General features: G+C 38.1%; 3 protein-coding genes across 5 annotated transcripts; all 3 read left to right on the top strand.

Moving 5' to 3' along the window:
• The first annotated feature begins 861 nt into the window (after positions 1-861).
• Positions 862-7,762, top strand: LOC128261050 (actin-related protein 2). 3 transcript variants are annotated; one of them, XM_052994481.1, is made up of 8 exons: positions 862-1,041; positions 1,322-1,499; positions 2,631-2,741; positions 3,592-3,606; positions 4,606-4,821; positions 5,054-5,263; positions 5,338-5,766; positions 6,530-7,762. In XM_052994481.1, exons 2-8 carry the CDS (start codon positions 1,452-1,454, stop codon positions 6,698-6,700), a joined length of 1,200 nt encoding a protein of 399 aa, XP_052850441.1. In that variant the 5' UTR covers positions 862-1,041; positions 1,322-1,451; the 3' UTR covers positions 6,701-7,762. The 3 variants fall into 3 exon arrangements, with proteins under 3 accessions (XP_052850441.1, XP_052850440.1, XP_052850442.1); XM_052994480.1 differs by having other exon boundaries at positions 1,317-1,499; XM_052994482.1 differs by lacking the exons at positions 862-1,041; positions 3,592-3,606 and having other exon boundaries at positions 1,099-1,499.
• A 918-nt stretch (positions 7,763-8,680) lies between these two features.
• LOC128261049 (P3 protein) lies at positions 8,681-10,828 on the top strand. The gene is made up of 2 exons (XM_052994479.1): positions 8,681-9,741; positions 10,353-10,828. The coding sequence occupies exons 1-2, from the start codon at positions 8,722-8,724 to the stop codon at positions 10,707-10,709; spliced, it is 1,377 nt and encodes a 458-aa protein (XP_052850439.1). The 5' UTR covers positions 8,681-8,721; the 3' UTR covers positions 10,710-10,828.
• Positions 10,829-26,333: 15,505 nt separating this feature from the next.
• On the top strand, positions 26,334-95,610 carry LOC128261044 (sodium channel protein para). Its single transcript, XM_052994472.1, is given in 34 exon segments — positions 26,334-26,408; positions 32,232-33,056; positions 35,646-35,734; positions 36,931-37,121; positions 40,066-40,098; positions 45,358-45,513; positions 45,640-45,845; positions 49,986-50,114; positions 53,641-53,732; positions 53,839-54,115; positions 54,824-55,133; positions 56,341-56,649; positions 60,056-60,118; positions 61,625-61,769; positions 61,772-61,804; positions 61,906-62,117; positions 62,185-62,282; positions 62,530-62,600; positions 65,402-65,679; positions 65,772-65,945; positions 66,210-66,372; positions 68,495-68,682; positions 68,839-68,923; positions 68,926-69,042; positions 71,510-71,691; positions 72,331-72,738; positions 73,792-73,965; positions 77,630-77,752; positions 79,399-79,521; positions 80,511-80,705; positions 81,289-81,534; positions 83,827-84,097; positions 88,443-88,747; positions 90,447-95,610. Coding segments are annotated over 31 exon segments (6,342 nt in total). The 5' UTR covers positions 26,334-26,408; positions 32,232-33,056; positions 35,646-35,734; positions 36,931-36,971; the 3' UTR covers positions 91,473-95,610.
• Positions 95,611-101,134: the final 5,524 nt, after the last annotated feature.

The raw sequence follows: 101,134 nt of genomic DNA, 5'->3' as shown, positions 1-101,134 counted from the left end.
TTCGCCTCTTAAAGCAATTATAAAGATAACAAATGAGTAACGTTTATTATATTATTAAATTATACATACATATACATACTATATAAACGGAATAAAATAAATCAGCAGAAAAATTTCCATTTTATGGCGGTCGGTTCCTTATTTCATTTTTCTTTTCAATAAACTGGCGTTTTTGACCCACTTCAAATTATTCGAAAAAAAGTCACTACACTATGAAGTAGAAAAGAGTTATTTAAAATAGCAAAGACATAATACTCATACTATTTAAATTAAGTCACTGGAAACACAAAGGTTGCAAAGCAAATCTTTTATCATTTTAAAGGTTTATCTGATTTGAACACAATTAAAAATGGGCATCAAATCTAATTATCTTCTAGAAGAAAAAAAAGTTCATTTTGAAAACTGAAAAATAATGTTTATCAGTACCTCAACCTCCTTTCAATTACCATTAATTTGAGCCTTTAACCTTTTTAATTCAAAATTTCCTTAAATATTTATTTTTTACGAAGCAGATTGTTACCCAAACTTATATACATACATACATACATATCTTGAACGCTCTATTTGATATAAAAATATCCGTATTCTACTTATTCTTAGTAGAACAAAGAAACAAACTAGGCAAAAAAATGTATTGTTTTAAATGTGTAATCATAATGTTAAGAATGTAGCAATAACATTTAATTTTTTAAGGATCAAAATTAAGCAGGGAAAAATCAATGAATGGGAATCCCCGCTAACTTTCGTATCGTCTAGTACCTATAAAACGGACATTTTTATGTGGTATTTTATTTTTTTGGTATAAAATTCCGGTATTTTTAAACGTTTAATTTAAGCCGTTTTTCAACATCGACCAGGTGGCAACGCCGTCACAAGAAATATTTTTATAGATGGAGTAAAGAGCGAATTTTGTACCGCCCAAAATACATAAACTTTAAGTGTTTGTTGGTCGCCAACGACAAGCCATTTGGCCATAATAAATTAGTAGTGCAAATTGGGAGTTAAATACATTACCAAAAACAAACGGAGCGGCGAAAAAACGTAAGGGAGAGTGGCAAAGAGAAGAAAACAAATGCTCCCGCCCGCGTGGCTGTGGGTGTGTGAGTGCGCGGCGGGTGTCCATGTGTCCGTGAGTGTGCGTGTGTGTACGAGTGGAAGTGGAAAGTGTGTGATTAAGTGCAGTCGCTCTCCGGCGGACCAAAAGAAATCATTCAACAGTAGTGTTTAATGAACGGCTGAGCCAGCCAGCAGGAAACGCGATCGCTCAACTCCTCCACTGTATCTGTAGTTGTTGTTTTTTTTTTGTTTTTATCAAGGAGAGGCGCCGCAACCAATAAAACCAACACACCCACAAAGGCAACCAAGTCGCGTCATCAGTGGAAGAGGAAAGACAGCAGCAGCGGCAGCGGGAGAAGCAGTGGTTTTCCAGCTCCAGAAAGAGTCCTTAAAACATGGACAGCAAGGGTCGCAATGTCATCGTCTGTGATAACGGCACAGGGGTAAGATATTAGGAGTAATCAAACCACCGCACCACCCACATCCACACACACCAACGCCTACAGCTACACCGACTGTGTGTGACACACATTTCCAGAGTTGAGCCGTGTTGTTGTTGCTTGTGCTTGCTGCGCTTCTTTATTTTCTTCTTGTAGGTTAAGCAGCGCTTGGACTGCCATACTGCTTGCCGGCCCAGCGGGCGTTGACGTCGCGCTTAGTCAAGCAGTTGCGGCAGTTGCAATTACGCGTGTGCTTCTTCTTCTTCGCGCTTTTTAGTCACTGGAACCCAAGAGCGATCGCCGATTACTCAGCGGTTACTCAGTCACTCCTACACATGCACATACGAACACCTATTGCCCAAAGAGCGGCACAACACCAACACGGCTATTTCCAACATTCAGTTCTTATCGGGAAGCCCGAGAATTTTTGTTTTGTGATTACGCCTCGATTTCGATAAGAGTTCGATAAACCAAGGCGGTTAAGAGCAAGGAAAAGCTACACTGATATAGAAAAAAGGTTAAAAGCAGGAACATTTAAAACATTAGTTAAGGAATTATGATTTGTAATTAAAAAAATGTTGATATTTTCGAAATTGAAATTTTTGTATAAAAATATCGGTGTTTTCTGTGCATAGGAAAAATAAACTGATATACTTTGGATTTAAATTCCTATTCTAAATAAAACGAAATGGTATCAACAGTTTTATGCAACGATAATCAAAAACATTGAGATTAGACATATTTTACGAGATCGTTGAAATGAAAACCACTAAATATAATTTCGTTTTAATTTTTTAATTGAAGACTGTTTAAAACAGTTTGTGTGAACCGTAGTATCGATGCTCTTTTTAAAATAACAAACATGCACATTTAGTCAGATCGGTTAAAGCGTTATACATTTATACTATTAAAGTCTTCAAAAACCTCCCATTTGGTTCCCTCGTAATTTAATTGGGTCTTAAACATTATCATCTACAGGACCTTAAGTAATGAGTTATGCCAGACATTACTATGTATGCTTATATTAACATGAAAAGCTGAGGTAGTACTCTTTCTTAGGAATTGAGTACTTAATACTGTACTATTTTGTATATTTGAAACTAACCAAATCTATCACCTTTCTTTTTATTGCAGTTCGTCAAGTGCGGATATGCCGGCAGCAATTTTCCCACTTTCATTTTCCCCTCAATGGTGGGACGACCCATGATCCGGGCGGTGAACAAAATCGGCGATATCGAAGTGAAGGTATGATCCATCGTACTCACCAATGTAACTTTTGTTTAATTAATCACATACATGAAAAGATAGTACAACCACACACAACACAAATTGAATTGTGCACAGGCCATCAATTGTATTTACCACATATTATATCATATTTTCGATGTAACGTATCCATGACTAGTTAAACGGCAAGAACAACATTTAGCGCATAGAAGTTCACTATCCACCAACCACCCACCATATATATATCATATTACCCACCTCCCTTCTAAGTTTGAGTGAAATTGCTCTATTTTTCTATTCTGTCTGTTAGTGTGGCATATCAACTTACTTCTATGATTTATTTTCGATCTACCCCTTTCACATTCACATTTCATTTCATTTCATTTCATTTTCCATCTTGATTTCACCACAGGGACTTTTCCCAACATTGCATTTTTGCTTGAGTTGCATTGGTCTCGGTGTGTGGGTCTCTCATATTATGTGCATAATGTATCAGTATGTATTATGGTGCAAGAATCTATCGAGGATATCTTACTCAAACCCAGGTTACGGCTTAGCATAAAGATCGGTGGATATGGAGGCCGGACCACGAGCCATTGGGCTTTTTTTTTTAGTGCATCACTTGATATCCGATATCCTCAATAAATACACATTTATCTACCCCTATATAATTCCATCCTAGCAGTTACTTTAGTTTAGACAGAAATAAATAAACAACAAACCCAAAAAAATAAACACATATTGAATAGCAACAATAAACGATACCAAAAATATATTTTAAAATTTTAATCTTTCTGTTCTTTTTAATATTCTTATACATTTTTCTGTTCTTTTTTTACATATTTTGTTAAAAACAAATATTTTGCAGGATTTACATGTCGATGTAAGTCAAGTTTGTATAGTTAAAAAAAAATACCAAAACCAAAACCAAACTACCACTAAGAAAATCTAATCACCAAGCAACACAAAAATCAAACTCCATTCGGCAAAGGTTAAATAATACAAATTTGTATACGATTTACACAATACGAAAACACAAAACAACACACGCTTGACAAATATTTCGAAATTTTCTTGAATATTCATAGTTGAAGCTACGCACTTAGGATTAACTAATTAATTGTTAACTGTTCACATTTTTCACTAGTTGTTTGCCTTGAATATTATCCCAACTATTTTCCGGCCCTGCCCAACTATCTTGTTGCTTCCTTTTGGCCATCATCTATAATTGTACTCCATACGTATAAAATAAAAATATCTGAAAAGTCTTAAATCGGCTAAATCTTAGGCGTGCTAAAAAACAAAATCAAATTGAGTTCAACCAATTTACCGACAAACTTCCGTAAATATAATTTTTGTTATTTAACTTTAATTCCTTTGTTTTTAACGAAAACGATTTTTTTTAACCCAGCATACCCTTTGTTTTTTGTACATATGTTATGGCAACCTAATTCAGTTGTTTGTTGTTTTTATTGTTAATTACTTTGAACAACTTTGACTGCATGTTGATGCCCTGTTTTTGCTTAAGCCCTATTTGCTTCCCATTTTGTTTTGCACGTCTGTCTTTGTCCAAGTTAGGGTGTAATTCCAGTCGAAGGCGCTTTGGAGGATGTCCTCTTCTGCTGGAGTTTACTCGCTTATTGTTGCCTCTTGTTAATCGTTGATCGTTTAGCCTAGTTTAGTTTTATCCTTGTACTGTGATCGCTGTTTTTGCGCCAACACCCTGTGAATGTCCCCCATACTTACGCTTACCACCCCAGCCACTTAACCCAAAGCCAAAGCCAAAGCCAAACCCCATCCAAATCCAATCCGTATCCCACTGGTAATGCAGTGAGCAAGCCACGGACACTAACGCTGCGTCCTCTGACGAACGAATTTACAGGATCTGATGGTCGGCGATGAGGCGTCACAGCTGCGTTCCCTGCTGGAGGTCTCCTATCCCATGGAGAACGGTGTGGTGCGTAACTGGGACGACATGTGCCACGTGTGGGACTACACGTTTGGGCCGAAGAAGATGGACATTGACCCCACGAACACAAAAATCCTGCTGACTGAGCCGCCCATGAATCCCACAAAGAATCGCGAGAAAATGATCGAGGTGAGTCGTGGACAGCTTCATAAAATCTTTAGCTCCTTCAAAAAAAAAAAAATCTATCAAAAATAATAGAAATCCTTAAAAAAATCGCCTGTGTAAATTTCCAAAACTTAAATTATATAAATAAAATGAAATTAAATAACCAGCATTTTATTTAAATTATTTCATTTTGTAAGAGCTTACTGTCTCATCCAACCGAACTTGACTAACGATATTTTGGATTTCTTTAATGCAGGTGATGTTCGAGAAGTACGGCTTCGATTCCACATACATTGCCATACAGGCTGTGCTGACGCTTTATGCCCAGGGTCTGATCTCGGGCGTTGTGATCGATTCGGGCGATGGCGTAACGCATATATGTCCCGTCTACGAGGAGTTCGCCTTGCCCCATCTGACCCGGCGATTGGACATTGCCGGACGCGATATCACCCGCTATTTGATTAAGGTCGGTCTGCAGGATCTGATTTTGATTTTATGAATTGTGACTTAAATGGATTTTGATTTCTCTTCAATCAATAGTTACTGTTACTGCGTGGCTACGCTTTCAATCATTCCGCTGACTTCGAAACGGTGCGCATCATGAAGGAGAAGCTCTGCTACATCGGCTACGACATCGAAATGGAGCAGCGATTGGCCCTGGAGACGACGGTGCTGGTTGAGTCCTACACGCTACCCGACGGCCGGGTGATCAAGGTCGGCGGAGAGCGTTTCGAGGCGCCAGAGGCCCTGTTCCAGCCGCATTTAATCAACGTCGAGGGGCCGGGCATTGCGGAATTGGCCTTCAACACGATCCAGGCGGCAGACATTGACATCCGGCCCGAACTCTACAAGCACATAGTCCTGTCCGGCGGTTCTACCATGTATCCGGGTCTACCCAGTCGACTGGAGCGAGAGATCAAGCAGCTGTACTTGGAGCGGGTACTGAAGAACGATACGGAAAAGCTGGCGGTAAGCCGATCAAATATCCTGTTCCTATTATAATTAATTTATATAATTGAGTATTAGCCGTTTTGTGTATGAGTATAGTCATTGATAAGTTGGGAGAATATTGGTTGCTTTAGGTCTAGCCTAAAGCTGTTAATTTAGATACAAATTAGTTTAAAATAAAAAAAATTATAGTGGCGAAATTGTTATTAGAAATAGTCATTCGACGTTTGAACTTGCAATCAAAATGTAATAGTAAATTATAAATTTATGTTTTAAGTAGAGCTGGAAGAAACATCGATATAATATCTATATATCGATGTTTTTTTAATGATCGATGTTTTTTTTTATATATACATAACATACTAGAAAAAAGCTACTTAAGTAAGAATTAGGACTGCGATACATTTTTAAAAAATAGAATAGTAAGCAATTTAAATCATTTTATTTGTGGAGGATTATATAAAGTAGTATTTGTGTTGGCTTGCCTTAGGATTTAGAAATTCTTTAAGGAGTAAAACGAAAAGGATAATATACTATTTTAGTTCATGTGTTGTGTATGTATTCTGTTATGTATTTAAATAAATAACAACCATCTTAACAATCTTTCTCAATGTTGCTTCAAAAACAATTTTTAACAACAAAAAATTGGCTGTATCGATACACTGATAGTTGTAGAACTTGTTTAATTAGAAATAAGAAATAAGTGGATAAATTGAACTTTAATCAGGGCCTATTCTAATATTTATTTGATTCCTTATTCATAACTTGTTTTGATATTTTATAGAAATTCAAAATACGAATTGAGGATCCGCCCAGACGCAAGGACATGGTCTTCATCGGCGGCGCTGTACTCGCGGAGGTGACAAAGGATCGCGACGGTTTCTGGATGTCCAAGCAGGAGTACCAGGAACAGGGCCTCAAAGTATTGCAAAAGCTGCAGAAGATCAGTCACTAGAGGTGCAGCCTAGTGCGACGGAGTGTGAGGACTACTGCCTGCGAGTGGGATGGGCGTTGATGAGACCCCAACAAATAGGATGAACAATTGTATAAATTTGTTTTGGCTAGTTCGTATAAGTTGAAAATTTGCAGTTTTGCGTGATGTATCTGTCTGTCTATATATGAGTGTTTTTGTGTGCCTGCGTGAGTGGGCGTGTCTGTTGGGCAGAATTGGTTTAGATTCCCATAAGTCGCAGACATGCCGACATTGCTCGATCCCCGTACAATGAATTGTAATATTTCTTTCGGCGCAAAGACGAGCGCCTAAATTGTGTAACCCTAAATTAGTACGTTTAATTGAATATGATTATGCCTGAAGCCCAGACCCCTCCCCTTCTCTTGTTTTTTGCTAAATATATATATATATAAATTCAATGTATCGATATTTTTGTAAACGCAAAATGTTTCATTTCAAGCGAGTATTTCACATTAAGTATTAACTAGGCCAAGTCTGCTAGTAGCAGCGATTATAAATCGTGTGTGTATGAGACAGAGATAGAGAGAGAGACAGAGATGGAGATGGAGAGAGAGTGAAAGAAAGTTGCACAGCACAGAAGGAGAGAGCTAGTGTCGAAGTCATCCTGCTTTCGTTAACTAAATACACTGATTTACCAGCCCTTTCCCAATAAAGATAAACCAAGAACAGTCACACGTTCATGCATTTATATTGCCCAATAATCGATAATACACTATCTATCAACCGAAAGTGTTTAATTTGATTTAATTTCCCCTTCCTGCCTTTTCTAGTTAGTTGCAATTTGATGATTGTTGGGGCTAAGCGGACGCTACACATGCGAAACTATCGGCACATACATATACAATATATATGATCAATATATATTTATATGCTTAATAAATGTGTAATGCCAATTATATAAGTAAATGCAATAAACATAAATATGTATGATGTATACTGTATACTGAAGTAGACTAAAGCTAAAATCGTATAATGACTTGGTTTTTTTTTTACCAACTAAAAACAAAACAAGAATCACAATAAAAAACCAAACAACAAATTCAATCTACGCTGTTTTATGACTGGGCGGCTACCAATTTCTCACAACAAGTAAAACAATTTATGACCCTTGGTTAAATTGAGTATACTAACAATGGCAATGCTTTGTGGCCGTAATCAGTAATGCTCAATACAAATTGTTTAGAGACCGTCCAAATGAATTGCAATAAAATGCAATACAACGAGAAAAGAACAAACAAAGGAAGACCAAAATAGCAAAAAGTGGGAACGGAGCTCTTGAGATAGCAGGTGGCGGATCTAACAATGAAAGGGTCACCATTACAATATATTTGTAAAATGTTTATTTAAAAAAGTTTCTTTTAAGTGTCAAAAAACTTCTAATATCTAATTAAGCTCTGGTTATGTTTTTCTTTTAAATTTAAATATTAATTTATTTTAGCAGGATGTATTTTATCTACGTATCTTTAAGGATTAAATTGAACTCGGTTTATATATATATATATATATTCTTAATTTAAGCACTAAGTTCTTTTTGCAGAATGTATATTATCTACGTATTTTACAATGTCTTTGTTTTTATTAATTATAATTTTTTTTATATTATAAAAAAAAAGTTTGTTTTGGCCTTAAATTGATGTTTTTGTTTTTATTTTATTTATTCTAATTATTTTTATGTTGTAAAAGTAGATTTTTTGTTCTAAGACTTGTTTGGCTATTGCGATGGTCTCTAAAAATTCCAGGGCTTATGTAACCCAATGCAAGCCCTATAAAATGAATCAGAAATTTTTATTTAAGACCTTTACATTGACAAATGCTGCTTCTGATTTACGGCCCAATATTGTTCCCCTCCGGTTTGCCCCTGTGGACGTCCGATAAGATCAATCCGGTCCGGTGCGGTCCGTCTGTTCGTTGGCCAGATAAGTTCTTTGTTTTGGGCCCACTGCCCACTGTCCACTGCCCACTTTGGCCGGAGTGGTCGCAATCAGTTGGAGAAACGACGCAGCATGGACAATACATCAATGCAGCTTCTGGTAGTGGGCCTACTCCTGATCCTTGTACGCCAAGGCGTTAGATCGGAGTTTGGCGACCTGGCCGGCGATTGGCTGGTGGATTATGGCCAGTCGGAGCTGCGACTGCTGGAGGGCGAAAGCCAGCAGGTGCAGTTGCACATATACAATGTGCTGCCCAAGGGTTCGCCACTGGATTACCAATTTGTGGTCTACTCAGGGGAGGAGCAGAGGGCATCGTCTCTGGTCAGGATACCCTGGGCGGATTTTGACCAGTTGGGTAGCTGGCGGGGATCGGTCGATGTCACCGGAGTGCGATTCGGATACAGTTCGCTGGAAGTGGAGCTGCAATCGGCCGGGCTAAAGGAGATGGAGGCATATCCGAATCCCCTGAGCATAGCGGTCCTAAGGTCACGGGTGGTGGACGAACGTGTCACCACCTACGTGTCGGCCGCCTTGGCTCTGCTGATGTTCCTCAATCTGGGAACGGTCTTGGACCTGCATCGACTGGCGGCCATCGTTTGCCGACCCGTTGGCCCCGTGGTGGGCGTGGTCAGTCGGTTCGTGGCAATGCCCGCCCTGGGCTACGGACTGGGTCGTGTCCTTTGGCCGGGCGCCTGGCCACTGCAACTGGCCCTCCTCTACACCGCCTTGGCGCCCAGCGGCGGCCTGGCCAACGTGTGCGCCGTCTTCCTCAAGGGCAACCTAAATCTGTCGGTGGCCACCACCACCATCAATTGCCTGCTGGCCCTGGCCTTCCTGCCCATTTGGATTCTGGTCCTCGGACGGCTGCTCTACGAAGACGACGAGCTGGCGGTGCCATTTGGCCAGCTCTCTGGCGGAGCGGCTGCCCTGGTTGCCTGCCTGGCCATTGGCGTCCTGCTGCGACTCTGCGTCCCGCGCACCACGCGGTTCATCTTCCGCTTCCTCAAGCCGCTCTCCGTGATACTCAGCTTGTGCCTGGTGGGGCTGACCGTGGGACTCAACTGGTTCGTCTTCTACGAGTTTACCTGGCAGGTGAGTGACGGCCAAAAATATAGGCACACCTATCCATTATCAAGGTTTATTAGTTTGGACCAAATAACAGTTGCCTTTTGACTTATGGAAATAGCAACTAAAAATTGTTGTTTAAAATATAAAAATCCACATTTATTTTGGATACATTAAAGTATCTGTAAAAAGATTGAAAGCTTTTACATTTTTTATTTACAAAAAAATGGATCAGATATAAGAAACCTTTTTTTATTCCAATACATATTGCATAGAACCAAAGATTTATGATTATTTTTTTTTTAATTTAATAATTCCTTTTTCATTCAAAGCTAAAACCATATCACAGGAATTTTAAACTTTTATTTTCTTTAGGTTTGTAAAAAAAGTTATTATTATTATTATATTTTGAGTACTTTAAATTGTACCAGCACATTAAACAATATAATTCTTACTATATTTCCTATGCTTTATAGTAATTAAATCTTTATTTATATTTTCATTTGGGTCATAAAATAAAGCATTGACAATTTGATTTTGGATTTATAGTGGCAACAACTATAAACTAAGCGCGATGACAAATTAAATATTTTGCCATATACTACCACACGCTGAATGTGTTTTTTTTATTTCCTTAGGTTCTGGTGGCTGCCTTGTGCCTGCCCCTCGCTGGCTACCTGGCCACTTACCTGCTGTCCAAGCTGCTCTGCCGTTCGGCCACCGACGCCCTGACCCTGTCCATCGAGGCCAGCGTTCTGAACATGACCATGCCCATTGTGCTGCTGCAGTCCAGTCGGCTGGACCAGCCGCAGCTGGATCTCGTCCTGGTGGTGCCCATTGCGTCCTCGCTGGTGTCCCTGGTCCTGGTGATCCTTTTCTATTGCGCTCGGCGATGCCTTGGCTGGAATAAGCGGCAGGATGAGGATGGCTTTGACCACAAGCAGCTGATAGCGGAGCACGAGGAGCAAGAGGGTGACCTATACCAGCGGCCCTAAATCGTTTTTTTTTGTTTTGGTTATAGGATTATGGCCAAACGCTGAAAGGCTTTCAAACGCTCGACACTATTACCAAACCATTTGAACTTATTGAAAGAAATGGTTATAAACATGTAAAATTTAAGTCTGATTTTTATTTTTAACTGCAGGGCGTATTGTGTGCTGCTTAACATAGATTTACTTACATTAAATATCAAATTTGGTACTTAAAACAAGTCTAATCCGATTTAAACTTTGTATATACTAGTAGATAGATTATGGTTTCAAATAGTTTAAGACTATGTATTATTTATGGTATTTATAATAAAAACTATTAAAAAATGCGAAAATTGGTAAAAAAAAAATTGGATAGTTTGGGGCATTTGTACCCCATTGTGATGAATTTCGAAATAATGTTCATAACATACATTTTATTAAAAAAAAACTTTTTAAAAATCGGCACTTGCACCAACTAAAAATTAATTTTTTTAACTCGTTGGTTAGTACATTGTTGAATTCGTCATAAAATTTCCAATCGAATGGCATTCACAGCTAAAATTGTTTAAGTTTTGCACAAAATGATGATGTAATTATGGTGTAATACAAAAAACACATAAAATAAATTTAACTAAATAGATTTTTAAAAATCGGTTTGTGTACGAATTAAAATTTTGTTTTCTAAATTGATCGGAAATGTGGAGGCTGCCAGCTGTACAAAACAATCCCTCGTATTGTTAATGCGTCTAACTTTGGCCAAGTTACATCAAAAAGATTCTTTAGAAATTTATTGATTTTTTTCCGCCTACTTGGCGTGAACATAGAGAGAATCTTTGCTGCAACTATTTGATTTGTAAGTTTCTTTTGAAAGCGCGCCTTTGTTAATTTCCGTTTCGTTACGATTGGCATCACCGGCGATTCACTTGGCAGCATTGGTTATTGGTAAGCGCGGGAAATTCAAAAGCTCTGTGTATCAACTGTATTTTTGATGCACATCCGCCTTCGTGTGTGTGTGCGTGTGTGTGCTTGCATGTAAATTTTTTCAGTTTTTTTCAGCCAGCGAACAGCTTTAAAATAACGTCGACGTTGGTCACTGCGTATGTAGAAGCAATTTGGAGCATTGGCCTGCCGGCGGACAAACATGCTCGGCACTTGGGAACTCTGGAAGGTGGCGCATGATGTCATCAGTTCGGTGCGATGCGATGCAGGGCTGCCCATTACGACACACGAACATGGCACAGGGTATATATAGTACCCATATATACATATATGCTTATATACGTAGGAAAGAAGATATAAAAATAAGTGCTACCTTTGCCTGCACACGAGTGTGTGTGTGTACTGTTGTTGTTGCTGGTGTGCGTGGTCAACTAACGATTCACGCGCGGAACGCATTACCGAGCCCCATCACATACCTCCACTTCCACCTCCACTTCCACCTTCTGATTACCAACCCATCCAACAGATCCCGCCCAAATGGCCCCGTCGACCTCGTTAGAAAGCCCTGACAATGTTGTTTTCGGTTATAAATACATTTCACAAAGGTAGTATATGACATAACTTTAATGATAATTTAACAGAAAGTTAACTATCCATATCTGGGATTGAAATTATTTCTTATATCATTAGCAAACCATGAACCTTGAGGGTTTATTAGAAGTATTATGGGTTGTCATTGGCAGTGCAAATTTGTCAGAAAATGTAATTCGGTTAAGTAATTGAGAGCTCTTAGCTTTGAGGCAACTATTGCCTTTGAAATAAAATATGATAAGAGTCCAGTTAATCATTTTTTGGATTTACACATGATTTATTTGTTTTTAATTGCAACCAGATTTAGTTTATTTATTGTTTTGTGTTGTTCAGCATACAGGTTAAGTGAGTTAGTTAACCCTTAAATTCATAGAGTTGAATTCCTGTTGGTTGCAATGCCTTCCAGCTGGTTTGGCCATTGATTGAATTCGTTTGGTTGTTTGCTGGTTTTGATTACCGCCCCGAAAACTACCGACTTGGCTCAGGACTATACCCACAATCATACCCACAACCATACCCACAACCATACCCACAACTATACCCATACCCATGCCTTTGGCCCCACTCGATTGGCTCTCTCTGGAGGCCCATTGAAACAGTGGCGGCGTACGTTTTGCAGCGACTGTGGGCCGCTCGCTCATTGGGCCACACTTAGCAGCGATTCAGTGACTTTCGAGATTTTATTAGCCTCGTATGGGATTTCTGTATTTGTTGGACTGGACTGGTATGCGAAAGGATATGCCAGGCGGCTAAGAGCTGTGGCTGGATCATGCCCATCCCTATACATATTTCTATCCCAATCCCAATCCCAATCCCTATTCCTATCTCTATCCATATCCCTAATCCCATAAATAGCCATCCCGTGCTGCATAATATGCGATTGCATTGACCGTTCTGGCCTGCTGCTGCGCATTGCAGTTAACCCCGAAAGGAACAATGCAGCAGGCACACTGAAAATATTAAGACAGCTGTACTCAAATCGTTAGCATTAATTTTTCTTTTATTTTTGTTATATTTCAAAATCAAAATCAACTAAATATAAGACGCAAACTTTTGTTTTATTCAGTAGGATTGCAATAAACTAAGTTCATGTTAAAGCAACAAATATAATTGGAAGCCCAAATCTCCCCTTAAGCAATAAACAAAAAATATATTGATATGGCAGCGTAAGTAGATTAAAGTTTCTATTTAAAAGATCAGACCTTCCAATTAACTTGAATTACAAACAAAAAAAAGATATGGTAGAACCATTTCTTTGATCTGAAAAAAATTGATAATCTTAAAATACATTATTTATTTATTTTTCAAAGATCAGAGCTTCCAATTAATTTGAATTTCAAAACAAAGATATGGTAGATCCATCTCTTATATATTATTATTGCATAAAAGGGTTGTCAGAATCAAACCAACTAACAGTTCAATTTGCAACTTATAAATCTATTTATTTGATTTTCAATTGCCCTTGCAATTACTGGGTCTAAAAATTTTGATCACTTAAAACGAGTTCACTTTTCTTTAGATCATTAATACATTTTTGTAATTTTTATTCTCAGTGAAGCCATAGTGCTCCATTTTTGGTCCGTGCCAAGTCAACTTTGAAAAGGAGTTGCAGCAGTTGTTCGATGAGGCAATTTCTTTCTCAGCTGGGCTTTTGCCCCATTGCCAGTGCAGCTGCACTTCAGCAAAGCGTGGTGGCGCGGGGGGAGGTTGTGAAAGGTTGGTGAAAGTAGGGAAATGGGAGAAATGGAGAAAAGTGGCGTGCCGTTTGGCAGGGGCCACAAGTCAAAGCAAAGCATTTGGTTTCGTTTCGTGACATTTGGATGATTTCTGCCTATTTCCTGGCCAAAACACACAGCACACCACCCCAACCCACCCCCCTTAACCCTTATAGCCCCACCACCGTCGATTCTTAACCCTCTGGCCGACTTTAATCGCGTGTTTGGCTCACATTTTAACGCTCGTCGTTTTCAGTCGACTGTTGCCACAGCAACACAACACGAACTGCAAATGCAATGCAAAAGAGCAGTGGGCAAATTGATAGGGGGTTGATGGTAAGTGGTTGGGTGAAAGGTGGGAGGGGGGGTGCCAGGTGACAGGTGGGCGGTTGGCTGTGGAGGTTGGCATCTAACCTATTTACAACCGAGGAAGGTGCGTTGGCAAATCGCTTCTCGCTGCTCTTCATTTCCTGTCTCCATTTCGAGGGACGAAAAATATCTGCCAGGAAATTCACTTGCACGCCCTCCCAACTTAGCAGCAAAAAAAAAAAAAGAAAATCAAAAAATTGCCAAAATAAAAAGAAAAAAAAAAAAAGGGGCGAGCGAGGAAAAGCGAAAAATTGAAGTCAATTATCCGCAGCACGTGTACTTAAATATTATGCGTAATTATGGCGCTCGAGATGGCGATGGCATAATTAGCCCTGTTATTTGTGTATTCGCTTAATATGGGGCTCGTGTTGCTGTTGCTGTCGCAAATGCTGTTGCCGACAGTCCACAGACTGTCAACGCATGTCGAACAGCCGCTGCAACACTCTACAACCAATTGAATACCCTTTAATTTGTCATATGACCTTTTCAATTTGAATTAATTACAACTTAGTCTAATAATAATCACTTGAAGCCAAGTGAAAAAGTTTATCTTATGCAAAACAAAGTTGACAGTAACTTGTCACTGAAATTGCTAGCTATCTAATACCAAAAAATTAAGATTATAAAATTGATAAGCCGCAACAATTATTTATAAATAAAGTAAATTAAACTAATTGCTTACATTTATTTAAATAATATTGTATGTTTCAAATTAAGAAATTAATGTAATCGATGTGATTAGTGCAGTAAATTATAAGTGATGTGATGATCAATCCAATAAATTAATATTAATGTTCAACTAAAATATTGCTGTAGTATTTCTTAAGGTAACTATACCATATCCTTTGCATTTTTATATAAAATTACAAAAGAATTACTTGATCTGCGTTCGAGAAAATAAAACACTAAATATTTAAATTTAATTAAATTTACAAACAATGCACAAGAGTAACAAAATTCTACCTAACACGAACAGAAGAATTCTAAGCATAAGCATATAAATATCTTACTGGTTTCTAAATGCGCTCATTGGGAAAACTCAGTTCTTTTATATTTTCATATAATATTACTAACAGTTTAAATCAGGATAATACAGTAAGAGTAATTCAAATTTATAATTAGATTTATGATTTTAAAAAACAGGGTATGGCCAGGACAATAACAGCATGTCAGGAAAAAGCAGGACGCTTAATATGCGCGTCTCATGAGCCAAATTTATGCAAATTCGCCTGTTCCCATCCCTCGTCCTTCGGATGGGATGCCCCTTCGTCCTTCCCCCTTCTGCCACCTATCGCCTCACGTGGCAAGTGCAAAGGAAAGGAAACGCACAGTTGAATAATGTATGGCTATGCTAATGTGCAGGTACGCAGCTACACACAGAGGTACACACAGGTACACAGGTGTACATTACACATTCGCTGCATTTGCTTTGGCATTATTATGGGGGTCGCCTTACCTTCGTTGGAAATGGAAAGTGCAAGTGGAAAGTGTTTGCCATAACCGAGAGCGATTAAATTAAATATTCAATTTGCTTCGCACAGCCGGACACATTTGACATCAGCATCGGCATCAACATCGACATCGACATCGACATTGGCCAGCAATCACAGCAAGTTGTCCTTCTTGGTGAAGTAAAAGGGAAGCAGACCATACGTATATATATGCCCCATATGAATTAACATATTTAAGGTCGCTCACGTCCAGTACTTATTTAATATACGTAATAGTATAATTATTGGGTCATCAACTCTTTTAAATGCAGTAAGTGGGTACGTTGGCTGCCGCACCGAAAGCTGAATTGATGTACAAAACAACAGCCATTTTACATGCCAATCAGCCAGCACAACAACAAGATTATTGGATAATTTGCTAGCTGTTAAAAAAAAATCCTGTTTTTTCTTAAACAAGATCTATATAATAAAAAATATATATATTAAATACTAAATGAATGAAAATTGCGTGTTGTGAATTAATGTGAAGCGTATTTGTAAAACGATTATTTTAAAAATTTTGATATTTTACGCTACTATGTTTGTTATTTATAATTATTTTCCATCAATTTTTACCTTTTACATCATTATTTCACAGTTATTTAAACATTACACAATATATACATTCTGTTACCATTGATAAAAATATTAGGAAAAACATTTTTGGAGAAGCATTAGCATAAGAAAAATGCATAGGAAAATTAAATGCAAAAATTAAAAAAAAAAAACGGACACATTAATAATAAATAAGTAAAGCCCGCTTTTATTTCCCTCAGAGTCGCAGGAAAATTTTTGCTTTGAAGTTACTCCTGCTGTTCTGTCCTTTTCCCGGACAGAACTGTCCTTATTTAAGTCACATAACTGCATCAGCTAATTGCTAAAGCGAAAAAGCATTTACTTCGATTCAATTAATTCGGTTATTAAAGTCATCAATGTGCGTATAAATTAACAATACAATTTAATATTACATTTCTGTTTTCATTTCGGAGGTCTAACCTGTTTTTCAAATTGGCTGATGGCAGCACTGTTGTGTGCCGTGTGTGTATCAATGTTGGAACAGAGGTACAGGAAACTTAGTTGCACTTGACAAGATGATGTACGACAGATACCGCTGCACTGCCCCGCCCACTTTCACCTCCCGCGATTTTCCTTTTTTTTTCCTGCCATTCCATTCGACATAACACGGAATGGTATATGGTGGTTCCTGTGGGAACCCCCCTTTGTGGGTGGAGCAGGGGCAAGGGAAGTGGATCTTGTGGCGTTGATGGCTGAGTAGGGGTTGGGTAGGGAAATGTAAACGTTGCCGCTGTCAAAATGTCGTCATTGTTCATTCATGAAATGTGCGCCTTTTTATATTTTACCCAACAGCAGAAGCTACGACGATAGCAGCAGCAACACTTAGAGAAACCACTAGGAGTTTTTATTATTAAAAACAAAATTTGTTTAAAGATTTGTATATAAAAACTTAAATAAAGATTAATATAAAAACTTATATATAAAAAAAACTTAAGACTTATATATATATACATGCAAAAAATGATGATGTACCCCCTTACAAAAAAGTCAGAAATTTGGGCATAAATAAATTTTTTCAAAAAACATTTTTCAAAATTCGGTTTTTTTGTCAAAACTAAATTAATTGTTTTCAATCGATCAGGAATGGATAATATAGGTTGCTAGCTGTTCAAAATAGCAACTCTTTTAACTTTGGGTCTTATTTTGGCAAAGTTACAACAAAAAACTCTTCAGAAATAATTTTGTTTGAAAAATCGCCAAAAATCCCAAAAAACACATTAAAAAATTGGTTTTTGCGTCAAAAGCCTGGGAAACAATGGTCACATGTTGGAATGTCATACACCGTTGAATTCGTAATAAAATTTCCAATCGAGTGGCATTCACAGTTAAAATGTTTTCAGATTTTCAAATTTCTGCAAAAAATGATGATGTACGCCCTTACAAAAAAGTCAGAAATTTGGACATAAATAAATTTTTCAAAAAACGTTTTTCAAAATTCGATTTCTTTGTCAAAACTAAATGTATTGTTTTCAATCGATCAGAGACGGATGGTCTTATTTTGGCAAAGTTACAACAAAAAACTCTTCAGAAATAATTTTGTTTGAAAAATCGCCAAAAATCCCAAAAAACACATTAAAAAATTGGTTTTTGCGTCAAAAGCCTGGGAAACAATGGTCAAATGTTGGAATGTCATACACCGTTGAATTCGTAATAAAATTTCCAAAAATTTTTTCAGATTTTCAAATTTCTGCAAAAAATGATGATGTACCCCCTTACAAAAAAGTCAGAAATTTGGACATAAATAAATTTTTCAAAAAACGTTTTTCAAAATTCGATTTTTTTGTCAAAACTAAATTAATTGTTTTCAATCGATCAGGGATGGATAATATAGGTTGCTAGCTGTTTAAAATAGCAACTCTTTTGAATTTGGGTCTTATTTTGGCAAAGTTACAACAAAAAACTCTTCAGAAATAATTTTGTTTGAAAAATATCCAAAAATCCCAAAAAACACATTAAAAACTTGGTTTTTGTGTCAAAATTCTGGGAAATCATTTTTTGCAGAAATTTGAAAATCTGAAAACATTTTAACTGTGAATGCCACTCGATTGGAAATTTTATTACGAATTCAACGGTGTATGACATTCCAACATGTGACCATTATTTCCCAGGCTTTAGACGCAAAAACCAAGTTTTTAATGTGTTTTTTGGGATTTCTGGCGATTTTCAAACAAAATTATTTCTGAAGAGTTTTTTGTTGTAACTTTGCCAAAATAAGACCCAAATTCAAAAGAGTTGCTATTTTGGACATCTGGCAACCTATACCATCCGTCTCTGATCGATTGAAAACAATAAATTTAGTTTTGACAAAGAAATCGAAATTTGAAAAACGTTTTTTGAAAAATTTATTTATGTCCAAATTTCTGACTTTTTTGTAAGGGGGTACATCATCATTTTTTGCAGAAATTTGAAAATCTGAAAACATTTTAACTGTTAATGCCACTCGATTGGAAATTTTATTACGAATTCAACGGTGTATGATATTCCAACATGTGACCATTATTTCCCAGGCTTTTGACGCAAAAACCAAGTTTTTAATGTGTTTTTTGGGATTTCTGGCGATTTTTCAAACAAAATTATTTCTGAAGAGTTTTTTGTTGTAACTTTGCCAAAATAAGACCCAAATTCAAAAGAGTTGCTATTTTGGACATCTGGCAACCTATACCATCCGTCTCTGATCGATTGAAAACAATAAATTTAGTTTTGACAAAAAAATCGAAATTTGAAAAACGTTTTTTGAAAAATTTATTTATGTCCAAATTTCTGACTTTTTTGTAAGGGGGTACATCATCATTTTTTGCAGAAATTTGAAAATCTGAAAACATTTTAACTGTGAATGCCACTCGATTGGAAATTTTATTACGAATTCAACGGTGTATGACATTCCAACATGTGACCATTATTTGACAAAAAAATCGAAATTTGAAAAACGTTTTTTGAAAAATTTATTTATGTCAAAATTTCTGACTTTTTTGTAAGGGGGTACATCATCATTTTTTGCAGAAATTTGAAAATCTGAAAACATTTTAACTGTTAATGCCACTCGATTGGAAATTTTATTACGAATTCAACGGTGTATGACATTCCAACATGTGACCATTATTTCCCAGGCTTTTGACGCAAAAACCAAGTTTTTAATGTGTTTTTTGGGATTTTTGGCGATTTTTTCAAACAAAATTATTTCTGAAGAGTCTTTTTGTTGTAACTTTGGCAAAATAAGATCCAAATTCAAAAGAGTTGCTATTTTGGACATCTGGCAACCTATACCATCCGTCCCTGATCGATTGAAAACAATTTATTTAGTTTTGACAAAAAAAATCGAATTTTGAAAAATGTTTTTTGAAAAATTTATTTATGTCCAAATTTCTGACTTTTTTGTAAGGGGGTACATCATCATTTTTTGCAGAAATTTGAAAATCTGAAAACATTTTAACTGTTAATGCCACTCGATTGGAAATTTTATTACGAATTCAACGGTGTATGACATTCCAACATGTGACCATTATTTCCCAGGCTTTTGACGCAAAAACCAAGTTTTTAATGTGTTTTTTGGGATTTTTGGCGATTTTTTCAAACAAAATTATTTCTGAAGAGTCTTTTTGTTGTAACTTTGGCAAAATAAGATCCAAATTCAAAAGAGTTGCTATTTTGGACATCTGGCAACCTATACCATCCGTCCCTGATCGATTGAAAACAATTTATTTAGTTTTGACAAAAAAATCGAATTTTGAAAAATGTTTTTTGAAAAATTTATTTATGTCCAAATTTCTGACTTTTTTGTAAGGGGGTACATCATCATTTTTTGCAGAAATTTGAAAATCTGAAAACATTTTAACTGTGAATGCCACTCGATTGGAAATTTTATCACGAATTCAACGGTGTATGACATTCCAGCATGTGACCATTATTTCCCAGGCCTTTGACGCAAAAACCAAGTTTTTAATGTGTTTTTTGGGATTTCTGGCGATTTTTCAAACAAAATTATTTCTGAAGAGTTTTTTGTTGTAACTTTGCCAAAATATGACCCAAATTCAAAAGAGTTGCTATTTTGGACATCTGGCAACCTATACCATCCGTCTCTGATCGATTGAAAACAATAAATTTAGTTTTGACAAAAAAATCGAAATTTGAAAAACGTTTTTTGAAAAATTTATTTATGTCCAAATTTCTGACTTTTTTGTAAGGGGGTACATCATCATTTTTTGCAGAAATTTGAAAATCTGAAAACATTTCAACTGTGAATGCCACTCGATTGGAAATTTTATCACGAATTCAACGGTGTATGACATTCCAACATGTGACCATTATTTGACAAAAAAATCGAAATTTGAAAAACGTTTTTTGAAAAATTTATTTATGTCAAAATTTCTGACTTTTTTGTAAGGGGGTACATCATCATTTTTTGCAGAAATTTGAAAATCTGAAAACATTTTAACTGTGAATGCCACTCGATTGGAAATTTTATTACGAATTCAACGGTGTATGACATTCCAACATGTGACCATTATTTCCCAGGCCTTTGACGCAAAAACCAAGTTTTTAATGTGTTTTTTGGGATTTCTGGCGATTTTTCAAACAAAATTATTTCTGAAGAGTTTTTTGTTGTAACTTTGCCAAAATATGACCCAAATTCAAAAGAGTTGCTATTTTGGACATCTGGCAACCTATACCATCCGTCTCTGATCGATTGAAAACAATAAATTTAGTTTTGACAAAGAAATCGAAATTTGAAAAACGTTTTTTGAAAAATTTATTTATGTCCAAATTTCTGACTTTTTTGTAATTTCATCATTTTTTGCAGAAATTTGAAAATCTGAAAACATTTTAACTGTAAATGCCACTCGATTGGAAATTTTATTACGAATTCAACGGTGTATGACATTCCAACATGTGACCATTATTTCCCAGGCTTTTGACGCAAAAACCAAGTTTTTAATGTGTTTTTTGGGATTTTTGGCGATTTTTCAAACAAAATTATTTCTGAAGAGTTTTTTGTTGTAACTTTGCCAAAATAAGACCCAAATTCAAAAGAGTTGCTATTTTGGACATCAGGCAACCTATACCATCCGTCTCTGATCGATTGAAAACAATAAATTTAGTTTTGACAAAGAAATCGAAATTTGAAAAACGTTTTTTGAAAAATTTATTTATGTCCAAATTTCTGACTTTTTTGTAAGGGGTACATCATAATTTTTTGCAGAAATTTGTAAATCTGAAAACATTTTAACTGTGAATGCCACTCGATTGGAAATTTTATTACGAATTCAACGGTGTATGACATTCCCACATGTGACCATTATTTCCCAGGCTTTTGACGCAAAAACCAAGTTTTTAATGTGTTTTCTGGGATTTTTGGCGATTTTTCAAACAAAATTATTTCTGAAGAGTTTTTTGTTGTAACTTTGCCAAAATAAGACCCAAATTCAAAAGAGTTGCTATTTTGGACATCAGGCAACCTATACCATCCGTCTCTGATCGATTGAAAACAATAAATTTAGTTTTGACAAAAAAATCGAAATTTGAAAAACGTTTTTTGAAAAACTTATTTATGTCCAAATTTCTGACTTTTTTGTAAGGGGGTACATCATCATTTTTTGCAGAAATTTGAAAATCTGAAAACATTTTAACTGTGAATGCCACTCGATTGGAAATTTTATTACGAATTCAACGGTGTATGACATTCCAACATGTGACCATTATTTCCCAGGCTTTTGACGCAAAAACCAAGTTTTTAATGTGTTTTTTGGGATTTTTGGCGATTTTTCAAACAAAATTATTTCTGAAGAGTTTTTTGTTGTAACTTTGCCAAAATAAGACCCAAATTCAAAAGAGTTGCTATTTTGGACATCTGGCAACCTATACCATCCGTCTCTGATCGATTGAAAACAATAAATTTAGTTTTGACAAAGAAATCGAAATTTGAAAAACGTTTTTTGAAAAATTTATTTATGTCCAAATTTCTGACTTTTTTGTAAGGGGGTACATCATCATTTTTTGCAGAAATTTGAAAATCTGAAAACATTTTAACTGTGAATTACGAATTCAATCAACGGTGTATGACATTCCAACATGTGACCATTATTTCCCAGACTTTTGACGCAAAAACCAAGTTTTTAATGTGTTTTTTGGGATTTTTGGCGATTTTTCAAACAAAATTATTTCTGAAGAGTTTTTTGTTGTAACTTTGCCAAAATAAGACCCAAATTCAAAAGAGTTGCTATTTTGGACATCTGGCAACCTATACCATCCGTCTCTGATCGATTGAAAACAATAAATTAAGTTTTGACAAAGAAATCGAAATTTAAAAAACGTTTTTTGAAAAATTTATTTATGTCCAAATTTCTGACTTTTTTGTAAGAAATTTGAAAATCTGAAAAAATTTTAACTGTGAATGCCACTCGATTGGAAAATTTATTACGAATTCAACGGTGTATGACATTCCAACATGTGACCATTGTTTCCCAGGCTTTTGACGCAAAAACCAAGTTTTTAATGTGTCTTTTGGGATTTTTGGAGATTTTTCAAACAAAATTATTTCTGAAGAGTTTTTTGTTGTAACTTTGCCAAAATAAGACCCAAAGTTAAAAGAGTTGCTATTTTGAACAGCTAGCAACCTATATTATCCATCCCTGATCGATTGAAAACAATCAGTTTAGTTTTGACAAAAAAACCGAATTTCGAAAAACGTTTTTTGAAAAATTTATTTATGCCCAAATTTCTGACTTTTTTGTAAGGGGGTACATCATCATTTTTTGCAGAAATTTGAAAATTTGAAAGAATTTTAACTGTGAATGCCAATCGATTGGAAATTTTATTAAGAATTCAACGGTGGATGACATTCCAGCATTTGACGATTATTTCCCAGGGTTTTGACACAAAAACCAAGTATTTAATGTGTTTTTTGAGATGTTTGGCGATTTTTCAAACAAAATTATTTCTGAAGAGTTTTTTGTTGTAACTTTGCCAAAATAAGACCCAAAGTCAAAAGAGTTGCTATTTTGAACAGCTAGCAACCTATATTATCCATCCCTGATCGATTGAAAACAATTCATTCAGTTTTGACAAAAAAACCGAATTTTGAAAAACGTTTTTTGAAAAATTTATTTATGCCCAAATTTCTGACTTTTTTGTAAGGGGGTACATCATCATTTTTTGCAGAAATTTGAAAATCTGAAAAAATTTCAACTGTGAATGCCACTCGATTGGAAATTTTATTACGAATTCAACGCTGTATGACATTCCAACATTTGACCATTATTTCCCAGGGTTCTGACACAAAAACCAAGTTTTTAATGTGATTTTTTTGGCATTTTTGGCGATTTTTCAAACAAAATTATTTCTGAACAGTTTTTTGTTATAACTTTGCCAAAATAAGACCTAAAGTCAAAAGAGTTGCTATTTTGAACATCTGGCAACCTATACCATCCGTCCCTGATCGATTGAAAACAATCAGTTTAGTTTTGACAAAATAATCGAATTTTGAAAAACGTTTTTTGAAAAATTTATTTATGTCCAAATTTCTGACTTCATTTGCTTCGAAAATTTGAAAAATTGAACAAATTTTAACTGTGAATGCCATTCGATTGGCAATTTAATTACGAATTCACCGGTGTATGACATTCTATCGTTTGACCATTACTTCTTAGCGGTTTGATAGAAAAATTGATTTATTTTGGGTTATTGAGACTTGTTAATAAATAAAATTCTAAAGATACCTTTTTTTCTGTAACTTGGCCAAAATAACCCGGTTTGAGGGTATCATTTTTTTTGAGTGCTGGAACAACCGCAATGGCCGCAAAACGAAGTGGGGGAAAAACGCGAAAGAAAGGCGGAATCCAAACAGAAGCGTGAGAAACCGCGAGAGAGACGAAGAGAAAGCGGCAAAAGAGAGTGCGTGAGTGTGTGTGTGTGTGTGTGTGTGTGTGTGTGCCAGGACATGCGACTGTGTGGCACACACTCACACACATACTGCGCCAAACTCGCTGACATCATCCGCAAGAAGAAAGTGGAAAGGCGAAAGGAGAAAGGGGGCTAATATCTAGTGGGCGGGGCTGCTCGCTGTTGTTGGCGTAAATATTGTCATTTGTTGCGACATTGAAGTTATTGTTTGTCCGTTTGACGCTGTTCAAATTCCCTTAGCTACCCTCACACACACACTCACACACATACATAGACATATTCCTTTGGAGTCCTTAAAGGACATACATTTGAATGTTTGCCTGCAATTAGGTAGATCAACTAGCAGGGGGCGAACACCGATCGCCGGCACCTGGGGGCCATTACCACTTCCGGCTAATTGAGGGGCGCAATGCCACGCCAGTGTTTCACACAAAGAAAACAATTAAGTTTTTGCGGCGTTTAGCCCATCTTGCCGCAATTGCCAGTCGGCAAATAGCGATGGTCCCACATTTCCTCAGAATTTATGGTACCTCTGTCAATATGTATACAACATATTTGTCGATCTACCACAAAGTCAATCAGATTATCACTTAACATTTGTAAACTGGAATTTATTTCTATCGGTGGTGTCATTGAATTATTTTCTGACCAAATTCTGTTGAAATTCATATGGACATTTCAACCCGGAAAAAATCCGGAAAAAAACTATCAAAGATTTAAGAACATAAATACATGAAAACAAGAACTAATACCAAAATTATTTATTTAAATAAGTATTGAAGCCCAGACATTTAATTTTGAATATATCAATAATATTCTTGTGCCTATACCAAAAAGATATTTAATTAAATCCAATATTACACAGAACACCTCTTATAAACTACAAACATCATATTTCAAAAATGAAAAAGTTCGATGCTCAATTATTTTAGCTATAAGGTATTTTTGGATTCAAAATAATAAGTTTTTGGTTTGGTTTAACTTTACCGTTTCAAAATGTATATTTAAGCTTAAGCCTGTAATTATGTCACTGCTTAAGTTATTAGCACAATACCAATTTGTGTTTTAATGGCTGGGTTATTAATTCGCTGAATTTTTTTTTTTTAATTTTTAAGGGTGTTTTTTTTTGTGCAGTTTTGATTTAAAACAATTGTCCCACTTAAATGCTTATAGGTGTGTATTTACATAATTATATATCATTGATCTTGATTTTAGCTAGCAAAAATACAAATTTAAGAAATAAGAAACTAAAAGTTAAATTGTACCCTTTTATCTCGATTTTGAATATTTATTTTTTTAATTAAATTATGTTAAACTCTATACCTTTTCAAAGTCTAATGGTTTTCTTGTGACAAGGACTTGTTTATGAAAAAAAATATTGTTTATTGTGTTTCAGAAATGATATGTTCTTTGAGTATCATCTCTCAAGGTAAGTCCGAAAATAATATGTTATGTGCTTCAATTTTAGGCCCATGTAATACATTTTTGTAACATTTCGTTTCCGTGCAAGGGACTTCAGGCTGCGTTTAGCTGGAGCTCTCAGTGCAGCCGCACTTTCGAATGCCTCTGCAAAGCCACATGGTTTCCTCGTGAATTTGGTCTTGCCTCCGCCACCTCGGCCTCTCGGCTTCTTGGCTTCTTTTGTCTTTGGCAGGCGGCCTGACGTATGCCACTTGCCACCCGGCTGTGCCTCCGTTATCCTGGCGTAGCTGCCACAGTTGGCGTGTTCCTTTTGCAGCCTTTCGGGCCTGGGTTCTTTGGTTTTTTGGTTCTTTGGATCTCTGCTTGTTGGGCTGTTGGATTTCTTGGGTTCCTTGGGTTCTGGGGCCTGTCCCAATGACCGAGTGGCGGTATGTCGCGTGGCGGCGGGGCGCTCTCAGCCGCAGAGTCGCCCGAGTCCCAGTCCCAGTCCCTGTCAGTGGAAAGTGGCACAGGCCGAGCCCGAGCCCGAGCCCGAGTGACGAGTGCCAGGCGAGCGACAGAGCGGCCGAGCTGCCGAGCTGCCGAGCTGCCGAGCAGCCGAAGGCGTGACGAATGCCGCACGAGGCCAGGGCCGAGCGAACTGAACGAAAGTCGCACTCTGCGGACGCACACGCGCTGCGGCAGCTGACAGTTTCAGTAAAACCACGGAGACGAACGGATTACGGGTAACGAATTAGCACAACCAGCAGCAGTAGGAGCAGCAGCAGCAGCAGCAGCAGCCTGAGAATAAAATACAAGAAAAAAATTAAAATAAAAAACAGCACACACCAGAAAAAAAAGTAGAACAAGAAAGAACAAAAATAAAATACAAAAAAAAATAAAAAAAACATAAAAAAAGGAAACTGAAAGAGAAATCCCGACCACAATGCGGGCTCATGGCATAGCAGCAGAGCTATGAAATTCCAGCAGGCGAGAAAAACTCAAGCGCTAAGCTGAGTCCTGTTAAAAAAAAAAGAAAAAAAAAGTTTACTCACTTGCCAGGCCATCCATATATGTATATGGATATGTAATATATATAGGTGCCTTGAGCAGTGCGCAAGCAAGGCGAACGAGCGGAGCCAAGTCCAAAGAAAGTTTTACATAAGTTCTCCCTCCTCAATCAGGCACCTTTTTTTGTATAGTTTTTTTTTCGTGAGTGTGACCCAAAAACAAAAAATAATCAAAGAGAAGGAAAGGCAGCGAGAAGAAGCTGCTCGCAGCAGGAAAACACAAAAATCAAATACACTAATATGGCTGACCCCCCCCCGAAACCCTTTACCACCCCATATATAAAGTATATAAAGTACATAAAGTGTCTTATGTATCAAAACCAAACGAGTGTGCTTAAGTGTGTGAAGAAGGATAAAAATGGGCAGCACTAGAATCTGCTTGCATACAGTTCCATTTTTTTTTGTCTTGAATTTCGTTTAAAATTTAAAATTAAAAATTTTTTTTTTCTTGTGTAAAAGCGCGTGTTTGCTGGCGTATACTTGATGTGGCCGCACCAGCAACGATTGCGTATACGCCTAGTGTGCCTCTGTGTGAGCCTCTGTGTGTGCGTGTGCGAGTGTGTGTTTTTGTGTGAGTGTGCGTCACACAAAACGTGTTACGCAGAGTAACCTACAACCCCCCCACCGCCCTTCCTTCTGCTGGTTGAAAACTTTTGGTTTGTTGTTGAGACCAAAGTACTCGGAAAAGTAGGCAACGAAAATGGTTACAACAAATTGCAGGACACACACGCACACAGGCACACATTTCTTTTGGGATATGAGGGAAAAGCAAAAGGAAAAAAGCAGAAAAGGAAGAAGAATCAGAAGCAGAAGCAGAAGTTGACTATGTGTGTGCCGCGGACTTTCGATTTTTCGTGACTCGGTTTCTTGTGTGTGCTCTCGAGTGTCCTTTGTTGTTGCTCCTTTCTGTTGTTGCTGTTGGCGATGATGTCGCCCCCCCCCCTCCCTCTCCTTCCTCCACCACAGCCCCCCGAACTCCACTCGGCGAATTTCGCCTGCTGTTTAGGTTATGTGTATCTGGCATGTCCTTTTTGCCTGCCTTTCCTTTTTGGAGCGCGCATATGCGACGTCTGCGCTAGCACGAAATGAAACGAAACGAAATGAAATGAAATGAAACTCAACACACAACACAATTCAACTTAACTCGCCTCGAAAATCAACAGAGAGAGGTCTTCAAATGGTTAGGGGAGGGGGAGGGGGGGGTTCATGCTGGCAATTCAGTCAGCCAGTCAGTCAGCCAGTTAGTCGGTCAGTCAGTCAGTCAGTCAGTCAGTTAGTCAGTCAGTCAGTCAGTCTGTCAGTCAGTTGGGCGCCTTGCTAACTGGGTAAACCGTGCCACCCCCCAAGGATCCTTCCCTCGGCTTTCACTCGAGCTGAGTCGCATCGAGTCGCGCGTGTGCCATATCGCGTTTCGTGCTGTGCGCAAAAAAAGCCGAGGCCTGAAGACTTGGCCACTGAACAGTGAGTAGTGGTGGGCTAAGGGGGGTTTAGGGGGGTTTAGGGGGGGTTTAGGCGAGGGTTAGGGGGGTTTAGGGGGGCTTAGGGGTCTAGCTACTGGCTACTGGGTACTGGGTACTGGGTACCGGACTCCGAGGACTGAGGACGAGGCCACCACGAGGAACCCTCCAAAGAGCAAAAGAGAACACATGCTCTATATATTTATAGAGAGAGAGAGAGAGAAAGTGAGAGGGAGCGAGAAAGAGAGAGACAGAGAGAGAGACAGCGAGAGAGAGAGAGAGAGAGAGAGAAGGTGGCTGGCGTAAAAGGGACAAGGGTTTCTCAAATTGCCTTGGCTTGGCTCACAAAAAAAACCAAAAAAAATTACAAAAATCACGAAATTGTGCAACGCTTTTGAAGTTTGAAGTTGTTGTCTGGTGAAAAATATAACCATACATACGTATAGACAAGTCGCCAGATAGATTCGAGCATGGTTCCAAAGTTAATTACCAGAAAATCGGATAATTCTGGCTGTTCATATATGATTTACAACAGCCATTAGTGGTAGTTATTGTCACGAATGTGCTGTCCTGAACATTTTCAATGAATGTATGGCAATGGAACTGGAAAACAATTATGACGGATCTGAAGTTACTTAGGGCAAATTCTTGGTAAAACATTGTTTTAGAAATATACTTTTAAGAATAAAGGTTAGTTTGAAGTTACCTATTTGTCATGAACTATATTTGACATTCTAAGATTAGTCTTAATATTTCTTATTGCTTACTTTTACTTTGGAAGGGTATCCGTTTTAATTAATATTAAAAAGTTTCTCTAGTTTGTTTGAGTTGTATACAAAATTCATAGGTTTACTGCAATACTTTCAATTAAAATATTTTACATAAATATTAGTTAAACAGGATATACCTCACAGTAAAACTTTAAATTGAAAATATTAGTTTCAAAAGGTTAGAAAAGTTGGTAAAAAAAATAAGTTGCAGATAACCTTACTACTTAGACCAGGATTGGCTAGGTAAATTTGTTTAGTTGTAAAATGCCAGTTTTTTTTTTAAAAGAGCCTACCATTTTTGATAAGATTTTTTTTTTATTTGCGGCTATTTTTCCTAGTTTCAAGCTTTCGGCTTTAGTTGCCCGAGAAGTTGGGAGGACCTAGTTGAAAACGAAAGGACACGCAATTGTGGCCCAGAATCGAAAGCGAACAGTTTTATTTTCTTTGGCCAAAATCCATAAACTTTCGACGCACTAACTGTCATTCGTGCGACTGTGTGACTTTTGTGTCGCCGAGCGGCTATATTTGTGTTTCTTCCGCGACTTTTGGGCGCTAAAAGGAGCCAGGCACCCCCTCGAGGAAAGTGTGGGGAGTGGAGTGTTGGGCCGGTCGAAATGGGGCTACTGAGGGTACGATGACTGCGATGACTGCGATGACTGCGATAACTACGATAACTTTGTGGCTTGTCCAAGGGCCCAGCGGGTTAGACCGGTGCCCAGGGCGATTTGGTTTAGCATTTTGTTTGCCCACCACCTTACCAGCTACATCCTGGGGAGAGGGCTCCGCAGGACCCCATATAGGAACCACCCTCCCCCATCCACACTCAAACTCAAACTCACACACAGAAAGCACAGTCACACAGTTCAATCTGCCCCCAGGCTGTGCGTGTTCAATTGGTTTTCCTTTCATTGTTGTTTGTTCGCCGCTCTTGTTGGTTTTTCGGTGTAAAAAATTTACATAACCCAAATTGCCGCATAAATAAATTATTAAATACGTGACGTGCAAATGGTCAAAGACCAAACACCAGAGACCAGCGAACAGAAGTCGCCTGGTCTGGCCTGTTCTGGCCTGTTCTGGCTTGGCCTGTTCTATTGTCCGACTCCCCAGGGCTTGCAATCAGGGCGCAATCCAATAAGGAGATTGTGTTCTCGGAACTGCGAGCCCGCCGTCATATGCCATATGCCATATGTGACCTGTGCCAATCGCATGGCGTTGAAGATCCCCACTGCAAATTCAATTAGGTCGAGGGTCAAGGCTATTTAATTCACTCAAAACGATCAAACCAATTAAAAATCGGTTCTGGCCGAGTATATCATTAATATATTCTATTTTAAAAAGTTCAGCAAATACCTATTTTCGGACTGATTCGATTAAGAGGTCTTAAACAAGTCTTACAAGCTTAATTCTAAAATAGAGGTGTTAGGATGTTTCAAAAACCCTTTTAGTTTTACATAATGATTTACATTCAAAATAGTCCTTTCATTAGTGAGCCCAAAGCAAAGAAAGCCCAAAAGTAGCTATAAATTTGTTATGTACAATTTAGTTTCAAATAAAGGGACAAATATAACCAGTAAATTATTTAACTTTCAATTTAGCTTGCCTATCAAATGTCAGTTTCCCAGATCCTATAATTTAAATAATAGCTCCACGATTTGGAGACTACCACGTAAACGTTGCCCTCTTAGCCTACAACTTGGAAACGCTTAAAAAACACTTTAGGGCTTCGTATATTTCATTCATGGTGAGGCTTTAACACTCTTTTAAATTATATATTAAATTTAGCAAACTGAAGGCTTGCGATAGGATGGCTTGGTAGTATTTTTTTTAAAAAGTCTCTTTCATAGTAACACCATATTTGCTGGCTACTCGATAATTAGTAAATAACTTGTTCTCAGTCCCAAAAATACTTGGTGACCCCAATCACATGCTACTGTGATGTGCTGGGATTTTTGTGCTAAATATACTTCTGCATCAGTTGGAAACGCAGTGTGGGCAATTAGTGGACCAGTTCGTATAACTACCCAATTAGCAGCTGCGTTGGTGACAATTTGGTGACCCCACCACCACTACGTGGTTGGACAAAGTTCGGATCGATTGGTCGCCGTCCAAATGCGCGGCGCCCAAAAGCGGGTCAGCATGATTTGTGATTATAACTGGTGTTCCATATTCGGGGCTCATGAGTTATGAACGCAGTCGGACTTGACCAGTCCAACTGGTGCCAAATGTCCGAAAATAATGGCCCACTGTTGCAATGGGGGGGAAAATGGAGCCGTGGAAAATCGAGAAAGGCAGCTTGATGACCTAAAATAGAATAAGTCACAAATGGCGGCGAAGGCGAATAGCGAATGGCGAATGACGAAAGGCGAATGGCGAAAGGCGGAAGGCGAAAGGATAAGCGGCGAAAAGGGGTGGTAATGTGGCACAACAAAACCTGTGTTGACAACGACTTAGTCTACAGGATGGTATTTGCTATTTCGTATTTCGTATATGCTATGTGGCGAAAGGACCTTACACACACACACAGACACACACACACACATTCGAGTACTGCTTGTGCTCCTTTTGCGGCGGATTCGAATAAAGGAAGTCGCGGCGAAGCAGACAGCTGCATTCTTCGCCCAAAAACGGAGTTACCCAGAGTGTGCTGACTCAAATCGCTCGGTGTTCGTTGCTCATTGCTCAGTGCTCAGTGCTCGACTTTTTATTTTCGTGTCCTTTGTATCCTTTGTGTCCTTTGTGTCCTGCTCTGCGTTTTCGTGCGCGCGAACGTTGCATAAACATAAACAAATCGCGACTGGCAGCGAACTGAAGCGGTGCTCTGCGCTACATCTTTTTTTTTACTGTGTAATATCCAGTGAGATATTATCCTGCCATATTCAGTGTGCCCCTATTTTTTTTTAGTGTGTGAGTGCAAGCAATCAAGTGTGCAAAGGAAAAACATAAGAAAGAAGTGCAATCGATAAACCTCTTTCAAGAAAAAAGTGGTATAAATAAAAAGAAATGTTTGAATAACACAATATGTACAGACCAGCGAAAGAACTAATGAAATCATTTAAATAAAAGAAATATTAATATATTTAAAGAAACAAAAACAAGATTAGATTAAAAAGTCTTAATTATACTCCTACGAAAATCGCAATCTCGTCCTTCCGTTACTGCCTTCTCTCGTTGTTTTTTATTTTTTTTGTGGGTTGGCTTGCCAGCCATTAGTTATATCCCTAATCCTTCCCAATTTCCATCCGTTTTTCAACAACTTGTTCGCTTTCCTGCAGGCGACGCTGGCGAAATTGAAACTAAAACAGCAACAGAAACCACAAATAATAACAATAATATTAGCCGTAATACGGAAACAGAAATATAATAATAGCAACAGTTAAAGCGAAAGGGAAACACATCCAAAACCACAACCAAAACCGAAATAATACTTATAATAATAATAATAATAATAGTAATACAAATAATAATAAACCGATACAGCTCTGGGAACAAAACGCAACGTTTGATGAAATTTTTTGGCAACACGTCGCGTCGTCTTGGTTGCTGTTAACCACATCCTGCTAACGCCAAAAATTCAAATAATATTCAGCCGAAAAAAACCAATAATAATACAAATTAAACCAACAAAACGAAAAGCAAGCAAAAATACAAACGAAACCAAAAAAAAAAAAACAAAAAAAACAAAAACACAAAAACCAAACAACAAATTCATCTTCTACTTGTTCTACCGCTTCAACTTTATTCGTCTTCGTCTCCGTAATAAATATATCTATATATATTTATAAATATATACATATATATGCATATGTGTGTGAGTGCGTCGCGTGTGTGTTGGTGCCTGTAAATGTGTGAGCCACAACAACAACAACAACAGCAACAGCAGCAGCAGCCAGAGCCAGAGAAACAACCACAACAGCACCAACAACAATAATAGTTAACAGCAGCAACACTTCTTAGCAGCAGCAACAACAACAACAACAACCAGCAAGCACCTCCACAACAAAAGCAACAAGAACAACAACCACAATAGCAACCACAACAACAGCATCAGCGGATAGAGCGTGCAGCCAAAGCACAACATCGATTGACATCGATTAACGGTAAGTTGGTGCCATAATAATCGAAATAATCGGTGCATTTAGCATTTCAATATCAATGTTTTTTTTTTGTTGTTTTCTTAAGTTTCTATAGAAATAGTTAGCGTTTCCATAATTCTCCACTAGATCTCGATGAATTATTGGGTCCCTGAATCTATCTTAATAGACGTTAGGATTTTTTGGGCTTACTATCTTCTAAATATATATTTTAAATGATTGTCTTTAAGGCCATTTGATCGTTTCTCAGAAGCAAATGTTTGAGTCGATGCTCTCTTCCGATGAATTCATACAATAATTTATTTGCGATACTTAGAACCATTCCTTACCACTATTTCAATCACAACTTTTTGTGAGCAAGAAATTGAACTGGATTGTAAATCCTAATTAAACTTTCTTTTTAGTTTTAATAAAATTTTCCAAATTTGTACACATATTTAAAAACATTTTTGTTGTTAAGGCATTAGCATAGGCATTATCATCAAAAATAAATCTAGGATGGACTGTCAATAAAATCTTATATTTTCCAAAGGTACATTTTATAAAGCATTCAACCTAAAGTACATAAATAAATGAGAAAATTGATTTAACTTGTTAGTTTCTAACAATGTTTAGAATGTTTTTGAATGTACAAGCTTATTTGGAACACACAATTCTCATGAAATTTAGTTATCAGAGAGGAATCCTTCTTGAATATTTTGTTTTCGGTGATTATTAAGTATAGCATACCTAAAAGGGCAAACTTGGAGATACGCGGAAAATGAATAGAATTGAATTAAAGCTTGCAGTATATTAATATTTAAACAATATATGTATATACAAATGAACTGAGCAACGGGCGACTGATGAACTTGGCTTGATTATGTCATGCCTTCTTGCCGTCTTGGTGAAAATCCCAGTTAACCAGGCCCGAGACCTCAAGACTATCAATGGGGTATCTTTGCCCCCCATCCACCCTTCACCCTTCACCCTCCGCCCCGACGCCTCTTTTTGGCCCCAGTGCCTTGCCACTTGCTTTTGGGCTACAACCTTTTGCTGGCTTTTGGAGGGCAAACTTTCAGCTGCCATCAAAAGGCAAAGGGGGTGTGGCAGGGCGGGGGGCGGTGGCTAACGGAATTCCTTCACTCACTCACGCACACACACACACACAAACACACACATGGACAAGAAGTTCGTTAAGAGAAGGAAACCCAAAAATGTATTGTTGTAGTCCGCGTTAGGCGGCAACGAAAAAGAGAGAGCGCATCCTCTCTCGGCGCAGGTGAGAGAGTCCCTCTCGTCCTGTCAATCCGTGCGCTCTCACTCTCTTTCTATCTCTCGCTAGCCCCAATTCGCTCTCACGCTCCGGAAGCATGCAAAATTCATTGACTAACAACATGCAAACTTCGTTCAGTTTCGCTGTTTGTTTTATTCCATTTTTGTCCTTTTTACTTGGCCCCTCGATTTTTGGTCAACATTTAAAACGGGCTGGCGAATTTGTCATATTCCATAATCGATACTTTGATTTGCCTACAAATAAATTTTTGCGCCTGTTTGGTCTTGTTTGTGTGCTCCGATTTTTTTTTCGCTCATGTGTTTGCCATGTCATTTGCATATTGACACAAATTCGCTGTTCCTTTTTGCGGTTTTTTCGGGTTTTTTTTTATTTCAGTTTTCGTATGACTCATCGCTCAGCGAATGGCTAAAAATTAATTCGGCAAACAACTTTTTGCGAGTGTCATGAATGAAACAGACACACATAAATGTATGCTCATATTGGCACATCAGCTTGTTTGTTTGTGGGTGCTCTTCTATGCTTTATGCACAGTGCTGGTGTATGAGTGTGTGTGTTAGTGTGTTAGTGTGGCGAAATATCGAACTGACCTACTTTTATGCTCGATACACACACACACTCTCACACACACACACATACACGCAGATTGGCAAGTGGAAAAAGAGTGCTTTGACCTTAGCGGAGGCTGCTTATATAAGTCCAATATCCAAAAGCAGAGTACAAATTTGTGATTACAACCAACATCGATTGGGATTATTTATAACAAATATATTATTGATATCAATATTATTAATATAAAAAATAAATAGTGAAGAAGACATAAAATTCAAGAGCAGTTTTTTAATTTGTGTTTTAAAATCCCCTCTTGCTGAAATTTTGTAAATTTTACTTTCAATTGATTGTGAAAACTCTAAATACAATCGTAATGTTCAAACTTTTGAATAATTAAAACCCCTCATTTGCTTTTACTTATTGGATTTTGGTTTGTTTTTTTTATTTTTGATTGATAGGGAATACCCAAAATCCAAGCGGAATTTTCATAAGGTCAACGTCCCTTGAGTTTTTAAACACCCTCTTGCTAAAAATCCTGCATACGCCACTGTATAGCGCTTTTATTGATTGGCCATTGCTTTTGTTTTGTGCATTTTACTTGTAATTGCAATTCATTTAATGCGAAATTCCTTCTGCGGTAATCCAATTAGTCAGCTGTTGAGGTTTCGATTGCGACTCGATTCCCCGGGATCAATGTGCCACACTCTAGTCTTAACTTTATCGAACTTTAGCTCTTACTAATGGCCAAACCCTTTTTGATTTACTTGCAGCATCGTGCTAAGCGGCGGGCGCTAATCGAACATGGCGCCTCGGATATAGTTGTAGCTTTAATGTAGCAGGCGACATCCATGTGCCTCATGTAAGTACCCGATTTACACCCATATTAACATAGTCGTAAGTCACAAATAATTATGTCCAGTCTACGCTTATTCATCATTATAAATGTCACCTTCAAAAGAAAAATGTAATTAAGCTACAAATTGTGTAATATGTTAATTTGGTTTTTTCTCGTAATTTAATTATTTTATACTTCAGCAAATCGCTTGTTTGTTCAATTGAATTATATATCGATGGAATAATTTGCAACAAGTTTGAGTATAATAATTTGCGACATGTTGGCTTAAGCCAACTCAATTATACAATGTACAACAGAGTAACATTTTTGTTCAACTTTATTTACACACTCAACAGTATGGTTCATTTTAATGCCGAAGGTCATAATGTAATCATAATGTAAAAATGAGTTGGTCTAAAATAATTTGAATTAAAGATATGCAAAACCAACAAACTTATTGATAACTTTTAAACTACTTTATAGATCAAAACGCATAGAGCAAAAATCAGGTGTCACGATTCTTACAAAAACGTAATTTATCATAATTAAAAGCAAAAAGGTGGCCAGTTTTATATTATTTAAATTGTTTAGCTAATTTATATAAATAGGGTTTTGACCAAAAACCATAGATTGGGCATTGTGTGTTCATCAAAATGAACACATTCCGTACTTTTAATATCAACTAATATATTATGTCAGTGTTTTTGATAATATCGACCTACCCTCTTTTGGGTATAATGGACTTATTATTATTTTTATACCCGTTACTCGCATTGTATTCGTTTAAAATTATCTAACAGAAAGCCTATAAAGTATGTATATTCTTGATCAGGATCAGGACGAGTTGATCTAGCCATGTCCGTCTGTCTGTCCGAATGAACTTCAAAATCTCGGAACCTATAAAAGCTAGAGATTTGGGACTTGACTTTTATAGCACAAGGTAGAAATAAGTTTTTGGGCTGTATATTTCTGTTTAGGTCATATCTATTGGTAGATACAGCCTCTAGTGTTAGCTTCTAATGTTGGCAATGCAGGTCGACAGATGGCGCCACCTTAACCCCGATTGTTTTGTGGGGGAATATTAAGTTGCAAATTTACCTGAACTACGAGCATCTAATAGTTGGAAAACTCGACTATAGCGTTCGTTCTTGTTGTATTTTGTATTGTGTCCAAACATAACTGAGTGACCCTAACCAACTTGTTTTGCCTTTTGTTTGCAGGCCTTGGAAATCTAAGGCTCTCATCGTTGGCCGCATAGACAATGACAGAAGATTCCGACTCGATATCTGAGGAAGAACGCAGTTTGTTCCGTCCCTTTACCCGCGAATCATTGGTGCAAATCGAACAACGCATTGCCGCTGAACATGAAAAGCAGAAGGAGCTGGAAAGAAAGAGAGCCGAGGGAGAGGTGGTAATTATTTCTAGCTGAATGTGCATAGCTTACTCGATTTTGTGTGCCTACTCTTCTACTCTTTCTGTATCTGTATCCGTATCTGTATCCGTATCTGTATCCGTATCCGTATCCGTATATGTATATCTCTCTCTCTCTTCGTCTAAGTGAATTGACTTCCAATTGAGATCAAATGCCCAACGGTCGATGCTGATCGCTGATCGGTGATCAGTATTTAGTGATCAGCTATCAGTGATCAGCGATAAGCGATCGTCGCTACTGTGCGCTTTTGTTCGTGCTTCAACTTAAGCCTGAACGTCTTTTTTACATAATATATATATATATACTCGAATATGTTATACTAACTAACCCAAATACATAGCCGCATATCAACATAACATAACATAACATAACTTACAAGCAGTCATCCTCCGATTACGTATCTGTATATCGAATGCGTCTGTGTCTACAGTTCTACTTATATACATCTATATCTATCCCATCCCTTTTGTCGTAACAACCTACAATCATGTGCCTCTGTAAATGCAGCAACTATCCATCGAATCCATCTGTCCATATCTGAGAGTCACGCCATTAATCCACCGTGCCTGACCCCTGCCATCCAACCTGAAAACCCAATATAACTAAGCAGATCCAGAGGTCGGATCTCTAACTGGTCCTCAACGCTTTACTTCTAACTCTTAACTGTCAACTGTTTTCCGTAATTTCAACAAACACCCTTGCTATCATTTCAAATTTCAAAATCAACACTTCGTAAATGTTTTAGTCGTAGCTAAGACCCCATTCTAACTGAACTCAAACAGCATATAACAACCGACTTTCGTTTCGATCTTCAGTTTGGTTTGTTCCGTATGATTTTCAACAAAATTCCAAAACGTAAAAGTGTCGAAAAGAACAATTAAATGATTTCTGATTTGTGATTTGTGATTTTCTTCTTTGGTTGTTTGTACTCGTATTTTGTATTCAGCATAAGAACCCTAAAATCCCCCAACCACCAGCCAACCCAATATGCTCTTGTACGTGTCGATATCGTAACGTATTACTATCGAATCTGTAAAATTGAATTCCTGCCATAATCGTTGTATGTTCGTTCGTTTGTTGGTTTGTTTAATTGTTTTATCTATTCGAAAGTAAGAACTGTGTATTCTGTAACCCATTGGCTTCGTAATGTGTTCTAATGTGTATCCTAATCGATTACCTAATCAATTTTTGTATTATTGCGTAACATTTAATTTTCAATGCCAGCAACCCCAAAAAATTTAACATTATCATTGTCGTATCGTTATCGCATTCGTATTGTACCAGTCGAAGGCTACAAAGATATAAGTTATATTTCTTGATTTTCGTACGATTTCTTTCATTTTGATTTAACCAGCCGCTTGGGTATATGAGTGCCAAGCCCAGTCCACGTCCATGTCCATGTCTATGCCCATACCCATGTCCATGTCCATGTCCATGTCCATGTCCATGACCCCCATGACCTCCTCGTCTCAGCACACTCAGCAGACCTCACCGTATCGTCCTGTAAATAACCGACTCGCTTGTGAATACGTGTATAAAAATTCGACAATCATTAGTGCCAGTACTCAATTTCAAAATCAGACCATCACCAATTGAATCATCAAAGAGCTTATATTTGCATCCATCTTGTGCACTACTGGATTGAGCTCAGGAATCAATAATGAAAGGGTTTTTTGAAAATTTCAATAAACAAATGCTGCGGAATGGAGACATGGAAATATATTCTTTTGTTAAAGTACATTTAACTGGAATCTTCATAAAAATCGATCCACAACTTATCTTCAGTGGTCTTAGCTGACAGCTACAAAACTCACCGAAATAATATATATAGGCGATACTTCACTATGAGGAAGTGCCATTATAACATATCTAAAAAAATATAAAAGGCTACATGCTAAGAAAGAAAAGGCATTAGATTTCAGCCAATCAAAAAGAGAAAATTACATACCAAGTCATAAAGCTGTCTATTATGTAACTCAAGCCTGAGGATCAAAATTAAGTTCTACAACTGAAAGCCATGAAACGCAGAAAACAGGAAGTGTTGTAGCTCAATGCTCAATCATGACAAATCCTGTTATCAAAACGTATTTAAATCTAAAAGCTCAATCAACTCAAACCGATCGTAGCTGTAAGATGCCTGCTATGAAATCTTGTAAAAAAAAACCATTAAAGCGCATTGTCATTAGTCACCTACACAAAGACAAGCAACGACTTAATCCATGCGCACCCTAGTCAACTTCAAACTATGCTCTCTCTCTCTGTCTCTTTTTCCGTCTCACTTTCTGTATCTGTCTCTGTCTCGGTATCTCTATCTCTATTCGTCCCTCCGTAGACCTCTCACTCTGTAAAGACCATTCCAAACACCCAGTCACTAATACAGACAACCACACACTCTATATAGATATAGAAATCAGAGGGTCGCAAGCCACTCACATTATTCATGATCTATTGCGAAGATGCGCAAATGCAATTAGGGGTATATATCCATAACCGATATGTGCCATATGTATACCCCCCTGACATAATGCTGAAAACTGCTCGCCTACATAACCACTTTCTACCGTTTGTTTTTTCTTTCGTGTACTCTTCTTCCGTTTCATTTACAACTTTCTCTCTACTTTTTGAACGCTCTCTCTCAACGAATAACTTTTGCGCGCTGCTGTCTGGACAAAAATGAATATAACCATGACTATAAATAAATAAAAAAAAAACCATCAATAATGAATGACAAATGCAAATTCGGCGCTTGCATAATGCAATAAAACCAAAATACGAAATACTAAATCAAAATCAAAATCAAAACCAATATCAATATCAATACCAAATCGAACATGAACTTTCCTCTACGCTACTTTTTACTTGAACTTGATAATGCTCGTAATGAATGCCCTAAACCAAATACCAAATCCAAATCTTCTTTCAGCCGCAATATGGTCGCAAGAAAAAACAAAAAGAAGTAAGATTTTGCTCAGAAAAAGAAACCACAACAAATAAGAATACCCACAAATACCCACCAGTACCCACCAATTCCCACCACCCCATGCCCGACCTTTTGAGAAAACACACACACACACCTTGGGAATCTCAAATCTCAATTCTCAATCTCAATCGAAGGAAAAGTTTTATGATTTCACCTTTTTGTGCCTTTTTGAGTTGAGACTTTATTGCCACAAATCGTTTTCCTTTAGCCGAACCATTTTCCGTTGCCATTTTGCGTTGTTGGTTCCTCGTTTTCTTTGTGCAACTGCTGCAACAAACCAATCAAGCCAGCCAATATCCATACCACTTAGCTCAGTTTGATCCAGCCCCCACACTGGTGTGCCCCCAGATATATGCTCAAGACATATGCCAATATCGTACCCAGTATCTACCACATATATCTTTGTATCCGCTCCTTAAATGTAGTCCTCGAACGTAAGCTTGTATCTATGTACCTATATCGTAAATTCGTTCTATATCTTTGCAATACTATAACTTCCCACCGCCCTGGGCCGCTTAATGCAAAACGAATAATAATAACAAAAAACAAAACCAAAAAGCTCACCTGTAAATAGCAAAAGAATTACTTTTGCAGCTGGAAATTCGCTTTTAACTTTTTCGCTTTTCTCATCCTTTGCTTTGGGTCCTTGCAGTGGTTTTTGTAATATAACTTTAGTTTATTGTCTGTGGTCTAAACAAAAATCGAAAAATATTTGTTCTAAAGTTCTTATTTGATTTGGGTTAAGAGGTTAAATGAAAACAAAACCTTGACTAGATTCATATTCATCATTAAAAATATGATTTACTTGCGTATATGTTCAAAAGCATTAAAGCTATGACGATTTGCAGCTCAATTATTTCATAGTTCTTAAATAAATTTTTTTATTATCTTTAAATTTTATCAAAACAATAAAAATATAATTTTTTTTTTATAATGTAACTATTCTGTTCAGAATTACGCTTTTAAATTTATTAAAATCGGGAAAGCAATAGCATATAGCTGACATAGGAACAATCGAATAATTGAGCTGCAAATCATCATAGCTTCAATGCTTTTAAACATATGCGCAAGTAAATCATAATTTTAATGTTTTTAAGAATGTTTAATCATTGCAATAGCTGCAAGGGTATATGAACTTCGGCTTGCCGAAGTTTGCTTCCTTTCTGGTTTTAAAGTAAATCCATAATATGTACTAAAGATTTCGTGCAAGGCTTCTTCTGAGCTGCCGGCAATTATTATTTTGAGCTAGGACCTTGCAAGGACCTCAATTACTTCGGCTGGCCGATGCGAAGACCAAACGTTTTCTTATATTTTATCTATTGCTGTTAAATATAATGCCTTAGGATATAAGTGTATAAATATCCCTTTGTCGCTTGCCCCCTGCCATTTGGCATTGCCATAGTTATTGGCACTGCCCCGGGGGCTTCAATTACTTATCAAGGTGGAGCCCCCAGATGACTGAGTGCTGGCTAAGGAGCTTAGCGAACATGCCCAAATGGCCTGGCCCCAAGGCAGGAATCAAAGCCGCTGACACAAACACAGAGACACATAAACACACGGCTCTTCGTCCTGGCTTGGGTAGAAGTATTAATGGCAAATCAAGGGCTCCAAGTGTTCCAAGTGCTCCAAGTGCTCCAAGTGCTCCAGTGCTCCAAGTGTCCCCCAAACCGAACAGAATACCCTAACAATGTGTATCCGTTATCTTATCTACTATATATGTTTATCTGTATATGTTTTTGCCAGCTAATACTTGAGTAATTTGTGTGTGTGTATGTGTAATATTTGTTGTTCTCAATGTAAGCAGATGTAAGACATATATACCCATATATATATATACATATATACAATATAAATATATCAACTAGACCCCCCACCCCCACACTCAACCACCCGATCCAGATCCAGATCCAGCTCCGAAACTCTCGACTTAGGCTAGGCTTTAGGCTAGACCAGAGATTGTCGGGCCAGGAACCTCGTTTCTTTTGACCATACTATGCAGATGTCTGATGATTTAACGGCGGCGAGCAATCCGCAAAGATTTCCCACGCGCAAATTTTTGCATTGCCCCGCACCACCACCAAAGATATATAAGAAATTCTTCCGACATAAATAAAAAACCTATAAAGAACGAGGCAAATGGGAGCGAGAAAGCGCAGGAGAAGTCAAGCAAATCAAGCAAGCAAACAAAACAAAAAAAAAAACAAACAAAACAAACAAACAAAGCAAACAAACAAACAGAAGATGAGTCACCAAGCAAAATGCCCAGCGTACTGTAAGTTGTGGGAGGTGAATCGAGTAAGTGCCAGCCAAAGTATTGAAGTATTCAAAGTATCTCATCCAAGGACATCCCGATTCCTTCGGTTGTGTATCGGAGCTAGGGCCAGTAGTCCCAGTAGTATTGCTGGGATCCGCAACCGATCACAGGACCCGTTTTGCTGAGCATGTTAAGCAGCATCCAATCCAATTGTATCCCACAATATCCCAGCAATATCTCGGGACTTGGCCTAATATCGTTAGTTCTTTCCTAGCTTTAGATGAACATCATTAAGAGGTTTATCAGTTTCGGTTCCGTTTCGGTTTGAACTATCATTTGTAGTTGGCTGCAGACAAAACGTAGAACCTCTCCAACCAAAACCCGACCTCCAAACCCGAACCCGAACCTGAACCCGAACCCAAACTCGAACCCCAGATCCAAAAATACGCCTGAAACCCGTTTCCGTTCCAAACCACCTGCCATTTCTGTAAAAGTGTGCCTGGGTGTATGTGTACATAAGTGGGTGAAAGTGCGTGTGCTTAGGTGTGTGCATGCCATCGTAGTTGACGTTGCATGGCGCATGAAAACTTTCTCTCTCTTAGCAACTTTCTCCAGTTCCTTTTTTAACTCGTTTGCAGCGATTTCCTCCTTTCCTCTCACCCATCTAATTGGAAGCGTTACGTATCTAAACCTATATAATTTAATGTATCCCGCTTTTTCCTTGAATATCTATTCCTTTTTATTTCCCAAACTAATCTTAAGTCACGGAAGAAACATACTTCGGTTGTCTTTAAAACGTATCAAACCTTTTATTCCCTTTTCAATCCCCTCCTAAGTATATTAGTTTTAAAAACCTATCCCAACCTAGCCATAATAGATTTAATTAAATTACTGAATACAACTAATACTTTTTCAACTATAAAAACTTTCTTTGTCCCTAAAAGAAAATTGTAACTATCCCTTTCTCTCCTAACCCCAGGTTAACAAAGGTCATTACAGTATAGACTACATATCCTTGCTATCCTTTTTTATCCGATTGACGTTGTAGTCTTCTTATAGTCCTTTTGCTTATATTTATTTCCGTTTGCAATGCAGAGCCTATATTAGCTAACCGTACGGTTAGCTAACCCCCGACTAAACCTAACCTCATTTCGTCATTGCGTTCCCCGAATGCGTCATAAATTTGTAATCAGTACGCGGACTGCGAAAGCGCGAGGACAGCTTATGTCCGGTCGGAACCGGCTGCTATATCCAACTATCTGCCTCTCTTTCGCGCGCCCCTTGCGACGTGGTGCGGTTGCCTTTTATTAGTTTAAATATAGACTCGAGTAGGCTGTTTAAAGAGGCTCGCCACCCATCGAACTACCAACTACGGATACGGAGTCGTTGTTCGTGTTCGGTGTTTTGGTGTCCCAGCGTTGCAGTGTTTCAGTGTCCCAGTGTCCTGGTGTCCCAGTGTCCTGGTGTCCTGGTGGGTGCCGCAATTGCGTCAAAGCTTCGGCTCCCCAAACAGACACACACACACACACACACACACACACGCATACAGCCACAATCTAATTGTCACGCCAAGCCAACTATTATGGAATTTTTTCATTCTCCTTTAGTTTTCCTTTAGTGGCTCACTCTCGCTCTCTCTTTCTTGCCCTCTCTCCACGTATATATATATATATATATGTATGTATATATGTATGTGCTCGTTCGTGTACATATAGTGGGTCGTACTTGTACGATATATACCATATATGGCATATATGGCCAGAGCGAGAGGGCGAATCGAACGTTTCATAAAGTGACGTTAGAGTTTCTGTGTGCTTTTGGCTCTGGGCTCTTAATTTTCCTTTTGGCACTGCACGTGTCCGCGTCCGTAGAAAGTAAAAACAGTGGGTTTCAGTACCGAAGACCCCTTGTCTGACTGAAATCGATAGGGAGGCAGATGGGATAGGATAGTATTGGATTGGGATTCCGATGGGAACCCAAGGCAGTCGCCACTAAGCCAAAATATTGTCATACAATATGCATGTCGGGGCAATTAAAAGTTGCCAGCACAACATGCAAATATAATGTTTTGTCTAGCCAATCAAAAAATGTTTAAAAAAAAAACACAAAACGTCGAATCGGTGACATTGAGTTTACCTTCCTTCCTTCCTTCCTGCTCCTGCTTGTGATCCGATTCCCTTAAATGTCCCATCCCTTCTATAATAGATAATGTATAGCCTAGTATTTTGCACACTCTAGCTAGTTTACCAACACTGGACACGGTTTTTCAGTTTCTATCTATTGACATGTGTAGCATGCACATTTACACAAACACACACACACACACACACTTGAAAAGGGACCTTGTCCAACACTGATTACCTTTGTTTCCTTTTCCGTTTCCATAAACATTTCCGTTTCCGTTTTGTTTCCACCTTCTGCTCATTGTTTCGTTTCCGTTTCTTTGAACCCGACAAAAGAACAATGATGAATCGAAAAATAGATGAAAACCATTGATACGATGAAGCGCCCAAAAAGGTGTAACCCAGATATTTGGTTGAACCGACTTGGTGTTACTTTTGCATACCATCAGAATCTGCTGAACCAACCCATATACCAGACCCCAAACTGTCTCCTGCTCTTTTGCTTTCTCTATCACCCTGTATATATACAATATATATATATATATACTTATACTACATACCCACATATATATTAAAACATATATATAAATATATATATATATAGACAAAACTCTGATATGATATGCAAAACTGAAACCATCACGAAATTCTTTAATCCGAATCGAAAGCGCTTGAAATTGGTGTTGATTTGTGTGTGCCGCTCACCTTCTGACTTATGATTTCCGATTCTTTCATATCCGTTTTGAGTTGGATTCCGGGCTGAGTCATGCCGCGTGATTGATAGTCTTGGTACGAAGGTCCTTGCTAATCTATTGTTGCCCTACCCGTTCTATTCTCCCCGCACAACGCACACCTCAGATCCGATATGATGACGAGGACGAGGATGAAGGTCCACAACCGGATCCTACACTTGAACAAGGTGTGCCAATACCTGTTCGATTGCAGGGCAGCTTCCCGCCGGAATTGGCCTCCACTCCTCTCGAGGATATCGATCCCTTCTACAGCAATATACTGGTAAGTCATCGTCTCTGACACATATAGTACGATCATAGCTATGGGGAGGGGTTATATAATAAAAGACACCCAATAGCCCAACCGATAATCCCCGATAATTGACCAGCGATCGACGCTCTCTTGCAGACATTCGTAGTTGTAAGCAAAGGAAAAGATATTTTTCGCTTTTCTGCATCAAAAGCAATGTGGCTGCTCGATCCATTCAATCCGATACGTCGTGTGGCCATTTACATTCTAGTGCATCCATTATTTTCCCTATTCATCATCACCACAATTCTCGTCAACTGCATCCTGATGATAATGCCGACAACGCCCACGGTTGAGTCCACTGAGTAAGTATGCCCGGCCAGAGCCACCTAATGTAAAATCTTTGCATAAGTTATCTGACCACATGTAATCCCCGACTGAATACACTTGATTTGGTTCCTTTCCCTTAGCTAAATTTGATTTTCAAACTTAATTCAATTGATTTCCGTTTTCGTTGTTATTTTTTTATTTTTTTATTTTGGAATTTTATCAACTAACGTTATTATACTCTGTACTAGTCATATAAGTATATAAACATCTATATACCTATGTGCAAATATAATCGACATACTTAACTATATATTATAAACGATATTATGCAATACTATATATGTAACTTTTTCGATATTTATGCAGATGTGTATTTAGGTCGAACTTAAATTTCTTTCCTCTATGATTTCAACAAAAGCCAAACGAAAAGAAATCGAAAAACAGCAACAAACCAAAGTGCAATCGATATGTAAACACACCTATACTATACCTATATACAATATAAACCCATTTAACTGCCTAATCAATCTCTATAACCTACGCAGGCGAAGGTGAAGATGTCGAGTAAAGTAAAGTTCCTAGGTAGCTAAGCTCAAGCCATTTTTCCAGTAAGAGAACCCCAATATCATGATGCATTACTATACTATACAGCTGTGGTCCATTTGGGAACCGAACCGAATCAAATCGAATCGAATCGAATCGAATCGAACCCAGACGAGTCGAGTGCATCCGCTCTTGTATGATATGACACCACTATCGCATCAAACTGCATACATACGTATCTAACTACTATCTAATATCTACTATATATGTACTATATACTCATTTCCGTACTCGTTTCTGTCGTGAGTAACTTTACAATATTCGATCGTTCGACTATTCGATAACTCGATAACTGGATCATAGAGCCATTCAAATTAATCATTCCAACTGTAAATTTGCCACGCTAGTCCATATGTGATTGGGCATCACCCAATTTGATCGTAATCCGCAATCGCTATCCCCCCGATAACCGACCATTCTATCCTCAAGAATTCGGGGATTCGTAGAGGTCCAGCTGGGACTGAACCAGTCCAACTGGTTGGTTTTGGTTTGTTCACGTTTCGAATTAAATTCAATCGATATATCATTTGTAAATGCAGTAACTTTGCTCCGTATATTCGATTGTAGTTTCTAGCTACCTAGTCTATATATATATATATATATCCTACACATGCTTAGAGCATACAAATTATACAACTTTTAATTATATCCATAGATAGATAATATAGTAAATTGTTTAAGTATCTATTAAGTAAACCTTTGTAAACCAAAACGTATTGTAAACTGAATCCCCTATAATAATCCCAAACTAGAAGCAGAATTTAGTACATTTTGATCATCGTAAATATGTAAATCATATGTAAATCATATGTAAATCATATGTAATCATAGTGCCATACATAATTAGTTAAGATCCCCTATAATCGAACTTAGTTTTAGTGAATAAACGATTTTGTATGTAGGGTTGGTATCGTATTGTTTCCAGATCGCTTTGGGTGGGGGAAAGTAAAGTAGAGTTTTGTGTGAGACTTAGCTAGCGTAGAAAGCCCATATCTTTAGAACATTTTATGGATCCTTGGATCCCGTATTTACATATATACATAGAAATCCCATATGTCGCCAGGACATCTGTCTCTCGCTCTTTTCACTCAATAGTCTACTCCCAATCGATTCGATACGTACTTCTAGTTAGACTCGATTCGATTAGTGCTCATCTAGAACTCGTTATCGTTAATCATTCAACAATCCTAGAACATTGCGTATACGTAGCCGTAAATTGTACATAGGTAAATGGTAAACTCTAGCGACTAATGAACTTAAGAAAAGCCAAGCGAGCAAAAATGCTTTGAAGAGATCGCCTCAGAGCGACAAAACAATAAAAAGCAAAATGTAAAGTGAAAAGAGTAACGTCATTTTTCTAGCTGATATCAAAGTTATTGTCGCAGATTTGGTATCAGAATCGAGCACCCTAAGGAAAAAATAGAGACGAACGAGACAGAGCTAGCAGCAGAGCAGAATGAGGAGCAGAATGAGGAGCAGGATAAGCATGAGCTTTAGGATATGGGAATAGATAAGGAGGAGCAGATGGCAGCCAGATGGAAGTGCAAGCGGAAGTGCCACTTGAACTTGGCCAAGGGTTGGTGGCGTTCGAGGGTGCAGGAAAAGGAAATAGGGGATGGGATGGGATGGCATGGGCTAGAATGGGCTGGAATGGGCTAGAATGGTATGGTATGGCAAGGGGGCCTAAGCAGCAGGTGCCGCATAACTTGAGACACGCACACGCACACACACACCGGTGAAAAGTGAAAGTTTGAATATATGAAATGGCCGGAGAATGGAAAGCCAGAGGACACTCCTCAATGTGGGTCGAGGTGGGCGTGCAGAGAAAACAATTCCATCAGGAATTACCAATATTAGGCCAATATTAGTAAACTTACTGCTGAGCGTATGAACTATTAGCCTACTTTTATGACATTATTTAAAGGCTTTACAAATTTAATAAATAAATATTGACTATACAATTAAATCAGAAAAAATAAGTTATTGTGGGGCCATGACTTTTCAAAGTATTTTTTTTCCATTATCCCCCAAGGATTTTAAAGTTGGTGAATGAAAGCCTAATCATTATCACATTGTTGTGACAATTAGTGGATAGCATAAAATACAGAAGGATACAATTTTGTATAGTCATTCCTGAGGCCCCATTGTTTCTCGCAGTGCAGGGGTCACACTTGTGCCGGCCCCTGAGAAAGACATAATACCTGCAATTAAAACACACCTCAAGTGTCCTTCACAGGCATTGGGGCCTAGGTCAGACGCATGCCCATCACCCCCTTTTGCCACACCTACCTCGTACCCCCCTCCCGCCTGCAGGACGACCCCCGCAGCGGCTTTAAACTAGTGGCGGCGTCCAAAGGACAATGACAACGACAACGACAATGATAACGAGCGAAGAGAAGGGTGTCACTGGAGCGCTGTCTGCCTGAAATATGTCAAATGGATAACCAGCCAGCGGGGGCGGTGGTTAGTGGGCGTGACAGCGGGGGGGGCGTGGACCAAATGGGCGGATAGACGGATAGGCGGATGGGCGGACATTTGACCGAAGGTCGGCATATTGATCTGACGCTTACACGAACAGCTTCCCACATAACACAAAAGCAGCGTCAAGCAGTTGGCCGTTAAGTATTAACCATTATTGACATTGACAATTGTCTATCTGCATCTGCAATTCAGTAATTAGGACGGTCGAGTACTGGCCAAGTGTCTTTTTGATGTGCGCCTTCCGTTTGGTTCCATGTCCCCGGTAAATTCTGGCTACCTGTGTACCAAAGACAAATCTCTAGCGTTCAAAAATGTTGCTATACTAATGGAATATTGTCTACCCTTTTTTATTAGCATTTAAACTTGAAGAGTTTTTGATCGATTTTGTACATAAAATAAACAGCTAAAATAAAATATAATAAAAAAAAAAGATTTTGTAGGCATCGAATTTCAGAAACTTTCGAAAATGTTTTGGATTCAGGCTAATATTCAGATTTTGTTCTCATGCTAATTTTTCCCGGTTGATGTTTTTGCGTGTGTGTTACGATTATTGAAAGAAGGGGACTGTAGTGGCCGGAAAAAAGAGAATAAACAGCCATTTGTGAAGCCCAGATACCGCTAAACAGGGGTGCATGGGTTAGTCTAATCGCTTAAGTTAGTTTTAACAAAGTACGTTTATATTTATTTTTCAAAATAACAACGGCGACAAAGTCTGCCGATGGAGGCAGTATCTGGTATCTGAAATCAACGCTGGACCGGAAGTGCCAGCGACTGGAGATCGCCACAATGGGAGCCAGGAGTGTAGCCTACTTTTAAGCGCCATTTCTCTTCCAATTCACTTTGCAATTACTCTATTTCAATGTTTGATTTTCGATTTCTATGTAACAAGAACCCATCTATTTTCTTGGACCACATTTTGCAATTGGTTTTAGTTTTTGTGTGCGTTTGTTTGTTTGTATTTTTTTTTTTTAATTGATGACCCATCATCAGGCAGTCTAACCAAAAAAATAAACATTTCAAGCAACATTTGAAGTGCATAAGAGCCAAGAAGACAACAACAAATTGCATTTCGAAATTCAATTCGTTTTTAGGGTGATATTCACCGGAATCTACACATTTGAATCAGCTGTTAAAGTGATGGCACGAGGTTTCATTTTATGCCCGTTTACGTATCTTAGAGATGCATGGAATTGGCTGGACTTCGTAGTAATAGCTTTAGCGTGAGTTATATAATCCTATATAATATAATATATAACTTATTACAATTGAATAATAAATTATCATCCATTCGTATATCACGCTTACAATCCCCATTAAATACAGCTTAAACACCGAAAAAAATTTGTCACATAAAGGCGGCAATTTTAACGCTGGTTTCCAAAGTATATAAATGCTGACATTCTCTTTCAATATTTTAATTTAAAAATTAGGTTTTTTAATTATGTTTTACAGTGTCTGGCAAGTTCAATTAATCAAGTTTACTGAGATAATAAGGAACAAATGATAATGATAATAATGAATATCCCGTCAATGTAAATGTTAATATCTGATAAATCTGGCCTCATGAACCTTAAACTTTATAAACTATATAGGATATTATATTATTTTCGGTGTTTAGCAGTAAGTTCACCCTTGCACCAATGTATCATCTATAAGGATCAGTTCCCGTTTCTTGTGTTGCCTTTAACTTACAATTTGCTTTCGTATTGATATCGTAACTGGATCATCCATCGTAAAAAGCTGTAGTCACTCGAATCTGAATAGCAGACCTCCCACTTAACCCGAAAATTCCCTTCCCACTACTTTTTCCACCTCATATTTTCCATTTAAGTTTGGTCTTATGAAACTCTTTCTGTGTTTTTTTTTTTTCTTTTTCAAGTTTACAGTCAGTTAACTTCTGATTAAAAATTAGCGGTATTTGCATACAATATTTATTATTATTATCAATTTATGCAAAACATTCACACACCCACGTGCACACTTCATTAACATAATCGTGACTCTGTGTGTGTGTGTGTGTGTGTGTGTGCGACTGTTTGTGTGTGTGGGAGTCGCGCAATTAGCAGCATTAAGTTGAGTCAATCAATGAATTCGAAAAAGAAACGAAATGAAAAAACGTTAACTGACGGCATGAAGGCGACTGAATGCGGCGTTAACCGATTTACAGACATATGAATATATGCATATTTTGCTGGTCCATTAAATGCAATCAAAGAGACAGCAGCTGTGTGTTCTATCAGCATCAGCAATTAAATGAGCACGAAGTGTGGGAAGGGCGCAAAAAAACCAAGAAAAATCGCTGCTCATAAAAAAAATGCATATGTTTGCATGGTGCAGTAAGCAGGAAAATCACCTGAAATTTTTCAAATCATAAATGGAATGCATACTGACAGCAAATGTTACAACATTGCACAAGTAAACATTTTTTTTTATAAATATAACTTAAATGAGAGTGTGAAATTAAAAATAATATAAATGTCAATCTAATTCCAGAAGTTTGTATTAAATATTTTCAAAAGCATAAAAAAAGAAATAAAAATTGAAAAGATTAAAAATGAAATGGTTGGGCTTTTTGGTAGCTTTGAAATGCAATCTTTTATATATTTTTACAACAGCTTATTGGCCCTTTTATGCGATGAAAGTAAAGTATGTTTGTTGTTTACTCACCAATTATTTGCTGAATTTTCAAGGAAGACATAAACATACCTATATATATATAAATTTAAGTATGTATGTGGGTGAGTTCACAAGAATTAATCAAAGGGGTGAGGCCAACGGAAATATTAAAAAGTAGAAGCTAAAGCTAAATTAAAACGAACAGAGGCACAAGACCAAAGAGCAAATGGAATTACATTCATTAGAGTCAGCAGTTGGAAAATAATAAAAAACGGCAAAAGCAGCCACAAGAAAACAGCTATGGCCATGGCCATAGAATTCTATAGAATTATACGTTACACGCGAGGGAAACAAAAAAAGTCGCGTTAGCTGAGCATTTTTATTGATTTATTTTTGCCGTTTCTAATGACGCGCCCAACCACACATACACATTAACACACACACACACACACACAAACACACACACACACAGGCACATGGCAGGATTTTCTACGATTATTTCCCACACACATAAAAAAGCCATAAACAAATTTTTGGTCGCTCAAGTTAATTTTTGTTCCATTTCCCATCTTTCAGTTATATTTTCGTTTTTCTCTTTTTTAAATTGCCGCTTTCCCTTGTTCTTTTTGTCGTTTCGTGACAATTCCATTTCATTGCTTTCTGCTTCATTTTAAGCATTTATTGGAGCTGTCTATTTGCCATTCTTTTTTTGTTTTTTTTTTTTGTTTTTTTTCCTTTATCCTGGGTGGCCAACAAGGGGGAAAAAGGGAGATTGGGAGGTTGGAAGGTTGGGAGGTGACTGTGTCGTGTGGCACATTTGGCTGGTGGCGCCGCCAGGACGCGCAGCCTTGGCTCGTCAATGCCAGGCACGACATTTTAAAGCTCCTGCTTAAAGCGTTCGTGTTTTTCTTTGCCCCCCCCCCCCTCCACCCACCACCCACCGGGCAGAGAGTGAGAGTTTGGCGAATGCAGGCCAGCATTTTTTATTTTTTTTAACACGAAAGTCAGAAATCTGTCAGAAATAGGTTCTATAACACTGTTAAATCGAACTAACTTTCCAATTAGCAGCATTAAGCCCACATTGCGTATACGTATTTAGCATATTGCCCATAAAATATAACGTATACGCAATTTAAGAGAAATTTTTAAAATATTACGTATACGCTAAATAAGAAATATTACGTTGAGCATATTAGTTTAATTTTTATGCAAATAACGAAATGTATCAGTATGTATGAAGACACATTAATGTTTATTATTCGAGACTCCTGAGAAACTCGAACTTTGATGGTCGTTTGCCATTCGCATCCTTAAATCCACTCTCAAGATTTTGAAGTCTTTCCCATTACCTTTTCTCGTTCGCACTCATTTGTGTCCAAAAAAAAAAAAAAAAAAGGGCTATTATACGACAGCATTGCACGCAATGGCAGACAAATCGATAAATATTCATGAAAAATAAATGGAACCGCTGTTGCTAGTGGCACTTTTGGTCGGGCCCAGGCCGGTGGTGCACCCACCACCCGAGAAATTCCCAAAGGATGACGTACGACCGGTCACAGCGAACCACATTCCTGGTCGTGGGGCTAAGCAGGCTCTATTAATATGCTTTTTTATGGCCAGCCACGGAGGGAAAATTGATCGGTGGGCAAACAGAACAGAATGGGGAGGGGGGCGGAAGTGGAAAATGGAATATGGGAAGTGGAAAATGGGAAGTGGCCCAGGTGAAGTTAATTTACAAAATGTGTAATAAACTTTGCCCGTCCGCAGCTTTATTTATTTTAGTACCTATGTTTGGGCATATGTCAAAGTTCGCATTCATTTGGGCTTTTTATGGCATACACTCGCTGCTCATATACACAAACACAGCACTCGTTTGATTTACCTTAATTGCTTTGTAAGGAACAGCGAAAGAATATGAACCCACAACATTTGTAATTATATCGAATGCGATCGAATCAAATCGAATCGAAGCAAAATTCTATAAATAACCAAACTAATCGCATGCCTTTAGCATTATAATTACTAATACTCGATGACATTCTGTGTGTATATCCGTATCTGGCGACTCAACATCGAATTACCAACCACGCGCCGACAATCGACCATCCAAAATGTATTACCGATCCGCAGTTATGTGACCATGGGTATAGATTTAGGTAATCTAGCAGCCTTGCGAACGTTTAGGGTGCTGCGAGCGCTTAAAACCGTAGCCATTGTGCCAGGTATGAAATACGAAGGAAACGCATATATTGTCCGATAATATAATCATCCCTCCAATTAACGAACCCCTACCACCCCCCGCCCCAAAACAATCGTCCATGTAAACAGGCTTGAAGACCATCGTCGGCGCTGTCATCGAATCGGTGAAGAATCTGCGCGATGTGATAATCCTCACCATGTTCTCCCTGTCGGTGTTCGCGCTGATGGGCCTGCAGATCTACATGGGCGTGCTCACGCAGAAGTGCATCAAGAAGTTCCCGCTGGACGGCTCCTGGGGCAATCTGACCGACGAGAACTGGGACTATCACAATCGCAACAGCTCCAACTGGTACTCGGAGGACGAGGGCATCTCGTTTCCGCTGTGCGGCAATATATCCGGCGCGGGGTAAGTTGTTTGCTCCATCTCGATCTTTATCCGAGATTAGGTTTGAAAGTTTGGGTTGACAAATAGAGCTGATCCTCGCAAATGAATTACATTAACACGGAATCTTTTTCATTCAAAATCAGTCCCCAAATAACGAGGCGGATCCAAAATAAAATAGCTCGTACTTTTTTAAAACAATTTTCAGTAATTTAAGTAGCTTAATTTTTGTTCCCTATTTAATTATGCATTTAAGAAATTTCTAAGATCTGCATTAAACAGTTGGGTACAACAATTAATCTATTTTAAAATGTATTTCATTAAATTAAACAAGGGCATTAAAGCATACAATCAAATAAAGAATATGTAACTTTATATTTCTTATATTGTTAAATCGTTTGTTTGAATATATCTTCATAAATATTTTTTCCTCAAAATGGATTTGAGAGCATTTCTGAATCAGTCTAATTAATAAATAAATCTGCAACCCAGTCAAAAATTCTATTTCTGCACAAGATCTTAACAAAAAAGTGTCTGATATTGTTAAGAGGAAGTTGTATTTGTTAAAACAAGTCAGGGAAAGATATTTTAAGCCCCATAACCTATTGATTGCAGCAAATGAAGAAGAGTTCTGTCTCAACTAAACCAAACTCTGTTGTTTTTCATTTCTACGCAATGCTATCCAATGCAAACCAACCAAAACCGAACCGAACCGATCCAATTTGATCGCAGGCAATGCGACGATGACTACGTGTGCCTGCAGGGGTTTGGGCCGAATCCGAACTACGGCTACACCAGCTTCGATTCGTTTGGCTGGGCCTTCCTGTCCGCCTTCCGGCTGATGACACAGGACTTCTGGGAGGACCTGTACCAGCTGGTGTTGCGCGCCGCCGGACCATGGCACATGCTGTTCTTTATAGTCATCATCTTCCTAGGTTCATTCTATCTTGTGAATTTGATTTTGGCCATTGTTGCCATGTCGTATGACGAATTGCAAAAGAAGGCCGAAGAAGAAGAGGCTGCCGAAGAGGAGGCGATACGTGTAAGTAGACACCCAGACAACTGCAACTGCAACAACAGCAGCTGCAGCTGCAACTGCAACATGCAACATGCAACTGCAGCAGCAAGTGCCACGCAGTGAGACAAGAACAGACATGAACAGTACTGTACCGAAAATCACTTACTATATATACCATATATTTTATGTATATATAAACACTCCAAACTTCGACACAATACGACAAGATACGATACTTTACCCAACCTCCACAGCTGTGGTAGATAATTTCAATTTCGATTGATGCGGTAACTCGATCGAATATTGAGAATATCTACCCGTACCAAAACCAATGACTACCACAGCAACAACAGACTTGCTTTTTTCTTTTGTATGTACCATATGAATATAAATATGAATATAAAACGACTACTCGTATGTATATCGTATGCCCTAATATCGTATGCTTTAGCTAATTGTCTATCAATCTAACTTAATCAACTATCGCAACATCTTATCGATACAACTACTCTCTCTCCTGTACTTTCCAATCATTGTAAAAAGTGTCGAGCGCTCGGTTCCGTCTGATACTGCCATTCAGTAACTGCTATTAGACCTAGTCTTGATCACGAACCATTTAGCTTTTAAAGTTCCTGGAACTTGCCCGTATCTATATTTCTCTCTCTCTCTGTCTCTCCATATATATCGTATATACTTAAATATTTTAACTTATGTGTAAACTCTTTGGAGATATACTCGTACTTACCTAATATAAACTTATGATTTTAGTGCACCATTAGTTTCGATCCTGTCACTAGTCACAAACAATTAACGAAAATAACAAAAGAAAAAATCAAATTACTCACAACCTATACTTACTATATCTATATTTATATCTATATATATATATATACATATATATATGTATATTTATATATATATTAATATGTATGAAATAAGATCCAGCCCAGAACCCTATGACCTATCCTATACCCAAAAACCCTCCCAGCACAGCACCTTACTGTATGATTTCATTTGATCTGTATACCTACTATCAACCATTACCGATCAAAGTGTAGTGTAGTTTTGCTTTTCGTAATGTACCAATTCGAATCCGAATCCAAGCCAACCCTCAATACCCAACCCTCAACCAATCAATCCCCAACCCCTTATCCCCTGAACCTCCGGATGTGTGAGTTTGCGGAGTAATGGGACTGTACATAATCGCTAATTATAATAACAATTGTTGTAGGAAGCGGAGGAGGCTGCCGCCGCCAAAGCGGCCAAGCTGGAGGAACGAGCAAATGCGCAGGCTCAGGCAGCAGCGGATGCGGCTGCCGCCGAAGAGGCTGCACTGCATCCGGAGATGGCCAAGAGCCCGACGTATTCGTGCATCAGCTATGAGCTGTTCGTTGGCGGCGAGAAGGGCAACGATGACAACAACAAGGAGAAGATGTCCATTCGCAGCGTCGAGGTGGAGTCGGAGTCGGTGAGCGTTATACAAAGACAACCAGCACCTACCACAGCACACCAAGCTACCAAAGTTCGTAAAGTGAGCACGGTAAGTATTCCGAGCGCAGGCGCAGCATTATTCTTTACCTTTCCTTTCCATTCCAGTCTTTTCTGTTCCGTTCCGTTTGGTTTCGTTCCTTTCCGTTCTATTTGACGAGTTTTCGTTTTTGTATCCGTTTCCGTTTCTCCATATGATCCTCCTTGTTTCAAAATGGTTTTCGGTTTTATTTTGATTTTCGTTCGGCTTTTGCGTTTTGGGCTCTACTGTACCTAATGTCTAGACCTAGATGTGTTAACTGTACTTGAACTGTGTTTGGTCGATTCTTATGTATGTGTTGCTTTGAGTTGCTTTTGGCCTCGGTTAGGTTGATTTTCCTTTGCCTTTTCCTTATAATTCTAATCGACTCCCCTGCAAGAGTCTCGTGCTCCGATCGCTGCCTGTCGATCACCAATCGCCGATCGCCGATCTCTGGGGCTCCAGTTTCAGTTTGCGTTGCAGCTTCGATTCGATTTCTTTCACGAGCTATCGATTACTTGCGCCGCCGCTACAGCTACAGTTAGAGCAACAGTAAAAGTTACAGTTATAGTTATCGTTACCGTTACCGTTACCGATGCCGTTACATTGCCATTGCATTCTTATCGAACCTAAGTTCCAGTTATCGCCTATCATTTTGTATCGTTTCTCGTCGATTTTCCTTTGATTAGTTTGATCATTTTGTTGGATCTCTCCCTCTTTTGATTGGATCGTACATTTCGTGCCTTATATGCTATATAAACTTACCCGTATGATCATGCAACTAGATATTGAATCCTTTCATACCTGTATATGGATATAGTGTTAGTGCGTGTCGATATGTATGTACTATGATCTTTACCTATTTCTATCTCTTTCTCTACAATCTTCATTTGGTTTTACTTTCGCTTTTTTTGATTTCCGTTCGTTTTGTGCATGCGAGTGCCTGAGTCTGCGTGAGTGTCGGTGGGAATTTGAACCCCAGACAGTTTTGTAGTTCTGTTGTAGGAGCTTTTGACAATTATTTACCCATTTGCGTAGCTTCAGATATAGACTTCTGAGTTTTAATTCGTTTTGAGTTTTGTCATTGCTTTCCAGTGATTTCGTAGTATCTTTATTGTTTCTATTTCGATTTTGGTTGGGTCATTGCTCGGAATGCTTTAGGTAACATCGAAAACTCCTTATCCAAATATATATCTTATGGTTTCTTCGACAATTGGCTTTCGAACTGCATTCTGCTCCGCCCGTCATTTTAACGCTAGCTAAGTGAACCGATAAGAACCATAGGCTTCAGATTAGTTAGCTTAGCTTGACCATTGAAACAGCGCTTGAAGCCTTTGAACCCGCACAAAAATCACTGTGCTTTTCGGTTTTCGAATTTGTTTGATAGCGATTATTATTTTGTACTCAGTCTTAAATGATATTCTTGATTTCTGGTGAGGACTTGGTCATCATTCAATGTTTTCTTTGAGTTAAAGTTTAGATCCTGTTTTTGTTCAAATTTTTGGTAACGTTTCGTTGAGATATTTTTAGATATATTGTGCGATAGAGTTTAAGATATGATAATTTCTGTGGCTGCATTAACCATTGCATGCATTGATCGAACGTTACATTTACCGTTATAGCATTTATAAATGTATAACAGTTATAAAAGTTAACACACGCCACAAACGGATTTCGAAAGCTAGAATCCATCGATTGGAGAACGTTGCCACTCGTGCTATCATATCAGCACCAGACCAGATTGAATAAAATCAAATTGAATCGAACCAAACCAAACCGATCACAACACCTATCGGACGAGCGATAACCAATTGCGATAACAACAGATCTGCAGAGCTCTCTCTTTCTTTTCCTCTCTCGCTATGCTAAATATAGTTACCAATCACGACACGCGAGTTTTTTTTTGTGGCATATAGCAAGCGTTTGCATTTCCGCACAACTACACTTACACAAGTACGCGCGCAATTGGAAGATCCTCGCGATAGCAGCCGATAACCAATAACCGACGATTGGCGGTTACATTTATCGAGCAGAAATCCATTAAACGTAGACGGCTTTTCCGTTTCAGTCCTTAAGCCACTAACACAGCAATGAACTGCTATGAATAACTAAGAAAAAACACATTCTCACACGATATATACCTAACCGATAGATAATACTGATTGATAACTCGCTATTGCTATCTCGCTCTCGCTCGCTCGCTAGCTCGTTCTAACCAACCATCAATTTTGCTCAGGGCAGCCTCAGATAGTTTTCGATGAGAGCAGAAACTATTTGGGATTGACCGTTGATTGTATATCAATAAGCCCCAAGTTGCCTCAGGTAGGTTGCTCTCTCTCTCTCTCTCTCTCTCTCGCTCTCTCTTTCTCTCTCTCTCTCCCTCCCACACACACTCTCTTTCTCTCTCCAACTTTCTCTCTGTCCCGCTCTGTCAAACCAATCAAGCGAACTCACACAGACAAGAAACAACATGCGTACACCCCCAAAAGAAAAAAGTCTGATAAGGGCATGGCCCAGAGCCAAGAACTACATATGTAAAACAGCCCCGACATACCGTGTAGATATATATATCCTTAATTTCGATCCGCTAGCCGCCCCTGTCATGCCCGCTGAGTATGCAATGAAAAGAGATCGAAGCGCAGTAGAGTTGTGATTTGAAACTAGAAATGCATCCGTACGAAGTTTGGAAGAGATTTGCCTAGAGTTGATTGTAGAACTTATCGATTAAAACTTGATTCTGTTTTCGATTATTTTCGTTACCGTTATTGAGTCGGCTTTTCCGTCAATGGGACCGATTTCCTAAACGACTCAAACGTTTGTTCGAACCTTTTTCTTTTTCAGTATTGTTCCATTGAAGTTTTCTCTTATGTTGGTTGATAATTCTTGACCTAAGAACCGTATAAGTATAATCCTGCTTAGAACATTTCTTTTTTTTTTCGTTCTCTAAGCCCCGACCCTTAAATATCTAGCTAAACTATTCAAATTTACATATATACAAACGCTACGCTGAAGTAGAACCGAAATCACACCACAAATTTAAAACTCAAATCAACCGTTCACAAAACTACAAAATGTAAAATAGCTGCTATCTAATCATGTTAAAAGGAACAAACACACACATAATAACACAATATATATACACACTCATTCACACACACCCACACACTTGTGTATTCTCACACAGTTTTATGAACAACCAAACGCTCCAAGTAATAACTTTTCTTTTAAATCGTAGACACCAAAACAAATAATTTACAAAAACAAAAACAAAAAAAATTAAATTGTACAAAAAAAATATACATTTATCCATAGATAATAAAAACGCAATCGAGGAATATATATATTTTATTTGATTCATTTTTTTCTTTTTCTTCTTCTATTTATACTTTGTTTGTACAACAAATGAAAATGAAAACGAACCGAAAAAAACAAAACTTAGACATCCTTATCCTTACCTGGTTCACCGTTTAACATACGCAGGGGATCACGTAGTTCTCACAAGGTAAGCGCCCAACACACACACTCGAACAAACCACACCACACCCAGTGACACCTCAAACAGAAACACCCACTAACACGGTTTTGCGTTATACACGTCCCCCCCCCTTCCCACATAATCGGCCTGTCGATCATGTCCATGTGGATATCGGATATCCGATCCAGAACCATGGAATTGACCATAGATCATCACGACACTAGTCGATCATCTAAGACCCACCGTCTTATTTTTAGCCAAATAACCGTATCTCGTAGGCAGTTGCTACCGTACAGATTTGATAGCATTTACATAGTTTTCGAAGCGATTTTAATCGAACACTGAACGAAGCCTTTGGATCATCCCCATATAAGCGACTATTTAGCGTAGCATCCGTAACATCTGTAATTCTTTTGTAATACCCGAACATTGTTAGAACTGAAAGTCACACGTGGCACTAACCATATCAATAAGTATTCGCATTAGCATTGTCATAACCATTTCTCATACTCACCTAATCGTCTATTACTGTCTACATGTTTTATGGTTTTCTTCTCTTCGATAATTGTTTCCTTGTTTTGTGTATCGCTGTATCTTCATATCCCTATATACATATATATACTGTTATATATACTATCATGCATACCCATCTATAACGTATAGTCGTCTAACTAACTGTACTGCTCTTAACTGTACTCGGTTGTAAGTGTGTCTGTCTCTGTGTGCCTGTCCTCTGTTCCTTTGTACACCTGTACACCTGACTTTGATTAGCTTGATCCCAGCAGTGGGCTTCGATGGGAACAGTTCTCGTCCGGATGTCACTCATCTCACGGTCACTGTCACTGTCACTGTTTTCATCACGCTCACATTCACTATCACTGTCACTTCTCAATGTGCATTATTCATATAATTTTTCCTTTAGATTTTTTATGATTTGGTCTACTTTGTTTTGGTTATTTCTTGTGGTTGTTTTTGTTGCTTTACACTCTGTAAGTATCTGTGTAACCATAAATACCAAAAAAAAAAAAAAAAAAAAAAAAAAAATCTTTTCAAGGCTGTCTGTGGTCCGCTTTATATATTCATAACCAACAAAAAAACTGTGATCTCGGAACAACCAAAATCAGTTCAGAATACTTTAGGTATTACCTGAACTGATGAAGTTGCCAGCTCATATTATTTGTTCTTGCGCTCTTAATTTATTACTGTTGCCTATTATTGCTCATTTCAAACAACCCATTGATAACGAGACTTTCCGGTTTAAAAAAAACGCCCAAGTATGCCGGTAAATAGCCCGCGTCATAACTCTCACTACTCTCGGCAAATACCACCTACCTACCACCTCCTACTACTGCTGTCTGCTGTATAAATACTTTGTAATTACTAATTACGACTATATAAAAATATATATATATAATATACATTGATATGTGGCTTAACTGAATGCGTGTGCGTGCGGGTGTGCGAGTGTGCCTGTGGATGCAAGTGGGTTAAAGCCGTTGAACTAACCGATCCTCACCCTGTAACCATGTCCAGTACACGATACGGAACGGACGTGGTCGCTTTGGTATACCCGGTAGCGATCGCAAGCCGTTGGTATTGTCAACATATCAGGATGCCCAGCAGCACTTGCCCTATGCTGATGACTCGAATGCCGTCACCCCAATGTCCGAGGAGAATGGGCCATCATAGTGCCCGTATACTACGGCAACCTAGGTGAGTTTCCCCTTTCCCTTGCCCTTATTTCCATCTCAACCATCTTAATAACCCCGCAAAAAAAAAAACTGGCTGACAATCGATTCCGATTCCGATAACAGGCTCTCGGCATTCATCGTACACCTCGCATCAGTCCCGAATATCGTATACCTCACATGGCGATCTACTCGGCGGCATGGCCGTCATGGGCGTCAGCACAATGACCAAGGAGAGCAAATTGCGCAACCGCAACACACGCAATCAATCAGTGGGCGCCACCAATGGCGGCACCACCTGCCTGGACACCAATCACAAGCTCGAGCATCGCGACTATGTAAGCCGATCTAAGCCAACGATTTTTAATTGACAAACTAAGCGATTGATTATATCGATGATTGCAGGAAATCGGTCTGGAGTGCACGGACGAAGCTGGGAAGATTAAACATCACGACAATCCTTTTATCGAGCCCGTCCAGACACAAACGGTGGTCGACATGAAGGTATGTCATGGCTAATAGGAACCGTTGATTGTTTTTTGGGAGATATATAATTGTTTATCGGTTTGATTGATCTAAACCTTAGAGGGATTTCAGATTGACACATATTATAATATATGTAGGTACTTTAGCATGAATATGCTCTAAGATAACTATAAGTAAAATGCCCAACAGATTATGAAAATCAAAGAATACAATTTCTCCGATAGTTTCGATAACACAAAACCCCCTCCTTTTTCTGCTCCTTTCAGATGTAATGGTCCTGAATGACATCATCGAACAGGCCGCTGGTCGGCACAGTCGGGCAAGCGATCGCGGTGGTAAGTGAATCGATATATGCTTGCCGATAACTGTAACTGTTAACTATTGATTAATCCCCATTTCGTTCATTCTGTACATTTTTGCATCCCAATCGATCGTCGTCTCTTTTGTGTTAGCCCTTACATGTGCATTGTTCGATTTAATTTTTTGTTTCCGTTCCATGTTTCGTTATCATGTAAATACAAACCATTTACAGCGTTTTGGGGGGGAGGAGCGCGGGAAATAAAGATTGCCAGTCGATTTTCCCCGATAATCTCCTCCTCTTTTAAATAATTTAAATTTTTGGCTTTACAAAATCAGCATAGCTTAAGATCATCTCCAGCCCGATTTCTTGCCCAAATATCGAATGGAGTGGAGTGGCAGTTTCATTGGCCTGGCCAACAGGGCTGTTGCAACAAAGATTTAATTCAATTTCCTCTCATGTTTTATGCATTTCATTTTGCATTTTGATTGCGGTCTTGTTTTGATTTTATCGGTTCGCATGAGTTTTGTGACCCCGCCTGTCCGAGTCCTTCGACTGATTGATTGATTGATTGATTGATTGATTGATTGATTGATTGATGGCTGGAACGAATGAGCAAGAGCTCGCATGTGACCTGCATCCTGTGCATCCCGTGCATCCGTCCATTGATATTTGATAATCTGATAGCTAATATATGTAGCTCTCCTGGCGAAGAGCGAACCATGCGTTGCCTTTGTTTATATATTTCACCCATTGCATTTTCCTTTGTGTTCTGTTCTGCATACTATCTCTACTCTCATGTGCATAAATATATATATATCAATATTTTTGATTACTCTTTTTGATTCCTATGCTCTCTACTCTGAGCTAAACAAAAAACGAAAACCAAAAAAAAAGCCGAAGCCAAGCAAAACATATCTTATATATATACCTATGCATATATATCCATATATATATATATATATACTCCAATGAATGACTTCTTTGACTCGTCCATTTTATTTAATGCCGTTGAAGCTAACAGAAGAAAGCGAACAAGCAAAAAATCCAAAACCTATACGACAAATGTTTAAAAACAAACAAGAACAAAAGTCCGTTCAAAAGTGCAGCCCGCAAGGCACACACACACACAGCCCAACAGCCACACACCCATATATAATTAGAGTTGTATCCTTACACAAAACACACACTCTTAATGCGGGAAAGCAGGGCGCTCTCTCGCAGCTTCTCTCTCTACTCTCCCTTAATTCAAAGCTTTCGCATTTCGCACGCTGCTGACGCCACCTTGCTCCACACAAACACACACACACTGCAGCAGCAGCAAAGGCGACTGAGCAGCCGGAGAGGTGATGAAAAACTCCCACTCACTCTTTCCTTCCAGGCTGTGACGTCACAAGAGCTGCTTCTTCAGAGAGGCTCAACTTAACACCCGTTTCGATAAGCATTTCGAAATTACACAAACAAAAAAACAACAAGAAAATAAAAAGAAAAGAAAAATAAGCTAATCGCGAAATTCGGGTTTCTTCCTATGTTGGTTGTAACAATGCTATTTGTAATACCTATTTTTCGTTACCTATTTTTGTAGTGCATGCCCTAACTATAATTACCTGTATATTTCCAATATTAGATAACTTCCTGCCCAAATAAGATGATTTCGTTTTTATATTAGTACTTACATTTTTCATATTTCGTAGTTGTTTGAATTTTGGCCCAATAAGATACATAATTAAAAAAGCAACAGTATATTTGTTATTCCTAGAGCATGCTTTTGTTGAACAGTTCGTAGAGCATTATTTAGTTAATTCACATTCACTGTTATCTAACAATTTCCATGATTATAAACAATATATAATACATATAGAACTAACTAAACTCTTGAGTGAAGCGCCGAGAAACGATTGTATTGGAATATGATTCGCGTAGTGTTATTTGTGACTTTCCAGAGTGTCCGTGTATTGCTTCCAATGAACGGGAACCTAGCTCAACCCAAAGTTAAAGAGTAGTTAGAAATCAGCATTAGACGCATATAGACTTCGATCAGCTTTCAGTCGAGAAATGCCTACATCAGTAGCTGAATTATAATAAATTGGCGGTGGACTCTTCGGACACCGAAGTGCAGATATTCTTAACGTAAAGCTGGCAAAATGTTACAGTGCAATTTATTTTGTATTATTTCCAAGAAACAATTTCGGATTGTTATTGTTGGCTGACTTTATTATTGACATACATATATGTAAGTTTAACATTCGATGTCTCGTATATTTCAAATGCAATAAATTGAATTATGTTCTTATTAGTATTATTATTTTAAAGAATTGGCAATTTTAACTATTTCAAATACATTTTAAAACGGTGTATAAAGACTGTGGATAATATCAATAATTTTCTACTACAATTTTCTATTAATGGTTTGCCAGCTCTACATAAGAATATTCATTAATCACGGCCAAGTAGTTCAGTTGAGTTAAGACTTATAGTACCTTTAAATTTGACTAAAAATTTGCAAATCCTACCTACAAACTTTTGTTTTTCGTATTGTGCAACGTGCAAAGCAAAATTTGACAATCAGTAACTCAAAGCCAAAGCCTCTCTCACACAAGACACAAACTTTGAATCGTTTGCTTAACGAATAATATCCAATGCAATGAGCTTCAACAAAATAAAACAGCAAAAGCAAAACAAGAAATGAAAAGAAAAGAAATGAAATGAAAATAAAAACGAATGAATATGACAAATGAATATGACAAATGAAAATGAAAACTATCTAAAGTAAAATGCAATCTGGCTGAGTCAAAGTTGGTCAAATCACCACTAATAACAAATTTTTGTATGGTTCAGTCTCCGTTTACTATTTCCCAACAGAAGACGATGACGAGGACGGGCCAACGTTCAAAGACAAGGCACTCGAGGTGATCCTCAAGGGCATCGATGTGTTTTGTGTGTGGGATTGTTGCTGGGTGTGGTTGAAAATTCAGGAGTGGGTCTCGCTAATAGTCTTCGATCCCTTCGTCGAGCTCTTCATCACGCTGTGCATTGTGGTGAACACGATGTTCATGGCGATGGATCACCACGACATGAACAAGGAGATGGAGCGCGTGCTCAAGAGTGGCAATTATGTGAGTGCATCACTATATCAGATCATCTTCCATACCAATATGTACTCATATATGTATGTATTTACTTGTTATACTTGTTATACTTGTTCTAGTTCTTTACGGCCACCTTTGCCATCGAGGCCACCATGAAGCTGTGCGCCATGAGCCCCAAATACTATTTCCAGGAGGGCTGGAACATCTTCGACTTCATCATCGTGGCCCTCTCGCTTTTGGAGCTGGGTCTTGAGGGTGTCCAGGGCTTGTCTGTCTTGCGTTCGTTTCGATTGGTAAGCCTCCGTTACACTCCACTCCAATCCATTCCATTCCGTTCCGTTACGGACCTTTCTGTATTAGCTGTATTAGCCTAGCCCTAAGGTAGTGTTAAGATCTTGCGAATCTAACCTTTAACCCCAGCAGGCAACTAACTAGCGTGTACCCACGTGATCCTCGCGCAATCGCAATCGCAATCGGAATCGCAACCGCATTGTTAACTCGTACTCGTGTTCGTATAAACAAACCCATTTCCTTTCCTTTGCCCTGCCAATTTGCAGCTGCGTGTTTTCAAACTGGCCAAGTCCTGGCCGACGCTGAATTTGCTCATATCGATTATGGGCCGCACTGTCGGCGCCCTGGGCAATCTGACCTTCGTCCTGTGCATTATTATCTTCATATTCGCGGTCATGGGCATGCAGCTGTTTGGCAAGAACTACACAGGTACTTTAGGAGATGGCGATCGCCAACCCAGATCTGTCTGATCCCGATCCTTCCCAGCTCCCGACTTCCCCGAAAATAATCGAAAAGCCCTCGAATTCAAAGCAATTTTCTAGCGTGCAATGAAACTATTTTCTTAGTGCAACCTTTCTCAAACTTTTTGCCTTCAACTTTTTTCAACTTACATACGTTTTTGACTCTATATGCTCCTACTATATAATAATTCTTAGCTATAGCCTTGAAAGTACACCAACGTAAGATCAAGAATTCGCCTAATCCGAGAACTCGTTTCAAAAGCCACGCTTTGGGCACGGTTTTTCTTTAGTTTAACACACTTTGGTTTCATTTCAACCTATGTATATGTTTTTTAAGATTCTGCTTTTGCTGCCAAAAACAAATTATAGCGGAAAATCTTGCCCGGACTATGTCTGCTATCGTTTTTTTTTTCTAGAGATATCCTTTAAGCGAATGTTACGTTCTAAGATTACTTTTATAGTTCCGGAAATAGCATAGGCATAGCCTAAGCAAGAATGATATAACCTGTATATATAGAAACTACATAAGTGTTTATGTATGAGAGGTTGTATCGTGCACAGTAATGATTATCGCAGCTGAAGATTACTGTGCACGAACCTTCGGCAACCTAAAATGATATTTTACTTTAAACTTTAAATCGATTGATTTTTTAAATAATTCTGTATAACCTAAATATGACTTTTTTCCACATTATTTTCCTAATGCTTTGCCCGGCTTTCAAATAAAATAAAACCAAACCAAATCAAATCGAACCGAATCGAAATCGAAATCGAATCCTAACCAAATAAACAACATGATCGAATCGAATCAACTTCCCATACACCAATTGCCAATTGAACTGTGAATGATCCCTCAAAAACAAAAACAAAATCAAAATCAAAACAAATCAAATCGAATTCGAAAACTGCAGCTGCGTGTATTCAAATTGGCCAAGTCTTGGCCAACACTTAATTTACTCATTTCGATTATGGGACGCACCATGGGCGCTTTGGGTAATCTGACATTTGTACTTTGCATTATCATCTTCATCTTTGCCGTGATGGGAATGCAACTGTTCGGAAAGAATTATCATGGTAAGTGCAAGCTCAAACGCATCTCAATCTCATTCAAGACTTTATTCGATGTGTGTCAATGTGTGTTTATGTGTGTTTCTGTTTCGGTCATTTCTGTTCACTGTTCGTAAACGTATTCGTAATTGTGTCGATGTGTCATGGGGATCACTGTATCCACTTTATAGCTACCCACACCTGTCTGTATGTACTGCGTTCTTTGTGTTCACCGATCTCAATTTTACACATATTAAGAATTCAATTGGAGAGAAACAAATCAAAACCCTTAAACCTTGATTTCTAGTATAAATGAGCTTCCGTCTAATTGGATTCTGGAAAACCATCATGCCATTGCTAATTTTAATTTATTTATAAGCCAATAAGCGTTATCGTTAGTTTAGCGGTCTGCTTAACCCATCAGTCCGATCCGAATAAAAGCCCTAGCCCATCCAGTACAGCATAGTCGATCCGCAGCGACTATAAGAATGTTTTCATTAGTTACTTGGAGCTTGAGTACCATTATTGTTTGGCGTTCAAGTTCAATGTTCGATCGAGAGAGTTCGTAAGTACTGGCCTGCCAGCGATTTGGCGGTCACTATCTTTTCTCCTAGCTAATTAACTACAAGCTCGTCTATTTGAATTTTTCTTCCTAATTATTATGTATATGAGAACGCAAACGCAACCTAGCTACACACTTTCGTAGCTCTAGCCTAAGAAATCATGATGTTGATGGTGGTGTGGCGTGCGATACTTTGTGCCACCCTTTTTTCGGTTTCAATATGATTTCTTTTTCTGTGTACGATTTTTCTGGCATTTACCCAATACCTCACCGTTTTTTTTGTGAGTGCCCGCTGCGCTGAACACTTTTTGCACACGCTTTTGTATGTGGCTTGACACCGAACCAAATAAAAAAACCAATAGAACACCAATTGAAACTATATCCAAATACCCCCAAAAAAAAAAAAAAAAAAAAAACAATTTAAATAATGCAAAGTAAGCCAAAGTGAGCGACAATAACTTGTGTCCTATGCCATCGTCAGATCACAAGGACCGCTTCCCGGATGGTGACCTGCCGCGCTGGAACTTCACGGACTTTATGCACAGCTTTATGATCGTGTTCCGGGTGCTCTGCGGAGAATGGATTGAGTCCATGTGGGACTGCATGTACGTGGGCGATGTCTCGTGCATTCCCTTCTTCTTGGCCACCGTTGTCATCGGCAATCTTGTGGTGAGTAGTCGATTGCACTGCTCTCAAATCGATAAATGTGGTTGTAAACGATTCAGCGGCGTACTTGGTAAGAAAGCTTAAAGGCAAGACGACCGATGCATCGTCTACAATCACATTATAAAACGTAAAAAGCTAATCGATGACATTTCGTTGCAGGTACTTAACCTTTTCTTAGCCTTGCTTTTGTCCAATTTTGGCTCATCTAGCTTATCAGCGCCGACTGCCGATAATGATACGAATAAATAGCCGAGGCCTTCAATCGAATCGGCCGGTTTAAAAGTTGGGTTAAGCGTAATATTGCTGATTGTTTCAAGTTAATACGTAACAAATTGACAAATCAAATAAGTGATCAACCATCAGGTGAGAGGACCAACCAGATCAGTTGGATTTGGAGCGAAGGTTTTTATCCACTTGTTTTCCAATTACTAAACTACTTTTAATTATATGATACTCGTAATACTCGTATATTGCCAACGATATAATTGCGTATACCGTTAACGTTAACTTCAACTAACCATTGGCCAGTAATTGAATTGCGTAATCGATCTAAAACCAATATCAGTATCTAAATCAATTACAAAAATCGAACCCAATTCGCATTATGTAAACAATTAAAAACAAACAATCCCAAACTAAAAATACGTTCTTAGCAGACAATTTGCAAATTCTCTTTAGTTAGTTTCAAGTATACCTCCCTACCTAGATCTAGACTTTAAACCTCGAACTCAGCCTCAGCCATACCAACCACTCACCAGAACATGTATTTATAAAGCCAAAAGTCTCATCTTGGTATTCATGTCGATCGAGAGGTCGCTCCCATATCTTTTGTTTGTTCGTATCGGTTCCCGTTCAATTTGAACCTAAGTGTTGTTGTTCTTCAGCCGGTCACTGATCCTCTGACCTCTGACCTCAGACCTCCTCTGACCAAAGCGGCCAGCCAGCGAGTGAGTCACGCTGAGAGAACTGTGCCGTACCGTGCCATTTCCGATCACATCATACCCAACAAACAACTAAAACAAATCGTAACCGTAACCGTAACCGTATCCGTCATAATTTATAGCATTACTTAGATAGTCTGTATTTAGCTGAACCGAAAGTAACAGTATCAGTAAAAACCAAAAACCAAGTATTGTACTCGTATACGTATTTTCCTTAGATACATATTATTAAAGTTTCTGAACATTTTATAAACTAGTTTGATCCTCGTCGTCAATACTGTTAGCAACTGAATCCTTATAACCTTGGTTGAGTTCTTTGAATCTAGCTTAAAGTTAGTATTAATTGTTTTACCTCACCTTTTCATTTCGGATTTAGGTTATTGGTTTTGGTTTTGGTTTTGGTTTCACAACAACCACTCCCCCACATCCTTGTACATTAGCATTTTAAATAGTCCTCGCTAGACTCGCAGCGGAGATCGATTGGCCGAGCAGAAGAAAAAAAGTTTGAATCTAAAAGAAATACCCAAATAGTAAATTAAATTATGTGTCCAGCTGTCATAACCGAAACGAAATAAAAATATGCGAAAACAGTATTAGACTCATTGTAATATGGAATTATATAAATTGAAAGTAAAACAGTGGATTTGATCCTTCATAGTGTTATGAACTTTTCTTAATCTCGTTATTCAATTTTTATTTGTTCGATTTACTGTCTGTGTATTAGTAATATGTATGGATTTTAGTTTCAACCTTAGCAACTCGAATCATCCGTCACCTTGAGTTTCATCCTCTAGCCGGGATCGGTGGAAACGGCTCGTTTCACCTGTCGCCGGCTATTGGAAACACTTTGGTTATTTACGGCTCACCAGCTTATTCAATTAATCGATCAGTTACGTTCATTAGTTGGCATCAGTGATGCGAGTGCAGTGGAAACGCTGCTCTAGCCCACTGGCGCCGAATAGTGGAAACACTTTAGTTCAGTTCTCTACAGCGATGCGGCAAGCAGTGCACAAACACCTGCTTGCCCATTGATGCTGACTAGTGGTAACGCATAAGTTACGTTTTGCTCACTAGTTTATTGAGTTCATTGATCATTTTGCGATTTGTGTTGTTCGCTGTTGTGTTGTGAGCGTTACTCCTCCTCCGTTCCTTCCCAGACACTAACTACATTTGACACAAACTTAAAGCCACACGACACGAATATGAAAGATCCATTCAACACGATCCACTGACACCACCACGAACCACTAATTGAACCGCGGAGACGCGACGCTGATTAAATGTGTTTTGTGTTTCATTTGTGTGTCCTTATCGATTTAAAGATTTGATCCCAATAATGAGAATTAACCGTAATATCTATCTACATTCTTTTCATTTATTATGGCTTGTCATGATTTTCAAAAAAAAAAAAAACAAAAAAAAAACGATTTAAAATTCAAAAACCCAAACTTAAATCGCATTGCATTGGCCGACGTATCGAACAACGCTCAAACCAAATCGAATCTCGACTCATCCCAAATCAAATCAAATCAAACCGAATCGACTCAAATCAATTCAAATTAAATCGAAATCAAAATCAAATCAACCAAAACGATCGACAAACAACCAACAACAACAACTTTAATGCGAACGGCAACTGCTTGTATGAATTATGAATTCGTTTCGCTTTATGATTTCACAACAATCGATAACCGATCAATAATCGTCATTAACCATCCGTACAACTCAATATATATATATACATATATATATATATATATATATATGCCATACCTCTGTTACGTTACATATGTATATATCGAACCGATTATGTAAACACTATCTATAAACCTATTACGATCGAATGTGGGATACGAAAGGCAAAGGCGTATGTCGTTGTATATCTGCAGAGCATGGTGACAACGAACTGGAGCTGGGTCACGACGAGATCCTCGCCGATGGCCTCATCAAGAAGGGAATCAAGGAGCAGACGCAACTGGAGGTGGCCATCGGGGATGGCATGGAGTTCACGATACACGGCGACATGAAGAACAACAAGCCGAAGAAATCCAAATATCTAAATAACGCAACGGTAAATACAATCCATTCCAGCGCTGTTTGAAAGCAATCGATTTTAAACTTGAGCTTGAGCTTGGGTCCTGTGGTCCCGGTGTACTCGAGCTCAAGTTCGTGATACATTTTCGTATGTATTGATTTGTGATACCCCGAACCCGATCCCACACCCCATACTATGTATAACTACAACTACTACCGCTACTACTCCTCCTAAAAACATACTTTGTTATTATATAGAATATTTTCGTAACGACAAAAAAATTGATTTACATTATTTGTTCGTTTCTCTTTTTCGTTCATTAAATTTTCTCATTTTTTTTCTTATTACATATAACTGTTATGTGTGTGTATTCCACCACCCAATCAATGAAAAAAAAAAAAAAAATTATCAAAACAAAATGATAAAAACTCAACCAACCAATCCAACCAACTGAACCACCCAACTGAATGAAACTGAAACACATGAACTGAAATCTCGCCAAAAACAATACCAAAAAAAAAAAAAAAAAAACAAAAAAAAATATATATATACCGATATATTTAAATATATATATGTATAACTATAACTATAACTATACAGATGATTGGCAACTCAATTAACCACCAAGACAATAGACTGGAACACGAGCTAAACCATAGAGGTTTGTCCTTACAGGACGACGACACTGCCAGCATTAACTCATATGGTAGCCATAAGAATCGACCATTCAAGGACGAGAGCCACAAGGGCAGCGCCGAGACGATGGAGGGCGAGGAGAAGCGCGACGCCAGCAAGGAGGATTTAGGTCTCGACGAGGAACTGGACGAGGAGGGCGAATGCGAGGAGGGCCCGCTCGACGGTGATATCATTATTCATGCACACGACGAGGATATACTCGATGAATATCCAGCTGATTGCTGCCCCGATTCGTACTATAAGAAATTTCCGATCTTAGCCGGTGACGATGACTCGCCGTTCTGGCAAGGATGGGGCAATTTACGACTGAAAACTTTTCAATTAATTGAAAATAAATATTTTGAAACAGCTGTTATCACTATGATTTTAATGAGTAGCTTAGCTTTGGTAAGTCAACTACAAAATTAAATTAAATTTAAACTAAATTAAATTAAATTAACTAATTCAAAAGACTCCAAAACCAGACTCGAGACTATTGTTTGCCATTTAGATTGTTGCAAATTTGTGTCATTTGCTTTTTTACATGCTAAAAACGCAAATCGTAGCTTGCAACAGATCACTAAATTTACCAATTTAACTCAAGAATCAAAAACGATTCAAAATAAGCAAATAACAATTGAAAATGTAGTTATTCAAGCCATGCTTAAACTTTACCAAAGTTGATTGCTTCATTCAACCCCCACCCAACCCATTTATCAGTTCGATCCCAGACTCTGCCCAGTCCAGCATAGTTTAGCGTAGACATTTTCCGATTGGATCAGTGTTTTAAGTTCAAGTACCCCTGGTCGATGGCAACGCTTGCTTTGCGTCTAGATTCAAAGTTTATCAGGACTTGCCATCGGCCTTAACCCCCTCAAATTAATATTTTCCCCCACACAAACCAAACGAGAGATGATAATATCTTAGTAGCTTAAATTGGTTTGCCTCTTACGCCTAGGCACATTCCTGTCAAACGGCTTGTGTCTCCGCGTAAGCTCGCAAATCTCAGTCAAGTAGCTGCTTGACTTTGCAGTAGATCGATTAGTGTTAGCCCTAGATATATACTTAGATATTCGTTATAGAACTAGATGTAGACGCTTTGTGCGTATCATTTCAAGAGTTTTGTCTTCAATTTCTTTGAAAATTTTTCTTTAATTGCGTTTGACTCTCATTTGTCCGCCCCCAAGAAGAAGATCAGCAAAAAATGAAAGAAGGAAAAGCCAAGCCGACTGTTGTACAACAATGCAGCAAAGCTTTAACTACCATTTTAATACTCATTAATGTTATATAGCTTCTTATACTGCTTCTAGATAATTGTTATACTCGTACTCGTCTAATGTTACCTCATACTCTCCTAACCACTCTATAACGCAAATGTAAATGTCCATGTGTTTCTTCTATGAATACGCAACAACAACGCAAACGCAAACGCAACCGCAATTCTGCTTCGAATCGGAACAGGCATTAGAAGATGTACATCTGCCACAAAGACCCATACTGCAGGATATTTTATACTATATGGACAGAATATTTACGGTTATATTCTTCTTGGAAATGTTAATCAAGTGGTTGGCGCTCGGCTTCAAAGTGTACTTCACCAACGCGTGGTGTTGGCTCGATTTCGTGATTGTCATGGTAAGTCCACCGGTTACCCAAGTATATTGCTCCCCATTCTGCTTTCGGACCTCTCTATTTTATTTGCCGAACATATATATCTAAACCAGAAACTGAATCAAAACCACAACCAGCCCCAATCACGACTGACCCTGGACCGAAATGAATTGAATTGAATTGAATTGAATTACTCGAAGACGTATTAAGACTTTTCAGTTATGCCAATCCCCTTCCCTCTGTCAGATAGATAATGCTGCTTAAGGCGGTATGACAGTATCTCTTGAACAAACCTGCTTAGCCCGAGCTTGTATCTAAACTGTATATTGAGAACCATTGTATAATAAACCAAAAAAAACGAGTAAATATTAAACAGTAAAGAGTTAAAGTAAACAATTTGAGCCATAGACTAGCCTAGTTATTCACCATAGCTTAGAACGATAAGTGCCCCGTAATAGACCATCCCTAGACATAGTTTATCCAACTTTGAGTTTCGTTTTGAGTTACCCGCCACTCTAAATCGCCCATCTAGCTGTCGCTAATTAATTTGGCCGCGGTCTGGTCCGGGGCCGATGATGTGCCCGCCTTTCGCTCGATGCGAACTCTGCGCGCCCTGCGACCTCTGCGGGCCGTTTCGCGCTGGGAGGGCATGAAAGTAAGTAGCGTCCACCACAGCCACAGCCTCTCTCTATCTCTGTGTCTTTCTCGCTGTCACTCTCTCTCTCTCTCTCTTTCTTCTCGATCTCAGTCAACTTCCTATATATGTTTCTCTCTGTGTAACTCTTCCTCATTCGCATTCTCTGTTGTCTTAATGTGTGTGTGTGTGTGTGTGTGTGTGTGTGTGGGCGGGAGTTAGTGAGTGTGTGTGTGTGTGTGTGCAAAGTTACCAACTAATACCATTCAATAATTATATCCGTTAAATGTTGTTGCCTCACTAACAAACTAACTTCCCTTTTGCGGTCTTTAAATTACGAGCTCTTCATTCTTCAATGCTATTAAAAACTGTTATACTGCTCTTTAGCTTGTAGTAAACGATGCAGCGGCTACTTAGAAAGTGAGAAAGTGAAAAATGTTTTCTTAAAATCCTGCCGCTTCATCGATTACAGCCATCTTTATGAATTTGGGTGCCTTGCAGAACCAGCAGTAACCGCGAAATTCGTTGGCAAAGTGCTTAAGTTTCCCCCGAAAAATAAAAAACCGATTTACACACACAAAAAACACATATTCATACGAGCTATGTTACTAATCACCGTCTTAAATTTTCTGTTTTAAATATATATCGATATTTGAGTCATACATGTGCGTGTGTATCGATGGGTGTACGTGGTTTTCTTTCGCTCAATATGTGTGTGTTATACGCTACTATCCGTCCAAGCCGAATCGCTCACACTGCGCTCAGGGCAGCGCCATGCTAAGTGTTGTACCGGCCAATTCTGTACATTTTCTGCTGCCTGTTAATGTTGATGTACTTACTCCCACATATATATGTCCCTATCTACCCAAAATATATATTTATCAGTGTCCCTATCTACCCATATTGTTGCCTAAATGTAACGTAAAGTTAACGTAAAATATAAATTATATAAACCAATCAGCTGTACTGCAATATATTTCAGAAGCTTTGTAGGCATCGTATTCCATTGCTGCCGACGCGTGCTTCAGCTTTGTTGCGTACATAATGTTACACTAGCGTAATCATACGATTATAGTTTATACAAGTAATCTAGGACCATTGTTCTAAACATACATACATAGGTCAGTCTTAGCCTTTTAATTGTACTATATATTATACTCGTACGTATTTTGTATAAATTAGAGCTAAGAACAATACATGCCACTCAATTGGTCAGCTAACGTAACTGTTATACGAATTAAAGCGTATAACTACTTGTGTATAAGTAGTTTGGTTCAATAACTAGCCATAGTTTAGTGAGATACCTCCCCGAAACCCCAGCCCAGTACACTCCCAGTTGCCAAAGTCCGACCCCTAGATCGTTTTGGTTGTCTTAGACAGATAGTCCTAGATACCCTATCTCCAATGCCACGTCCACATAAACACAACGAATATGAACCGGTACTCGACCCGCCTCCCTTGCCACGACCTCCAATTTAGCGGCACCAAACTATATCCATATGTTTAGGGTTATGTACATACTAAATGTATATCCCCATAATCGATGCAAGTGAACTACGATAAAGGGCCACAACTGCACTGAATTGTACAAACAAGAAGTAAAACAGTATATTATCCGAAAACTTCACGACGTCAAGTCGTTAGTGTATAGATATCGATATCGTTTACTCGTATATGTATATATACTGTATATTCAACCACAATCAGTACAATCAGAACAACCAGATGTCGAGAATTCGACAAATCGCTCATACGCAGTGGTGGCAGTGTTTTACTTACAACAAACGACGCTCCAGTCGCGTCTCGTCTCACACCAACTGATGTCGCTTGGTCTGGGCTAACTTAACTGAGCTCTTCTCTGGGGCTAGACCCCACTATTCCAGTGAAAACTGGGATCCACAATACCCAATCGAGTCCGGCAGCAAAGTTTGAGCAAAAATGTGTCAATATAGAGACAGATCAAGACAGAAAAACCAAAAGCCGAAAGCCATTTTCAATGAGAACCTAGTGATGAGGTCGCACGACTGCACAATGGACCATCGAGGTTCCTGCATACGCCCCGATCAACACCCGATTCCATTCCCTTCGCCATAGAGTGTGTGTAAATATTAGGAGAATCTGTCGAATCACGGAACATCCATCTTCAATGACGTCTCGTTTTGTCCACGGCGTATGCATGCCGAATTCGTCCATTGTGAAGTTTGGTGCGGCTGGTGGTGCGAACAATCGTTGTAGGAGACAATCGATTTAGACAGCGTTAGATTAGATCCCAAAGTCATATCTCACTCTCTGTGGATGTTTCGTCCTTTACCCGAAGCCACCTTATTATCGACAGGACCTCCCGGATTTCAAAACTTTGTGTTCGTCTCAAACAATACACACACACACAACTATCGTCTCTCTTTTCGTCTGTCACCCGGAGCAGTAATCGTATCCCTAGCCTTGGATTGAACCGAAACTACTTCCAATACACATCGAACCAATCCAAAAACCAAACCCTCAGTAATCTACATATACGTACTTTATATGCATATGTGTTAAATTGTTTTGTGTGTATGTGTCTACGTCTATAAATGTTACCATCTATGTATTTGCCAGAAGATCTATATATCTATCTATATATACCCGTACAAACTATATCAATGTATCAACTATCGTACACTAGGCTATTGTTTAAGAACCCGTTTTCGTATAAGTCAGAAGAGCGCATTGGTAATATGCAAGTAAGTGCTCCGTACCCATAGGGCCCCCTGCCACGTTCCCCGCCCCTTTGCCATGCCCCTTTTGTCGAGCAGCAGCTGCAACAATAACGGAGCGAATTGAACTCTGTAAAGCTTCATTCAGTTAGACAGACAGACAGAACCAAAAACTTAAAACCAAAAACCAAAAACCAAAAACCTGAAACCTGATACCAAACCGAACAAAGAACCAAAAAAAAAACAAGAATAATAAACACCGAAAAGAAAGAAAAACACTTTTGCTTTATTTTCAAAGAATCTCTGTATGCAACTAAATATGTTAAACTTGGCACTATTCGAACTATATCGAAACTAGGTATCGCTTATCAACTTCGTTGCTTCACTTGTTGGAGCTGGTGGTATTCAAGCCTTCAAGACTATGCGAACGTTAAGAGCACTGAGACCACTACGTGCCATGTCCCGTATGCAGGGCATGAGGGTACGTACTTTCCATACATACTCGTTACAACCCTTTACCAAAACAATACCAAATTCAAATCAAATCAAAACCAATTACCACAAAAAAATAAACAAAAAAACAAACAAACAAACAAACAACTTCATCAATCAGTATCAGTATCTGCATATCAGTATCGTTAATCGTGTATCAGCTACAAGCGCCAAAACTCATCATTATTAATACTGGCAATTCTTTTAAGTCGACTTATCCTCTCTAATCGTACTCGTATACACCAGCCATTCATAATAAAACTAACAGCAACCAATCTCAATTGTGTATCTAGAGAAATTGAAACGTAGCTTTACAGTTAACCATTTGAATTGATGGACTCATAACCATTATTATCTGCTCAAGCGCAGCAGTTGATTTGATTTGTTGCATCCGTAATGTAAAACCATATAAGCCGTAATTGATTGACTGATTAGATGAAACTTACTACTTACCCAACTACTTACTCAAATCTCTCTCTCATCGATCAGCCGAACACAAAAAAACACACTCCAAGTACTAGAGTTAATCTTAGCTATCGTTAATCGTTATTCTTATACTTATGCGTATCGTTATTCATAATTAGACAACCGTTTTGCCTTGCCTTCTCTCTCACACAAGTTGCGTCTTGCCCGCTCTCTTTTTCGCTCTCGCTCGCTCGCTCTCTCTCTCTCTCTATTTTTGTCCTACTATCCACATTTTTTATTGATTGTCCAATCGGCTCACTCTTAGAACAATTTGGCTCATTCGAACATAACCAACTAACCAAGAAATTCGTTTAACTAGCTTCAATCGACGACAGTCAGTCGAGTCTATTTGCCTGCCAAGTACTGTAGAAACCGATCGAACCTAGAGCTAGAATTATCATCGTCTTATGTACCTACACAACTTTTGACTCTACTCGTATTTAACCCATCTCATCTAGTACGCATTCCGACTAGTATCTAGTTTAAGTTAACTTTTAGCCAAATTTGCGGTATATTCTTAACTACTTCAATGATCTTGTGCTTGCTTGGTCTCCAATGAACCGTTACGCTGTTGCTTGTTGTACATAGTTAACCGTTATCCATGTAGTGTTGTAAACTGAACTTCTGCTTTGGCTTGGCTCAGTGTTGAGCAATGCACGCTGCCTGCAAGTAGTGTTAGTCAACACGGAGAAAATCTTCATTGCGCACTCACACGCCTTCATCTCATTAAGGACAAGCACTTAACCGCATAAGCAAACATTTAGTCATCTTTCCAGAGATCACTCTCATTCACAAAAAACCATGTACACGCACTAACACACATTTGTACATCCCCATCTAAATATAAGTATGATACTAACTTGACTTAGTGTAAACCGATAATTTTATATATATATATATATATATATATATTCCTAACTGACTAAATAACTCTCTGCATTTATTGTATTATATTCTATCCCCTCTTCCCCGACCTCGCCTCGCCTTGCCTCGCATCACCCATACACCCATGTAACCCAACTACTACAACAACCAACAAATCCATCGATAACTCAACTCCCAATCATCATCGACGTTGCCAACGACGACCCAATCGGTTAACGATCGATTGATCAATCGAACCACGAAATCTGAAACAAACGACTACAAAAAAAACCAAACCAAATTCAGGTCGTCGTTAATGCGCTGGTACAAGCTATACCGTCCATCTTCAATGTGCTATTGGTGTGTCTAATATTTTGGCTAATTTTTGCCATAATGGGTGTACAGCTTTTTGCTGGAAAATATTTTAAGGTACGTGCCAAATGTTTCAAACTAAAACCTGAACCAAAACCAGAAACCAAGCTAAAACAAAAACTGAAACCGAAACATAATAGAACAGGCCAAAGATCGGAGGTAAAATGAATACAAGTCACGGACTTGTGCTCGTTTCGCCTCCAAATGGCTTCAATTGAAAAAAAAAACCAATTCCAAGCAGCTTTCCATAATTAGCAATGATCCAATCAATCGAACTGTTAAATCAATCTTGAAAGAAATGCGTATCTTTGCATCTATTTTTCGTAAATAGTTGAGTTTCAAACACGATTCGAATCATAAAGTTCCGAAATAACGAGTCAAGGGTTTGTCCAAACAGCAGCGGCAAGCCCTTGTAGACTGTACATAAATCAGAATTCATTTAAACGCAAGTCCTGAGCCAGAGCCAGAATCGTAATCAAAGTCAATATTAATATATAAACCGGAATCAGATGCAGACTCCGATTCAGCTTGGGCATGCTTAACGAACGTTATATAACTATACGAGTATGCGACCTTGCGAAAGTTGCTGCACTAAAATCATTTCTTAGTACACTCCTTAGTATTAGCCCTAGTTTGTAATTTGCCTTTTGCACCGAAAATCGAAACAGAGCAGAATATGAACTATTCAAACTATTTTAATCTAATCAAATATAATCTTATTCTATACAATTCAAGCTGAGCTTTTTAAAATATCGTATAGTCAAGAGGCCAAGCTAATTAGCTGCTCAAACACTAATACCAACACATCCAAACCCACAGAGACACTTACACTATTAAAACTTAGTTAGCATCTATGGCTGTTTCCTTATGTAATCTACCCAGCCCATATCTATATATATTACTATATCTATCTGTATGTGAAATCCCGCATAACTGAAATACATTTTTCCGAAATCAACTCGATAAACAAAACCAAACCCATCGACGCCAACCACCGATGACCGCCGACCCGATAACAACGATACCGATCGATCAATAACCATCAGTGCGAGGACATGAACGGCACGAAGCTCAGCCACGAGATCATCCCAAATCGCAATGCCTGCGAGAGCGAAAACTACACGTGGGTGAATTCAGCAATGAATTTCGATCATGTAGGTAACGCGTATCTGTGCCTTTTCCAAGTGGCCACCTTCAAAGGCTGGATACAAATCATGAACGATGCTATCGATTCACGAGAGGTAATGTACAACTTTTACAATCCACATCTCATCACTCTACACACACACATCAGACTGCATTTATGTTTGCCAATGCGCTTTGCCATCCACAAAAACCAGTATTAAAGCAATAATTAAACACGCAAAACATAACAGAAAGCCGCTATGACAAAGCTATCTTGCAAACGACTAGTTTATTAATCCATACATTCTGTAAATGTTAAGAAATGTCAATATCTGTACCTAAGTCCAGTCTATGATACTTTTTATTAATCAACCAATTTTATCTATAACTTTTTCTCTTTTTTATATATGATCAACAAATCTACAACTACAACAACACTCGACACAACAATTAAAAACAACAACAAATATGGTCACACCACTCAAAAACAAACTATGGCCACACCCACTCCACAACAACAACAACAACACGAGCAACACTAAAAATGATCCATTCACAAAAAAAAATTAACGAAATGAAATGAAACCCGAAACTGAAACCGATGATGCCAAACTACTAAATTTCCCGCCAAACACAAAATTCTACATCGATTCCTGCTGCTATCGATCGATATCGAACTGGCCAACCAATCGATAACAGGTGGACAAGCAACCAATTCGTGAAACGAACATCTACATGTATTTATATTTCGTATTCTTCATCATATTTGGATCATTTTTCACACTCAATCTGTTCATTGGTGTTATCATTGATAATTTTAATGAGCAAAAGAAAAAAGCAGGTGGATCATTAGAAATGTTCATGACAGAAGATCAGAAAAAGTACTATAATGCTATGAAAAAGATGGGCTCTAAAAAACCATTAAAAGCCATTCCAAGACCAAGGGTAAGACAACAACAAAATACAAAAATAAAAACAAATAACATTATGTAAACAACCGAAAAATTATAACAAATAAATAAATAATACCATGAATCAAAGTATAAAAGACATAAATCAATATAATACAATAAGAAAGAGAAAAGCTTACCTATAACAATTATCTTAAGAGGAGATGTCAAAACTTATAGTACGCACTTTAAGAAGTGCAAATTAATCCGAGCAAAATACTTGCTTAGTTCTCAAACTTTTCCGTTTCCGGAGAATTTCAATGCATTTGATGCCCCATAAACGAAATCTAACTAAAACCCTCTATAAAATACCGATAAATCACTAACAAAACATTACGGAAAACTTAAAATACTAACAAATGATAATCAGGAAAATAAGAGAAGCAAGCTTTTGATCGCGTAATCTGTGCCAATCGTATCTGTATTGTATATATAACATTTTGTATATATGATAAACTTTTTTCTATGTTAACTTGTATTAAAGGAACACCGAACTGTGCTAATGAATCAGACTGTTATACGAGACTGCCGGACTATAATTAAAATCTATAAATTTTGAGGAAACTGACAATTATTGAAGCACCCGTTCTAACTGTAAAATTGACCTTTGGCCTAATAAGAGCTCCTATACAAATAACGTTGACTTTCATGCATTCGCTTAATGCATAATCCAAACAATTATGCACCCATTAACGATTCGCTTGAAAAGTGTTATACGGACTCGAACGACGACAAAAACCCTTGCAATCCGTTGAGTTAATTTATCTACCAAATACATATGTATCTACGTACTCGCGTATGTATGTATGTGAAAGGCCCTGTTCTCTAGCAATATTTTGTCAAGTTAATTGATAGATCTTTGAAACAAGAAAAACAACAATAGAAACATAACGAAAACGAGAAGAACAAGAAGATGATGGGCAGCGCAGCAAGTCGAGTCTCTGGAATGGCTGCCGTGGTGCGAGAGAGAGACAACGACAACGCACGCCACTGTTGCCATTGAGCGACTCCTGCGAGCGACTGCGAGTGCGAGTGCGACGACGATGTGGTCGCAACATACCGTTTTCTTACTCTCTACTCTCTAATACTTAATTTCCACTAGCTGTATTTAAGTATTGTGTCCGTTTGGTTCGTCTGTACTTAAACATTTTTATGTCTGCCATTTATCAGCTGGATGTTCGTTCTATAAAATTTAAAATTCCAAAAGCAAAGCAAAACTACAATCTATCTATATGTATATACTTATACCTATCTATGATACCCCACTCGCAACACTTCTAACTTAGATATGGCAACAAATGCATGTTTCTTTACTACTCGTACAACTACTACTCCTAATCTGGATGTGTACATAGCATACATCTTGGCACGTCTCTCTTTAATCTCTATTCTACTCTGGGCATGTTTAGTGTTAGTCACAGAACGATAACCGATAACTAAAACCATTACCATATTTGAATAGAAAACGAAAGTGAAATCGCAATCGAAATCAAAATCCGAATTCGAATCCTAATCCGAATCAAAATCCAGCAGCAAGAAATTAAAAGTGCTGACGGAGAAAAGAGACAGACCGATCGATCGACCGACTGCACGTTTCCAACCGAATGATCTCTCTGCCATCTCTCCTTATCCATAGCTCTGTAAATGTATCCGTCTCTGTTTCGTGGTATGCCGCCAATGAAACTAGTAGTGTGCTTAGCCCTCAACTTAAACGTTAACCATTAACCGATACTTAAAACCCTTAACCGATGCAATGAATGAATGTTACTTATAGCACACTGAGTCACTGTTCAACTATGTTACCCAACTGTTTTACCGTTATACGCCTACTCTGTACGTCTGCAGGTGCGCGGATCCGACGCTCCACAGAACAACATCACGTCATGGAAAAAAGTTTGCAATTGGCACAGATCTACAAACGTTATGTAATACAGACAAGAACCGAATCGCCTTAAATCGAGAACAAAGCAAAAAAAATTAATCCCCTATAAACCAAACTGAAACTGTAACTCAATAACATACGCAAAAAGCGATCAACTGAGCTGATAACTCTTATCCTATTATATATACATACATAAATAATAAGCAATAAGCAAATGCGACGTATTTAACCAAATGTACTTATACGAAACTCTTCTATTCCTTTTCTCTCTTCTCTCCAATGTGTTTTGTCGGTGTCCAACGATTACGATTACGATTACGTTACGTTTTATGTTCTTACCTTTCCGTGTTTCATTTCCTTTTGATTTCTGTGTTGATCTTTGGTTGTCTTCTTTTACCATTCCAGTGGCGACCACAAGCAATAGTCTTTGAAATAGTAACCGATAAGAAATTCGATATAATCATTATGTTATTCATTGGTCTGAACATGTTCACCATGACCCTCGATCGTTACGATGCGTCGGACACGTACAACGCGGTCCTAGACTATCTCAATGCGATATTCGTAGTTATTTTCAGTTCCGAATGTCTATTAAAAATATTCGCTTTACGATATCACTATTTTATTGAGCCATGGAATTTATTTGATGTAGTAGTTGTCATTTTATCCATCTTAGGTAAGTAAAACCGAAAATCAATTTCCAAATTAACCCAAACCAACCACCACCAACCCAACCGCCAACTAAATAGCCAAAGTATGCAAATCGACCCCCGAGCTCTTAAAAAAAAAGAAACACTCTTTGAATTCAGGAACAGTTAAATGATCCTAGAGTCGTAAACTCTCCTCTCTCTCCCCCACTCTCTATCTCTCTCTCTATATCTATATGCATATATTTGATGTAAAAATCTTTCTGTCTCTGCAACAGTACGCTCCTCTCTCTTTAAGTATTATACCTTCTAATAATTGTTGCCAATTTGCTGTCGTATAGGTAATGCGTAATTCCATTGTTCGATGTTGATTCGTAATCAAATCCCCCAATTCCCAGCAAAACAAACAAGCAATGTTATAATCCCCTCCCAATCGATTTGTTGTGTCCAAAAATTGTTGTACCGCGATTGTTCATATTGCGATTAAATCCCAGATGTTATACTTGTGTTTATTACGGGATCAAGATCACTTTATGAACAGATCAATGTTGTTGTGCTTAACGTATTCCAAGTTATGTTATTGTTTTCGCTTTTATTATCGCTTGCCATTTGCATAGTTAGCTGAGGATGCTATAATGCTATAAAAAATATGTGTTATACATCTTTTATATAGTCATCATTTGTTTAAATCTATCTTAACATATCCGTAAATTTGTTTTAAAGATGCAAAACTATTCTTATCAAGCTATAAAATTTTTATACACGCTAAAAAGATTCTCAACTCCTTTTAAAGGTCATGTAATTTTTTTCTAATACAATTAATCAAGAATCTAAAAAGTCAAGTAAGTCTCCGAAATTGTTAATTAATCATTTTATCAAAAAAGCTTTAAAACTGTTATAGTAATTTATAAGTATTTTGCAATTATTCTCTAGCCTTACTGCTATAAAGTTATACAGAATGCCCAGCTAAAATTGCAAATGCGCAAACGACCAATTAATGGTGTATATTTTTAATTGTTGTTGTTGTAATTGCCAAAATTGTATGTAAAATAAGTAAATCGATGTTGAATTTTTAATTTAGCCTATGTTGAAAAGTAAACGTAATACATTGCAATATTGGTGTTGATTTGATTGTATTTTAAAAGTAATTGTTGTCGTTCGTAGCTGGCGTTAAATTCTAAATATTTGTACTTGACCATTAACCTGATATTTTTTCGTTATCAATCAATACCAACAATTGGCAAATTTCAATTGAAGTTTGTCGAAAAAACATTTTTATTTTATTCAAGATAAAATGGGCCAAGTGCATCTCCAATTTTACGTTATTGTTCTATTTTATTTGAACTTCAACTACAAGAAATAGACCGAAAAAATTGCGCATACGTAAGCACAAAAAAGAACGAACAAATGGAAGAGCTAAACCGACCCATTTTCAAATATACTCGCAAACTCAAGTAGGAATTGGCTATTGAAGAAAACGAGAAACGAGCAGGATAAACTATACAAAAGATGGCTTAAAATATGCTTTACTACATTGACCAATGCAACAGAGAGCCTCCTTTTTGGTGCCGAGTGCGTTGAAAAGGATGCTTTCAACCGTTCTGTTGCTGTCGAAGGTGTTACCCCCGATTCGAAATGCGCCCAAAAAAATATTTTGTCTAGCGAACGACCCTGAAACCCATCCTCCAACCCCAACCTCAACCTTTGTCCAACTCCAAGTCAGAACTAAAACCAAAACCAAAACCAGAAAACGGAACCCAAACAAACCGATCGCATTGTGTTTTTTTCCCTACATGTACAAGTTTTTCGTTTCACTTTTGAGATAACTATAGTTTGTGCGAGAGAAGCTTCAAGTAAACCTTTACTATTTAAGAGCTGCGAAACTTAAATGTTGCTTACGCTTCCTTTATCTCATATGTATATGTTTACTACTCGCCAGAGACTCACACGCGCCCCAACTTGTTCTCAAACGCACTTTCCAAGAACCAAAAAACAAAACTAAAATGCTTTCAGTTTTTTTTCGACCGCCCTTTAAGTATGCTTCCTTATTTGGCTTCGATGTTGCGACAGACGCAAAGTGATATCCTCATAGACGAATATATTAATACACGCTTAAGGCAAACGAAAACAATCCTAAAAAAAAAAAAAAAACAAAAAAAAATAAGAGAAGAGAACGATGACTGAGCTTTTGTAAATGCAAATTCTTTAAATAACAAAATAACATAAATAACAATAAAAAAAATACCAATAAAGAAAAACAATTGCCAACATACACTCTTACACCCAATCACACACACACACACACACACACACTCTACATACGTTAAATGGCTTGCACAAAAACGCATAAAAAATATTAATCGAATCGAAACGAAACGAAACGAAATGAAAGTAAAAATCAAGATAAACTCAATTACACAAGATTCACTCAGAGTTAGGTGTCAATGGGCATTCCACAAGCATTCCACTCTGTGCGATTGTCGGTTGCATAACTCTGTCAGCTACTGCATACAGGTATCCAGACCGAAACGATATCCAACTGGGTATCCCGACCCCCAAAGGGGATCCCCCAACGATAAGATCAGAGCCAGGAGCTCTGAGGGCGGGGCCCCAGCCAGGACAATGGCCATGCGGACTGTCTTAGCGCGCAGATCCTGCAAGGCCGTTGAACTGGATCGGACCGGACCCAACGGCAATCCAACCCAGCCCGAGCCCGAACCCGAACCCGAACCCCAACCCAAAACAATGCACCGGTTCGTTCCGAGCCCCGTTGAATAGTGTGTAGCCCATGCCGGAGGGTTCCCGCCCACAATCAGGCCCACAATCTCTGCAATTTTCAAGAAATTAATTTTCAAAAAAAAAAAAAAAAAAAAAAAAACATGGATGGATATACCGTAGCAATAGCCTGAATCTTCTTAATGGTTTTGGTCCAATCTACGATGGAGATTATGTACTTTACTATGAACGTAGTAAAAAGCATACAACTTTGTATATTCTATAGACGAGTACTCCTAACCACCCCCCTACCCTCCAATGGTGCCCATGCCATTCCCTGGTGCGGGACTTGACCCCCATCAATTACCCCTTCTTACTTTCTTTCTAGAACTCCTTCTAGCCCTAGTCTTAAGAAGCTTTCACCTTTTTTCCTACTTTCATTTTTTTAAACTGGTTAAACCTTTTTCGAGATCGCTGTAAATTCGCTCTCAGCTCAAAATTCCAAAAGTCCTGCAAATAGTTCGTTCGACCATGCCCCCTTCCAACGCCCTTATGTCATTGCTAGAGCCATCAAACAAACGATGAAAAAAATAAGAACAAAAAACGAACCAATGAACATTTTGATCGCCGGGCAGCGAACGAACTTTGCAGTGTTTAGTATTTGGCACTTTTAAAATATGCTGCGGATTATCGCTAAAGAAAAAAATCGTAACCACGCATTAAAACCAGAAACGAATTAAAATGTATTTTTATATATATGTATTAGTATATCGGTATACGAAATCCGGGCTCCAAAATTTTCTTTTGATGCTACTTTTGCTGTCGCTGCTTAAACCAACGCCAACGCCAAAGATCGCCTGCTCCTGCGCCAGCTGCTCGCTAACAGCCAAAGGATATCGACTGCTGCTTAACCTGTTAACTGTTAACCGTTTACTGTTAACCGTTCAGCATTTTTTAACCGTTTACTCTCTAACCTTAATGTCTTAAGTTTTGATTACTTTTTCGTTTTTTGATCGTTTCTTGATCGTTTTACGATCGTTTTTCCCCATCTCTCTACATTTTGGTTTTTGCGCAGCAATCCCCTGATTTGATCTAGGCCAGCTGTAAAATCTTGAAAACCTTTGTGTTAACTGTACCTGTACTGCTAATCTGTATACGTAACCAGTAACTGTACTTTGACTGTATATGTTGTATATGTAATTTAACTGTAATTTAATTGTAATACTTCCGCCCCACTTCGATTGTTCGATTGCCGTACCCCTTTTCGTTTTTGTATTTTCGTTCAGCCTGTTTATGTTTTGTGTCTAAATACCAAATACCTTAATGTAAATTTTTTTTCAAACTGTATATATTATTATTATAATTATTGTTATGTATCCCTATCCCAACTGTATGTGTGTACGTGTGTGCGTCTGTAAATGTTGACTGACGTTGGAGAAGATAAAGGAGCGGAGCGTGCCGACAACCTAATGCTTTCCATATTTCAGCTATGTCAAGTGTTTATGTCTCGAGCTCCCGGAGCTTTAGTCGTCAGCTAAAACCCGTCCAGTCCCACAATATCCCTAGTCCCGTCCACGAATCCCGCTCTGATACTATATAACTCAACTGATTTCTATTCACAAACTCAATCCCCAATCCGCTGCCAAATGTTCGCCGCAGGTCTTGTACTTAGCGATATTATCGAGAAGTACTTCGTGTCGCCGACCCTGCTCCGAGTTGTGCGTGTGGCGAAAGTGGGTCGAGTCCTGCGACTGGTCAAGGGAGCCAAGGGCATCAGGACACTGCTATTCGCGTTGGCCATGTCGCTGCCGGCCCTGTTCAACATCTGCCTGCTGCTGTTTCTGGTCATGTTCATCTTCGCCATCTTCGGCATGTCCTTCTTCATGCACGTGAAGGAGAAGAGCGGCATCAACGACGTCTACAATTTCAAGACCTTCGGACAGAGCATGATCCTGCTCTTTCAGGTAAGAGGCCCAGCCACAATTCCGTTGACGGTTTATGTTGTCTATTGTTGTTGTCGTTGGGTGATGTTGCCACGACCCCGTGCCAAAAATATCAATCTACTAGATATACCAACTACCTCTCTGACCATCGATCGGCGACGCTCTATCGCTGGAGTTTGTGCGTCGATCGATGGCCGGGGGAAACAAAAAAACACAAGTGGTACCGTCAATTTTGTCGGCCATTTGTTCAGTCTAGTGGCAACATCACAATGTTGATTGAAGCTGCGGTAGTTGTTGGTAAAAGCTAAATTAGTGCGATTTTTTGATTAACCTTCGATTTAATTTATCGATTTGTTTAAGTCTATCTGTCTATCTGTCTGCCTATCGGTTTTCCATTTAATCTTTTACGTTCCCTGCACAAAGTGCGCCAACGATCGATAAACAACTCGACTCACTCTTACCTTTTACTTTGCACCACGGCATCAAGTGAAGGACCAAATTGAATTGGTCACAAACTGGTGCCATGTATAACAGCTTTCAAAAATGGTTTTGCGCTTGATTTTTCTTTCAAATGATTTGTATCTAACGTATACGCTTCTCTGTATATGCATAATTTTAGTAAATTGTACAAAAAACTAAACTAATTCAGCTCTTTCAACAAACACCAAATGAAATGTTGAGTTTCCTCAAGACACCTCCTCCTGCCCAGAAAACAACAAACCCATCCACCGAAGTATTACCAACTATAACTTTATGTAAAAAAAGAAAAGGCAAACTGAGAGAATAGATTCGATCTAAAGATCCAGGGATCAAACGCCCATCCCTCTCTATATTTCTTCTCTCTCTCCCTCACTCTCTATATCTATTTTCTTTTCAACTATATTTCTTCTATCGCAACTGCTTTAAACATTCTTTCTATCTTCCCTACATTTGGAGTCTAAAGACTCCTCGAGCTTTACAAGTATTAAGAATGCTTGCCACGCTTACCGCTTTGAATCCCCTAGTTTTCGGGCTAGAGGTCCCCGCATTTGCCATCCTCTAAGCCACGCCCCTTAATCGCCCTTCAGACCGGGCAAGGGCGATTTGAATGGCCTACCAGCTTGCTCCATTTTCGGGGCCGGATCAAAGCAAAAAAGCAGCCCATTATCCGCAACGTAACCGCATACCGAATACACACTCAATGTATAACTACTAACTATAGCCGTAACTGTACTAACCACCTACCGTATGCCATAACTAGTTTGCTTAGCCCAGCGATCCCAGTGCCGAACGTTTGACTAATGATGACTCTTCTTGTTATTGTATCTTCTGTCTTAAACTTCTCTCTCTCTCTCTCCCACCGCCCACACACGAACACACCGAAAAACACACCTGTACCACCACGAACGAACGACCTGACATGCATCGATAAATATCGATATATAAATATCGATGCATCGAACCATGCCCAACCGATCGCACAACTGCCAATCCAATCCTTTGAATTTGTATTCGATTGAAAATCGATAATGCTCGCGTTGCTACTCCAAAATTTGATGTACAACTTTAACTCCTAACTCCTAATCCAAAATTGCAACTCACAAATCCCAATATACAATTAATGATCCTTAATCGTACCACCACAAATTTTCGATCCTAATTTGACTAATCGATTATCCCGAATTCCTTCTACGAACTTCCCGATCTGATCCCCAAATCCTTATCCTATTAAAACTGGCAGATGTCGACGTCAGCCGGTTGGGATGGTGTACTGGACGCCATTATCAATGAGGAAGCATGCGATCCACCCGACAACGACAAAGGCTATCCGGGCAATTGTGGTTCAGCGACCGTTGGAATAACGTTTCTCCTCTCATACCTAGTTATAAGCTTTTTGATAGTTATTAATATGTACATTGCTGTCATTCTCGAGAACTATAGTCAGGCCACCGAGGACGTGCAAGAGGGTCTGACAGACGATGACTACGACATGTACTACGAGATCTGGCAGCAGTTCGATCCGGAGGGCACACAGTACATACGCTACGACCAGCTGTCCGAGTTCCTGGACGTGCTGGAGCCCCCGTTGCAGATCCATAAGCCTAACAAGTACAAGATCATATCGATGGACATACCCATCTGTCGCGGCGACCTCATGTACTGCGTCGACATCCTCGACGCCCTCACGAAAGACTTCTTCGCGCGCAAAGGCAATCCGATAGAAGAGACGGGCGAGATCGGCGAGATAGCGGCCCGCCCGGACACGGAGGGCTACGAGCCCGTGTCATCGACGCTGTGGCGCCAGCGGGAGGAGTATTGTGCCCGATTGATCCAGCATGCCTGGCGCAAGCACAAAGCGCGCGGCGAGGGAGGTGGGTCCTTCGAGCCGGATCCGGATCAGGGTGGTGGTGGCGATGGCGGCGATCCGGATGCCGCCGAACCGGAGCTTGATGAACCGACGGATGCCGAGGGCCCCGAAGGAGATGGAAGTGGTGTTAATGGTACAGGAACTGGAGATGGAGCTGCCGATGCCGACGAGAACAATGTAAATAGTCCGGGTGAGGATGCAGCGGCAGCAGCAGCGGCAGCAGCAGCGGCGGCGGCGGGTACGACGACGGGAACGGCGGCGGGAAGTCCGGGAGCGGGCAGCGCCGGACGACAGACCGCCGTTCTCGTGGAGAGCGACGGGTTCGTGACGAAGAACGGCCACAAGGTGGTCATCCACTCGCGATCGCCGAGCATCACGTCGCGCACGGCGGATGTCTGAGCCAGGCCTCGCCCCCCCCTCCAAGATGCACGCGAGTATTAGCATGAGTACGTGTTGGATGTTGCATGTTGCATCAGCGACGTGCAACAACAGTAAGCTAACAACAACAGCGAACATGGCGAACAACAAGCATAATTTTCTGCTATATAATGAAAGTACAACATACAAACAAATACAATAACAATAAAAACAACAACAACATCATCATCAAAAGAACAACAACAACAACCGATGAAATAACGAAGAACAACAACACCAGTGTAATGTCTTTGAGTTACATATATGTAAACCCGCATTATTCAGTTAACGAGTCAGCAACCAACAACAATCATACTTAAGCTAAACCGAAATGTCTAAATAATTTGTAAGCAACTCGTAGTCCAATCAATTTAGGCGTTTTTCCAAACAACTATTGGCCTAAGCAGGTGAAAGAATATGATAAACATCCATACACACAAACACCAACACACACATTAACATGACCATAAACAAGTATAATCCCCAAAAAAAAAAATAATCGAAACAGATAATAAAGTGAAAGAACGACGAACAAGCTCTAAAAATTGTATTTGCCAGTAGTAAGACAACAAACAACACGCTTGATTTAACTAACTACTTATTAAACGAAAAAAAGCAAATAACAAGAAATAGAAGAGGAAGACGTGCGTACAACGGTAAAGGTAAGGGAGCAGAAGCAAAACCTCAAAAACAAGTCCCCCAAAAGCTACATTCTAAAATAAACAAGATTAACTTTTTTAACTTATTCTAAACGAGATGAGAACACCAATTTGCATAGTTTGTATTGTACATTTATCCAGCTAAATAATAAAAAAAACCAAAGGGAGTAAATCAAAAGCGGACCTGAAACAAGTAACTAAAGCAACACCAATAAAAATTACCGCCTGAACTGCCATTGAAAGCAATACGAACCAAAAAAAAAAGCAAAACAAAAGAGAGAAAAATAAAAGCGAAAGCTAAATGTCAAAGTATATTTACACAATATTCATACACCCACTCACACGTACACCCGCAAACACAGAAGGAAGGGAAAAGGTCACCCTGGAGAGTAATAGGCAGACAGAGTAATTTCAGATTCAGAAACGATCTTAAGCATCGATCGGACATATTCCCTTTGCAGTTTCGATTCCCATTATCCCATTGGTCCAGCAAGAGTTCAAAAGTTCAAAGCAAACATTTCACTCATAGAGATCGGATTGTTGAGGTAATGTCCTCATTTTGAGGTTATGTCCTCACCATGAGGTTATGTTCTCACTTTGAGGTTATGTCCTCGCACACCCACATTATACACACAAACAAACACCGAAACACCAACACAAAGCGACAACAGTACCATACAAAATCTTTGGAGTTGGGGCGCATGGAGCTAAAGAAAGTGAGACGAAGTTGAGTGAAACCTTAAAGAAAAACCTTATCAATTCAAATTTGAATTCGATCAGTCAAAAAATCGATAAACAAAAACAATTTACGATAAGAACGCGCAGGAAGTGTCTAAATGAATCGAACAATACCAAGAATGTGAAGTGAAAGAGAACCAGTACCGAAACAAGTTCAAAGCGAGTCGAAGCAAGTGCTATAAGACGAATAAAATAAAAGAGAAAATAGCTGAAAAAGCGTTTGTGCCTAGCACAAGACAAGACTAAGGCAAACAAAGAAACGAAAACGAGTGAACAATTTAAACAAGTTTTTGTTTTCAAAGTGCTCTATTTTCACATACTTCTTTTTTATCTTAACCTACCAGTAGAATCGAGCAAAGGTCGCGATTATTACTAAATTACACAATGAGCAAGGAGAGTAAATACGAAACGAATATATATTACACGTAATTATAACATAACTAATTTAACTAAAATACGATATTGATACTGAATTGAATTCAAACAAAGTTTTAGCCCGACAGCTTAAAAGCGTAGCATACATTTCAGAGGCTGCTGCCATAGCATTCGCTTTCCTTTTCGTATCCGCCGCAGCCGCGTTATGACGAAGGACAAGGTGATATGAAAGATTCGAAAACCGATAACCAAACCAAAAAACAATTAGAATATTCCCTTCAGTTGCGATCAATTTTGCCAAGCTAAGCTTTGTTTGAATCAGCTTTACTACATTTGATTTTTTTGGTTTCTCTGTCGTTTCATTTACTAGCAATGCCTTTTCGCCGCTGTTCAGTTCTATATCGACAAGCAAACGATTACCGATTACCAATTACAGATTACGATAACGTTCAATAATACTCCATCGAATGGCCCCACTACTCTGACAGTTGGGGATCATTTAGGCTCGAGAGCCGCCGCAAACGAAATTAAATGTGAGGTTTCATTGCGCACACACACTGAACTCACTCGCCACATTCACCCACTTACCCAAGAAACATCAAGAAACTCAGAGACACGTAAATGCTTTGCTTTTGCTTCAAAATTGCTGCAATCGTAGGAGGTGAATGAAAAAATAATACTTTGGGATAAAGCGCTTTTTGGTTTTGAGAATAAAACTATTTCCAATTCACCCACTGACACTCACGTCCACGAAAAAACACACACAGAGACAGACATGGACATTGAAAGGACCTTCTTTCAGTGGCAATCCTCTTTTCGCTGACTTGCTCTCACTCGATCTCCGACACGAATTAATACAATTCTACAAAGCATGCTTTCACACACTGCCTGACTTTTACCTATCTGTTGAATCAAATACAAATGCGGAACTTGTTCTGAGCACATCCACATCTAACCACTAAAGACTAAACAGCATCGTACAAAATTACTCAATAACAATTGAGAAATCACCTTCGACCAACCAATTATGTGTTTTGGATTTGCCATACCCTTTTCGACATAATTATGTTTCATTTAGTTCCCAATACTTTATTACTTGTAGTTTGGAATTACCTTGAAGCAGTTGTTTGATTGCACATGGCCAGAGTGTAGAACTAGTTTGTTTTCTTGGTATAACAATGTCAGCACTTTTATGACACATTTGTATGACAGTTGTAGGCCACAGTCTTCAAACAATTGTATAACAGTTGAATTAAAATGTCAAACTAAATTTCATGTACAGTTGAGCACTCCTGAAACGGTTTTACAAAAGAAAGAAACACATTTGAATTCAGCATTGGCCACTTCGCATCGATCAACTCTCTCAATCCGGTTGTACGACATTAAATTCAAAAAAAAAAAAATTAGATCAAGCCGCAACAGTTCAGATTTCACCGTCTCAAGGCGTTTAAACACAATTTATCCTAACCAACACCAAAAAGTAACGCAAACAACAAAAACTGTAGAGTAATTAACTTATGTACATTATGGGGACCAGTTTAAGCGTTGCCTTAAAGTCCAAAAATTAAGTGTTTATTTGTTGCGCACGCTTTTACAAGAAGCTTTGTCAATGATCAGTAAACCGTTAGGATTGTGCTACAAATAGGCACCCACACACCCCATCATCTTGACCCTGTGACCCCCTATTAACCCCTTAACCCCTTAACCCCTGAAAACCGCTCACCAAACCCCCTGACGCAACGCAACCCGACTCGAACAGACTCCGCTTTGGTTCGCCTTAACCTCATCGTATTACGTATTTCCCCCACATTGATTTTTACGCTTGCCAATTGTCAATTTTGTAACGACTTGAATGTAGCTTCATTATTATACATTTTGTTGGCTGTTTGACAAATAATACGAGTACCCACTTTGATAAATAATAGGACACATGAAAAAATAACGCAAAACGATTAATCGCTTAGTCGAGAATAATAAACGAAACATGCTATAAACTAATAACAGAAAATTAAGTTTGAAAATTCCGTACAAAATGCATAAGTTTAACGAAAAAAGCATATAATATTGAGAAAACTAAACGAATAATATATCTACTTATACTGAGTGCACTGTTATAAACGAGGGGCGGGGCGAGATTAAATAAACAACAACAACAACAAAAACGAATCAAACGAATATGAAAATGAAAAACAAAACAAAACAAAAAAGAAAAAGAAAAAAAACATATTAATAATGGTATATACTTCAAGATATTGTATTATCTATGTGTGAATAACTTCATCTGCAAAACAACAGCCACACACATGAAGCTTATGCGACAAGCAAACAAAAAAAAAAAAAAAAAGAAACAGACAAACTAACGATAGGTTGAGAAAGAGATACTCTATAATAGTCGTGTAAATTTACAATAATAAAAGCCGAAAGATTGAAATGAATTTTAGCGAGCGGAAAGTTCAAGCGAAACCGGAACGCAAATCGAAATCGAAAAGTTAAAAAATATATATGAGGACTTGAAGATGACATGAAGACGAAGAGGACGACGTCGTCGTGGACGGATGATAATGATATTGATAAGAAAATCTATTTCATATTTTTAGCATACGTGTAAACATATTTTTTGTGCCGAGGTTACGTTCGAAGCAACACGCGCATCATTGCCATTAGACAAAATAATATTAATTATATATACAATATGCCTAACAATAATACGGGAAAACCAAAAAACTACCACTAATAATTATAAAACAACCAAAAACAAAAACAAAACAAAACAAAAAAAAAACCAACAACTGCATATTTTGTGCTGCTGAAGAAAGTCACAACGCAACAAAAAACATGATAACAATAAAACGATATAAATTTCTAACAATTTTAGAGCAATAAAACCACATACACAATCACACCGAAAAACAAAAAACCAAAAACACACACACACTCTCATCACGGAAGTTTGCCGAATATTTGCACCGCCACTGTGGCCTAATCGGCGTGCGAAAGAGAGCGAGATGGGGCGAAAAGCGCTTTACACTGCTCTCTCACGGGCCGCACAGTGGCGTCGCAAGGTTTGCAAGCATCAACAGCCAGCAGCATTCTCAATTACCAAATACAAATGAAAACGTAAATGCAAGGAGATGTTGCATTGCAATTACAGAAACGATAAACAATTTTTTTAGATACACTTCAAAAATCAAAGCGTGGAAATTTCAATATTAGTTAATAATAAAATCCTTTTTTGTTAACTCACTATATTAAAATGAAAACAAAGATGGACAAAAACTTTAGCTTTATACTCGTACATTTGTAATATATTACATAAGTCTAGTTAATTACATAAAAACAAAGGAAAATAGAAAATATATTATAAATTATAATTATACAAAAGAAAAACCAAAAAATTTTACAAATAAAAAAAACGCAAAAAAAAACAAAACCAAATCAAACGAAGCATAGCAAATGAAATTCAAAGTAAATTCATAAATAGCGAACAAAAATCGAAAAAAAAAAGGAGAAAACCAAAAACGAACTGTAAAAAAAAAGAAAAAAAACATTTAAATGTAAAACAGCCAGTTATTATGCATAGCTAATAAAATTCAAATACAGAGAAGAGCAGGAGATGAAACCAAGAAATAAGAACAATTATTGCAATTAGATATTCTACATAAAAAATTCTAAATCTTTAGTAAAGCATAAATTGCATATACAACCACACAAACATAAACACAAAGGCCCGCACATACGCATTCCCGTATATTCGAGTTTAAAGCGAGTATGATTTTATTTTCATGGACCTGAATGGGTAGTTTTCTTTATATCGAGTGTTATCAGTTGCCAGCCCACTCACGCACTCACCCACACACACACAGACACACAGACAGACGCCAGCAAGGACCCACAAGAGACACATTGACAGACCCCGGAAAAATTAAAACCACGCCAAGCAGCAGAGATTAAGATACCAAAATCCAAGCCTATACGATACCAAAATCCAAAAACGAATCCAAACCAAACCAAACCGAACCGAACCGAACACAAGAACACACAATTACGAAAGTTGCCATCCAGCGAAGTATTTGCAATTTATATTGAGAGCAAGAGTTAATAGCAGTTTATATAAAGCAAGTTGAACACGAAACAAAACGAAAAAAAAAAAATTAAATAAAAGAAAAGAAAAGAAAAACCAAAAACAGACTGAAGAAAATGAGAATTATTTAACAAGAAAATTTATATATATAATGATAGCCAATTATGACAATTGCATCCAAGAATATGAACAGAGTCACAATATGCCAAGCTGCTTTTACATGCATCCAGAGCTGAGCCCCTTCCACCCACACTGACACACAAACACGGAGACAGGCCGGAAATCCTGCCACGCCCACAAACAACCACCACCCCCAAACACAGACACAGACACACAAACTGGAGGTAATGTAGCTCGTAAAAAGATTGAGATATGAGGAAAAAATGTATTTATATTTATACACCAAGCAAGCTAGCAAAAATGGATACATGATACTAAAGAAGCATAATTTAAATATACATATTAAAGGAAGTCTTAACTAAAGCAACAGTAAAAACTGAAATAACAAATTAGCGAGATTACGAAAAGACATTTGCGAAAAGACACAGGCACCGTTAGCATATTTTTTTTATACAAATACAATTTAAGCAAACGAATACGAAAATCAACAAATTGAAGTAAATTATTAGTGAGAAACCGAAGCAACTGATGATGTCTATGTAAAGACTTTATATATGCCTGCCATATGCCTACATCTGCCTAGCTGTCTGACTCTAACATAAACTCACACACGAACACAACACTTTCTCCCTTCCCCTCCCCTTACACTCTCTCTCTCTCGCTTGTGCAGACACGAACAGACCGACAGAACTAGACCTCTTCTTGAGTAATATCCATTTATCATTCCGCACCAGGGCTCAGGTGTCCTCGATGAGAAGCGCGGAGAGAGGCGCACTGGAGCCAAGGCTGGTTGTAAACGGTGCAGCGGTTGCATGTACCAGCCTATAAGTGTTCAGGCTTCTTCTTGTTTGTGTATGCGTTTGTTAACTTACCCTGATTTCTTAGCCTTAATCCGATCCAGAGCCGTTGTCGAGCAACTCTATTTGATAGCAACTTCCCCGGCTACAAATTCTTAGTGGTTCAGATGGCTGTAGGACAAATCCAAACACCTGACACACACACGCCCACACAGACACAGAGATTCTCCCCTAAAAGATGATAAAGATATATACATATGAATATGTATAGATTATTTATGTGCGATCAAGTAAAAGCAGCTAAAAAATACCGAAAAACAAAAGAAAAAACAAAAACAAATGCTAAAAAATTATGACACCCGCCACTTTTCTACTAAAAAGAAATCGACTGTATATATATATACAAATATATATATATATATAAATGATAATATGAGTATATTTATGTAGCAGTATAACAGTATGTGTAGTATAACACTTTGTCCATTTGCTTGACAAACAGACACAAAAATTCACAGAAACAACCACAATACACACACATAAAGACAGGCACACGATCTGCATTTTGTTTTCTAGTTTTTTTTAAGGACATTAACTTGTATTAGCGATACTCTTTATAAATAAATCTTGCAAATAATACAAATACCGACTATCGCTGTCATACATTTGAATGTTTTCGCAGGCACTGCCTTCGATGTTCGATTGAAGCCAGCCTCTTGTTATACATTTTTTCGACAGAATACGAGTATTTACCAACCACAGATAATCCATTAAGTTTGAGACACACACATATTAATACAAATATACCTACATACATATATATTTTTTTATAACAACGTATGGGAAATCTATATGGGACAAATGAAACACAACAACAATTTTTGTATGTATTCATTTTTATTAAAAACAAAACGGGAAAAAGGGAAAAATTCAAACCGAAAACCAAAAACCAACAACCAAAACAAAGAAATACTCGTAGAACACACTGACAGACAAAATTGTTTTTATAAAGATATATTCGATTAATGTATTTAAAATAAAATATAAAAAAACGAAAAGAAACAAACGCCTGAATTAGTTTATTACGCAAAAGAAATGAATTATAATTAGTTAATTCAAAACAAAATAAAAAGACAAGCATACCCAAAAAAAAAAAAAGGAAACCAAAACTGCACAATAACATCTTAATGTAAAAAATATGAACTAAAGCATAAACAAAGCAAATGCAAAGGAAAAAGAGATAAAAAGTAAACGATTTTTATTTCCATTATATATAAATAATTAACGCTTTTTTAGTTCTCAAACAAGTTGCGTATTTTATGTATAATTTATAAAGAAAAAAAACGACAAAACAATTTATAATAAAGCAAACCAAAATAAATCAAATTAATAAATGGGCAACCTAAAAATATTGTAATGTAATAAATGAAAAAAAAAAAAAACAATACAAAACAAAAGGATATATATATATATATATATATATATATATATATATAGATATATATATATATATATATATATATTATATATAAATTAAAAGCGAAATTTTTTCAACACTTTAGCTTAATAAATTGTAAAAAAATACAAAAAAAACAAACAAACAAAACTGAAATAAAATGAGATTTAATTGAATTTGTTATGCAAATGAAAATCTATTTGTGTTTTCTTTTGCGCCAATTTTCAATTTTCAATAAAAATTTCCAGGTTACATGTTACTACATTCCATTATTGGACTATTAAGTAATAGTTATAGCTATTCTCTTTGGCGAAAAGGGTAACTTTTGGTGAATAATTAGGATTATTAAGGGGTTAGTGATATCATTTTTTTTCACAAAAAAATTCCAAAATTTCAATTGATTGGAATTTTATAAAAGAGTTATGACATTCTTTTACTGGACTATTATTTTCAATTGTTATATATTGGATTTTTGGTAATTTTGGGATTAGAGCTTTTGGCACATTGTTGGTTTTTAAACTTGTAAGCGTTAATTTAATATGAGATTAAATTAGTTTCGGGTTTGCTCTATACTTTTAACCATTAACTGTGCACCTAAACAGTCTTAACATAGAATGTTGTGAAATTATTAGATAAAACTTACCCAAACGGCCTTTCCAAATGTTGTTTGAAAACTTCTTCCATCCCAAAATCTTTCTGAAACCTTTGGAAAGGCGATTTGCATAGATAAACTGCAAGCCAATGCGGGTTTAGCTTTTTTGTTAAAAAAAAGCGGTTAGTTGTATTATAATTTCTTTATTTATTTATTTAGTTATGTGTATATATATGTATATATACGTATCGTACAAAATGTTCAAACAACAAAAAATATATATATATTTTTATATATTTCGTTATAATGTTGTGTATGGATTGTGAATTTTGTTTATCGTTCGTTCCTCATTTACTTAATTAAACATCTTGTTGTCTGTTGATTTCACTTTGTTGATTTATTTATATCGATTTTTGTTATGTAAGTAACATGAAGATAGCATTTTGCGTTTTTTGTTGGTGTTGTAATTGGTAAAAATGTATTCTTCATTCACGTCTACGATTGTTTCCTCTAACTGCTTGCTAATTTCGGTTAGTTTTTTGTGTTAATTTATTGCGTTTGCTAAGAGTAGAATTGCTAATTATTCTTGGCTTACTCGATCAGTTTCGTTATTAATCATAGCATATATTTATTTATATTTCTGTATATATAGATGTTTTATGATGTAAGTTAATGTCTAACTCTTGCTTTGTATAAATTCTCGTTTTAGTGTTGCTTCTGGTTTAATTGTAATTTAAACAATCCTTTGTCTTTATGGGCGTTTTAAAATGCATATCAAAGTTCTTAATTAGGTTTAGAGCAGCATTTAAGTAAGTTGTCAACTCGA

Source organism: Drosophila gunungcola (assembly GCF_025200985.1).
Source record: "Drosophila gunungcola strain Sukarami chromosome X unlocalized genomic scaffold, Dgunungcola_SK_2 000049F, whole genome shotgun sequence".
Taxonomy (NCBI): Eukaryota; Metazoa; Arthropoda; class Insecta; order Diptera; family Drosophilidae; genus Drosophila; species Drosophila gunungcola.
This window is presented reverse-complemented; position numbering and strand designations above follow the sequence as displayed.

What these genes read in the sequence shown, in the direction of transcription:
- LOC128261050 (XM_052994481.1), top strand. Translation starts at nt 1,452, where the DNA reads ATGGACAGCAAGGGTCGCAATGTCATCGTCTGTGATAACGGCACAGGG. An exon ending in TCTGTGATAACGGCACAGGG is followed by an intron (nt 1,500 to 2,630) that starts GTAAGATATTAG and finishes TTTTTATTGCAG; the next exon opens with TTCGTCAAGTGCGGATATGC. An exon ending in TCACCCGCTATTTGATTAAG is followed by an intron (nt 5,264 to 5,337) that starts GTCGGTCTGCAG and finishes TTCAATCAATAG; the next exon opens with TTACTGTTACTGCGTGGCTA.
- LOC128261049 (XM_052994479.1), top strand. Translation starts at nt 8,722, where the DNA reads ATGGACAATACATCAATGCAGCTTCTGGTAGTGGGCCTACTCCTGATC. An exon ending in TCTACGAGTTTACCTGGCAG is followed by an intron (nt 9,742 to 10,352) that starts GTGAGTGACGGC and finishes TTATTTCCTTAG; the next exon opens with GTTCTGGTGGCTGCCTTGTG.